Below are 144,179 nucleotides of genomic sequence, written 5' to 3' on the forward strand. Positions count from 1 at the left end.
ACTTCGGAGGAACTGAGGAGGTTGGCTGCAATCTTGTAGTGGACGGCAATAAAATCCCAAAGGTTTCGCGTTTTAAATACCTCGGCTCTATGCTAACAGATGATTCAAAAATCGATCGAGATGTGGACCATCGAGTTAATACGGCTTGGCTTAAATGGAGAACGCTGTCCGGCGTTCTGTGTGATAGAAAAGTGCCAATAAAAACTAAGGGAAAAGTATATAAGGCGGCCGTCAGACCGGGTGCGTATCATAATGAATATGCACTTTTGGTATAATTTCAGTTTATAAACGTTCAAAAAGTATAATTATCTTATGTATAATGCACTAAATGTATATTTTCAATTAGTATAACATAAAAATAATATAATATTCTATATACATATCGTTGTTTGGTATACTATTCATATAAACTAACTATATTTAATATAACATTTATTACGCATATAAATTAAAATAATTAATAAAATCTCATATAATTATCTGAACAAAACATTGGTAAAATTATTTGGATAGGATAGCTCAGAATTTCAAAGTTCATAGTACTTAACTAATAATAACTGTCAGAAAAGTAGGTTAGGTTAGGTTTGAACTGTGACCCCTCAGAGACAAAAAACTGCTACCAGAAAAGTGGGTTAGGTTAGGTTTGAACTGTGACCCCTCAGAGAAAAAAAACTGCTACCAGAAAAGTGGGTTAGGTTAGGTTAGAACTGTGACCCCTCAGAGAAAAAAAAAAAACTGATTTTGAAGAGTGAATATAATTTCTCTTCTTACCCACACATAATTAGAAAAACATTTTATGGAGCAACTAGGTAGGCGCTTATATTTATTGTGGGATATTCGTTTTGTATATTATATTTCATTATATTTCAATGTTATACATTTTCCTACTTATCATAAACGATATTATATGTAAAGTACATTATACAATATAAAATTATAGAATTCATTGTTATACGTATCGCACGTTATACTAATTGCACGTTATGCCATTCCAAATTATACTAATTGAATTTATATATTCTGAGCAATATATTATAGGTTTGTATACGTTCTATTACTTACCCCGTCAGACCTACCATGACATACGGTTCCGAATGCTGGGCAACTTTGAAGAAGCACGAACAAAAGCTACACACAGCAGAGATGAAAATGCTCCGTTGGGCAGGAGGCGTGACGCGCTTGGATAAAGTACGAAACGAATATGTAAGAGGTTCCTTCAAAGTTGCACCAATAGCCGAGAAGGTCAAGGAGGGGCGACTAAGATGGTACGGGCACGTCATGAGGCGAGACGATAGCTACTCCGTAAAAACAGTGCTGAACATTAGCACGCAGCGATCAAGAGGCAGAGGCAATCCGCCCGCCACTTGGTGGTACACTGTCGAAAGGGACCTAAAAACTCAGAATATCCCATTGTTGACAACCCAGGACAGACCGGCCTGGCGCAAACGCACAAGAAGGGCCGACCCCAAATGAAGTTGGGATTAAGGGCAGGAAGAAGAAGAAGAAAGGAGAAAATAGTGGTGGTATGAAATTGGTTATTTAAAAGGTTTCCGACATATGAAATGATCATAAGATTGCAGAAATATATAAAAGCGAAAGACTTGTTTCATTGTACACAACTTGAGTTTCATTGTGAATCGAGAATCTCATTTTTTTTTAAAAGGTTCAGAATACAAAAACAGTTAAAGATACTTAAGTAGAAACCAAGAATGCCATACGATAGCCAACCAAATTGTTTATCTTCATACGAAATATCACACTCATAACTTTAAAAACACCAGAGTTAGGAAGGTTTGAACTTTTGGTGTTTCATTGATCAACAAGTTACCCTATAAGTACTAATTACAGGACTAGATACCTATATCTCATGTCATTGTATGGGCAAAGTTTGATTACAATCCAACACGTAGTTTTAAAATGAGAACGAAACACCGTTTGTATGGGTAGGTGAAATTGGCGGACTTGATAGCTAGTTTGAGTCCCGGTTGGTCCCGGGGAAGGCCATGGAGGTCAAAAGAAATTGCAATGCAAATAAACTAATTTATTTTACTTAGGTACTTCGTATTCTCAAAGTTTTTTTATTTTATTTTTAATTTAAATAAATCCAAACTATACACGGTGTAACATGACGAAACCGAATAATTTTAACCACGCATTTCTGAGGTCAAAAGAAGGAAAAAATGTTATATGAGTTTAGGTCAATTTCGCCAAAAAAAAAATATTTTGTTGTTTTTTCAATTTTTTGAATGTATTTGTACATAAAAAATAAATGTTATTGGTAAACTTGTCACTTAAAATTGATTTTTACATTTTTTTTTCGTGAAACCATGCCCTCCCATCCCGAAGGCGTTATAATTATTCTCAAATCGATATCATAGATGGCGCTAAATGTCACAATCAGCCATTATGAAATTTTTATACTACATATTAAGATGGATTAAGAGATATTTAAAGTGTCATAAATTAAAATCATTATAAATGAAATACAAACATTAATAACAACACGAATTCAATGCAATAATTTACAAAATTTGAAACCACAATTATATTGCGACTGGCTACGTTATGAGCATGCCCTCCCATCCCGAAGGCGTTATAATTATTCTCAAATCGATATCATAGATGGCGCTAAATGTCACAATCAGCCATTATGAAATTTTTATACTACATATTAAGATGGATTAAGAGATATTTAAAGTGTCATAAATTAAAATCATTATAAATGAAATACAAACATTAATAACAACACGAATTCAATGCAATAATTTACAAAATTTGAAACCACAATTATATTGCGACTGGCTACGTTATGAGCAACAGCGCAGGACAATTATGTCGAGCTGTCGAAGTAATATTGAATAATGTCACTAGATGGAGCCACTACGATTCTAGTAAGACCTACGATTCTAGTACCTAATCATTCCAAAACGAAACGAGTGTGGGTTTCTTTTCCTACGTTTTGATTTTCGTTTTAAGACATGATGTGAAGTTTGATTTAGATTAGAATAATTACATTTGAGTTATAAATTTCGGAATTTAAGTACTTAGTATAAAATGTAAAAAAAATGGATCGGTGAATAAACATACCTAATTTAAATGAGTACCTACTTATTTTAAAGTAGGCCTGCCTGACGTTAAAATACAAATTAATAAACTCACATCACAGGGCGATGTCTTTCAAAACACATGAATGCTTTGTTTTTAAACATAATGCAAGTTTTTATTTCGCTTGGTGTCCAAGTCAAACGCGCATTTTACTCCTTTATTGACCGAAGCGTTTGCTAAGGTCTCCGTTTTAACTCGGGCCAAATTTCGTATGTTCGGACGTTCTCCTCGGTTCAATTCTCAACTGATTCTTATCAAATTTTGTGACCAAAATCTAGAATAAAATAGTTCTTTTTCGATTCGATTATTGATTTTTTTTTCAAAATGGCGGAAACAAATAGTCGTATCAATATAATAAGAGTTTTTTTTTCTTTTTGAGAGATATTTACAGTGTTTGGCAAAAATGTAAAAATTAGTAACGCGTGTAGGTGGTATTTAGATAAGCAGGTATGTAGTACTCGAGAATAAGTAGCCAAATTTCGTAACTTTAGCTAAGTGCTATATTGGCGCAGTTGGCAAACAATTGCTTTGATGCATAGAGGTACCTAGTTCGATCCCCAGTAAAGTGTGTGATCTTTTTGTAATTTTTTACACTTAAATTTTATATTATTTTATTTTTATTTATTTTTTAAATCTTTATTGCAGAAATAAAGTACAAATGGCGGACTTAATGCCTAAAGACATTCTCAACCGTAAATTTTGTATTGTTGATTGATCAAGCGAGTGCAAAGCATACAATATTTTATTTAACTTTTTGTTAATTTAGTTTTTCCAAATTATATGCTCGCGAGGTCTACAGAGGGCCTACCGGAAACCACGTTGCTCACAGCGCCACTAGTTTATTAATTTCCTTAGGTTGTAAACAACGATCGGCTTTAACCGCGAAAATCGAAGTTTGTAAGACTTCGAGAGTTAGACCAAGCTAAATTGACAGGGATTTTGATAGCACAGACTGTGCAAGAGTTTTTTTTAATTCATAATTTAATAGAAGTTTGACGTTTAAATAACACTAATAAAATAGCTTGGTAGGACTGATGCCACTCTAATTACGATGAGTAAAATAGAAAGATGCCCATGCAATATTCGGTGTTCGCGGGTCGCGGGGCCTGCCTACCGCTGGGCCCGCTGGTATTCAGACGAACTTTTTTGACGGACGGACTCCGACAATTACTTACTGCACTCATGACTACGACGCGACGGGGAGTACGGGCCGATTTATTAATTTTGAGCACATTTATGGCGCATGATTTTGTTACTCGATAGTCTGTTGAAAATGATATATCTTAGATAGATCACCATTTAACAAATTGACCAAGTCAAATCCCACAGTACAGCAATAAGACCTCAGTATTTAATATATAAATATGTTTTTATAAATACTAAAATACATATACGTACGTAACACCCAAAAATTAGGAACAAATATTTGTGCTCGTCACACAAATAGATGCCCTTACAGGATTTGAACCCGGACCATCGGCTTCATAGGCAGGGTTACCTACTATATCAGACCGGTTCTCAAAACGATGACATGCTATTTATGAAATAGATGAGCGAAATTAAGAATCTTAAGTGATACGAATATTACGACTGATCAATATCACTCGATTATATGATTATATTATTAGTCCTTTAGTGGTAATAGTATTGAACTGACAATACGGCGTATTATGTCTATAGGTTTGTATTTATATTTAATTTAATATGTACTTATTTTCGATTTCAAATTGTTCGTATCGCCGCCTGCGCAACCTTGCGCAGCCTCTCAAGGCCGCGTCTGCACAGCGACCAATACTGCACACTCAGATTTATAAGGTGCGTCTGTGTGCGTAAGTAAACTACTATACAACTAGGTACATACATAGGCGAGAACGCCAGTCATGCGTGCCGTCAGGGGGGTGTCACTACGCAGTTTAGGTACATTTGGCCGGCGCGCCGCGCGGGCCGGCGTATGGCAGTGGGCTGCCGCTCGGCTCGCACGATGTGGCGCTCGCGCAAAATTGAAAATACACAATGGCTTCGAAACCTATATCTCGATCTAATCCGTATAAAATATATTGTTGTTATTGTACTGTTTACGGATGTCTGAAGAAGAAGGAAGTAGAAATAACATTTTATTAAATTCCGGACGATATTGAAAGGTGAACTTTAAAACATAACATAAATACTAAGTACTCAGGGTTGGGCAGTATTTCAATTACATGTATTTGAAATACGTATTTGAAATACATTTTAGTATTTTGTATTTGTATTTCAAATACTACCTGGAAAAGTATTTTGTATTTGGTATTTCAAATACTGCACTCACATGTATTTTGTATTTTGTATTTCAAATACTTCAAGCTTCAAAATACATTTCTACAAAATACATTTTATTAAATTCTATGATCTAAATGGAACTAATGGATCTAAAATGGAACATTTTTAGGGTTCAGTACCTCAAAAGGAAAAAACGGAACCCTTATAGGATCACTCGTGCGTCTGTCTGTCTGTCTGTCCGTCTGTCACAGCCGATTTTCTCCGGAACTACTGGACCAATCAAGTTGATATTTAGTACACATATGTAAGTTTGTGACCCGAATACGGACATGTAACGTAAACAAATGAATTTTAAACATGGGGGCCACCAAAAATTTTTCAAACTATATCATGTTACATATCAAATGAAAGAGCTTATTGTAAGGATTTCAAATAATTTTTTTTTATAATTTTCGAATCAACAGTTTAGAAGTTATTCAAGAAAATAGGCAAAAAATGACCATTCCCCCCCCTTATCTCCGAAACTACTAGGTCTAAAATTTTGAAAAACATTCATAAAATAGGTCTATACCTATAGATGACAGGAAAACCTATTAGAAATGTACAGTCAAGTGTGAGTCGGACTTAATTACAGTTTTTAATCCGACCCCTACGGATTTTTTAAAGAGATTTCACTCACGTTTCACATAAAAAATACATTGTTAACAGTGCCGGATTACTTAGAGTAGTAGTTTTCTTAGAGTAATTGTTGATAATTTTCTGATAAGATAATCATTTTAAATATTTAACGGTCTAACCTAATATTTAACCTACTTACGAGTAATTGTAAGGTCAAATTAAAAATAATGTTTAAAAAAAATGTTAAATTGAGAGCTAGCTTAAAGTTTTTTTGTACTCGTCGACTTTAATGGTTGAATTAATAAAGACTTTGTAACCAATAAGCAAAACAAGCACGTGCTTAGGGCACCACGTTCAGGAGGGGCACCAAAATGCCAGGTTGAAAAAGGTGAACAAATTTTAAAATTAGGGATAGACACATCGTTTTTACCACACGATTTTTTTTAGCTGTCCAAAAGCTAATTTGCAAAAATAATGCCGCGTAATTCTTTGGGAAACAATCGGTAGCAGTAGAAGAGTCGTGATTACATGCATAGATTTGATTTCAACCCACTCTTTTGCGGTTCGGCGTTAGGTCTTATGCGAGGCCTTCTGCCTTAATTACACTTGGGCGTGGATCCAAATCCAAGCTTTCCTCTTTCGCAGCTAGGCCTACTGCCTTTCTCACACTTCGCCAATTCAATTCCAAGCTCTGCTTTCTTGCATATTTTATGCATGAAAACAACCTCGAATATCGAAGCCTAAGAAATATCGGGCCCTATGCGAAGCTAGGCTGATAGAAAACTGTCCCATCCCTTCTCTGTATGAAATCCTGGATTCGCGCCTGGTTGGGACTAAAAGTAAAATTGCGTTTGTATATCGAAAAATTTTCGCGCTCGCTTCGCTCGCGTTTTCAATAACTTTATAAGGTATGATAAAGGTGACATTCGGGTGGCGACTGCAGCAACATTACTCTGTTGCAACGTTACTGCTGCAGTACTGTCAACTTCCGTGATAAAATGATGTGATTTCCATACTAAAAGTAAAAATTTACAACTGTCTATCATATTGCGTTTTTATATCGAAAAATTTCCGCGCTCGCTTCGCTCGCGTTTCTATTACTTTCTAAGCTATGATAAAGGTGACATTCGGGTGGCGACTGCAACAGCATTAGGTACTCTGTTGCAACATTACTGCTGCGGCACTGTCAATTTTCGTGATAAAATGATGTGACTGATTTCCATTCTCAGCTGTAACGCGGCAATGAACTTCTCTCAATTTACCAAAAAATCAATGTAATCTTGATCACCCGAGGGAGAGGGGGCACCTAGAAATCCTTAGGGCATCAACATATCTTAATCCGGCACTGATTGTTAAAAATTGTGTAATATACGGAACCCTTGGAACGCGAGTCCGACTCGCACTTGGCCGGTTTTTTAAATATAATGTACGACTTGTACGAGCGCAAATAGGTACATTGCGCGAGCTATTCTGCGCAGAACTTTTCGTCAACATCGGGCTATCCCCTGTCATTGTAGTAGTTTCCGTCCATGCTCTAGTTTTCGACCACTTGACAGATTAGCATATAATATATTTCATTTTTAATTTACTATTTGCGAAATATATGTTTTATATGTAGACAGATATATTGTTTAGCTAAGGATTGAAATCAGTCCAAATTTGTGCAGCAATGTAGGTTTATATTCAAATTTCGTCAAGTGGACGAAAACTAGAGAAGGACGAAAACAAGCGCAATGACCCTATAAGATTTTAGGAAAGGATATTCGTTAAAAAAAACTAAATGATTAAACAAAAAAAAGATAAGTATTTTGTATTTTGTATTTGAAATACATTATTTTAAACACTGTAATTTGTATTTTGTATTTCAAATACCAGTCACCAAAGTAGTTTGTATTTGGTATTTCAAATACTTTTAAAAATGTATTTTGTAATTTGTATTTGAAATACGTGGAAGCCAGTATTTTGCCCAACCCTGTAAGTACTTAATCAAATTCGATTCGATAACTAATTCGTTTTGATGCATAAAACTAAAGCACTTTAGACCAATTTAAAATGATTATTGGTTGCCCAAAACAATATTAGGAACTGACCAACATATTTTCAAAGGAATACGGCTGTGGCATACCTACCTACCCACTTCCGTAAGAATCAGACATACTCTCTCCGGATAAAAAAAATATGTTTACAGAATCAACGTTTGTAATTCGTAGTATTCGTACATATTAATCTTAAAAATAATAAATCGGTAGGTATAGGTACAAAAACTTGTCAAGTTTCAACCCTGTGCCGACGCTCACAGCTCGGTCATAAAACTGCGACGCGCAAGGAAGATTCACGGTTCGTGCGCGGTTACGTAGGTATATAAGTTTCAATTTTGCTTGCAGGCGGCGAGTATAGGTATAATTTTATACATAAATGTGACTTTTGTGAACGAGTGAATTTTCTGTACGGTAGTACTATTAGTTATTCTGTGGTGCCGTCATGTGCCCTCCTATTCTAACCAGACTTCTTTCTAATAGGGGCGACAGGAACAGCATGCACGGTTTGAAATGAAACTGGAGTCGGTTAGTGGTGCACCGCGAAAGACCGATCCTTAGGCTTATGATACACTTGTAAGTTTTACTTACGTAAATAGGGACACAGCTATACTACAGAATGAGATATAAATATTGTTATCGCATTCTACCAAATACCTTTGTCCCTACTTACCTAAGTTAAACTTACAATTGTATCTTAGGCTTTATTGATACCTGCGACTTACGTCAAATTTAAAACATTAACTAACTATTAAGTAGGTACATACGTTGTATATTCATTCGGAAAATTTTTAAGCACGTTATATGCCTGTAAATATTTGTTTTTAGAGCAAATAGGAGTATAGTGTTTTTGAATTTTAAAATACTATGAAATAAATTGTGTTATTGCCTTTTGTACGAAAATGCAAATTTTTAACATGAAGTAAATTTTTAATAAATAAATATTATAGGGACATTCTTACACAAATTGACTAAGTCCCACGGTAAGCTCAAGAAGGCTTGTTTTGTGGGTACCTACTCAGACAACGATACATATAATATACAAATACTTAAATACATAGAAAACATACATGACTCAGGAACAAATATCTGTGCTTATTATACAAATAAATGCCCTTACCGGGATTCGAACCCAGGACCTTCGGCTTCATAGGCAGCGTCACTACTCACTACCCACTAAGCCAGACAGATCGTTAACCTTTATCTTTGCAGGGATCAAAATATCTTAAATATGTATTTTTTTTTAGTTTTGGTCACCTATTGAGCATACTAGACTATTCAAAAATAAAGAAAAAGTCCAATATTTTCCAGTTTCGGAAAATCATATGTATCATATTTGATACAATGCCAATCCCTCGACATAATATTTAGAAGAAAAATGTGGGTTTTAATAAAAATAAAACATGTAATGCATCAGAAATCATCATTTATTGCTAATTAAACCCAATCTAAAGCATCAGATGACTATTACACCTGTAAATATAAATTATATCTACGAATACCTGAACACATTCATGGAAGAAAAATTTGATCCCGTAAAGTTACAAAAAAGTCTCCAACAAAAAGTTGTGTAAAATAGGAAAAGTAAACAAATAATTAAAGAGTAAAAAAAAAATATACTTAGGAAGCATTTTTTGCCATAAACATATTTTTCCGCGCTACAGGCTACGGCGTAGTAAACCTATTTTGATGACAACTTGGCAATGTATTAAATGTAATACAATACTTTTGATATGACTTCTGAGTTCTTGGCAATGTATCAAATATACTACATAACAGTTTCATGTAAATATTCTGTGTATTAAATGTTTTTAGATTAGCATCAAAATGTAGATTATGGAAAAATATATAAGTACGTATCTAAGAAATAAGTGCCAAACTTTCAGTGCGAAACGAAATCTGTTGTTTCCGCGGCGCCATGTTGATTATTACTAATTAATTTAAAATGACACTTGTGTCCATTATTTTTTTCTATCATAAAGGAGGGTAGCTCGACATATTAATGGAAAAATATTTTATTAGATAATAAAGTGAACCTGCTAGATTTTTTAAAGTTCCACGTATCACGGGTGTTACGATGCCAAAATAAGGGTTAAGAAATCGGTTAATAGTTTGAATGGATTGGCAAGAACCAGAACAATTAATGAACAAGAATATTTTTTCTTTATTTAATGGAGTAAAAGGGGCATTAAGATTATTCCGATACCTAGATTTTTCGGTGAGTTGAGCTGAGCATAATGAAATGAACTCGAAAGTTAAAAGTTGATTGTTTTCTAAAAAGAAATCCTAATTACACTTAAAACTCTTTTTTAATTTTCAATATAAAAAAAATCGACCCCTCAAGAAGGTCAAGGTTACTTTTTTGAACGTCCTCTTACTAAACATATAATAAGTAGGTAGGTATACAAATTAAACTAACCTAATTTCTGATTCGGGAGGCCCTATCATCGACATCGAAATTTCTTTAAATTTCGCTCGTTATGGTAGTCCCTCTGATGTTTGATATCATAACAAATTAAATAGGTACCTACAATAACCTAACTTTCCTAAATCATTGATACACTTTAACCGTATTGTTTCAATTTTCCGTATAAATTATAAGTCATTCAAGATTTACCTCCGACGTTTCGAGGACGGCGTTGCCCCGTCGCCGCCGTCAACGCCGTCCTCTTCGGACTTCGGACGTAAGTAAATCTTAAAACTTAAATACCGTAAAACGGGGTCAACAGAAATCGCGGGGTGAATAGAGAAATTTTGAACTTTTTCTTTCAAGTTGTTATATTTAAAAACATACATCTCTAAAATTAGATTTTTTGGAATGCGTATATAGTAGACTATTTATTATCTACATTGATACCAAAATACCAAAAGAACTTAATCAAACTGCCTAAAAGTTAGATTTTTTTGACTCTAAAGTAAGGTCTCGCCGTGGTAAGAAATGAAGCCTGTCTGAACTTTGTTCTAGCGGTAAATGTTTTGACATTAACGAAGTAAAAGTTAGCTAACCTGGTAATATAGTATCTGTACCTAGTACCTAAATAATAAATAATATCACTAATTTTCTCTATAATAAAGCATTTTTTTGCAAAAAACCAATAACAAGCAAATTTACGTGATAAAGGGGTCAGTGGACACGCATATGGGGTGAACAGTTACGCCATAGGGGGTGATTAGATACAACAAAGGAGTGTAAAGACACGCCTTGGGGGTTAAAAGACACGAGAAAATAATTTTCTGTCAAATAGCTGTTTAACAGATATATATACCATTTGCCAATAGAGTATCCACATAATAATGACCAAATTCGATGCCTATGACAACTAAAACTTAATATTTCTATTCACCCCTTTCTTGTGTCTATCGACCCCGTTTTAAGGATATGGAGAAAACAGGTAGTTTTCTTTGATTTTCTCTGAATTAGGTTGGTAAACATTTTTTTCACAAATGCAAAATTAAAGAATGTAGCGCCAGCTAGCTCGGGGTTCGGATGACTAGGCTATTTAAAAGTGAAAACGACACCGATAACTGAATAAAAGTGTATTATATTGAAAGTAATTGCACTGGTAACGTACATATGGGAAACTTATTAGAAATTAAGCACTAAATACTGTAGTGATTTACAAATTATCATTAGACACATATTAATCGTATCGCGTCGGTTGCCGGACTGCGCGGGAGCGGCGAGAACGTATCTGTATACGGTCGGTCACGCGCAGTGCGTCATGATTCGGAGCCGTGATTGGCTCATGCGGTGCAGCAGGGAAGTCGTCCAATCCGCGAGTTTCGTTCGGCCGGGCCGACGTTTGAGGTTGGCGCGTTATACACTCCCCCTCCAAGTTCCCAGAACGACCCGTTGGGGACTTGGTAACAGTAACATCTCGCGCTAAGTTACGAGGGCGACCACGTAGTCGCCGTGGTTGGACAGGCACCGAAGGAATACCTTGACCTGGTGTGAATGGTGTCAAATCAGAACTATGGTATTTACCCAGGTCGGTATTGGTTTGTACGTCAGCTATAACATAAGAAGTTGGACTAATTATTTTACTAATGCGATAGGGACCATCCCGTTTTGGCATGAATTTCTTTGTTAAACCTTTAGAAGCGTTACTAAGCAAATGAGTGTCTACCAGAACTAGGTCATTAACGCAAAACAAAGGTGACTGCCGTCGGTGCTGGTCAGCGTCGCTTTTCTTCTGGTCCTGCTGGCGTACAGCTTTCTCCTTTATAACATCCCAGTTTTCGAGAAACTTCTTCAAGTAAGGAGTTATTTGCGGCAGAAAGTTTTCTTTTGACAGAATAGCCTTTAAATCGCGTTGAGCGTCAAAAGGAGTCCTCATCTCTCGAGCGAACATCATGTGAGCTGGACTGCATCCAGTGGTGGCACAAAGAGCACTATTCATCGAGAACCTGATCGCTGGCAGGAACTTGGGCCACGCACGATGATTGTTCTTCACTAAAATAGATAGTTGAATCTTGAGGTCTCTATTCTTGCGTTCTGCAGGGTTGGCCTCAGGATGATAGAGTGGTATTAAATTCTGCTTGATTCCCAGCAAGAACATGGTCTGCTGCATCACAGCTGAGACAAACTGAACTCCATTGTCAGAAATGACTCTTCTTGGGAATCCATACCGTAGGAAATACTGCTCGATAAGGGCTGGAGCGCAGACTTCTGCTGTGGCGTCCTTGAGGGCTATCAGCTCCACCCAGCGTGTAGCCGTGTCCTCGATGAGCAGCACCCATTTCTCTCCATTATCTCCTTCAGGTAAAGGGCCAAAGAGGTCTATAGCAAGCACCTCTCCTCTTTGATTAAGCACTGGGGTCTGTAGTAGTCCCATAGGCTTCTGGTTACTTATCTTGTAACGTTGGCATTCTTCACATAGTTTTAAATATTCCGTGATGTATTTGCGCATTCCTGTAAAGTAATACTTTTGACAGATGCGTGCGAGAGTCCTTTCTACGCCCTGATGACCAGCTGTTGGGGCGTTGTGGTACTCTTTTAAGACGGCCTCCTTCATAGAGTTAGGTACTACCAGCTGAGCGTCCTCCGACTCAGAGTTGGGATTGTAATAGTAGAGTATCCCTTGGGCCATGACATATCCTCTCTCTAGCCATCTGGTCGAGTTAATAGGTTCAGAGTCTTCCAGGTCTTGAATAATCTTGGCGACTTCTGGATCTTCGAGCTTTGCAGTACGTAGTTCCGTCGGGTTAACTTGTGGAATATCAATAATAATAGAGCAGACTCCACATTCTTCTTTGGAGTTTTCATCGCAGACAGGTCGACTCAATGTGTCTGCTATGACATTGGCTTTTCCAGGTGTGTATTCATATTTGATGTCAAAACCTTGCAGTTTAAGTGCCCACCGGATAAGGCGACCACTTGGTGACTTGTGAGTCAACAGCCATTTCAACGGCTGATGATCCGTCTTCACTAAAACTGTATGACCATCAATATAGGGCCGGTACTTCTCAACCGCCCAGATCACAGCCAAACACTCCCTCTCAGTTGTGCTATAACGGCGTTCTGCTGGAGTGAGCAGCCTGCTGGCATACTCAATGGGACGCTCATCATGTCCTTCGCCTTGCATAAGACAACCTCCAAGAGCATAGTTGCTCGAGTCAGTCCGCAGAATAAATTGTTTGCTGTAATCCGCTTGCACCAGGATTGGAGCAGAAGTTAATCTGGTTTTGAGATCCGTAAAAGCCTGTTGTTGCTCGTCTTGCCATTTCCATGGTTCATTTTTCTTTGTAAGCTTGGTAAGCGGCTGAGCTACCGCTGAGAAATTTGGAACAAACTTTCTGAACCAAGCGCAGGTTTGGAGAAATGTCCGGAGATGCTTGAGATTAGTTGGCTCCTTCATGGCTAATATAGCTTCAACTTTCCCATTATCTGGCTTTATACCGTCAGGGGTGATGAGGTGTCCAAGGTACTTGACCTCTTTGCAGGCAAAAACACATTTCTCTCGGTTTGCTCTTAAGCCAAACTGACGTAGTCGGTCGAACACAAGTTGCAGGTCTTGCAGGTGTTTCTCGAAACTGTCAGATATAACCAGGAGATCGTCCAGGTAAGCTAGAACTGTAGTATTTTGCAAGCTGGCACCGGATTTAAACTTATCCATCAACCGCTGGAAGGTTGCAGGTGCATTCTTTAAACCGAATGGCATTCGTACGAAACGGTAGGTACCGAATGGTGTGATCACTGAAGTCTTATCCCGATCAGCTGGATTCACACTTACTTGCCAGTATCCGGATCTCAGATCTATGGTACTTATGTAGCAATGTCTTCCGGTCGACTGCAGCAGCTCATCAATTAAGGGTAAGGGATAGTTATCTGTCTTTGTGACGCTATTCAGCTTTCTATAATCAGCACAGAATCTGACAGTATTATTCTTCTTAGGGACAAGAACTGCCGGCGAGGTCCATGCAGATTCACATTCCTCTATTATCCCTTCCCGGAGCATCTTCTCAATCTCCGCTTTCATTATTTCTTTCTTTGCAGGTGTGAGCCGGTATGGAGGTACAGATATAGGTGCATGGTCTCCTGTGTCGATATGATGTTCAACAATTGGAGTGGGCGCTCCCCCTAGACTGAAGACTGCACTATTCCTCTCTAACACTTCGGCTAATTTCATCTTTTCACCTTCGCTGAGCATTGATCCTTCTTCAGCATGAAGTATATTGCTTGCAGCAATTGACAATTGCGTTGGCATGTCAGATTCATACTGTATGGGATATCTCTCACCACCTGGGAAACACCAAGTATGGTTATCAAAGTCCAGGTCGAGCCTAGATGCTTTTAGAAAATCGATTCCCAGTAAAGTTTCATTTTCTTCAGCTTCAGGTAAGATCAGGAACTCTTGAGGTATTACTCTATCCTTCACTTTGACATCTAAGGTAATTTTGAGCACATTTCTAATTTGAGTTATACCATCGGCTAATGTCACTCTCATTAGCTTCTCGCAGAACTGTTGCTGTCTCTCAAGTAACAGTGAGTAGAGCTTCCGACTTGCCAAGCTTCTCTTTGCGCCTGTATCCACTAAGGCAATACCTTGCATGTCTAAGATTCCAATCCCTAAAATTGGCCGCTGACGCCTTTTTGTGTATTCCTCATATGTGTCAAATAAATCCAACACGGGGTCCTCAGAGTCATTCTGGTCCATTAGGGCTCCAGGTGTAGGCTCCTTGGAGTCCTCATCCTTCTGGTTTGTCCCTGAAAAGTCCACAGCTGAAAATAAAATTCCCTCACAAGGCGTGGTTGAGTTACTGGAATTATCTATACTGTGACCCGAAGATGACATACTGTAGTTAGTTATATTGTGACCATTCTTGTTATCAGCTGATCCTAAATCAGCTGTAGTCAACCTAGATTTGGCGTCAATGACCTGATCTGGCAGCACAGGAATGTTACTAATATTATTTGACACGGTGCAAAATGACATTTCCTCACTATGGGAACTATTTACTTGCTTATCACTGTTATCAATAAAGGACTTTGCAAAAAGTGTGCACGATTGTTGAACGACTATGGGGTCGTCCTGGGAGCTGTCGGCGGCGCGGGGCATCACCGGCTTTGCTACTAAACCGTCACCAAAGAAATTTTGCAGGAAGTGCATGTCGAAAATCAGTGGGAGACAAAAAGATCTCGTCAAGCTTATCATTTTGAACTTTAGGTATAGAGTTAAGAGTACTACTCACCGGGGAGAGCTTCTTAGTCTGCTTACCAGTGTCCTTTAACCCTGGATTGGACGAATCCATGCTGCAGTTGACAGTACAGAAAGTAGCATTACATTTTTCGCAATTTGCACGTATAACACCTACTTGACCACAACCATAACAACGTAAGACATTAACATCTGATGTGTTATTATTATTATCGTTAGACGTACCACTAGTCTTTATTTAGTTTTCTACATTCTTCTTTTACGTGGCCGTAACGTTTACAATACCCGCACTTCTTACTATACGACTTAGATTTCGCGGCGGACGCGGACGCTGTATTGTTATCACTGTTATCATCTAAACGACGCGGCGGAGGCGCGCGGGGCTCGCGGGACGGCGGCGCGGCGCTCGCGCTCGCGGCAGCGCGCGGCGGCTTTGACACGGCGACGGGACGACTCGGCGAGGCGTAGCTCACGTTCTTGGAAGCGGCGGCGGCCTTTGTATCGTTCGTACTCTCGTTCAACGATTCTTCGACAGCGCGCGCCTTTTGTAACAATATCTTAAACGTTGCGCACTCTTCCCTCTTAACACGTTTACGTATACGTTTGTTTAACAGTCCGTACACCATATCCAATTGTACCTTCTCAGCCAACTCGCTACGCGGCAATTTTGCCAACAGCGCTCTGCACTTTGCGACGAAAATATGAGTATTTTCGTCGCCTTGAGGTGTAGCAAATAAGTCGCGGTAAATGCGTGGCGGAGCTCGATTGTCGCCGTAGGTATGGCGCAAGCTGTCCAATACTTCGGCCCATGAAGTTGTCTCCGGTTTTATGCCCTGCCACCAATCTGCGGCTGAATGCGTTAATAGCATAGATAACCCTCGAATGGCGTTATCGTCCGAGATGTTTGCACAATCTTTGTAGGCTTCAATGGCGTCAATAAAACCTTCGATGGACTCTTCTGCATTTCCAGCGAATCGAGCTTTGCAGCGAGAGAAATTTCCTCCTTCTACAGGAAACGGTGTCGATGTAGTAGACGACGACGGGTGCCTAGAGGTTGTGATGACGCTTTCCAGCAGTTCCCTGAAGGCGTTGGTTTGCGACCGTTGCAACGAATCCACAAGCGTCGCGACGTCATCTCTCGTGAAAGAACCTTCTCGAGCGGGCTCGAGGTCATCTCGCGTCGGCGTCGACACACGTCGATTTCTCCCTGATTTAGGCGGCATTTTAGTACACTATATTGTTTATTTTAATGAATCACGGCTAGGGTTTGCACGACGGATCCGAAATGTATGTGAATATCCGCGGATCCGGAATCAGATCCGGATAATTTCATACATTTCGGATCCGGATTGCAAACCCTAATCACGGCACAAAAGTCCACTTTTTCACTATAGCCTCACACTTGGGCAGCCATTTTGTAGCGCCAGCTAGCTCGGGGTTCGGATGACTAGGCTATTTAAAAGTGAAAACGACACCGATAACTGAATAAAAGTGTATTATATTGAAAGTAATTGCACTGGTAACGTACATATGGGAAACTTATTAGAAATTAAGCACTAAATACTGTAGTGATTTACAAATTATCATTAGACACATATTAATCGTATCGCGTCGGTTGCCGGACTGCGCGGGAGCGGCGAGAACGTATCTGTATACGGTCGGTCACGCGCAGTGCGTCATGATTCGGAGCCGTGATTGGCTCATGCGGTGCAGCAGGGAAGTCGTCCAATCCGCGAGTTTCGTTCGGCCGGGCCGACGTTTGAGGTTGGCGCGTTATAAGAACTAACCAAGACTCAAAAAATGATATCAAAATTATTACTTTTCTCATTTGGATTATTGGCGAAAATCGTCCTTGAAGTTGAAAATCGTGTCTTTTCACCCCGTTTTACGGTACATGAATAAATTGTGAAAGTTTAAATAAGTATAGTCACGGACTAGCCTATGGTCCTTGGTATAGTGTTGTTCAAAATATACTTATCTAAAGTGATAAATAACCATTTACCCGACTACCTGGCTTGTCGAAGGTCACTGTGAGATTTTCTATTGTTTGAGTCGTGTATCCTTTTCGAGTTTAATGATAAGGAATTCGTTGTTAACCCATTTCTATTAGAAAATATGTTTATTTATATTCCTCGGACCATTACGTTCGCATGTTGTGATTTTAAATTTATTTGCTTAGTGTTTATTTTAGAACCTTCACCCACGTTCATTAATATATTTATTATGGGTACTGTAATATAAAAATATTTCATTAATTTATTAAAATCAGAAACATTGTAGTAGGAAGTACCTAATATAAAATATAACACGAATCCCGGAATGCCCACTGCATATCCGTATCAGCAGAATGATTGAGGTCATTAACCCCGTGTGGCACCGACTTGCCTGATAACTGATTATTTCACTTGAAATTGGGATTAGGTATTAAGCGCTTATGACACTATACCCACATACTGAAACCGCAAGAGTGTGTAAACTGTCTAAGGAGACACTGCCATAGGTATTTAGGTATTTGTTGTAAGTGTTGGCCTTTCCTTTTTGACACAAAATGGTCATGGTCTTTTCTATTTGATAATAAATCTAAGACAATACCGCGTTATAATTATATATCTAGGTACCAATATAATTTTTTAATTTAATATGCGTATATTTTTAACTTACGATTTTATTTAACAAACGTTTCAAATAGTTTGTATCGGCGCAACCTTGGGCCTCTCAAGGCCATGTGCACGGCAACCAATGCAACGCTTAGCGCCCAGAATTATTTATTAAAACTGATCGTACCGCAATGCCTTGTTCTTTTTGCCCTAACGTGATGCGTAGGTACCTACTAGATAACTTCAATCCAGCATAAGAGTCGCTCTTTGAGCTTTGATTATGCATTATTGTGTATCTCAAAGTCACAGTTATGCTGGTTTACTCGAACGCTCGTCGTGCCGAAGCAAGGTAAGCGATAAGAACATGACCTGTGATTTGTAAGGAAACTTTGACCCCTTACTAAAGTACCCAATCAAACAAAAATACAATACAAAAAATGTAACCAAAAAAAACAAAAATGTCAAATTGATTTCATAATCGTAAATTGACTTAAAGTATGTAAATAGATTTTAATTTTGTCGCCGATGTCTGAATCGCCATCTAGTAACAATGAACCTTAAAATGAATGTGATATGTAGGTTTAGTGCGTGAAAGCTACTACAGATGTCGCAAGAGAGGTGTTTCGACGCTATTTCAACTCATGTTTGTTGTAAGAGTTTTGTTAGCTCCATGCGCCATCTAGTTTGTCACTGTGAACTAAAAAATTAGCTACAAGTATAAGATACTTAGGACGGTGCGCTTTTTTAGTATGGGATTGGGTATCTGTACTAGTATTATATGATCTGTGGTGAAACCTACTTTTTGCAAAGTGTTACTTGTCACTTTTTGACATCTATCAATAAGGATATTTAGACTACGTCCCATAGCAGCAACATCACCATCAAAAAGGCCTTTTACACTATGTAACAATAAAAACTTGTTTTTTTTATCTCTTATCTCTGAAAGTAGGCGAATTTCAAAAAAGTCTATAGGACATTTTTGTCTCTTAATATGATCAGGAATACGCTGTTAAAATTATTCGGTTTCCTCATGTTACACCGTGTATGTCAATTATTAATATTTCGTAAAAAATGTTAGGTTAATGTCAAATGCTAACTAAATCTGTTATATTTGTTCACATTATTTTCCATATCTACTGAACTCCGCTTTTAGATAGTTTTTATCAAGTTTTTATAGGTAGGGGAAATCATACTTCCACGCAGACGAAGTCGTGGGCAGAACCAAGTCTTCTTAATGAATTGTAGTAATTAATTATAGCAGAAACTAATTAGGTACACCCGCAGCAGTAACTAAATGTAAGTAAAACCTTGCGGTAGTTTTGGCACAAAATGTATTTGCTTACTTTCGTGAAATAGTTCAGATATTGCTAATAATATGCAAGGCTCAAAATGCTGACATTTCGATTTATAGCTGAGAGTCGGAAACTGAGCACCTAATCGATTTGTTACCAGTCGGCGCGAGTGAACAAGTTTCAATGCTTTAACGAGTTATATTTCAGCTGAGCCCACTGAAAATAACAAAAGGCTTATTATTAACCGGGCAACTAAAATATTAAATAGGAACTTTCATTGGGCATATAATAATATAATTTGGCTGTGCATTAATATTTTAGCGCCAAAAAAATATATATTAGCCTCAAATATAAGCATCATATTATTAAAAAAAGTGGCAGCAAAATCAAGCTACCCAAAAAAATTATAGGGAACTTAAAGTGATAGGTTGGCGACTAAAATAATAAATTGGCAACTAATATTGTAAAGCGATCATAAAATTTAGTTGTCATCATAGTATAATAAAACATGGTCTTCTCTTCCCAGAGTGACACAACCCTACGTCACAATAACATTGCCACTTTATATAGCGCTATCGCATATTATCATATAGCGCTGTCGCATGATGACGTAGGCTTGTGTCAGTCACGTGACCTCGAAAAGACGGGAAGAGAGTACCAGGCATTATTATACCATGTTCACACCTAAGTAATCAACTATAGTCATAACTGAGCATGTCGTTTCAGCTAGGTAGTATTTATAACACGAAAGCAGTTAAATTTAATGAATATTGGTCACTTTTTACACAAAACACCTGAAATTAATTTACCAATACGTAATGGTCAGTATACTTATAGTCGAAATTTCTAATCATGAAACGTCTAATGGCCATTATAACATTAGATCTTTAAATTTTTAATTACTCATTTCAATAGTTACTACTGTGTTCTGCTAGAGTCAACAGATAGGTGCGACGACGATCAAAGCGAGGAGGAGCGTGTTAGGTTGACCGTGTAAGTAATTACCAAACAAAATATTTTAAAAGATCTTCATTTTTGAATTAATAGATAGCCGTTTTCTTTTTAAAATGTGCTTCATAAATGGTCTCCAAAATAATAATTCAGTTGCCAAATAAATACTTGGTACCTGCCTCAAAATAATCAAAAGCTGTAACGGCATTAAAATACAACTCATATTGATATATTTTAAGGCTTCGTTTTTGTACCCATTTCTATTTTTTTAAACTATAGACTGGTCTATTTTTTGTAAAATTCGATTTCGACTGGCAAATCATATTACTTTTTGGCAACCGGGTTTTTTGGTTCAGGCGGAGTATGTCACTTTCTTAGGACGTCACATTCTGAGGACGTCACATTCTGAGTTCGTCACTTTCTGAGTACGTCACTTTCTGAGAACGCCACTTTCTGAGGACGTCACTTTCTGAGTTCGTCACTTTCTGAGTACGTCACTTTCTGAGAACGCCACTTTCTGAGTACGTCACTTTCTGAGTACGTCACTTTCTGAGTACGTCACTTTCTGAGAACGCCACTTTCTGAGTACGTCACTTTCTGAGGACGTCACTTTCTGAGAACGCCACTTTCTGAGGACGTCACTTTCTGAGTACGTCACTTTCTGAGAACGCCACTTTCTGAGTACGTCACTTTCTGAGGACGTCACTTTCTGAGAACGCCACTTTCTGAGGACGTCACTTTCTGAGTACGTCGCGTTTTTTAGCATAGGTACGATTTAACAGTATAATATACCTGCACGAAAAATGTATACTGCCAGCAACCAGATTAGCTGTTCGACATACGGTCGCTTTTATATATTTCATACCAATACCAATCTCTGTTTGCCTTACGCCTGACTGGTAGAGAGTTCCATTTGGCAAAACGTCCTATGTTTCGTGCAATAAAGTGAAAATAGAGAAATAAATAATATAAAAACAATCTAATTATGTTTAAATCATTATTTAATTCAGAATACTTAGAAACTACAAGCACCAAAACATTTAGCCACAGATTGGAGTTAGGCCGGCAACAGCTTCGATTCAATACACATAAATGTTTCGCACAGTAGGAACCATTCGCCGCTGTGATTAGCTGGTGAAGGTATCACGGCAAGCTCGCTGACACCAGTAGAAGGTCATTCCCACATATTTACATTTAAACGGACTGCCGCTCATTTCGTGACAACATATTCTTCAACATACCGCGTCTTCTGTCATGTCCCCATAAACTCACGTCTTTTTTTCTGATGATGGTGTAAATTTTGGATATCTGCGTATAAAAATCAGCTCTTGCAGTTTTGGTTCAGACAATATTTCTTCTCATGTCACCTGTGGAGAATAGGCGTCAAAGGATTTTTTCTTCATATCGGCAACGGCATATTCAGAATATATGTTCAGCCATCAATCACTTCTGCGTATGGATCACTCCCATACTCTCATAGTTCTCATGTTCTGCATATATTTAATGTAATTTATTTGTTTGTTTTCTTCCTATATAGGTTACACGATGAATTTTTAAATTAATATTACATTGTACTTTTAGCCTGACAATAAAAATCTATCATGTCGCCGATTTGACATCGCTGATTTTTTTCTATTTAAAATCCAAAACTACAAGAAGGTTATAAAGTTTGTCAAAGGACTGTCTCATTTGAAACATAGACAGAGATAAACATACTATCTTTGTCTTACACTAGTACTAGCATCCAAAAGAAAAGGATGAGTGTAGTTTTTATTGTTCTTATTTAATGACAAATTTGTTTGACCACTTACCTACAGTCCGTTAACTCTCAGAATGAACTTCGTTTTTCGGGTAAAATCGGACGTATTCACGTAATAGAAAATGACAGCGTCGTACTGATTTAGTTGCAACTTGCAATCCAACACTCAAAACTATACAGGGTGGTCTATACCACGACTTCCAAAAATTTTTTTAGATTCCTCAATTCAATTATAGAATATGTATGTTAGCCGGTTTTTCGTAGTTTACAAGTTATGAATTTTTGAACTTTTAACTTTTGTTAAGAAATTCCGGGCCGAACCAATTAATTTATTAAAAAAAACCGGGCAAGTGCGAGTCGGACTCGTGCACGAAGGGTTCCGTACCATAATGCAAAAAAAAAGCAAAAAAAAAAGGTCACCCATCCAAATACTGACCACTCCCGACGTTGCTTAACTTTGGTCAAAAATCACGTTTGTTGTATGGGCGCCCCATTTAAATCTTTATTTTATTCTGTTTTTAGTATTTGTTGTTATAGCGGCAACAGAAATACATCATCTGTGGAAATTTCAACTGTCTAGCTATCACGGTTCGTGAGATACAGCCTGGTGACAGACGGACGGACGGACGGACGGACGGACGGACGGACAGCGAAGTCTTAGTAATAGGGTCCCGTTTTACCCTTTGGGTACGGAACCCTAAAAACTATTGAACTTTTTTGAATGTTTCTTTTTATAACATAATCCTTTACAAACGACGCAGTTGCTAAAAAAATCAGCATCCTCACTTGGCTGCGAGTTGGAAAAAAAGACAAAAGTCAAAGTTTTACGTTCAAGCAGGTCAAGTTTAGATTTTACCTAATTAAAAAAAAACAAGCGAGTTCAACGACTTTTGGTTATTTTAGAAACTGCTAGTCCCTAAGTTTTTTTTAAAGGTAAAAAAAAAGTGACAATAGTCATAATTTGACAGAGTCACCGGTCAAAGGAATCGAGGTGGAAAGTTCCCAAATTAGTAATCTGATAGCCCAAATAGTGAAGAATCTAAAAAAAAACAACGGGTTGCACTCCGGGAGTGCCGGCAGAAGTGAAAACTCAATGACATTGTATCAGTTTTTCGATCAGGCCAAGTGTCCGTCTTACGTCTTACGAATCTTACGGTCACGTGACCTGTCGCGAGTTTAACATTTTTTCCCCATCACAAAAAGTGCACAGCGCCGCTAAAGAAGTTTTCACTTAAAAATTTTGGACATCGAGGTTTGTACCACCCTGTATAGAGTAGTTAATACCACCATAACTAGTAGGTAAATATTTAAATTCATATTAAAATATGTGACTTTTAAGTACTGTGTAATTATTTACAAATAAAATTTAAATTTTTTGTTTTAATTTATTTTTTTATGTTAAAGTAAATTTTAATTAAAACTAGAGATAAAATAAAAAACAAACTATAAAAAATATACTTACCTACAAAAAAATATGTGACTGTTATTATTACCACTCTGTATAATTTCAGCGAGAAGTTGTAAATGACAAATGACAGTGTGACGTTCTGCTTTCAAATTCTGATTCTATTTTACTTAGATTATGACAAAAAGTCAAATCGCAATATAGTCATCAACCAAATATTAAGCATAACGTCATTAAATTAGGGCTTGTTTTACATTGAGACAATAGGTATCCCTAACTTTTGGCGAGTGAGTAAGAAAGCATGATGATGTGTTGTCATTCGGCACCCTTTTGAAGGGGTGCGAGTGGCCTCTTCCGCCTTCCGGCTGCGGAGGCTGTATCCGGTCGCGCCCCACCTTGTGGGGCGGTCGATCGCACGTCTTTTTGGGGACGGCTGTGTGTCCAAGTAAGAAAGCAGAACAGCAGTATCACCTTCGCGTGTTACCGCCGATACCCGATGTATCTTTCTAAAATCCGAAGGTCATTCTGAGAGTTAACGGACTGTAGATAATATGTTGAGCTAGCTTCGACCCGCGACTTCATCTGCTTGGAAATATGATGATGATGATGATATCGTACCTATGCTAAAAAACGTGACGTACTCAGAAAGTGACGTCCTCAGAAAGTGGCGCTCTCAGAAAGTGACGTCCTCAGAAAGTGACGTACTCAGAAAGTGGCGTTCTCAGAAAGTGACGTACTCAGAAAGTGACGAACTCAGAAAGTGACGTACTCAGAAAGTGACGAACTCAGAAAGTGACGTCCTCAGAAAGTGGCGTTCTCATAAAGTGACGTACTCAGAAAGTGACGAACTCAGAATGTGACGTCCTCAGAATGTGACGTCCTAAGAAAGTGACATACTCCGCCTGAACCGGTTTTTTAACCTAATTAGACCCCGCAGAATCCGATTTTGCCGGTTGCTTGATCGAATTCTTGTTCGGAAGTGAGATATTTGATATTAAATGTCCCTTTTTTAGTTTTTCGTAAATAACTCTTAAACGGCGGCTCATAGCTAAAAATCTTCTACTAGATAAGTAATTTGCATAAAATTGCCTATAAGAAAGATCCCGTACAATTTTTCGCTAGGAACAATATTTAAAGAGATATTAACACGGGAAAGTTAATTATAATCACTTCTAAGGTCCCTTTTTTTAGTTTTTCGTAAATAACTCGTAAACGGTGGGCAATATCAAAAAATATTGTTAGAAGTTAATAATCTACACAAAATTTTGTACAAAAAAGATTCAATACACTTTTTCGCAGGGACCAATGTTTAAAAAGATAATAAAGAGGGAAAGTTACTTATAATAAATTCTAAGGTTCCTTGTTTTAATTTTTTCGTTAATAATTTGTAAAGTATGACTCATACCAAAAAATATATCTTATACCTACATAAATAATAAACATAAAATTTCCTATAAGAAACATGCAGAACACTTTTCGCTAGGATCAATATCTAAAAAGACAAAGCAGCGGGAAAATTAATTATAATCAATTTTAAAGTCCCTTTTTAGTTATTTGTGAATAACTCGTAAACGGTGACCCATAGCAAAATAGGTTTTTAAGAATAAATTATCTACATAAAATTTTCTCCAAAAATCATTCGGATCAATATTTGAAACGATATTAAAGGAAGAAAGTTAATTACAATCAGTTCACAGGTCACTTTTATTCGTTTTTCGTAAATAACTCCTAAACGGTGGCCCGTTGCAAAACAATATTATAAATAAATATTGAACATAAAATTGTCCACAAACAAGGTTCTGTACACTTTTTCGCTACGATCAATATTTAATGAGGTATTAAAGGGGGTAAGTTAATTTATTATAATCAATTTCCAGGTCCCTATTTTTAGTTATCCGTAAGTAACTCGTAAATGGTGGCCCATAGCGAAATAGGTTCTTAATGTTCTTATAAATAAAATATCTCGAATTATCAACTTCTTCCCGCCGTGTACTGAAGGGTTCTCTACACTTTTTCGCTAGGATCAATATTTAATGAGGTATTAAAGGGGGAAAGTTAATTATAATCAAATCTACACATTATTTAACTTTCCCTCTTTAATAGCTTTTTTATGTCGATTATTTATTATTATTGAACCTGCGCGACGAGGGCGGCCACCGCTGCCGGCACGCTTGGGGCCTGCGGGACATCCTGCCCCGCCCACGGCTCCCGCTGCCGGTGGTATAGTGCGACGCATGAGATGGACTCGAAACATGAACGAGAATGTCATGCGCGCCTATTATGGGGCTACAGAGGGGGGAACACAGCTATCCGCCTATCGTTCGAGAATACTTCCTCTGTTTCAGGCTCTTGAACCTACCATCAACGTGTCGGAGCAGCGATTATCGGATCAGGTGCGCGTCATTCAGCGGCTAAAACGCTTGGATGACGCGACACTTGATCGGCTTCGCCAGGAGGCTCTCTCTGCTCGCGCGGACTCCACCTCGGTGCGAGATCTGCCCGCCACGTCGCCGGATCCGGTGCCCGCACCCGACCTGGCACCGGGGGCGCCGCGGGTTGATTTCTATACCGACGAGGGGGACTTCGCGAGTCAGAATGTGAATACAACTGCTAATGAGCAACTGAGGAGGACTTTGGAAGAGGCGATTACGCAGTATCGCGTCACAACCAACTCTAGGCCCCGATTACCACGTCTGCCTATGAATAGACGCAATCTAGCGCTAATGGGAGCCCTAAACGCTTTACTAGAACCACATTTGCGGACTAGTAAAGATTTAGATGATACGCACTCGATCATGTACTGCGGAGCCATCGCGGCGTGCCGTGTTGCTCGCGTCAAGTTCCCGGACACTGAACGTGCACCTAGGACCGTCGGAGGTGTCCCTGCATGGCAAGCGCGGATCGAGCGACGTATCGGCTCGTTTAGGACTCTCATCGCAAAACTAATCTGCTTCAGGGGGGGCAACAATCGCCCCCGAGTAATGCGCTTTGTGAACCAGGCGTTCGCGGGGACGGATATCAGGCCCCGCGACTACATGGCCAATGTCACAGAGCGCATCGACTTTCTAAAGCAGAAAGTCTATGCATGGCCAAACCGTATTCGCCGCTACAGAGAGCGTGTGGATCGATTTCAGCAGAATCGCCTTTTTCAAAGTGACCAAAGGAAGGTGTACCGAAAGTGGGAGGAAGCCAACCTTCGTGCGCCCGACACGCAGCCGCCGGATGCTACTGCCATGACCGACTTCTGGCGTAGCATCTGGTCGGTGCCTGTCGGACACACCGAGGGGGGTTGGATGAGTGTTGTCGAGCGTGAGTGCGAGTCCATCGAACCTATGGGGGCAGTCACCATCAGCCCCGATGACGTCAGTTGTGCCATCCGCACGGCCCAGAACTGGAAAAGTCCTGGGCCGGATGGATTGCACAACTTCTGGCTAAAGTGGTTCCGATGCTCTCACTCGCGCTTGGCAGTACAATTTCAACAAGCCCTCGAGCTTGGTTCTCTCCCACCTTCCTTAACAACTGGTGTCACCTTCCTGCTCTATAAGTCCGGTAGTACCACGGAAGCGAAGAACTACAGACCCATCACATGCTTGCCTACACTCTTAACGTTTCACAATATTTCTTGATATTGGCCACCGTTTACGAGTTATTTATGAAAAACTAAAAAAGGGGCCTTAGAAGTGATTATAATTAAATTTCCCGCGTTAATATCTCTTTGAATATTGATCCTAGCGAAAAATTGTACGGAATCTTTCTTGTAGACAATTTTATGCAGATTACTTATGTTTCAGAACATTTTTTGCTATGCGCCACCGTTTAGGAGTTATTTACGAAAAACTAAAAAAGGGACCTTTAGTATCAAATATCTCACTTCCGGTCAAGAATTCGATCAAGCAACCGGCAAATTCGGATTCAGCGGGGTCTAATTAGGTTAAAAAACCCGGTTGCCAAAAAGTAATATGATTTGCCAGTCGAATCAAGAAGGAGAGCGATTTTGAATTTTTATGTCTAGTCTACTACCCAAATTCGATTAATTAGTTGACCGGTTAAATACGTGCCATAACAAAAGCATAAGCCTTTAAATGGGGGGAACCGATTCGTTGACTGTGAACAGATAGCACAATTATTACCAACGGATAAACTTTGATGCGGGCCAGACGGTATCTATAGCAAAGGATCGGTGGGTCTGAGGGGCTACCGCGAAAACCGAAATTCGCAAATTGCGGGGATCTTACTCTTTTACTCCAATGAAGGCGTAATTAGAGTGACAGAGAAAAATGCCCGCAATTGACGATTTTCGGTATTGGCGGTAGCCCTACTGATCTGACGCAATGACGGTGCTGCCGATTCCTTAACACATTCGACACCGCGTACCCGACTCTCGGGCACTCGTAAACTTTACTCAGATGCCGGCATACCCGCTAGTCGGGCAAGAGCTATAAACCTACACGCGACGCCGAAGTGCCCGACAGGCGGGCAAGCATTGCATCTTCACTACCTCAGGGCTGCCACTGCCACTAACAGAAAAAATTGTAAGTCTTCTGATTATTATGTGGTCGAAAAGTTGGTACAGTTGATTATTATATTTTATTACTTCACTTTGTATTTTTATTTACTTTACCTAATGCGATTACAAAATAAAAATTCTTATTAGTGGTTACGTGAAATTGCATACACGGGTATGTATCAATAGGAGTTAGAATTTTCGTAAATCGTACAACCTAATTTGTATTTACGAATATTTAGTAAGTATAGGTATACATCTATTTCATGAGTACTCATAGGATGATTTTTGTGAAACAAAATTCGGAGAAAAATAAACCAAGAAATTCAACTAAGTACATAACAACATTCTAACTTCTAAGCGGCAGTTCTCAGAAAAAGACAATAGGTCAGTCATCATAAAACAGCACTGCACTGCAACTGCGTGGAAGCAAAACGTAACAAGTAGCTTTGAATAGTTACGATAATTAGTACGTTCGTACACATACAATAAAGTCGCAACTTCTTTGACAAAAGAATGTAGTTACTGTGATCATACACTTAACCCTGGAGATGTTGTTTACCATCCCTTATCTATTTGAAGTTTGCGACCCGGGTTTTTTTTTCAACCCGGTCTCGGTGTAAAATTGCAATCGGAGCCATTCCGTAATGGTTTGTGATGTGCTTCGGACGTTGTTGTGTTATGTTAATTTTCATTTTGACGACTCGGCTTGTTTTTTGGACAACTGTGATTTCTGCTTTCTTACTGGACTTTGTGGTTTTGCCTGTTGATGATTTGGCTTTGTGTGATTTTATTCATTTCCTACTGCCCCACTGAATGCATTGTGATAATTGATAAAACGGGGAGCCTAAACTGATGAGACAGCAGATTTAATTTTATCCACGTACTTATACGAAAGTTACTTGGCACAGCCCTGAGCGTCCGCCGCTTGCCCGACTAGCGGGTTCGCGGCGTGCGGCATTGAGTTGCACGTCGTTGCCCGACTAGCGAGTACTATCGGTTTCTGGGGTATTGTTTGAAATTTTGCCTGGTTGCGAAAGTGTTAACATAACATAACGTTCGAGAAAAGAGAGACAGATTTTACAGTATACGAAACATTGACATAGATATCTAGGGACCGGCTTTACGGACAATAATAATGAGGCATGACAGGGGCCAGTACAGCGGTGTGACGCCGGTACAACGCTATTGGTTGATGAGTTCGCATCACGCGCGCGATTGGTTGATGAGTTCGCATCACGCGCGCTATTGGTCGCAACTAGTTGCGTTAGACTGCACGATTGGCTGGAATTCGTGAGTCACACCGCTAAAGTAGTACCATTTTTAGTGCCCATAAGGCCAGTCCATAAATATATACGTTAATGATACGAAAATATTAATCAAGTAACGTTAGCTGTCACTGTTAAAAGTACTAATAGAGTGTTAATTATGTATCAAAGTTTAATACAAATAACAAACAACTTCGTTTGTTGGTGACATGATGAGCTTAGTGATTCGCGAAATCCTACACCGTGTGTGTCAAGTTTTCATGTGTGTCAAGTTTTCGTGTGTGACCGACGACGTGTCGAGTAAGTTCGCAAACTTTAAAGACGTCATTTTAAAGCCTGTTGTCTAGCCAGCCTCTCGAGATGCGAATACTTAGAGGTTTAAGGTGGTATCAAGTTCGGCCGTGTGGAAAGGAATGAAGGAAAATTCGCCTGAAGGTACTTAGTACTATTGAGTCAGACTAACAGTTTGAATCCTTATCTAAAATCACTTTTAGTGAAACAAAAGTATCAACTTGAAACTTCCAATATTAGGTAGGTAGGTAAGTGTTCGTCCAGCTATAGTTTTCATCCACTTGGCGAAATTTGAATTCCTGCACAAATTTGGACTTATTGAATGAACACCCCCCAGTGAATGAACAAAATCACGTTTTTTGTCTAAAATAAGAAATATAGTCATTTCTACTTAATATACGAATATATGAATATGAATATTACTCGCCCATAAGGCTTTCCAATATTTTATATGTTAGGTACTGTAAAAATCCGATGTAAGCAGCGGAAACATGTTGCCCTAAATGCCATGGATAAATTAGTTTTAACCATTTTTTCTTGGTCAAATTGTGTCACTAAACTAAACTAGGCATTAGAAAAACCTCGTTTTAAGAAGTCCTTTTAAATTCAGAACGCGCAAGAACATTTTTAAATAAAGAAATATCTATACTTAACTCTCGTTGACGTCGTAGCACCTTGGCTCGTATGAAGGTCATGCGTACTGGGAGGGTTTATCGGCTCCACCGCGTTGTGAGCCCGAAGTTAGCTTAGGTCGGTAGCCCGGAGCCTCCGGAACAAATCACTCTTTGGCCGAGTAGGGACGGTAAATCTTCAGGTTGCTTCAGTGCACGGACGTCAGATAAATGCAATTTTGATTTGTAACTATTAACCCCCTTTTTCCTAAAACTTTACGGGCCTGATTTAGTTAAATTATGTTATATTTCTTTCAAATGCATAAGTCAAAATGAAAGATAAAGATAAACGATTATGACGACGACGACCGGTCTGGCCTAGTGGGTAGTGACCCTGCCTGCGAAGCCGATGGTCCTGGGTTCGAATCCCAGTAAGGGCATTCATTTGTGTGATGAACACTAATATTTGTTCCTGAGTCATGGGTGTTTTCTATGTATATAAGTATGTATTTATCTATATAAGTATGTATATCTTCGCCTAGCACCCATAGTACAAGCTTTGCTTAGTTTGGGGCTAGGTTGATCTGTGTAAGATGTGCCCAATATTTATTTATTTATTATTAGCTAATTGAGGTTTGTAGCGCGTTTATGAATAAGGGGGTTAAAATATAATGGAACCGGAGACATTTTAGAGAGTTGAGTTGAGCGGGTTATTGACACTTTTCCTACATATTACTACGTATAAGCTTAAATGAGACTGCTTACTGTGCGCTGTAGGTTTAACACGGGAGGGCCGTGATGTGGTGATGTGACAGTATCTTGCGCGTGAGATTAATACAGATAATAATGCAGTTAAATAGAGACGGGTAGGTTATCTCGCGCCCGAGATACTGTCGCGGCGCTCCTGTGCTAAGCCTATACCTACGTGTCCAATATTGTAGGTAGGTGCTCTCAATATGCTCTACTCGTATCCAGAATTAGAAAGAGTAAGTTAGATTTTGAGATTATACTTGATTCAGGAATACTTACCTACTTAGGTACTCACGCAAAAATATTAATCAGAAGGCGTAGAACCACAAACATGAAAATATCAATTCATGAGAAATTATAAGATTCATACCTGCCATTACACCGTAATCTCATTAAATACGAGATCAGTTTATTTTTAGTTTATTAGATTCATTAAAACGCCACCAAAATAGAACGAACGACTTTAATTTTCATATTTATAGAGACATGAATATATACACAAAAAATATTCAGTAAACGTGATTCAATTAAGAACAAGTTATCAATTTTGGCACATTAACTTCAATCAAAGTATGTTACCCGTATCGTATGACGTCCTCTTTCCATTCAATTACTTCCTGTATCAATTTAACTTACAAATTACCTACTAAGTCAGGCCTGGTGTGATGAAGTTTATGCGCCCCATATTGATTTATTCAAACATACATTGAAATTATATGTATTTTCGCACGAAAACTGCTTATCATGGATCTATATTATACATGGACACGATATGTTGGCTTTTTGGTAGGTACAACTTAGCTTTGACTTTCATTATTTAGGTACTAATTATACTAAAAATAAATATGTACTCGTTTAAGCTCAGGAGATCACTTGATGACATAACATATAATATAACATTATCAGACGTAAATTACTGACTTCACTACACTAGAGTCAAAGCGTCCAAATAGGTATGTAATAGAGTTCCTTATTAGTCGTATAGATCTCGTTTGGAGATGGTGTAAAGACCGCTGCTATCGGTCACTTCATCTGTGCTTTCCGTTAATCAAGAGATGTCTATATCTTCGACTTTATACAGAAACCTCCGGCGTCGGTATTCTCATGAGTCTCCGTTGGGTGCCACAGTAACGGTGCTGCAGTTAGCGCGCGTGGATCGCGTCGAGCTACGCCGCAGCCCGACCCCCACTGGATTTAACAATATTAAGTTAGCACTCTTCCTTTTCCCGCCACAATTGCAGAACACCAGCTCCCTCATACCTTTCCTGAAGTTCTTGGATAGGAAAGCGTAGAGGAGCGGGTTGATGCCAGAGTTGAAGTACGTAATTAGGAAGGTGAGCGGTGTGAAGAGCGTGCTAAAGTTACCGGTGCCATGGTACCCGCTGGACCAGCGCTGCCACATTTTACGCGCGTGGAAAGGCAAGTTGCAGATGGCGAAGGCGAGCACCACCACGATCAGCATGCGCACTACGCCGCGCCGCGCACGCAGTACGTTGCGTGACAGGTGACTCAGGTGGTGGCAGTTGCGGGACTCCGAGTCGCGACAGGCTTTAAGTGCCTTCATCGCTCGCTGAGAAAAACACAAATTAAAATTTTCTTAATTAATGATTACACGGATAAATTATCATTTAATATATCGCCCGTATTGGATTTATACATTGTATATAACTAGGTACAAAATTTATCGGTTATCTGTCACTTTAACTTATGAAAGTAAAGTTAGACCAAAAAAAATCTGCAGCGATTTTGATAGCATATGAAGTGCATGTGTTATTTATACGTGATAATTTCATAGAAGTTGACGTTTAAAAAAACACTTGCACTGAGTGTGCTATCAAAATCGTTGCAGACTTTTCTCGGTCTAACTTTACTTTCCAAGCAAAGCATAAAAAGGTGAATCGGGTCAGTACAGTCTACGTCTATAAGTAGTGCGACATAAAATAGTAGAATTAAATAAAACGGTATTAAAAAATCATACTAAATTGTTGCCATGTTTAAGCATTTTACGTCAAAAATGTGACAGTTACATAGGAAGTGGCGCCCTCAATAATTTTCTAGAGTTAGACCATGAAAAGTCTGCAACGATTATGATAGCAATGACGCAGTGCAGGTGTTATTTACGTCATAATTTCATAAAAGTTAGACGTTAAAAATAACACTTGCACTGCGTGTGCTATCAAAGTATGCTGTCGTTGCAGACTTGTCTTGGTCTAACTCTACAATTTCTTGTCGGACTTTAAAATATAGACAAGGAAAAGCGAAGAAAATACCAAGATACACCGACAGTGTGTAGAAATTTTGAGCTTGTTAAGAGCCCATCAACGTGCACACTAGCGCCACTGCTAAATAATCGTGATTATTTAAATTTAACGACAGGTATTTAAAAAAGGGGGCCGCTACGTACTGTATTGTGTATTTAAGTACATTTTGAATAAGTACATCAAACTAGTTTTTATGTTGCTGGATTCGTCGATCTAGGAACTCAAAACAAAAACGGCCGTTTTAACCCTTAATCAAATAACGGGAAATTATTTCCCACTTCATTCTAATTTACTAAATATTTTTTATCTTTTTAATGGCAGCAATCAGCGATACCAACCATACAGATTTTAAATCTTAGTAACATTTTAAATTTGAAAAGTGGCAACACTTTTCTAATGGCCGCTATTTGTGACCATACGTCAAAGTCAATGTCAGTTGTCGTGATTTTTTTTTGCAATGATGACAATTTTTGAAGTGAAAACTTCTTTAGCGGCGCTGAGCACTTTATGAGGTGGGGAAAAAATGATAAACTCGATTCAGCGTAACGCGTAACGCGTAACGTAACGCTGACGTCATGTGTCACGGACAATGTTATTCACCAAAGGAGTTTAGTCATAACGTATCATAATCAGGTCAATTATTTAAAACTGGGCTTTTATATTAAGCAATAAAGCTCAATGTTCAAATCTTGTACGCGCTGATATACGAGGATCTCACAGTTACATTCTAACTTTATATCACTCAAATATAATTCAATAAAGCTACATCTTGATGAAATCGCTAATAAAAGTGAACTCTAGTACTGGTGAATAAAACTCAAAATATCATGACCAAATATATTTAGATGCGAGGACTGCAAGGTAACTTTACAATTTCTATTCGAGTTTTAAACAATTAAAGCTACAAATTTGAATTTCGAATTTTAAACAAGATCACTGACCAGCAATTTCGGAACTAAAGTTTTTCAATAGAAAGGAGGATGGGTCAATTATACATAGTGCTGCAGACATTTTGGACTAGTCATTGAGTTTTCACTTCTGTCGGCACTCCCGGAGTGCAACCCGTTGTTTTTTTTAGAGTTTTGAGGTTAACCTTAACACACTTAAGCACACTTAGGCACTTAAGTGCGAAAAAAAATCTGGTAAGTGCATACACTGAATACTATCATAAACTAGACTTATTTTCCCTGTGTTTTGCTTGAAAAGAATTATGATAACGATATGATTTAGCCAAGATTTTAAGGTTTTAGTAAATGGGAAATTATTTCCCATTGTTTGATCCTGAACTTACGATTTACAAAAAAATTGGTAGGTTTTATCAAGTGGGAAATTATTTCCCAGTGTTTGTTTCCATAAATAAAAATATATTACAGTTTGTCTGTTACACAAAAAAAATGTGCCTTCTTTTTGTTTTCTTTTTTCTTTTATTTATTTCTTTGATTTTTGAAGATAACGTCAAAAAAACATACTTAAATTCCAAGCAAATCCGGGAGGAGCTACTAACTAGTAAAAAGTTCGTAACCGTATCGGACAATGGGAAACTATTTCCCACTTCATTCAAAATTTTGCTTTTCCGTGACGGATAACGGGAAATTATTTCCCACCGCAAAACCCCCCTTTCCCCCCACTTAAATTTTTTTATATATTTTTTCGTAATCTACGCACCCACATTACTTAAAAACCATTCTTAGTTTTTAAAAAATCTCATAAAAAGTGTTCCGTTTGATTAAGGGTTAACTTTGGGCTCTTAATAAACATCAAATTCGACGTGTATATTAAACAAATCACATGGAACCTAGAGCAGTTTATTTTTTGATATGCTAGCTCCTATCTAATTTTTACATAGTTTTTCTCACGTTTGATCACGTACCAACAGACATTTTATAGTTTAGAGTAAGGTTTTGATGCGAGAATGTATATTGAATGCTCCAAAAGCGAGCAGCGAATTCCCAGATCGCTGTCAGGACTTATTGGAACTAACTGTCCGCGCCGGGCGGCGGCGCTGCCTTTGTGTTCCACGCTTTCGTTACCCTTGTTCCCTCGACAGCATTGCATTCAATCCGTCTTTTCCATATTGATAAATTGTGCAATAATAACACATGCCATATACATGAGTGCAAAGAACCAGTGCAAAGTGGCATTTCTAAAAAACATACCTATAGCACTTGCACACATACCTACGAGGATAAAATAAGAATTGTGGTAACATAAGGTACTTGTATAATGAAATACATGTCAGTACTGTGAATGTATCTGACTCCTGTAATTATTTTGTGCTCGGGTGCCCCAGTCACGCGCTTGTAATTTCGAATCAATAGAACAATTTACCTAATGAGGCACGTAAAACCCGAATCACGGCTAGAATTACTGCTTAATTGAATAACTGCGGCTGACATATCTGACGGTCATATCACCTGTGGCGTGAAACAATCAACTGTTTCTCTCACACTTCAATAAATGGTAGGTTAGGTAAAACCGCACGCTATAATATGACATGAAGTCACGGGATAGTGAAATTGAGTTAGCTCGGTGAATTAATTCCCATTTGTCCCCGCCTCATATAGAGCTGCCGTCACGTGGGGCGGGAACAATTAGGGATACACCGCTAGCTCTGCTATTAATCTCATTAATCTGACTACAGTGACTACATATACATTGTTTTATTTGTCAAAAGTTTTGGTACTTTTGATTCAAAACTAATACATTATGTAAAAAAATATTCTTTTAAAACAATAGTTCCCACTATTGCTTTTAAAGATTATTTTTATCTGTTGTAACCATCAAATAAATTTAGTATCTCGTATTTTAACAGGTTGATACAATTATGTGGGAGTTCAAAAGTGGTCACGCTATCGAATTCACACCTCTTTAAGGATGACTCACGTTAGACCGGGCCGCGTCCGGGCCGGAGCTTCCTTACTTTCCTATGACATGAAAGGTGATTACGTGATGCTTTCCATAGAAAACGATGCGGTGGAAGCACCGGCCCGGACACGGCCCGGTCTAATGTGAGTCATCCTTTACTCGCTTGAAATCTCTTTAAGCGTTCGCGTAACTTCATGGTAAGTACCTACACGTAATAATACTTATACATAAGTAACATAACAGCTTTTACAAGCCTATAGGATATGTAAGGCCAGTCAAAGCAAATGAACCCTCGGGGTAAACATATTTTGGAGTTAACGTGTAGAATGTATGTAGATAATAAAATATGTCTCTGATTATTACTAGCTTTTTTTTTATTTTGAATGATGTATGTATAATTTGTGTATACTCTATTCTATAGGTATGCAAATTGAAGTTCAATAGAAATTGCAAATAATGTAAACAAAACAATTTACCTTCATTACTTCGCAATCTCGCACTATGAAAGATCATTACTGGCGATCATTTAGTTAATATCATATATGTTTATTATTAGGTATTAATATTTCAGTGAAAACAACCTTCACCTTCGTCAGAATTTTAGGTTATAGGTATGTCAAATGCTAACAAATTCTGTCATATTTGCTTACATTATTTGCAATTTCTATTGAACTGCACTTTATAAATTGCATCTTACCTTTGCTTCCTTATTGCCAACAAATGTGCGTTGTGGCTCGTAGTTGAGCGGTTGCTTCTCGGGGCGCGGATTAGGCGCCGCACAACACTGAGCGCGCCCTAGGTGCTGCAGCGCATGCGAGCTCTGCCACAACCCCACAGCTATCCGTGTATATAAAACCTGCCGCCAAAAGAAACACATTCAATATTTGTATAAAATAAAGCTTTTTTCCGTATTTTGCAGATGCAAGATTTGCCGTTGATACCAAAATAACAAACGCAAGTACCTAGACACGTGAACGTGCCTAATTTATTATTGATAAATAAGATAATAGTTATTTGTTTTACAAGGGGGCAAAGTTGTTGTTTAACCGCTCGTGCTAATATTGATACCCGAGCAAGCGAAAGATCCCAAAGTTGAACCACGAGCGTAGCGAGTGGTTCGAAAATGGGATCTTGAGCGTTGCGAGGGTTTCAAAGCACGAGGGTTAAACAAAATTTGCCTCCGAGTGAAACACAACATTTTTCACCACACCAACCCGAAGCAAATATTTAATGTAATATATCAAACAAAATTAAACCAAATCAAATCCAAATAAATGTTTTTAAATATTTATCATCCAAAATCATCATTTAAAAGTCAATTCTACCAGCAAACATAAGAAAACAACTCAAAATTTGCATTTGATTACTTTGCCTCACATGTGAATAAAATGCAACTTTGCTATCAGTTTTTGAAGTGCAAAGTAAGCCTTTCCGAGCTGGTGTGGTGAAAAACAAATTATGTTGTCACCAAGGACCGGAAAACCCCTCTTTACGCTTAATCCTATCCATTCGGTAACCCAATCGATTCGGTTACCGTATCATTCGGTAACCCTATCATACTGTTACCTGATTGTAATGGTAAGCTTATTGAAACGGTAACCTTAACCTTTAACCGAGTTAATCTCAAAACCCCGTCGCGATAGGGTTTTTGTTAGGGGTTTTTAACAGGTTTTTATTCGGTTATGGTAACCTTTATTATCGGTTGCTTATACGTTTGCAACATCCGTATTTAGTGATGTGCCGTCAGTAAAATACTAAATAAAATACTTGTTTTATTAATTGTTAACTTTCTTAATTTTGTTTTTTTTTTTACTTTTTTGTTTATTTATTTACTATAATTCATTTATTTCATTTATGTTATTTATTTTATTAATGTTATTTATTTTATCGATGATATTCATTTTATTAGTGTAATTTATTTTATTAATAATATTCATTTTATTAATGTTATTTATATGATTAATATTATTTATTTATTTTGATTATTTTGTTTATTGTATTTAAGTATTGTGTTTATTTCGTTCATTTCGTTCATTTCATTCATTTCATGTATTATTTAGTATGTGGTTTCAGTGACAGAGTTATTCATACTGCGACCTGCGACTTTCTGCATTATATTCAATTAGAATGTTATTCTGAATTAAGTTAACTTTTGTAGTACAATGTATATAATTTGTAAAATAAATTTCACTCCTCTTTTCAATGGTCGGATTGATTTGAATTTTTTTAGCGTAAAAGTTGTGATTGTGATAGATAGGTAGGTACATTTTTTTTAGGAGCTTTCGAAACGGTGATGATAATTTGATAATGAAGCTACATAAAAAGTAAACTGCGAAATTATAATTATGATGGTTCAATGTATATTCCTTTGCCAATTAAGTATGTATTTTGTTTATTATTCTTATCAGCCTTGAGGTCTTACGTATGCTATCTCTTTCACACATACGGAAAGTGAATGAGATAGCAAATTACAGCAGGTAAGAAAAGAGTCCTACGCTTATCACTAGATTTGCAGAAAGTCGCAGATCGCAGCATGAATTATTGTATTGTATTATTTGGCGTGTTTCCACTTGAGACCGTCATTTATTACTCATTGGCAATAACAATAAGATTTAGTCGTGGCGTGGTGAACTTTTTGACAGCATTTGTGATTTGAGACACGTGCGGTAGGCAGTGTGTGAAACGATATTAATACCTATTGATTTCCGTCTAATAATGAATGCAAATTTTAAATATCAGCTGAACTTTTAAAAACACAATGAGTCTCGGTAGTAACTCGGACACTGAAACTACATACTAATGCCTATTCCCATCTGTGCCCGGCGGAGAGAAATAGGAATACACCATATCGAGCTATTCCTTATTATACCTTTAAAAACACCTTTTTTAGGGTTCCGTACCCAAAGGGTAAAAACGGGATCCTATTACTAAGACTCGGCTGTCCGTCTGTCTGTCACTAGGCTGTATCTCATGAACCGTGATAGCTAGGCAGTTGACATTTTCACAAATTATGTTTTGCTGTTGCCGCTATTACAACAAATACTAAAAACAGAATATTATAAATATATAAGTTGGGCTTCCATACAACAAACGTGATTTCTTTGCTGTTTTTTGCGCAATGGTACAGAACCCTTCCTGCGCGAGTCCGACTCGCACTTGGCCGGTATTTTATTATTTACATTAAATTAGGCACAGTGAGCCATTGAAGTGTTTCGCTATCCACCATCCGGTCAGATCAGCTGAATTGTACCTGATGATTTAGTTATCACATTAAAAGCAATACGGGTATCGACCAATACAAAGACTATGCGGCAGTAAATTAAAGTAATAAAATTAGGTATAAATTAGACAAGAAACTATTATTATTTACTTCTATCTATACGGCACCCAGACTGCATTTTAATCCAGGAATATTATTAAGAATATAAAATCATGATTACATTTACTTGATTAAGAATGAGATTATTCTTATTAAATTTGTTCACATACGTTTATTATTTCCGATCAAAATTATTGGAATAATTTTGACGGAAATAAAATCAACATGATTTTATTCTTAGGAATTCTTATTCAAATAATGATTTTATTCTTGAATGCCCAACACTGCTTACTAAGTATGTATCTATTTAATTTAATCAAAATTATTTCACCTAGGTACCAATGTTACAGATACTCAATAAATATAATGAATTCTGGTATTAATGAAAGATTTGAAGTATTTAATAAGGTTATCACTGCTATAGATAATATATATTTTTTCTGCTCGCTGCATTAAGCAAAACAAGGTAAATTACGACTTTTAGCTGACACAACTCACCGCATCTGAAAACGTTTAAAAGTAGTTGCTTATTATAAAATAAGCCCATAATAACTACCTATTATGTCATTTGTCAACAATGGTTAAATATCTACCACACTACCACAATCCGCTAACGCATGTATCTTTATCACAAAGTGATTTTTTTAATCACTCTATCTAAAGATAAACTATACCTACCAGTAAAATTACTAGTTAGGTTAAAATATTTCCTTAAATCAGTCTTTACTCTGTAGGTACATACCAAGTTTGAACCCGAAAATAGAAAAATAATATCTAAGTAGCATTAAAAATATAACTAAATAATAGCAGATATTGCTAGGATAGGATGGTGTTTACTTGCAGCAAGCCCTTTTCTAAAAAATCCAAACTAGAATTGCTCCGAAATGAACAAAAACAATAAGAACACACAGGTATAAAGATAAACAAAGGAATGGCCGCGCTGCGGCTGTCGCTCCAAAGTAATACTGTAATCGCTCAATAATGTTTTCAATTTTAGCTTAAGGACTCAAAGTACAATATTGTTTGAATTGACAATAAGCGAAGTTACCGACAAAAAACATGTTTGTGCTGGAGACTTAATAGACCGCCCATGCCAACCACGGTTATTCAATAATAAGTTCAATTTAAGTGTGCGTAAAGATTACAATCGTTTGGACTGGTTCAAAACCTTATTATGAGGTAACTGAATCGACTGGGTTTTTATTTCGGTTACCGGTAACCGAGGTTAACTCGATCTGATACGGTTACCGAATCAAAGTGTTACCATATCAGCCGGTTACCGTTATGGTAGGGGTTTTTATAACCACTTTTAAAATAACCCTATTAAAAACCCCGGTTAAGGTAACCGGTTCCGGTCCCTGGTTGTCACTTTCCGATAAATTGGCTAAGCGTAATCATTGTATGAATCATTTATTCTCGTAACAATTTCCCGTTAGGTACAATAGGTACTCAATAATTATATTCATTTGTTTTCTTCTTATTCATTTTCTTTAACCGATTACATTTCACCCATTTCTGGCAGGTGCACGGTGAATCAGTCATGATACTCACGGACTAACTTGTACCACTTTGTTTCGAAGCGCACACGAATAAAGTTAAAGTTAACGGATTTGTGAGGCTTAGGGTGCGGTTTGCGACACGTCTAGTGGATTAACGCTAGTGAGAGATAATTAAGGAAATAACTGGCTTCGATATACGTGATATAATACCGTCGCTTTCGTACAAACACTTTTAGGCTTACTTTAAGCAGTGCACGAATGGCGGTATTTATTTGCTGATATTATGCCACTATTGTCTGATTCCAATTTTTAGTAGCCTTTGGTTTGGTATTTCATTTTGTTTGGTCCACAATAAATGGAAGTAAATTAAATAGTTTATACGCGTTGTGAATTATTTGAATTCATCCCTTGTACCTAGTTACTGACTCGCTAGTTTACCGTATCATCCACCATTAGCTTTTACCTTAGCGCTAAACAACACCTGAAACTAATTTTAGGTCCCTGTTTATGAACGACATTTTGGCGACCTTGGTGGAAATATGCTTTCAGCTTTCAATTTTGTTTGAATAATTAATTTAAGATTAATATAAACAGTGGCTTTCCTTGTCGTAAAATTATGAGGCTTAAAGATAACTTTGATTTTATTGGTTTTTATTGACCTAGAAATACAAATTTCACACATTATTTAACTATAGATTAAGTCATGTTTAACCAAAATTGTTTTATTCATTGTTCATTCATTCATTTCATTGTTGTGTAATTCATTGTTGTTTTGTTATTGTTAAGGAAAGTTAGCCAGATTATTTAGAAAAAGATAAACGATTTTGAGTAAAAATTAATTTTATTACATTATCGCTGAAAAAAATTTCTTTTCCGTACTTTTAAGACTATTAAGACGGCGATGTAAACATTGCGGTAAAGAAAAATAAAAACTGGCCAAGTGTGTGTTGAACCACACATAAGGTTCCATGCCTAAGAAATATACCATGTGATACGAAACAAGCAACATGTTAAAAAACAAGCAAAGAAGGTATCCTCGCGGCATTTCTTCGGTCTTTAAGTTGTAGGGTAATTCGCCAGTAACTGGCCGGTTTTAGTAGGCCGCCCTAAACTAAAAATGAATTCTATTCACATATAAACAGAATTCATTTTAGTATAAGATTTCAATGACTGGCCACCTTATACTAAAATTAATTCTATTTATAGGTGAATATAATTCAATTTTAGTTTGGGGCGGCCAGTTACTAAAAGTGGCCAGTTACTGGCGAATTACCTTATAGAAAAAATACTCATTATTTGGCTCAATCGATCATATTTGTAATAAAAGTTGGGTTAGTAATAAAAGTAGAATAGAGTAGTTTGAAAGTAGAATGACGTGTGTAAGTCCCGCCCCTTACTTACTTAACTAACCGTACTATAAATACCCCCTAGATTTACCCCTAAAATATGCCCATGTGATCGTCTAGTTAGTAGTTAGGACCCCTCGAAGTGGACCGCGGTAACCTCAAATTCTTTAATGAGTATCAGCTAAATTTTGGACTCTGATTTTATTTATTTTTACCTAGATTTTATGAACAGATATTTATGGTAATAAATTAATTATTTATGAAAGAAGGAAATAATTTAAGGAAAATCGAATTACAAAAATAGAAAACCATTTAGAATTGATTAGTGTAATGTAAATGATGGTGTAAAATTTACTATAATGTATTTAAGTATTACAGCGTATATGATGATATAAATATATAAAAATATTTTTGGTAAAATCCTGCAACACCTATTAAGCTTCCGGGATAACATAGAAGCAGCACTCCAGAGATAAGCTCTATTACACCCTAGCATTTCAAGGTTAATTATAATTAACTATCATCTTCTAAACGATGTGTGATTTATTCACACGTGCTGCTCTGTACGCCCGATACAGGTCTGGAAGCTCTTAGTCCGATTTGCAATTATCAATCGGAACACCTACCCTACCAGTTTAGCCGGAAGGGCTATGACCTAGACAAGTGCGCCGCGCCGCCGCCGCCGACGATTTTTCCACGCCGCCGCCGCCGATAAATTTGACCGGCGTATAATCGGCGTGGAAAACTTTTATACCTACCTATCGTGTCTTATTGTATATTGCATAGTGAGTAGATAGTGTCAGAGATATAATTTAAATATCCTTATGCTTTTTCGCTTATTATTTGCCAGTGAAACAAATTAACATCACTTTTGTCGTCACGGTGTTAGCTGTGATAACGATTTAGCGTTAATTTAAACAAGGCCTAGGTTCTGGATCACAGGTTATTATTTGATATCGGTATTATCACACAGCTTTTTTTATAGAACGCATTTTCTTTTACTGTAGTAAGCATCTCACCAAGGGTCATCATTAAGCTCATTAAGCTAGCAACAAAGAAAACAAAGTAAACCTTAATATTCCATGAAACTCTTTAATGAAATACCTACAATATATTATCTCACGCGACTTTTAAATTTTCCGTCAGAGGGCTCGTCTATCAAATCTTTGGGTAATCGCTCACAGTATGTATATGTAGGTCAGAAGACACGCGGGTTTTCCCCTGCAAGTGCCATGCGACACGAGACACTACTAAGACATTCTATTGAGTTGAGCGAATCAATCTGACGAAGTGAATCATTTGAATCAAAACGACGAAAACTTTATTCTAACATACATTTCTAATGAACTTCAGTTCAGACAAATGTTAAAGTAGTTCATCATTATTTCATAACAAATCATAGGTGAGACGACAGCGGCTGGGAAAAGACAATATAGATTTTTTTTAACTTGCGCTTAACTTCTAAAGAAGTCTTTTTGTGTTTTATTTGTATTACAAAGTTATTATACTACCTAAAATGTAGCATTTTAAAGTGTCTTTTTTATATTGATATTTAAAAATACCGTTGGTAACCGTTAGGTTGGTAAGAAATGGTTGCCAAGTGACATGATGGTATATAATTTTCGGCAATAATTTAGAAAACACACGTAATATGTTTTGGATAGCCTAGTAAATACTCAGAAGGCTTTAATGTAGAGTTTCTACAGCCACGTTCTCATGCAGTATCAAAAATTATGCCACACCGATTTCACGCCGATCACGCCGCCGCCGCCGGTCAAAAAATCATCGGACGCCGCCGACGATGATTTTGCCATCGGCGCACATGTCTACTATGACCAACACTTCGTAACCTAAGCGCACCTAGATGATGATGAAAAGAAGTGTCAAAGTATCCAGCAGTCTTCAAATCACTTACCTTTTTTATATTTAAAAGCTAGGGATGCTAATCCCTTAGTCCCATTCCCCGGAGCTGATAATCTAGACAGAATTCCTAGTTCTCTAGATGTATAAACGAAGTACCGAGTTTATTTGCTGACGATTATATTTAGTCGAGGCCAAAATTGAGTATTCACTCAAAATATCCTTTGTACTGCTCTTGCCTGACAAAGGTTCCTTAAAGGAAACCGTTCTTCAATCCCAGAATAGTCTGCGTTCCTAAATTCAGATTGATAATTAAGAGTTTATGTTGTAAATACCTGATTGTATTACTCAGTACCTCGTTCCCGTTCCTACACCAGACAACCAGAAATGAAAAATAGAAATAAAATTATAAAGAAACATTAATTCTTTCCCCATATAAATTAGAAATTAGGAATATTTAGGCAGTTGAACCTTTTACCTTTTAAACACACGTGTTTTAGGATTGAGAAACCATATTTTTAAACCCTTAAAGAGAAATATATATCAACATATCAACAAAAAAAGAACGTTAATAGACAACAAATAAGTGTGTGATTCTACCCTAATTCTACCCTTTGTCCCTAATCTACTATATTCAAAGCATAGTTCGTTCTTACCATCGACCTAATGCTTTGTAATATACGCAAGTGTTGTCCCTACGAGAAGCTGTAAAGTTCGGCAGGCGAATCCCATAAGGCAACCTACATGCCAGTGTATTTGGTTCCCCCTCCTACGCCCGCGGGCATGGTGGTACGAAGTAAACCGCCTTATTTGTGTATATAAGAGGATCAGTACCCTAGTACACACACACATACTGATCACATGGAAAACTCTGCCGCGACAAAGACTGTAAGTCACGACAGAAGCTTTTCCCCACAACCAGCACTAGTATGAACCGGAGCACTGAAATATATAAATATATTTAATAGGAGACCTAGTCTCAATTACTGTCGACTTCAGTGGGCAGGGATTACTCCCAATGACGCGCACGTGACGTCCCCACAATCCACATCCATCTAAACAGCTGGGCCTTGAGATTAGTGAGATAATTCATCTCTTATGTTGATATAAAAGAGATGCCAAGTTCTCTCACACTTGGAGCAAAAGACTCCTAACCATCCAATCCTTTGGCATCGTTACGCGGAGTGAATGCTTAGCTGGACGAACTGTCAGTCCAAACAATGATCTGGCCTTAAAATTGCAAAAATACCCCATAGAAAAATACTAAAATAACTAAGTTATCACAAAATTAAACGAACTCAACAGAAAAGTGACATTCCCTTAAACACTGTTATCTATATTTAACGTTACGAGAATTTCTTCCCGTAAAATCAAACACAGACACAATTCCAAGCCCCGGCTATGCAACGACATTGTCTCTGCATAATATGACGGCACATAGAACACACAGTGTAGAAAACTTCACAATAACTAAAACCCCATACTTGGCAGTAAAGAATCTCCTCAATAGTCTAAGCTCAGCGTTACGACGATCACAATGCCCGTAAAACGAAGCACAGACACAAATTCTAAGTTTAAATTTACCAGGATAATTCCAAGTAAAAACAAACACAGAAAAAGTCGCGGTGAAACTTCACCTCCCCGCACTACGTAACGCCCGAAAACCAGAGTCACTGCTAGTCCGATGGTTGAAGAATGAATAATCCGAGCCAGCGCTCCGCTCCGGCCTTTTATACCTTTTAATAGTGACAGGCGACTGGCGACCGACGACTGGCGACTGGCGACATAACAATGGAATATTCGCGACAGGCGACTGGCGACTGGCGACAGGCGAATGGCGACTGGCGACATAACAATGGAATATTGGCGACAGGCGACTGGCGACTGGCGACTGGCGACATAACAATGGAATATTGGTGACTGACGCCTGGCGACTGGCGACTGGCGACATAACAATAGAATATTGGCGACTGGCGACTGGCGACATAACAATGGAATATTGGCGACAGGCGACTGGCGACAGGCGACTGGCGACTGGCGAAAGGCAATTGGCGACTGGCGACTAGCGTTTGGCGACATAACAATGGAATATTGGCGACTGACGACTGGCGACTGGCGTCTGGCGACTGGCGTCTGGCGACTGGCGTCTGGCGACTGGCGACTGGCAACAGGCGACTGGCGACTAGCGACTGGCGACATAACAATAGAATATTGGCGACAGGCGACTGGCGACTGGCAACCGGCGACTGGATACCAGGATACCAGAACTGCGGAAGAGGTCGTTTGCCTCGAAACCTATTAGTGACATATAACCGATAACAGGTGTCTTATTAAGACAAACGTTTACCACAAGTAATACCAGAACTAAGGAAAAAGTCATTAACCTCTTGGCATGTAACGACGTTCGATTCAAGGAGAAAGATCATAAGCTCTATTTTGTTTACTAAGCCATATTCCTTAAATATTAACGTTCACAATTGCTTACTGCAGAGTATAAATCATGTCCTTTTTACTCACGCAGTTTAGAGAAAAACGGAGCTATTTTCAATGAAATCTTAGTCGAGTCGAGTCAGTTTGAGTAGACTAAATTATGAAAAAAAAGGGAACGCTCTAAAACTTCTCACGTACGAATTTGTAAGCATTATTTTACTTTGAGATATTTTTAGTTTATTTCTGAGAAACGTTCCTGTACGAAGTTTTTTATGTTTATTAGTATCAAATATATTATTTAAGACATACGGAATTTAGAGAATTCATTATTATAATATGTTATATATCTTACGAATTTTAGATTTTATGTTTCAAAATTGTACTAGGGCATTAGTGTAACGGAACGTTGAGCTATCAATGTCATTTTCAACTTCAATACCAATTTGTTGTTGATTATTTAGGTTTATTTTGTCTATTTCTAAGTTAAAATAAAGATTAATCAAACAAGGACGCATGTGATAAGTAATAATTCATGAATTTAAGTGCTTCAAGCTTCAATCGTTAGAATATTCGATGAAATTATGAATGAAATATGCGACTGAAAAAAAGGTATCTTCTTTCTATTTTCTGTGTTTTGTAATGAAAAATGAGATTAATACCAGGCATTAGGCATACGACTAGTCACATGTGCCACAATGTATAAAGTAACCTAAAATTATATTTTATAAATTTTAACTTCTTAACTTAGTTGCGGGGCACAAAATATTTATACCCATGTTACGAATTTCATTAAAATATACTTTAAACTTTCAAGTAAAACGGCTGTGACATACGGACGAACAGACAAACATTACGAAGCTATAATGGGTCCGTTTTTACTATTAAATGGTAATTAATCCGTCTGGCCGAGTTATGTCATGTAAGTAAAGAGAGTTCATAAAAAATGGGTGTATGTTGTCATCTCATTATTTTGATATGACAACATAAGGGTTTTCATCTATTTGATGTTAAATATATAACTACTTGGTAAATAACAAGATTCAAATTTGTATTAAGCTTAGGTATAGGTACATAATTTAAAGCAAGAATCGAAACATCTTCTTACTTAAAATTACAGCAATTTACTGTGAAATCATGAAACTTCCATTGTTAAGGTAGACTTAGCAAAGGGCACAGATTGCAGAGCATCGCGACTCAGTTTTAGTTTCAATGAGATGTTGGAAACTTACGCGGCAGCTAGTGCACATAATAAGTTAATAGAAACGTGAGTAACTACGGCATTTTAATTTTTTTTAACCAGGTTCGGTGGTAAACAAGCTTATAGTTTTGGCTGATGGAAAGCGGTTGACCTAATGGGTACGACGTAGCCTATAAAATGGACCTCAAAACTCCAGTGGTGGCCCATGAGCATTGACGATACTTTGAATCCATGTACACTCCTTTTTAGTATTCTAAACTAGGAACCCTTATAGTTTCACCATGTCCTTCCGTCTGTCAGTCCGTCTGCCCTACTATCCGTCCGAAGCTGCAATTTGTTATGGGTGTATTAAATCAATCACGCCGAAAAAGTACTTGAACCTTTTTTAGGGCACGGAAAGTCAGGAGACATTTTTTTTTTCACTTTAATCCTACGGTGTGGGAAGACTGGTTAAATATGTAGGTCTGCCAAATAAATCGCCCCGAAAGGTAAACAAAATTGTCCGAGTCCAAAAATTATGAAAAATACATTTCAATGAGAACTACTTATAGAGAACGTGGGCCGTTTATGAGATTTTGCAAATAATCCCTTTTGCTTGTTTTGTATGAACATGATACCCGATGAAACCCATTCAGGCCTATTGTGACTGACAGGTAATTATGAAACCCTACACGCTCTTAGCCGCTCTAGCAGACAAAAAGGTGGCGCTCCATTTTTACTACCCTTTCGCGCATTTGTAGCTAGCGTGGATATAACGTCTTCGTTACCTATATCAATCTCATTGGCCATCTGTATGTGATATTGTAATTGTAATTAATTGTAAACGTTTATAGCAGACAAATAGTCAATATTATATGCACAACAGTTACAAATAGCTTTAAAAAAAATCATAAATTCTTTAGAAAAGACATAGCAAGTCAAATAAATTAAATTAAATTTTCAATCACAACAATATAAAATTAAAATTATTCAAATTAATATATAAAATATTCAAAATTTACATTTAAACATTACAAATTAAAAATTAAAATTATTTAAAGTAGGTATATCAAAATTATAATATAATGTCCTAATGAGGGTAATTTTGAACATTTCAAAATTACAATATGGTGTTAGCGGTACACCCCGAAATTCAGTAATATGTTGCAAATGATGTGAAAGGTATGAAACCGGTACGATTGATCTTTAGGCCATTTGAATCAATTTGACCCAAGCTTAAAAAAAATTAAAAGGAGAAGAATTATGTCATATTTTTTTATAAGAAAAATAATTTTTAAGAAAAAAAACCGACTTCTATGGAGGCTGGTGAAAGATTATTGTAGATGGTACACTATGTAGAAAAGGAGGTAAAACCACCCACTTTTCTAGTAGCATTTCGTTTCTGTAAGGCTCGCAGTTCTAACCTAACATAACCCACTTTTGTTCGGTTCTATGAGGATTGCAGTTCAAACCTAACCTAACCCACTTAACGGCGCGTGCGGTGCGGTGTACGGGGGTTTGAGCGGGAGGGGCTAGTAAGTTTGGCATAATTGTACTTTATACCTATATTTTATACCAGTAATTATAGTGGTTTATTTAGTTTAGGTATCATAGTGGTTTTCCGGGTCAAGTTCCGGGTCTAAGTCCGGGTCCGAGTCCGAGTCCGGGTCCGGGTCCGAGTCCGAGTCCGGGTCCGAGTCCGGGTTCGAGTCCGGGTCCGGCTCCAGTTTCGAGTCCAGGACCTGGTCCAGGTAAGGTCTAGGTCCTGGTCCAGGTTCAGGTCAGGGTCCAGGGCCAGCTCCGGGTCCGAGTCCAGGTCCGGTTGCAGGTCCGAGTCCGGGTCCGGGTCCGAGTCCGGGTCCGGGTCCGCGTCCGGGTCCCAGTCCAAGTCAAAATCGAAATTCGAAATCGCCAAAACGTGTAGGTACTATGCGCCGTTGGAGAGTTCTGTCCTGATCATCATCAGCAGTTCCACTTCATCAAATGCAACAGTTTTTAATGTAAATGCTTGATTTTCTGATGAAAATACAAAATCTCTATATGCATGCCTTTAAGGTTTGAGGAGTTTCCTCGATTCCTCATGGATCCCATCATTGGAATTCGAGCTTGACAAAAATGTGGCTTAAAAACTTAACTTGCTTAAAAAACATAACGAAGAGGACATATCGCTAAATGTGAACTATGCGTCGTTGAAGAGTTCCGTTCTGATCATCATCAGAAGTTCCACTTCATCAAATGATACGTGTTATTTGGTATGTTTTGAAAACTTTTATTCCAATTTAAAAAAAGACTAAAATGTAATGATTTGATATATTTTTAGAATCAACTTAAAAAAGCCCTTTCATTTAATACCACACACGATAGGTTTCTGAACAAAATTTGTTTTTTCCCTCATACAAAAAAAAAGATGACGTCATAACTCCTCTCCTTTTTTAATTATTTTTGGTGCTTCGGGTCAAATTGATTCAAATGGCCTAAATCTCAATCGTACCGATTTTCATGGATTTAAGACAATTTGCAGCGTTTTTTGCCGTACCGCTAGCACTAATAGTACACAATATTAAATTTACTTACTTCAAATCTTAAATATACAATATGTGTAGATATTACACAAGAAAATCACCAATCAAGCTACTGTAGAGATCGTAAAATGGTGGTCGCCGATCAAATCGTGGTCTTCCTGGTATCTAAGGAGCTTAATATTAATGAGAGAGAAGTCCTTAGAGGGAAGGGAGAAGGGAGGCCGGTCGTCTGGTATTAGCGACATTTCTACAGTAAACAGTTGGCGTAAAAGTAAGTAAGCATATATTTTAGTGTTCTCGTACATATTCTATAAGACGTGAGATATGTTATTTACTTATAAGAGAAATATAAATGTTGTTTGCTTTAAATATCAATTTGCATAGAAACTGTGATTTAAATTACTATTAAATATATACCAGGGGCCCGTTTCTCAAAAGCTTGTAACTTGTAATACAAGCAGTGCCCTGTTTATCAAAAACTTGTAACTTGTATTGTAATACAAGTGGAAGTCCCTTTTTGACAGCTTTTGTTAGAAAGGGACTTCCACTTGTATTACAAGTTACAAGCTTTTGATAAACAGGGCACAGATGTCATTTTTGACAGCTTTTATTGGAAAAGGACTTCCACTTGTATTTCAACTTACAAGCTTTTGAGAAACGGGCCCCAGGAAGTGCTCAGTTCTAAAGCCTAAAAGCAATTTACCGTGGAGGAAGTTGCATTTTGCAAAATATACGGGTGCTCTAGCATAGCTACGTACTCGTACGTGCTCCCGAGATGCAAGATGAACGTTATTTATGTCCTGTGTTACGTCCAGCTGACTATAAATTGCAACACCAAAAGATCAACCACCTAAATATTTCACGAAATATTTTGTCTCAAGCCTAGTAGGTATTGACTTGATCTCGCGATACATCAAATACCTAGACAGTTAAGTTTTGTAAGCGTTGTAAAAAACAAACATAAGTAGATTTGATGATATTGTCAATATCGTTACTATCTTCATTTTTCTAACAAACTAAAGGTATATTCGCTAATAAACTGAGTTTGATTATTAAAGCCTGATGGCAGAGTCTAATTACGGAGATGTCAATTTTTTTGGTAAAATATAGAGTAAGAATTGGTATTGGATGTGTATTTTAGCTGGTATTATTCGTGTAGGTACGTTATTTCTAATATATTAGGACCTGTCGACCCGTAGCAAAGTCACGTACTTATTGGCCGTGATCTAATTTAAAATAATATTACTGAAGGTGTCCGCCAAAAGAGGTTGTTAATGATAAGTTTAAGGGTCGTTGAGAAAGTAGGTAGGTATGGAGTATCTTAGCTATTTTACAAGCTTTTATTTAGTTTCACCTGACCGTTGTCTGTTGTTCTGTAATCAAATCTTGCAAGTTAAATTTGATCCACTTCCCGGTTTCCGATTGAGCTGAAATTTTGCATGCATGTATAAATCGGATGACAATGCAATATTATGGTACCATCGAGCTGATCTGATGATGGAGACAGGAGGTGGCCATAAGAACTCTGTGATGAAACAGCGCAACCTAATTGTGTTAGGGGTTTTTAGAATTGTCTCGATGAGTATTAGTTGCCTGTAGTAAGAAAAGTACAGTCAGCGATAAAAGCTTGTACCAAAAATGAAATTTTTGCCAAAAACTTATTTTAACCTTCAAGCAAATAAAATAAATAAAATAATAAAAAAATAAAAATTCTTTATTTCAGACCAAAAGCGATCCATATTTTGTTAGTAACATTTTTAGACTTAACACTATGTTAGTAACCTATATCTACTTAGACCTACCTATGACTAGTTCTGCCCAGTACTTAGTGAGCGGGCAGTCGAGGCGCTCGTCTAACGCCCTCAGCATGCTGTTAGTGCTGCCGCGCACACGTCGTAGTAATGACGCCACTCTTTTCCGTCTAATGGCATAAAAGTCGTCCGTTCGCGTCTCGGCGAACATGCCTGACGCACTACAGTGCCTCGGCAGCCTTAACAGCATCCTAAGGATGTTATTGTATTGGACTCGCAACGTGTTGTAGGCCCTTTGTGTAAAACTTGCCCACAGCCCGCACGTATAAAACGTCTGACAATACGCTCTAAATAGCGTCAGCTTAACTTGCGTATTACAACGTGCGAATCGCACCTATAACTTTTTAAAATAACACCTATGTAGTACCTAAGTACAACATTTTAAAAGGCTATAAATGAAGTGATATGGCACATTGGTTTAGGTTTCACGTTCATTTTCGCTTCATTACTGCACTAATATGGGCCTCGAATGTATCGTGAACTGAGTTCTAGGTCGTTAAACGACCGCTTTACTCGCCTGGGGACCTCTCGCTGTACCTACATGATAAGCACTGGAACGGAATAAACGTTACTACGGCCTACAATATTTGGTTGACGACCGGTTGTTTAGGCAGTAAATAGAGTTTAATTTATACGGTATAAATAAATATATAAATATAAGGTATAATAACCCTCTCAATGTCAAATTTCGAGATACAGTGAATATTCAGATATTTAATCCTAATTAACTATGTAGTTTCATAGAGCATTTTGAAGATATATAATAAAATGCTAAATTTATAGCCCGATATAAGTCCATCGCTTGCACCCAATTTAGATTCCATGTACTTCCATTATAATGTGTACCTATTGTATAGGTCTAACGTTTAACTGAGGCAATCGGTAAGAAGTTAATCAACTACGGACTGATATAAGGCTTAGCTGCATGAAGCTGATTTGTAATATGTTAAGTACCGTAGTAAAAATATAATATGTAATATATAAACTAGTTTCACGGCGCGATTCGGTAAATGAATTAGAGCACGGCAAAAGGTACCTTATGGCGGCTGGCGCTTACGCTATTATTAACACCGCTCCAATATTCAGCCGGGGCAATGGTATCTGTTGCCGTGGAACGTCACATATCTTTACTATTTCATATCTAGTGAATCTCTAATTCGTTTCCCGAATCGCGCCGTCAGTCCTAAAACTCAGCTTACCTTCTAATGGAAAATTATCCCGCAACATAAAATAATTGATGATAATGTTCCCTTATGCAAGAAAAATACCGGGACCTACCCTAAATGGTTCTCGCATGCTCTTATAAAAACCCTAAAAAGAAAAGAAAAGGTATGGCTAAAATGGAAAACATATAAGTCCCTTAGGGATTATAGTGAATTTTCGCTGCTACGTTCACGATGTAAATCGCTTATAACAAACTCGCAAGTACACAGAAAACACTGAAAATGCAATGAGGGCAAATATAAAATCATTTTGGGCTTATATATCTTCGTTAAAAAATACAAAGTCGAACTACCCCCAAACTATGTTCCTTGAAAACAGTTCGGCGAATACCCCTAAGGACGTAAGCGAGCTCTTTTCAAAATTCTTTAGTTCCGTATTTGAGCCCAAAAGCAGTTGCAATGTACGCGACTTGGACAACTTACCATGCTCAGAGTCGGCTAATATTATTCCTGACATATTTATAAGCGACTCAGATATCAAACACAAGATCCGCCATCTGGACACTAATAAAGGGCCTGGCCCGGATAGAATCAGCCCTCAATTCTTGAAACATAGTTCACCAGCAATAGTTACCCCACTTAAAATATTATTTAATAAATGTCTCCGAGAGGGAACTTACCCCGAATATTGGAAATTATCTCTCGTCACTCCCATACATAAATCTGGGTCCAAAGCCCAGGTCAATAATTATCGACCGATATCAATTCAATGCTGTATATCGAAATTACTTGAGTCTCTCATTCACGATATTATATATCCGCTTGTCAGAAATAATATAATACCATAACAGCACGGCTTTATGAAAAATAAGTCTACATCTACCAATCTGCTTGTATACTCGAACTACCTGTTTTCTTCCATGGATAGACGTGCTCAGGTAGATGTGGTGTATACAGACTTCCGAAAAGCCTTCGATAAAGTGGATCACCTGCTACTATTGCGTAAGTTAGCATTTAATGGGATTAAAGGTAACCTACTGAGGTGGTTTGCTTCCTACCTAGACAATCGTACCCAAAAAATCGTTATTAATGGTTATGAATCGCAAGCAACTCACGTAGCGTCTGGGGTAATTCAAGGATCAATTTTGGGACCGCTTCTGTACTCTTTATTCATTAACGACATTGGAAATTGTTTTCTGAATTGTAATTTTGCTATGTTTGCAGACGACCTGAAAATATATAAAACAGTAAAAAACCAACATGACTGCACTCTCATTCAGGATGACCTAGATCGGTTCCATCATTATTGCCTAGACAATAAACTATACTTGGCGTACGATAAGTGCGTTCAAATCACATTCACTAAAAATAAAAATAAAATATTCTCTAGTTACCACATAGGAGGGGAAGCGGTCCAAAGAGTTTCACTGGTAAAGGATTTGGGAGTGACATTCGATGAAAAGTTAACATTTGACCAACATGTCCACAAAATAACGGCTAAGGCTTTTCAAATGTTAGGATTTGTTCTCAGATCAGCTAAACCTTTAAGAAAATGTTCTTCATATATGTTACTTTATAATGCTCTTGTCCGTCCTTACCTCGAGTATGCATCAGAGGTGTGGAACCCACATTACGCCGTCTACATTAATGCTGTGGAGGCGGTGCAGAAGCGTTTTCTTAGAGCCCTCCACTACAGACTCGAACATACAACAATGTCATATGACAAACTACTTGACAGGTATAAAGTGAAGACGCTGGCAAGCAGACGCCACGCCCAAGATGCCACAGTGTTATACAATATATGTACAGGTCAGTATAACTGCCCTGAGCTACTTGAGGCTATTAGTTTCCGAGCTTCTACCTATAGGACACGAAATCTGTCCCTATTCGCGGTCCCGATAGCTGCCACTAATGCTGGGGTGCGAGCCCCGCTGCGTAGGATATGTAATAATTACAACAAACGCCTAGTCTCGGTTGACATATTCAATAATACTAGAGTTAAATTTAAACGCAAAGTCAGCTCGTTACTATAACTTTAATTCTAAGCTTCTATTATATTGTGTAGCCTTGTTTCCTTTGTTTCTTTGATTGTTTCTTTTGTATCTCATATAGTACCTAATAGCTGTAATTTATATTTATGATAAAACTATGCGTGTGTATGCGTTCACATATTTATACTTGGAACGTGTTAAGTGTCGTTATGTAAATTTTTAGTGTAAGTATAGTATAAGTCTGTTTAGTCCCGATCACACTGCTATCCTAAAACTATTGTCGTACATCCTAGTGGGAATTGTCTTAGGATGTAGGCTAGATCTAAATTTAGTAATTTTGCCTGTAAATATTAATGGCCTGTATCTGTTTTTTTCCCCAATAAAGAAAATAAAAAAATAAAACATGTTGTAAGTACGTATCCTTATTTGCCACCGATGTGGTATAAAAAAAGCAACGAGTTCAATCTGATATTAATGCGTTGCGTCCACGATGCGTGCAAATTAGGCAGGTGCAGAGCAGTTAATGTACCTACTTGTAGTTGCATACAATACTGATGAAAGAGTTGAAAGTAAGTAGGGTATTGATATTTATATACAGGGTGGAAAAATAAGTCGAGCCCTGGAGGGAAAGTACCTTAAACCCTTAAGTCGACTCATTTTACTTAAAGGAGAGATTCCTTTATTTTTAAAAAGAAATAAAACTGCATTCATAGATTTTTCTTTTTTGCTTCGTATTTGCTTGACTAAAAATATTCTTGAGTACTAAATATTCGATTTCATGGATATTTTGTACGACAGACGAGTGTAAGACGTAATGTTTTTTGGAGAAATGTTATCATTAACATTAACTGTATCGACTAGTAGAAAAAAATAGCGTGTTTATTTTTTGGAAGTTTTACTCGGTTCGATTCCCGGCAAGGGCCCAACGTTTTCTGCTCTCTTTCACGGCGCAGCAACTAGTATCATTTCTCTCTCCTCGCTCTTTTAAAAATGCCGTTTGTCAAAAAAGGACAACCATACTGTTGACAAGGTGAACTTCAAATCAAGTGTTGCCTTTCTTGATGCGCCCAGGCTGTGTATGTGTGCGTAAAAGCGTATATGTGTGCTCTTTTAGGGATGTGAAAAGTCGATTTTAATCATGTTATATATCGATAAACACTACACAGCGGAACGAAATAGCGATTAATTGAAGCTTCAATATCTTCGTTAAACATAAACATAATTGAAATGCTAATGGATAATGAATATATTATAATATAATCATATAATTCAATTATTGCGGAACACCTATTTTAGGAGGTATTTATGTATTTTAATTAAATATCTGAACTTTCCCTTGGTTCCCTGCTGGGGCGTGACTTTAAAATTGTGATCTGATAACCACAATAAAGAATAAAAGCGTTTTTGGTCATTTTAGGTATCGTTAAGCCTTTGAAGTAAAATTAAAATTGCAAGAAATGTCGATAGTTTATCGATATGACTTTATCGACATGGCTACAGCAAGGTGGGCCTCATTGTTAATCGTACACTAAACAAAAGTGGCAACAGTGACAGCTCGCTGAGACACCGTCTCTATATATTATAAGTCTATGATTCCCGGTCGAGACAAGCGAATTTAAAAAAATCTTTGAAAGCAGTTTTGTTTCTTTTTAAAAATAAAGGAATGTCTTCTTTAAGTAAAATGAGCCAGCTTAAGGATTTAAGGTAGTTTCCCTCCAGGGCCCGACATATTTTTCCACACTGTATATGTAGAAGTGAGAAGTATTCTACAAAAGCACTCAGCGGACGTGATTTCAACATCCTAGACAAAAGATTGGGTTGCCAACTGCAATAAAGATTCTTATTATTCTATCTATTGATTCTATTTTTTAACCGACTTCAATTTCATAGAAGGAGGAGGTTCTGTATTCGGTTGTGGCTATTTTTTTTTTTTTTTTTTTTTCTATGTACGTTCACCGATTACTCCAACATCCGTAGTCCGATTTGAGTAATTCTTTTTTTGTTTGAAAGGAGCTACCTCCGAGTTGGTCCCATTTTAATTTGGTTCTGTTCTGATGATGGGATCCATGAGGAATTGAGGGAACTTCTCAATTTTTAAAGGCACATGCATGGTGTTTTGGGCGTTTTTTTAAGCAACTCGAGCATTTTCTCCCGAAAACCACCAATTTGATGAAGTAGACCTGATGATGATGATAATGATGATGATTTCTTTAAATGTAAGTATGTTCAGCGATTACTCCGGCACCTGTGATCCGATTTGAGTAATTCTTTTTTTGTTTGGAAGAAGTTACCTCCAAGATGTTTCCGTATTATTTTTGGTTCTGGTCTGATGATGGAATTCATGAGGAATTGAGGGAACTCCTCAATTTTTAAAGGCACGTGTTAAGTGATTTCGGGGTTTTCTAAAGTAACTCGAGCATTTGCTTCCGAAAACCACCAATTTGATGTACTGCAACTGTAGCCTTACCACGAGTTTGACATTGACATATCCGCTAACGTCTTATGCATCTAAATGTAACTTTTTATGCATCTCGCTCACACTAAGGTTAGTACGAGCGAGAGGCATAGGAAGTAAGTTACACACATGCTAGCGAATATATCAATGTCAAACTCGTGGTAAGCTGGTAAGGCTACTGATCGGGGGTTAGGATAAGGAGTTAAGGGGTCAGGTATTAAGGGGTCGGGGAATGGCGGTTGAAGGGTTGCTGGTTCAGGATCGAGGGGTTCCTGGATCAGGGGTTGATGTGCTGTGAGGTTGAGTGATCGGGGGGCTGATGGATTGGGTCAGTGGCGGGGCGGGCGGATGGATTTAGTTGACAGGAATTATAATTTCCCAGACAACTCGAGAAAATTCCTGATTACATATTTACTAAAGTAATAGGTACACGAATTTAGTGTTAAACATGATCTTGTTTTTCATTCATGCGTCGCGCTCTTAACAATGCGTTAAAACTAAAAATGGTAAAATAAAACTTTTTCAAAAAAAATGAAACCGACTTCAAAAAGGATGAAATAAAATATTATCCTTTTTTATGTCTATGCGTTACCAACTGATATGTTTGAAGTCGGTGCCAAGCCAAGTAGTAACAATACCAGTCAAAAAAATCAGCTTTATGGCTATAACTCCCATTTGAACTGTACTAATAACTATTATAATTGTGTAAAGAATTCTGTCTGCCTCTTTGTCGCCTTTTCATGGCTAAATAACTGAACCGCTTTAGGTGAAATTTGGCAAGAAGGTAAATTCCTTGAATTGTTTTATATTTTGAAATGTAGTCCTCTGGATAAGGGACGGGAAATAACTCAGTCCCAATCCCACACCAGAGTACTATAGACCAGCGGTCGGCAACAAGCGGCCCGCGAGCCTCCCTGGTTATTTTGTATGTAATATTGACAAACGACAATGTCTACTAAAGTCACAAATAATACGAAAGTGCGGCCCACGATAACTTCGTTAACTACTATGTGGCCCTTGGCTCCTAAAAGGTTGCCGACCGCTGCTATAGACTGTTCGAGTATTAGTAAGAAATGCTCTTTAAAAAATACGACGGCAAAAAAATGCATTTATATTTACACTAATGTGCCAACAAACATGGTACGGACTGCGCCAAGAAGGTTTGATCGTGTGTTCTGAGGTGTGTTCTTAGGTCCAGTCGACGTCAATGATATATTTACACTTTTGCACCTTACTCCTTTGTAATAAGGCGAAAAGTGTAAACATATTTTTAACGTCGACTGTACCTACAGAAAGTACGTTCATTGTTGTCGTGTAAGGCAATCCAACGTAGGTAAATCCTTATCAAATCGCACCAAAGTCATGGTATGCTTCAAAATTTAGCTTGGCACCGACTTCAAACATATCAGTTGGTAACGCATAGACATAAAAAAGGATAATATTTTATTTCATCCTTTTTGAAGTCGGTTTCATTTTTTTTGTAAAAAGTTTTTATATTTTATTATTTTGTAACTTCTACAAAATGTACCACGGATTTCGCTTCTCCTGAAATGTATTTTTCGTTGAATACTAAATAAAACTTATCAAATTCTCAATTATGTATGTGTCTAAGGAAGTACCATTAAAAACCTTAGCATAAAATAAGAAAAAGAACCTACGATAAATTCTTTTGTAAAACAAGGCAAGTAAAATATGTGGATTTAGAAGATTAGGGCAGAGAGCCCTGGTTTAAAATTCAAATTGCTTAAAGAGAAAATTAAGGGCAACCAGTGAAACTGTTAAGTCGAAATATGTAACAGTTAATCATCTCAATAAAAGGTGGCGCGTTCAGCAGGGTTCAACCGAAGGCCAATCATATAGGACCTTGAGAGCTAGCTACTTGTGTAAAGGAACATTAACAGTGATATGTGTAACGCTGCCTTAACAAGACTAGCCTGACACCTATGACATCCAGCCCCGCCCTCTTCTATTATTGACAGCTACGAGGATAGGATCTATCTCGGTAACTGAAATGTTAACTAAATATAAAGTGGGATATTTTATAAAATAAACTACCATTGATGACCTCAGATATCGTTTTATTAAAGAACAATACAACTTGACCCCGTGTATGTTCAGCGTAGGACCGTAGGTGCTGGTTTCCGAGAAAACGTCGTTTTTGTGTTCTTGCTGAACCTTGCTAACCTAACTATAGTACCAAATATATTATTATATGTTACCGTAAGGGTGTCTGTAATGAAAACGCGTTTTCATTAGTAGGTAAAAACTAGTTTTCCGTATGGCCTCAGTGAAAACGCGTTTTCACTAGTTTAAACTAGTTTTCCGTAAAGCTTTGGTGAAAACTAGTTTAAACAGGGATTTTACTAAGTCAAAACTAGTTTTTTTAACATTTTTAACTAGTGAAAACGCGATTTCACTGAGATGATACGGACAACTATTTTTAACCTGAGGAAGACGCTCCTTCGATTAAAACGGGTTTTTACGGTAACATGTTCATTATTGAAATTTGCCGCCTATTTCATCTATCAAATCGGTTTGCCAGACATTGCTTAAAAGCAAAGGTAAATAAAAATGAGTATGAGCATGACTTAAATGTTAATGTTTAGGTAATGACTCCTTAGTTCAGTTTCATCTAAACTAGAGGCATGCAGTAAGTACTTAATAAAATTTTATTGGAAATTCCTGTGAACAGTATACTCTCGTTATGCGATTGGAACAATATCCTTGTATGAACGTTTGGAACTTCCCGTGCACCTTAATAGCGGTTAACATCCCTGTCCGTTCAATTATAAACTTATATTAACCGGATTATCCTTTGTTTCTTGCGATTTATCTAGATCGCTGAAGCTTTATCTTAAAATTATTGTTAATGTGCAGCGGGCCAATTTCGACTGCGGGATAATTTCAACTAATCGAAATATCTTCCATGTTTTTCATTATTAACTAGAATGCCATATATGTCCAGATAGCGAAAAATATGTGTTGTGTGTGTTGTGTGTCACTCTAGTCAATAATGTAAAACATGGAAGATATTTCGATTAGGTAGTTGAAATTACCCCGCAGTCGAATTGCCCCGTTAAACCTTAAATACTGTGGATTTGGATAAGATGTATTTAAATAAGTGTAGTAGTTACATATTAGGCTTTGGTTCCAGCAAAATGTGATCAGAACCATTAGATAAATGAATGAAGGCGCAGTTTTTGCCACCGCTCACTTAGGGCCTGGGGTTCGCTCGAGTAGTCTAAGAATTGGCGCAGGCACTAGTTTTTACGAGTGCGACTGCCACATGACCTTCCAACTCGGTAAAAGAATGATGCCTCATTGGAATTTGTACGGTTTCATCACAAAGCTTTTCTCCAGGCCGGATCAAGTGATGCTTCCGTACATACTACATAATACATCTTGAAAAACGTGTTGGTATGAGTCACGGTTCGAGCCCGCAATCTCCGTCTTGCCCGAAAGTCGCACACCTTACCGCTAAGTCACTAAAGCTAAACGTTGCTTTAAAATAATTATTACATATAAATAAATAAATACGTCAGTTAATTACACGGTCTTTGAATTCAAAAGAGGAAAGTCAGCTCCTGGTAGCGGAAAGAAAGATCTTTCGTAAGATCCTGGGACCTATCAAGAGAGACAACGGCACGTGGAGGATTCGGAAGAACGCCGAAATCGAGGAGTTAGTGGCCGGACCATCGGCCGACGATCATCGGCGTAACGAAATCCCACAGACTTCGCTGGTTCGGTCACCTATTAAGAATGGGAGAGGATTGGGCTGCCAAGAGGGTGTTAGAATGTTGTTATTCTATGTACAAATTGTATTACGTATAAAACTGACCTGTTTCTCTTTGACGTTCAATGTTGATAATATATTACACTATTTAAACACTTAACACAACATTACTTGAATTTTACAGAATTTGCTATTTATGTGGGTAGGTACGATACGAAACCACCGTTGACAAGAGAAACAGTAAGTCTGTTAACTTACTACTTAAATTTGTAAAATACTTTGAAGTAATTATATTTTGAATTAATATTACTGATTAATAATTATGTATAACGGAGTTTATTGAAAATATATTCTAATAGTTTTATTCTGCATGATTCGATAAATGGACGAGGTACATGAGAAACTACTTCTGTGACGTCACTTATCGAATGACAAGTGGCATGATCAACCAGTTGCCAGGTAGAAATGGGTATAAAAGGGACCGACCGATCCATTATTGATCATTCTGATTTCTGCATTCTGCTTTGAGCATTCTGCATTCTGCCTTGCCCTGCAGCGCTGGGTTAATCATCGCCAAAGGAATATTGAAAGTTAAGTAAATACTATGTTGGTAATTATTGTAATAATTATGTACCTACTTGATTAATTAGATGGATTAATTAATTAATAATTAATTAAATAATCTCTTACTGAATTATAAACTAATAGTGGTTGTATATATTAGTTTAGTTATAAAATATATTTTTATATAATATGTATGCTAGTTTTAAGGTATTTATGTATGGGCCATTAGTTGCCTGAAATAAAGATTTTCATTTCATTAGTTGTTGATGATAAGGTGAATAAATTGTATTATTCAATTTAATAAAACAGTTTTATTTTCAATTACATCTGTTTATTATTTTATTTATCTTGCTTAAAACTTAAATAGTATCCAGTTATTGATTTAGCAGTTTTACATAATTATGAATCAAGGTAAATAAATAACATCCTGACAAGTTTTACCTTGAAAGTTAATATTGACTATCAATTTTTGAGTTTATTTTTAATATTTAATATTTTAAAAATAATATTCATTTATCTAACATCAGAAGTGGGATTGTATCCAGCTACACTTTACATATATACTTATATAATTTCAGACGAATATGGAACCTGTGGCTTTCCACAGCAGCACGGATGTGGATCCTTCTGAAAGCTGTCTCCGGTGCTCACGGAAGAGACAAGAACATCGCTTTTTCCGCCTTTGACCCCGCTACAAGCGACAGTGGAGCAGATTCCTGGTGTACCACGAAGCTATCGTCAAGCAGAAAGATATGTAGCAACTGTTATATGTTTAAAACAATGTGCAATGATTCGTCAGATTGGCCGAGCGATTTTTGGAAAGTTTATCAAACAGTAAACTATGTACATGTTATGTAGGTAAATGTTTTATTTTTGGTATTTTATTTTGGCATTTATGATTCTTTGTTTCTGATAGACTAATTGGGTATCCGCTGGTTGGTCATATACTTGGTGTCAATTGTCTCACTAGCAGCGGGTGAATGTAATTGGCATGTCTAGGTATTTGGCAATACCCTCACAACACTTATTTGGTATCCGCTGGTCGGTCATATACTTGGTGTCAATTGTCTCACTAGCAGCGGGTGAATGTAATTGGCATGTCTAGGTATTTGGCAATACCCACACATTCACTGGTCGATTATGGAGCTAACATTCAAGCAGATCATACATTGATTACACAAAGTAAATTGTGCGTGAGGTAGCATTATTTATCTATATACTTCGTAATTTCATTTGCTTACTATATATGTACATAGTTGTCAGGACTTTAAGTAGCAATAAAATTGTCTCAATAAATGATACCCATATCGGGTGTGGCAATAAATAAGTACAATTTTTATCCTTATAAATTGATCTTAGTTTGTACTTCGGGAACGAAGTACATGTCAGTATGGCCGTGTTAGAATATTGTTATTCTATGTACAAATTGTATTACGTATAAAACTGACCTGTTTCTCTTTGACGTTCAATGTTGATAATATATTACACTATTTAAACACTTAACACAACATTACTTGAATTTTACAGAATTTGCTATTTATGTGGGTAGGTACGATACGAAACCACCGTTGACAAGAGAAACAGTAAGTCTGTTAACTTACTACTTAAATTTGTAAAATACTTTGAAGTAATTATATTTTGAATTAATATTACTGATTAATAATTATGTATAACGGAGTTTATTGAAAATATATTCTAATAGTTTTATTCTGCATGATTCGATAAATGGACGAGGTACATGAGAAACTACTTCTGTGACGTCACTTATCGAATGACAAGTGGCATGATCAACCAGTTGCCAGGTAGAAATGGGTATAAAAGGGACCGACCGATCCATTATTGATCATTCTGATTTCTGCATTCTGCTTTGAGCATTCTGCATTCTGCCTTGCCCTGCAGCGCTGGGTTAATCATCGCCAAAGGAATATTGAAAGTTAAGTAAATACTATGTTGGTAATTATTGTAATAATTATGTACCTACTTGATTAATTAGATGGATTAATTAATTAATAATTAATTAAATAATCTCTTACTGAATTATAAACTAATAGTGGTTGTATATATTAGTTGTTGATGATAAGGTGAATAAATTGTATTATTCAATTTAATAAAACAGTTTTATTTTCAATTACATCTGTTTATTATTTTATTTATCTTGCTTAAAACTTAAATAGTATCCAGTTATTGATTTAGCAGTTTTACATAATTATGAATCAAGGTAAATAAATAACATCCTGACAAGTTTTACCTTGAAAGTTAATATTGACTATCAATTTTTGAGTTTATTTTTAATATTTAATATTTTAAAAATAATATTCATTTATCTAACAAGGGCGTACCTGGGAAGACCGACTGGTGGCCGCCCGGTAGGTCGGCCCAGATACCGCTGGGGAGACAGTGTGGAAGCGGATCTGCGTCAGCTTCAAGCCGATAATTGGCAGGAAACGGCACAGGAGCGGAAAAAATCGCGTGCTCTCGTTTCGGAGGCCAAGATCCTCTTTGGATCGCTGAGCCATATTAGTAGTAGTAGTAGTAGTTGAATTAAGGTAATCTAAGGCTCAACACTTCGCATGAACTCCAGCAAACAGTTTTCTTATTCGTTTTTTTCTCATTATATAAGCCGTTTGATACAAAGACTTATCCACTGATAATTATCGTGCAGCAAACATTAATTAAAGATTAATATTTCTCTCATTCTATTAATGGGCAAATTATTTCGGAGCCTCATATTTACGCAGTTGTGCACTTGACAGATGGAGACAAAAAATCGTATCTCCATTTAAATGTGATCGTTATGCTGAAAACAAATGAAACATTTATATTTAGTCCAATTTAGTCTGTCAAACAGACTAAATATAAATGTTTCATTTGTACTATAGGTATTTATAAGGAATCAATACCAGACCACTCCACAGTGAGCGACTTATTTATTGATGAATGTAAGTACTACAAACATGGCCTAATGATAATAGACTTCGATAAATAGTAAGAGAAAGGGAAGTTCATCCATCAACACTTCTAATAAATAAACTCTAAATATGAAAAAGAAGCTAAGTCGAAAAAATAAAGGTAGTCCAACAAAAGAAGAGTAAAAAATAATTGAGGGCGCCAGTGAGCGCAGCGCATTTAGACACATATACTTATATATTTTTCTCAAACATGCAATGAAATGTCGTCACTCCGGGCGTTATATCAGGCTTCGAAGTATCACGTTTAGGGCGGAGCAACACCAGAGAACTGTAAAGGAATTTCATACAAAATTTAAGGCCTAGGCCGGGAAGTAATTTTTTTTTAAATTTCTATTTCACAGATATGTGTGACACACCATCGTGGCATTCTGCCATTAAAGTGATAACACACTATCGCACCGCTTTAAAAAAAAACTATAGGCAGTTTATGCTTTATGGTTTATGGTACGATTTCTTTTTTCTTTAATCTTTATAGGGCTGTATCTCCTAAACCGTGCGTCGCAGCGCAAAAATAATAAAATGTTCGTTCCTCTGTAAGAAACCCTTAATTAATATTAAAAACAAAACACACAAAAAAGAAAAAAAATAAGAAAAAAAAACTTTATAATGCTGTATCTCCTAAACCGTACGTCGTAGCGCAAAAATAATCAAATTTTCGTTCCCTTTAGAAAACCTCTTAATAACATTTAAAAAACACAAGAAAAGAAAAAAAGGCAAAAAAAAATATTTATAGGGGTGTATCACCTAAACCATGCGTCGTAGCGCAAAAATAATAAAATGTTCGTTCCTCTGCAAGAAACCCTTAATTAATATTTAAAAAAAAGCACAAAAGAAAAAAAAAATAACAATAAAACTTTATAATGCTGTATCTCCTAAACCGTACGTCGTAGCGCAAAAATAATCAAATTTTCGTTCCCCTTTAGAAAACCCCTTAATAACATTTAAAAAAACACAAGAAAAGAAAAAAAAGAAAAAAAATAAAAAAAAATATTTATAGGGCTGTATCTCCTAAACCATGCGTCGTAGCGCAAAAATAATAAAATGTTCGTTTCTCTGTAACAAAAACGAAAAAAAAAATAACTTTATAATACTGTATCACCTAAACCGTACGTTGTAGCGCAAAAATAATCAAATTTTCGTTCCCCCTTCGGAAACCTTTTAATATTTAAAAAAACACAAGAAAAAAAAAGAACAAAAAAAATTATAGGGCTGTATTTCCTAAACCATGCGTCGTAGCGCAAAAATAATAAAATGTTCGTTCCTCTGTAAGAAACCCCTAATTATTATTAAAAAAAAAAACTAAAAATACTTTATAATGCTCTTAAACCGTGCGTCGTAGCGCAAAAATAATAAAATTTTCGTTCCCCTTATGAACCCCACGCACTGAATAACCTATCACATTAGGACATGAAACAATCATCATCATCAATTTTTATTATTATTTCATTGCATGTTTAAGAAAAGCACTATACATACCTCGGCGTGAAAAGGGGTTGTCGGCCTCATAACTATCCGGCCTCACTACGTTCGGCCGTCTATATGCATTCGGCCGGCAACCCCTTACTTCCCAGCCTCTGTAGTAATGTACTATTTTGTATATTAAAGTAACTGATTTGAGTTAACACCCCCCCCCCCCCCCCCCACCACCTGTAACAAAAATCCCAGCTCCACTTCTTGAATCCATCCTTGGGTCCTAAGGACCAATCCTGCCAAAGGAAATCTCTTGTTCATGCAACGCCGTATGTGAGGCCCAGCACCATCCGCTAATAAGAGCTGTAGGTATTGGTAGTGGATTGCGGTGTCTGTTTAGTGGTCAATAACTTTGATGATGCCAAATATAAAATATTTAGTTCCAGTTTATGTAATATTCGTTGTCTGACAGTAATAAATAATAAAAAAAACCGGCCAAGTGCGAGTCGGACTCGCAAACGAAGGGTTCCGTACCATTATCTATAAAAACCGGGCAAGTGCGAGTCGGACTCGCGCACGAAGGGTTCCGTACCATAATGCAAAAAAAAAAAACAAAAAAAAAGCAAAAAAAAACGGTCACCCATCCAAGTACTGACCACTCCCGACGTTGCTTAACTTTGGTCAAAAATCACGTTTGTTGTATGGGAGCCCCATTTAAATCTTTATTTTATTCTGTTTTTAGTATTTGTTGTTACAGCGGCAACAGAAATACATCATCTGTGAAAATTTCAACTGTCTAGCTATCACGGTTCGTGAGATACAGCCTGGTGACAGACGGACGGACGGACGGACGGACGGACGGACGGACAGCGAAGTCTTAGTAATAGGGTCCCGTTTTACCCTTTGGGTACGGAACCCTAAAAAACGGTCACCCATCCAAGTACTGACCCCGCCCGACGTTGCTTAAGGCGACGGTAGCGGTGGGTAAAATTTCAGATTCTGTCAATTTACCCCATTTCACACACAAGCGCACTTCACGCACACTACCTCACTTTACTGGGACAGGTCAGTGACTCATCACGTTTTTTAGGGTTCCGTACCCAAAGGGTAAAACGGGACCCTATTACTAAGACTTCGCTGTCCGTCCGTCCGTCCGTCCGTCCGTCCGTCTGTCACCAGGCTGTATCTCACGAACCGTGATAGCTAGACAGTTGAAATTTTCACAGATGATGTATTTCTGTTGCCGCTATAACAACAAATACTAAAAACAGAATAAAATAAAGATTTAAATGGGGCTCCCATACAACAAACGTGATTTTTGACCAAAGTTAAGCAACGTCGGGAGTGGTCAGTATTTGGATGGGTGACCGTTTTTTTTTTGCTTTTTTTTTGTTTTTTTTTTTTGCATTATGGTACGGAACCCTTCGTGCGCGAGTCCGACTCGCACTTGCCCGGTTTTTTTTTAAGATTGGACTTTTAGTTTAGTATTGACCACTAGCCTCCTTTGAGGGTAAAAGCGTTCCATTGAAAGATGAAAGAGAAACAATGCATTTAATCTTGCTTTCCTTGTCTGTTCATGTCACACGTGACGTACCTATTTAATTCATTTGATTGTTGACTGTTTTATTACCTAATATTGCTTTGTCGAGATACGCGTTTTGTACAATTAAAGCGAATAAAACAAGATGTCATTAAGTCAGATGTTTTTCATAAGGTGCAAAATCCATTCAATAGGAATTTAAATAAATAAAGTTTCAGCAGGGTGGCAATTCCATTTTGGCGGATAAAGCGAAACAGAATAGTTCTATCGAACCTGCTTACAAATTTTCACGAGAATCAGTTGAGAAATGTGATCTGCAAAGGAGAACATACAAAAGCATTTTTGCCCAAGCTGAAACGGAGACCTTTGCTAACGCTCGGCCAATGATGGTTTAGGTACACCTATAAAAAATGGTTGTCCCTGCTGTAATTTTAATATCTTTATATTTCAACCGGTACAGTTTTACCTTCAAAAATAATCGGTATCGCTAAACAATAGCGGTACTAAACTACTTATACGTTCACGAAATCGCTATCTGCATAACTTGATTGTTAGTAAACTAACCTGGAAAATAATCTCAAAATCACCGAAACATTTATGTACAGTCACCTGCAATAATATGTTACGTCATTAGCGCCAACTTTGCCTCCAGGGAAACTTTGTCTTAACGACAATTTAAACAAATTCGTTAATGTAGAAAAAATTATAATAGTTATGGCCACCCTGCTATTTTTAGTAGAAAATAGGTTATATTTCTGACAAAACTATATACCAAACTTGTGCATAACTTGACTTGGGAATTTTGAGTTTGAGCGAGTTGCCTAATATAGGGTATATTTCGGCGGGCAAAAAAATTATAAATAATGAATGCAAGTAGAAAAAATTGAGAACCCTTTGACAAATATTTCCGGGTTTGAGTTATAACACATGAAGCATAGATTATGTCTGAGATTTAAACTAAAAAGGCCTAAATACACAAAAGTTTTAGCGGTGGGCAAAGTAATCCGGTAATTTGGCATCCATACCAACATTGCCCACCACCAAAAACGGATTAGGGTTGTCACTTTCATCTAATTTACCCAACTTCGCAAGTAAAAGAAGGTTATGTTTGTACACTAAAATAAGTTTATAAATATATACTGTATTTATTTGTCTTATTATCCTTTATTTAGATGTTTTATCCCGTTAACGAATGAAAAACACAACAAAAATCATATTATTAAACTATTGTAACATATTTTCTCAAAAGTGACAACCCTAGCCTTTGTAAAATGCTTAGGTGAGCCTTATTTGGAAATGGGCAAAAACGGGTAGGCAACATTGCCCAGCAAATTTATTTAAAAGTTTTTACACTTATGTGCTAAGTTATTAACAGGGAATGGTAGGATTGCCCAAAACCTTTAAGTGATCCTTAGACATCATCATCATACGAGCTGTATTTGAATACCAAATTGACGTGGGCAATGTTGGCAAAAACCCCGGATATCTTTGCCCGCCCTCTAAAACGCAAAAAAATTGGTAAAAACACGATAAAAAATATTTTTTTTTTTCAAATAAACTGATGCGTTTGATCACAATGGACGTGCTGAGCAAAAAAAGTCATATGATGTGAAGTTTTTTGAGAAATTCGTTTAAAAAAAAAAGCGGACAAAGTTGGTGATAATGACGGTACCTACTCTTCGAAGGCCGCAAAAATATGTGACATGGTCTTATGGTTCTACAAATAAGATCGTGTCAGATATTTTTGTGGCCTTCGTTGTGTAACATAAATTGCAGGCGACTGCACATTTGGAATAATTATTTTATTTAGTTTCAACGAAAGTTTCAAGTTTAGTACGAAAATACTTCAGATATGCAATATGCACAAAATGTAGACCTAATCGAAATAAAACATTGCTTTTTATAGGTAATTTATAAAACATTTGATACATAGGTATACATAACTAAAGATGAGTCTTTAAACTTTTTTCATTTTAAGCGAGTTTTGAAGGAACATAATACTTAAATTCGACTGTAATTGTAGATAATAACAGCAAATTAAAAATATAATGGCATGAAGAGTCGGTACTCGGTTTCTTCGTGAACAAATTTACGTGTAATTTAATGCAATTATTAAACATTTATTGAACGAATTATGGTTACAAAGTGAGATCTAAATCGAAAACCTCATATACCGGCCCCTTGTTTGGGAGCCCCACTTAAATCTTTATTTTATTCTGTTTTTAGTATTTGTTGTTATAGCGGCAACAGAAATACATCATCTGTGAAAATTTGAACTGTCTAGCTATCACGGTTCGTGAGATACAGCCTGGTGACAGACAGACGGACGGACGGACGGACGGACAGCGAAGTCTTAGTAATAGGGTCCCGTTTTACCCTTTGGGTACGGAACCCTAAAAAACGGTCGTTTATTCGGAACGTTTCCTTTCTAATCCAAAAGGCCTATAGTTGCTGAATCGACTACTTTCCTACTGATGTCGCTTACGAACGTTATTCTTTATTCAAGCTGTATCGATGTAAATAAATCAAAATAAATAATAAAAAAAAACGAAAAAAAAAAGCAAAAAAAAAAAACGGTCACCCATCCAAGTACTGACCACTCCCGACGTTGCTTAACTTTGGTCAAAAATCACGTTTGTTGTATGGGAGCCCCATTTAAATCTTTATTTTATTCTGTTTTTAGAATTTGTTGTTATAGCGGCAACAGAAATACATCATCTGTGAAAATTTAAACTGTCTAGCTATCACGGTTCGTGAGATACAGCCTGGTGACAGACAGACGGACGGACGGACGGACGGACGGACGGAAGGACGGACGGACGGACGGACGGACGGACGGTCAGCGAAGTCTTAGTAATAGGGTCCCGTTTTACCCTTTGGGTACGGAACCCTAAAAACTATTAAGCATAGATAGAGAGAGTCGGCCAAGCTAACTCTGCATGGCATTTGCAATGACAAAGTGTGGCCATGTCATCATTAATGTCAAATTTCTATGAAAATTTAACGTTTTTAATGACACTCCCACACTTTGTTCTGTTCAAGTCGGTGCAATTATTTGTGTTTAATCGATCGAATTTCATATGTAAATAGACTTATATTGAATCATATATTTAAATTTGGCCCGGAATAATGAATGAAATAGGACCTATCGTTTTTCCGTAATAGCAAACAATATACGTTGTTAGTCAATAAGAAGATTTCTCCACATTAAGTCTGGCTGTAGTTCGAGAACCCAGCGGGCTGGAACGACAGAGCCCGCCGGTCGAAAGATTTATTCCACTGCATAATCACTATGCAAACAACCCTCGGGTCTTATTAAAATCTGACTCTTAGGCAAATCTGTTATTTGAGAAATTTATTAAGATCAGAAGCGGCAAATATTCATTTGAATAGAGCGCTTTTTATACCTTTATTGTTAGGATACAAACATCAATTAATAGTACATTACTACAGAGGCTGGGAAGTAAGGGGTTGCCGGCCGAATGTATATAGACGGCAGAACGTAGTGAGGCCTTTTTGATCAGCGGTAGAGGTGGATTTGGGCTGATTCCGTATGGGCGCAGAAGTCAAAAGCGTCTTGTAAACACAATAATTATATTTGACCAAAAGCACAATCAGTACATATTTTAGGTGGAAATGTGAAGTGTATGTTTATCCCGTTTACATGGTAACAGCATTCCAAAAATAGAACTAGAGCATAGAGCACAGAGAAATGTAAAAAAGAATTAATAGAGTTCGTTCTGTTCACGCCGATGTATGTATAATATGTATATGTATAATATAATACACATGCACTAACATCTACATTTTTAAGTTGTGATGTAAGTAGACTAAACACAATATGGATTTTAAAATTTGAAATATTGATTCCTGGTCAATAGTCGTCGTAATTGATATGGCTACCAGAACGTGGTTCGTTGTGGTAAAAGTCATAACTGCCATGGAGAGTTGGAGACTATACTTACAGCTTATGAAGCCAATGTAAAGTTTACTTATAATATCTGTTTTTTTTTAAATTGAAATGTTCTCATGTTGATTAAAATTTACTTAACTGTAGAGTTTGTCAAGATTTAATGACTGATATTTGCTTTGCCCGGGGGCCAGTTTCACTTTGCCCGGCATCCTCGGCAATGCGAATAAAACTTTTTTTTTGTTCAAACTTACAAAAAATAATTAACATGTTATTTTTTGAGATTATTGTATACAGAATGATACTTTTTTCTTTTCTTTCTTGTTAAAGTTTTTCTGTTATATCCAGTAAAACGTAAAACTGTCCATTATACCCGGACATCCACTTCTGGTAATAAAAATAATATTGTTAATTTGTTAAGTTAGGTTTCATGGGAAACCTAAACATATTAGATGAATATTCAACTGCTCGTATTAGGGTTTCTTGGAAGTGTAATTTCGTAGGAATACTTAGTTCAGGTCTGGTAGCTCATAATTTGTAGATGCTCGTAAGTAAACACTAATTTAATTGGTGTAAATCTTACCGAAATTGAACCACATTCGTGGCTTGCTAAGTTCTATCATGATTAAGTAATTTGCGGCTTAACTAACTTTTATTTTACGGGATAAAAAACGAATTTTACAAACTTTACAAATTGTTTGATTTTCTTCATTACGAGACTGGGATACTTTACTTACAACTTAACTTAAAGTTACGACCCAGAACTTTGGATCAAAGTAGATGCAATTCAAAAGTAAAAAAAAAAAGACTTAAAAGCAATTTAATAGAAAACTGGCATCTGAGTAATTAATGCAAAAAATTGCTTGTGCTCTGCTCCAGTGTTTTCTGCCTAGCTCCAAGGGTTTACTCCAATTAAGATGATAAGGAAGTGTTAGATTAATTATTCATTATTGTGCATATTGGACACCGGCCTCCGGCCTCAGTACACCGCTTCCCTGAGCACGAATCTATCTATATGTATAAGTATGGCACCAGAAACACCTACTAAAAATAGACTTCGGAAAACCCCTATCAATAATACCCAAAAATAGAACACCCGAACAGAACGTTACATTTACTTTATAAAATTCGAAAACTTTGGAAAATTCAATTGAAAAATTATGGTAATTTCCTAAATAAACAAAATTAATTTTTTGAGGTTCAAATTAACTTAAAATAATTCTTTACATGACATTTAACTAAATGAATGACCTCTCAATGTGATAAGAAAACACGTAGAGTAAACTAGGTAAGAACTATCAAAAACATATCTACAGTACTTTTAGTGAAAATGTATAGAATTCATATTGTAGATTAGTTATCTAGATTTTATTTTTAGGACTCACGTCCAATAATGTTAACACACTTCAAAATAGGTACATTTATAGCTTCTCAAGTTTTAATGTTGTTCCTGATTACATTACGACGATTATAACTCAAGTCCCAAACATACTTCTCATCTCGACTCCGAGAGGGTTTCATTGCGATAATTCCAATTATTGGTACAATTGATGTATATCCTTTGAACATAACTTTCAGCTAACAATGTAGTTAATCCACTAGTATCAATATTATTAATTAACCATATATACCTGCGTCATTTTACTCTGTTTCATTGAATTAACGTGCAAAGTTAGTTGAAACGGGGAGATAATTAAAAAATGTAATAAACTTAATAAAATAAGTAACTTGTTTTTGTTATGTTGTGGCGATGAATATAGACGTAAATATTTATGCCTTTTACAGCTATGTGATGTACTTATATTATCTTTATGAGAATAAATGTCTTTAAACAGTTTAAACCTAAACCCAACAGTTATTGAGTTATTAAGAGTAATGTAGTAAATCCACTTAACCAACCAAGAACATAATATAATGCTAACTCAAGGCAGAGTTTCTGTCTTATGCCGCCATGTGTTGATGGGGAGGTAGGGTACGGTTATAAAATAGGGTGTGTGTTATGTTGCGCCAGTAATTTCGATTCAAAACAGCAAGCGTAAGAAATTATTAAGTATCACTCTGTCGTACTTAACGTTCAATCTTCGCTTAATATAATATTGATCGTAAGGAGTCCGTAGTCGAATTGAGAATAGAAATCACTAGTAATTTAAAAAACGTCAATTTTAAGTTGTTATTGCAATAAGTGTTTCTGCTTATAGTTTGGCAAGAGTCACTTATTACTGGAGCATAAGTCAGACAGAATCATACTGTATTTTTCTTACACTAGTATCATCACCCCAAAAATGGGATGAGTAAGTGTAGTTTTTAGGGTTCCGTACCCAAAGGGTAAAACGGGACCCTATTACTAAGACTCCGCTGTCCGTCCGTCCGTCCGTCTGTCACCAGGCTGTATCTCGTAATCTGTGATAGCTAGACAGCTGAAATTTTCACAGATGATGTATTTCTGTTGCCGCTATTACAACAAATACTAAAAACAGAATAAAATAAAGATTTAAGTGGGGCTCCCATACAACAAACGTGATTTTTGACCGAAGTTAAGCAACGTCGGGCGGGGTCAGTACTTGGATGGGTGACCATTTTTATAGATACTGGTACGGAACCCTTCGTTTGCGAGTCCGACTCGCACTTGGCTGGTGTTTATATTCTACTGCTGCTAAAAAATTGGTTTGCCAGACTACAGTAGGTACCTAAAACTATTTTGCCTTTTTTATCCTAGTGTTATACCCCAAAAAGAGGAAAGAGAAAAGTTGTTTTATTCTCCTGTTACTGACAAATTGGTTAGCCAGACAACAGTATACACTTACATTCTTACAGCTTCAATCTTTTAGACAATTCATCGAAATGAGTTAAAAAAACATTCCCCGAAAAAGTATTTACTTACTTGTTGAAACTCGTAAAATTTTATACGATAATATGTTGAGAATATTGAATTGAAACACAGTTACCGGGAATACAGCGGGATTTCTGCGTCAATATTTGTTCAAGCACGTTCCACATTCTGCTCCATTAACGTATTAAGCAAGAGTGCCATTTATTCGTCAGTAGATATAGTTGTTAATTGTAAATTTCAGCAGGTAAGTCTGGATTACTTATTCATTTGAAATTAATAACTTATTTTGCGTTGTATTAAACATTAGTACAATATGACTCAAAATAAACTACATCAGCATCTTTTACTGCAAGATTATAATCACAATCACATCACATATTATATCGTGCGTGCCATCATGCCATGCGTCACTCTCGCATCAATTACTTATTTGTTACAAAGAGATGGCCACGATGGCAGGCGAAAAAAGATCAACCATCTTAGGCTCGCAGGTTTAGTAAAGGTTGACTCACATTAGAAAACATCCGACACTTCGTTTCCTATAGAAAGCATCACGTAATCACCGGTCACCTGTCATAGAAAACGAAGTGCCGGTTGCCCCGGCCCGGACTCGGGCCGTTCTAGCGTGAGTCATCCTTAATGCTAGTGATAAGCTCACAGCACTTGAGACAAAATAGGTAGTTATTATGTGAATGAAGTAGCACTACGAAATATTTACCGAACTCTAGCATTTGTTGTTGGAAAATAAAGTACGTATTTTCGTGTAGATGTATTATAAATTATATCCAGGAGCCCACATAGGTATTTATTACACGTGCATTCAGTAAATCATAAAAGTTGTTGCTGTATGTATGAGATGTCGATTTTATGTAAAATGTATTTCTTGGTGGAGTTAGTACTGAGACTTACAGTAGAGCTAGACCCGGAAAAAGGTATACTATTTAAAGAGTAACGAAGCCACTTTAGTATTCTTATACTGTCTTTAGTATGTAATCCAGGCGCCTGGCAGCTGTTCATCAGTAACAGTCAGAGCAAAGGTGTAATAAAATCGATTCAAAACCTGCAGGCAACATGTGTTACCTGAGCCATAAAGATTAATCGTTTGACACTTCATTCATAAAATTGTTTCTAGCTCAAAGCAAAAATCGACATCTAGGAGACTTTTGGATCAATTATCGATCTATTATAGTATAGGTAACTTGTCACGTATAAAAACTAAAGCATCTGACTCTCTTACTAAATTAAAGCATCTGAAGACAACATTCGATTCAGATAATAATACATCAATTTGATGAAGCAATCAAATACGTATTACGAAGGTACCATTTAGAATGAAAATGAATACTGATCTTGTTTCGGTTTGATGTACCCATGATTGACACTGATTAAAATAAATCGTCTCGCAGTGTTAATTTATCGTATTTGATAACTTCGCGGCATCTTGAGCAATCAACAGATGGATTGTACCACTGTAATTACAAAAGTTTATTCTTCAATTTATTGTTTTCGTTCAAACGCCCCAGACTTTTGTCTATGGAAGGTAAAGGTAAGGAAAAAAATCTCCGAATGTCGGTTCGGGTGCTGCGTTTCACCGTTCTGTCTATTATATTTTTATTTGGTAAATTTGGTAAAGATTGTCAGAAGATCGTGGACAAAAAAATATAGGTAGGCACTGTGGAATATTTAATGCTCAAAGTCACAGACAACCTAACTTTATATTATGTTTCTAATTTTATTATGTAGTTTGATAACCAGAAATTATTAAGGGAAAAATGCTGCTTGAAAATGTACTTAATACATTAGGTAATTTAAAAGATTTACCACATCATGCGTGGCCGGGTTTCATCGTGTACTGTCTTTAACGTAGCGAGTTAAATTGATATATAAGTAAAACTTTAATTTGTTTTGCAAACTTTGTTTAATGATTGACGTAAGTTTCGGTTAGTGATTAAAACTATTTCATTATTATTTGTTTTCACTTGAGATTATTGAGATATTTACATTAGACTCATATATTTATTTTTGTAAGTATTGCTTTATAATAGTCACTATTTGTCAGTAATTTTAATCAGTTAAGAATGACGGCGATCAATTGAGTTAATTGGTATAAAATATACACTGGAACTGTTAATGTCTTAATATTCGCCAGCACAAATAAACATCACTTAAATCTGAGGTTTTAATAAAATAAAAGAAGAAAATGTTTTACCTATTCGCCTTTTTTAGTGTCTTTTTGGTACCTACATCTTCATGTTTTGTATTGGAGTGTATCTGCTTAGCAATCGAATTCTTCAATTTTATTATAGTGCGACATAAAATAGTAGAAATTAAATAAAATGGAACTAAAAAGGTTCTATAGTAAATTGTTGCCATGTGCATTTTACGTCAAAAATGTGACAGTTACGTAGGAAGTGGCGCCCTCAATAATTTTCTACAATTTCTTGTCGGACTATACTTATTGTGCTCAAGTGAATTTAGTAAATTTTCAACTCAAGACGTACAATTTAAGTACCTACTTTATTGGAATTAGTCTTAATTTCTGTTAAATAAATGACCAGAGTGTTAGAAGTTCTCAAGCTCAATCACATAAACACTTCTAACAAAATTAAACTTAGTAGCTACGGACAACATCAAAGTAAATGGCTGTTTTCTTTAAAAAAAATGGTTGCCTGTAAAGTCGGTTTACGGACGACATTTTTGCGTGATAACGTCATAAGAAAACATTACCATTACATTACGTAACGTTACCATGGAGATCCGTCCATAACGTTACCATGGAGATTTGTCCACAACGTGACACTTTTTCGTGCATGCTACCGGTGTTCATCGATTTATAAGACGTTATCACGTCAAAAGAAAACGTTGAATAAATGCTTTAGTTCTCAAAGCGTGTATACTACCTAATTTAGGGATTGGCTTGAGACCCCAGAAACTATGTTTTAGTATGGGTTTACAGATGACGCCATTAGGTAATGTATGTAATAGTAATTTTAGTAAATTGTACTGCATTCACAAATCAAATGTTAAACTACTTAAATCAAACATGTCCATGATGTTTCTGCCAGAATAAGTAAGTTTCTGGCAGAATGTAGTCTAGCACAGTTTAACTTACATGAAATAACTTGGGGAGCCCCGTGTTTGTCTTGTCACGTCTATATTAATTAAAGAACCAATTGTGACATCATACCTACACGTATTTGAATTCCTGCCTGCTTCTACGTGCTTTTACAATAAATGATGGTGCCTAACCAATGTAAAATATAAATACCATTTACGTGAGCACTTTCAATCTCAGTAATGAGCGTTACTTCTATATTGCCCCCTTAGGGTCTCCCCAGATATATCGACGCGCATTCGGCAAAAGCCGATAGGAAAAAGCTTCATGTCCACGCAATAAGAGCGAAAAAGCCGTCGACGCGTCGGCAGGCGCCGGCCGATGCGAGCCGAGCCGAACGATGACTTTTTCGCTCTTATTGCGTGGACATAAAGCTTTTTCCTATCGGCTTTTGCCGAATGCGCGTCGATATATCTGGGGAGACCCTTATTCACAAACTTTAAGGGCCTGATTTAGTTAAATTATGTTTTATCCCTTTCTTACATATACATAAGTCAAAATGACAGAAAAAGACAAACGATTCATAGCTAATTCAGGCCAGTAACGCGTTTATGAATAACGCCATAAAACGATAGCAAATACGGATGATTCATACATCTCACTAATTAAATGTTTATTAGCAAAAACGTCTTTCAATAAATATTAAATTCTAAGACATTTTTGGTGTTTAGTATATTTTTTTGCAAATAGAGATTTTTTTATTTAGGGTACCCAAGTATTTTTGGTGGTCATTACAATTGTAGCCTAAAATATATCACGTACTGCCAAAATAGAACCCCTAAACGCGTTTTGTCTGTGTCGTGACGTGACACGCAATGAGATGGCTTCGCTAGAGAATCACGCCAGCCTAGCGGTAGGTAGGTACTTACCGACGGACTGTAGTTTACATGGTATAATAATATACTCCGCCTGGTACTCCATTCCCGTCTTTTCTAGGTCACCTAACTGACACAAGCCTACGTCATCATGCGACAGCGCTATATGATAATATGCGATAGCGCTATATAGTGAGAGTCAGGATGGCGGGTGTACCTAGATAAAAATAAACAAAAAGCATACCATATTTTAGTACCTAATTTGTACTATTTGGTACCTCCTTTAAAAAAATTAGTACCTCACGGTATTAAAAGTTATCACCAAAAAACATTACACCCGCCATTCTGACAGTCAGAATGGCGGGTGTATTTTATTACGCAATGATCCCGCGATTATTGATAAATTCTATAAAAGCCAAATTTTAGTACCTTTTTAGTACTTTCATATTCATTTATAAATTGAGCCACATTATTTGTGGTTTCCGAGTTTTACTCATTTTACACTTTACATTGCTATTACAATTTTACAGGCGCTTCGATTTTTCACCGTATCGATTTCGTTTTTAAGAAAAAACGCTACGCTACAACTATTGTTATTACGCCAGGATTTAGTACCTTTTACGTTTAATTTGTTACCTTTTCACGTTTAATCTGTTAAGTTCAATTAACTATGAAAATTACCTCTTACAAATGGCCAGGCGCGATGTCAAAGAATTCTTCCTATGAAAAAATTCCGCGTACCGTGTACCTATACCTACTCTTAAGTATATCGTGATTACTGATTAATCAAATAAAACCCGCAAATGATGTCTGTTTGTCGGTATATTAGTGTGATGAATATACTTCTTTGTGGGATCCCGTTGATTTTGCTAAGAAGACATACGATTGAAATACATACCTTTTAGAAATACAAGCAATTATTTCATTTAACTATTACATGATGTTTTTCTATCGTCTTGGTACAGTTTTTCTTCTGACAAGGTCGCTGTGTCTGAGTATGAATATGGCACGGAAAGCGACCCCACAGGGAATATTACGCAAAACTCTGCGTAGAGGGCGTCACTAGCACCAACACAGGGCCTACCGCGAAACACGAAAATCAAAAGATCGGTTTCTGCCTCTCTATCACTCTTGCATATTCGATCGATAGAGAGGCAGATAACGAAGTTTCGATTTTTGCGTTTCGTAGTTAAGCCACTTGTACACAAACCGCCTTGAGTATCAATGTCTAGCCTAGTTCGGACTACATAGTCGAGTGGCGAGTTGCGAGTATTACGTGTCTGAACACCAACAATTTAGTCGAGTAGATTAGTCAGTAAATTAGTCGAATGGATCCATTTTGTTCTATTTTTTCTGGCGAGTGAGCCTCCCCGTGGCCTCACACCACGACTCTTACTAGTCTTCTCGACTAAATTTTTGGTGTTCAGACACGTTTAGTAACTAAAATACTCTATGTATGTTGGTTTTTCGGGGATACTTAGGGGGGGGGGGGGGGGGATTTAAGGTCAATGAGGGCATTTCCGTCATAGTTTAAGTTCACTTTGGCCGGTCATAACTATGATGATATTAACTTTGTAATAAACCTTATCACTGTAATAGATTAAGCATTTATTTAACCTATGAGATATAGACGACCAGTCTGGCCTAGTGGGTAGTGACCCTGCCTGCGAAGCCGATGGTCCTGGGTTCGAATCCCAGTAAGGGCATTTATTTGTGTGATGAACACTTATATTTGTTCCTGAGTCACGGGTGTTTTCTATGTATATAAGTATGTATTTATCTATATAAGTATGTATATCGTCGCCTAGCACCCATAGTACAAGCTTTGCTTAGTTTGGGGCTAGGTTGATCTGTGTAAGATGTCCCCAATATTAATTATTTATATATTTTATTTATTTATATAAAGGTACTCATATTAAACTCCTAGTACTGCTGGTTATTTAAATATGATTTTTTTTAAAGACATGTCAGTTGACGGATTTTCCCTAGGGTTTGGGGCATTTCTGTCAACCAACGATTTTTCTTGTATCGTGACGTATTACAAACATGTAGGTACTTACGTCAAGTGAACATAAATACCACTATACCCTTAATCGAAACTAAACCTTAGTGAACTCAATTTAAGGTTAAATTTAGATTTTATTCCCAAATATATTTTTGGGGCAAATCCGTCCTATTTTTAAATTAAACCTTTAAAAAAAGTTTCAAAATAAAATCTACTTTTTAATTTTAAATAATACAGCACAGGTATCTTAGATTGATGTACGAAAGCTACCACGAATTTATATGAGAAATTTGACAATTCAGTAAAAATCTCGCATCACTGCATGAGTATGATATGAGTTATACTTACCTAAGTGAGTCAAATCAAAAAAGGTTGGCAATATATGAAATAGGGAAATTCCGGCACATGACGATTTTTCCCGTTTCGTAATTGACGGATTTGTCCGCTCGATAGTTTTGTAAACACAAATTTTAACCACCCATGGTTTCTCACCAAGAGATTATAATGTAAAATGGATAAAAAGACCGATAAACATGCATACCGAACAATAATAAACATACTAAGGGCTGATTTAGACTGCGCGCGAACTCGCATGCATTTTAGTTACATTGCTGACTGTTGGTTACGTCCAATTCAACCGACCGATCAAAAACCGCAGTGTAATGAAACTCGCATCGTCTAAAATTCTAAATAAGCCATTATTAAGGCCTAACTTACATCGTCTCATCCCAACTTCACAAAACAGAGCAGCACACTTAGCTCGATATCAAGTTCGGAGCGCACCTGAACTTTAATAGCGTTATTTTTTTTCATTTACTGGCGACTGAGCGCTGTTTCTGACTACTGTTGTGATCTGTTTTTGACTACTGGTATTAAATATGCTCTCTGCTTTAGCGATCGAGTCAGCAAGTGTATACTGTTGTTAGAATAGTCGCAAATGTTGTTGGACGGATTTACTCCTCTGACGGATTTGGCCACATTGACCTTAATAGTTTTGTTTTTCAGATTTTTCCTTCAAATATAAATTTATTTTTCAGTGTGAAAAAGAAATGTTTTGTAATGTTCAATTCGAGCGCTTTCAAATGATATCCTACTCGACCTAGTAACTATAGACTTGTAAATTTTGCCCCCTCTTTATATTGGGCATTTTCCATAATTATTAAAAATTCATAAACAAATAATCATTCCAAATTTTAAATCGATAGCTTCCGTAGTTCTCGATATATTTAGCGATGTGACATACGGACGGACAGACGGACAGAGTCGCACCATGAGGGTTCCTTTTGTACTTTTTTGGTACGGAACCCTAAAAAGGACATCAACGGGATCTCAAGTCATATACCGACAAACAGACATAATTTGCGGGTTTTATTTCATTAATCACCATATACTTAAAAGTAGGTATTAGGTACACAATTACAAGCACAATGAAGAGCAGAATTTTTTCATATGAAGAATTCTATGACATGGCGCCTGGCCATTTGTAAGACGTAATTTTCATAGTTAATTGAACTTAACAGATTAATCGTGAAAAGGTAACAAATTAAACGTAAAAGGTACTAAATCCTGGCGTAATAACAATAGTTGTAGCGTAGCGTTTTTTCTTAAAAATGAAATCGATACGGTGGAAAATTACAGCGCCTGCAAAATTGTAATAGCAATGTAAAGTGTAAAATGAGTAAAACTCGGAAACCACAAATAAAATAGCTCAATTTATAATTGAATATGAAAGTACTAAAAAGGTACTAAAATTTGGCTTTTATAGAATTTATCAATAATCGCGGGATCATTGCGTAATAAAATACACCCGCCATTCTGACTGTCAGAATGGCGGGTGTAATGTTTTTTGGTAATAACTTTTAATACCGTGAGGTACTAATTTTTTTAAAGGAGGTACCAAATAGTACAAATTAGGTACTAAAATATGGTATGCTTTTTGTTTATTTTTATTTAGGTACACCCGCGATCCTGACTCTCACGCTATATATAGCGGCCATGTTATTGTGACGTAGGCCTGTGTCACTCTGGGAATAGAAGACCATGTTTTATTAGACTATGGTAGTTTATTACTCTTGTAGGCATGAATAAAGTGAATTAACTTGTACTACTTGTTGTTTGTAAACGTTGTAACGTGGGTTGTATCGGTTGTTATAAGATTTTTTAATTTGTTTCTTATAATATAGAAACGCGAAAAGTCATTTGGTACTTATAGTAAAATTTCCAGAAATATCACTGCAACAATTTTAAATATGTGGATGCTTTACCTGAGCCGTTTTGATGTTTTTTTTTTATTCTCATTTGGACACTAACTCTACAGGTTGGAAAAATTAATGGGCCCTGGAGGGAAAGTGCCTGTAAAACCTTAAGCTCATTTTACTTAAAGGAAAGATTCTTTTATTTTTTTTAATAAACAAAACTGCATTCAAGATTTTTCTATTTTCTTCAATTTCACTTGTTTTAAAATTATTCTTGAGTAAGTACTAAATATTCGATTTTATGAATATTGTGTACGATAAACGAATGTTTCTTGGAGAATTGTTATCATTAACATTAACTGTATCGACTAGTAGAATAAAATAGCGAGTGTTTATTTTTTGGAGTTTTTAGTCGGTTCCATTCCCGTGCAAGACATGAGAATTAAAAAAAATCTTTGAATGTTTGAATGTGTTGTTTGAACGATAGGCCAAAGGTATGGTGCCATCTTTTCGAGCGATGGCGCCATACCTTTGGCCTACTCTCGAGTAGATGGCGATACTTTTTGACATTTAGCAAATTTAACACATATCAGTGAAAAAATAAGGATCAAAGTCAAATGGCGTTCTAAAAGTTTTAATCATTTGTGTCGAGAGATGGCAGTAAATGTACTGAGTACATAATTTACTTTGACAATATTCCTCTATTTCAAATTACCTTTGATAATACTGGTGCAGTCGGGTAAAAAATATGTATTTTTTTCTATGTATGTAGATATTTTCTTTCCTGACAGGGGGTGCAAGTGCACCCCCTTGCACCCCGCTGCCGGCGCCCATGAATGTAGGTTAAAGTCAGGTCGTTCAGTGACTGATCCAGGCGGTTTTGTATTTGATTGGTTAACCAATAAATGTTATAACTACCCGAAAATGTACAAATTGTTTGGTTACTTTTATTTAAATACCTAAAGATACAGACTATATATTAGGTACTACAGATGTAGTGCATAATTATTTGCCATCGTATTTTAACGGAAACTCACGAACGTGTTATGCTATTTCAGTCAGACTCAGTACAATAAGTACTGAGGTTGACAGAAGTAGCATGACAAATACGAAGCGAAAGAAACAGATGACAGTCATAATAAGAACGTTTTGCCACTTACCGTCATTACACATAATGGCGTCACGTACAGGAATCCGAAATTCACCAAATCGAATATCTCCGAGTTGTATTTCTTTAGATGCTGTATGCATATTGTCTCCATGTGCCCATTGTCGAGGTTGTACGTTATTGTTTCAACCCAAATAAACTTCGGCGCGCTGTATGCTGCACTCGTTATCCATACACCCATGATAACCATCTGCCAAAAAATAATGTAGTTAGCATAATCATAGAGAAATATAAACAAGGAAAGAGTGGTAACTCTGTTGTGCTTGAATACCAAATAGGTTTCAATGTATTTTAGGTATTCTATGGTCTGTACCTAGTAGTTCTCTATTTGAATTTATATGTTCCAATAAAGATTATGTCAGTCGTGGCCCATGATCCGTGCGTTTCCTTTATATACCTATTAGGTTATGGGCCAATACATCAGTTTTCCCAAAACGAGAGTTATTTCGTAGTCAACATCTAGCGTCAAATAATGGATTTATCAGTACCGCTACTTGACACCAAATGTCACAAGTGTCGCTACTGACGAAAAATGTAGGTAAAACAATTTACAACTAATATTACAAGCAGAAGGAGTTGAAAATACAGATCCGGTTATAATAGTAGCTGAAAATTGTTGAGCATTAGACTTTTCGTTCGTCGCAATATTGTCAACTAGCAGTACCTACTGATAAATTCCGCTAATTGACGCTAGATGACGACTATGAAATAACTCGCGTTTTGGTTAGAAAACTGATGTATGGAGTTACCACTCTTTCCTCAATTATATTTCTCTAGGTCCATATTTCTTGTGAAGTACCTAAGTAATACTTGAGTCTCAGACTTGTGAAGTTTCCCGAGCGGAATCGTTACTTCATTAATTACCATTATTCAATAAATAGTTATGGAAAGATGGTGTCTGAATGGGCTACTTCCTTGGAAACTTTTATTAAACTTAGCCTTCTTACACTGAAATATGTTCAAACCGGAGTTCACAGATATCAAGAAGTGTTTGGCATGGGCTGGTAGAGCGAAAAGAGTTTACCTGATATTACCTCGACTATAACTAGTCTGGGTATACCGATAATAAGTTATATATAGATAAGTACCTACCGGCCCGATTCGAACTTTGGGATACGTCAAATATTACGGCTAGATATTACGATATAGATTAGATATGTCAGTGTCAAATATGACGTTTCTTCAAAAAAATATTGTATCTAGACGTTATCTTAAAGTTCGAATCGAATACCTTTGTACATGACGATCCTCATTGGGAGATACAAATAATTTTATTACCTATTATAAATTTATAATGTAATTTTTGACGATCATAAAGAGATTATAAACATCATATTGACGAATGTAGCAAATTTATAAAGTAATTTTCATCTTGAAATAAAGAAATCTAATCTATTTAATTTTATACTGTAAATGGAAAATAAAAAGAAGCTCTCCAGAAAACTAATTATAATTGAAAACAAAAGTAAGTAATCTTACCCTAAGTCTGGTAGACGTTAGAATTTGCTTGCAGGTTATAGGGTGTATGATAGCAAAATATCGTTCAGTGCATATTACTACCAAGATAAATATAGATGCTGTGTAACTTAGTGAATGCACAAACTGGTACATTTTGCACAAAAAATCTCCAAATACCCAGCTGAAAAAAGTAAAAGGTATGAATACGTTTATATGACAAGGCATATTATTAAATATATAAATACATACATTGATATTCTTAAGAATTTCTCTAGTAACCAATAATACGAGATTTTTCAAATTAATGGAATGTTGATGTAAATACCTACTATCTATTTAAGTCATAGTAAATAAATTAATTATCGGAAAGCAGACTTCGAACTCCGGTTAACTGAGGAGTTGAGGATGCAACTGTGAAAAACGTTAAAATGAGAGAGTAGAGAGAGAGTTCAATACATAACCTTCCTTTTTTTGGCTTTACCACAGTCGTTATAGCAAAGTCTGTACCTATATAAATTCTAAACTGAAATAACAAATTAAAATATTTTTCAGAAATAATTTAATTTGTTCAAATACTTTAGTATATAAATTCTGAGTCTCTATTAATCTATTCTGATAATTTAACTTTTCTGTTATTTTTGGTAGGTACACTCTTACCAAGTGGGAACGTGTACTGCTATCGATTGAAATATAATAATTTCTAACACCTGCTTTCATAATCCATATAATGGATTCCATTACCTATACGATTAATAATTCATGCATTGTATATTAGACATTTCCGCCTACGTTTTACGTGGCAAAAAATAGAAATTCCTCATGAGAAAATGAGTGGGAAGAAAATTCGAGAGAAGTCAGGCAGATCGGTTTTAAAATAAGTTCGATTATGCTCGTCAAATTGTCTGTTTTAGATTTTGCATGCCAATTGTAGTGGCCTATGATTATATCTGGCTTTTATTATTTTGTATATTGTTTAAGCTAATAGAATTAGCTTATATTGATTTAGTTTAATAAAAGTAATTAATATGCCGTATATAAGAAACCGTACACGGCGGGAAGAAGTTGATAACTCGCGGGAAAAAATTGGAGAAATTTGAACCTTATGTAATTTTATTTTAAGTTCAAATTGCTTCAGTAGAATATCTCGAGTTATCAACTTCTTCCGCCGTGTACGGAAATAATGATCGCCGTGCCGTAATGACAGTGAGGATGGGAGAGGAAGTAATCCTGAGTGATTTGCTGTGTTCTGATCCGGCACTAGTCCCGACATCCGACTGATGCAAACAATGTAAATAGGTTTTCCGCTTGACTGAACGTATAATTAATAGATAATAATAATATAACCGTTATAACGCAATATATGCTTTATTTAACCGTAGGTATATTTTCTTCACATCTTTATACTTACCTAGGTATGAGATATATCGTCAGATTTTGGAAGACACAGAACACTCCCACACATAAATCTGCGACAGCCAGATTAGCCAAAAAAAAGTTGGTGATGGACCTCAACCGCCTTGACAGAGTCACCACAAGGATTACTAGCAGGTTTCCTGGAAAACAAAATTAATCATTAATTACAAAACATAACACCATATCCATCTAATCCTATGATACGTAAGTATGATAAGTTGATAACAAATTCGTAGTAAATCCGCGCATAAGCACGTATTTTATCAAGCTTTATATTTAATTCAAGGGGCATTCGAGCGAGCATGTTGCATATGAAAAAAGTGTGTTGAGTACGTGTGTAGGTAATGTAATTATAATTACGAATATTACATTTTCAGTAGCTGGTTCGAAATTAATGAAAAACTACTATGATTAAGTAGAAACGACAACGTTCATCTGAACAGAAATTAATTTTCAAGTGAATCACAGAGCGCAGTTAAATGTCTATTTGCGCTGAGCGATCGAGAACAAAACACTATGTAAGTAATCGCTATCGAGCGAAGCCAGCTGAGGACATATTAGAGGCTTCTATTGGACGCAAAATGACGTCGGCATTTTTTTATTACAGTTATACAGGGTGGTCCAAACCTTGCCGTCCAAAAATTTTTTTGTGATTCCTCACGTCGTGGGCTATCAGAATATACCCCATGTATGTTAGCCGATTTTTCGTAGTTTTCGATTTATAATCCAGTAACTTTGTCGAATTTTGTAACCTGGCTCTTTTGCGTCAAATCCGGTAGTTCTGATTTTTTGCAGATTTATTTATGATGTTGGCCCAATGAATAATACAAGTTTGTGACTTCGAGCGCCGAACGCAACTTTGTCAAATATCGAAAAACCCGCGAAAATTTCGGGTTTCTTTAAGATTTGGGCGATTATAACCCTAAAGGACTAGTTTTTGATAGTGCCTTCTCAGGACTTTTTTAAAGTGGACTAAATTTGCTACAATACGAGACTAGAATTGTCTCTGTAGATCTAGTAGTTTCCAAAATAAAACCTTTCAAAATTCATAATTTTTTGAAATTGTATTCGTAGGGTAAGTAAGTGCAGTAAGTATGCACTTTTGTCTCAGGCGATGCCGCTTGGCACAATTGTTTCTAAGGTCAAACAAAGCTGATTTGAGCCGGTAGACACGAGATCGTACCGTGCTTACCCCCCAAAAAAGGGGGAGAAATAGTCGGCTCCCCAGGTGCAATCTATGCTATATTTCTTCCTGCTCTTAGCAACTAGGGCAAGTTATATATCATTTTCATATAATTTAAGGATGAGCACATTATATTCATACTTTTAAAACGCCAAATTAAGTGTTTTTTTTTACATTTTTAACCTTTGACTTCGGCCATAATTACATTTCTATGGAAATCGTCACTCCATCCTGACTGACTGCCTGACTTCTTTGAAGTGATACTTTATAGCATAAGAAATCCCTAAATTATATGAAAATGATATATTACTTGGCCTAGTTGCTAAGAGCAGGAAGAAATATAGCATAGATTGGACCTGGTGATCCGACCCTTGCGTCTCCCTTTTTAGGGGGTAGGCACGGTACGCTCTTAAGCTACCTGGCCAAATCAGCTTTGTTTGACCTTAGAAACAATCGTGCCAAGCTGCATCGCCTGAGACAAAAGAGCATACTCACTGCACTTACTTAACCTAAGAATAGAATTTCTAAAAATTATAAATTTTGAAAGGTTTTATTTCGGAAATTACTAGATGTACAAAGACAATTCTAGTCTCGTATTGTAGCAAATTTAGTCCACTTTAAAAACGTCCTGAGAATGCACTATCAAAAACTAGTCCTTTAGGGTTATAATCGCCCAAATCTAAAAGAAAACCAGTCATTGAGTTTTCACTTCTGTCGGCACTCCCGGAGTGCAACCCGTTGTTTTTTTTTTGAAGTGAAAACTTCTTTAGCGGCGCTGAGCACTTTTTGTGATAGGGAAAAAATGTTAAACTCGCGAGAGTGTAAGACGTAATACGTGACGTCACGTGTGACGGACACTGTTACAATGTCATTGAGTTTTTCTTTTTTGATTTAAATGCCATCTAGTGAGTTCCCCTCAAACTGGTACTAATATAACTCTAGTACTCACAATGATGTGCTTAGGAGTTTCAAGTAATGCGACGAAATAACGCTAGATGGCGTTAACCTCAATTATACATAGTGCTGCAGACATTTTGCGCTAGATGGCGCTGTTGTTAATATTTTGAATTACAATGTCAATGAGTTTTCACTTCGGCCGGAACTCCCGGAGTGCAACCCGTTGTTTTTTTTTATTAAATGTAAGCATGTTCACCGATTATTCCGTGATAGGCTAGTCAAATTAGATCCAAAAAAGCGTTTTGAGGAATTAATTCCCAGCAAGCTGGAAATAATTTTAAGACCGATTTGAGATATTATTACTTTTAATTTCAATACTTATAAGTTCTACCTATATATTCATACTAGCTGTTGCCTGCAACTCTGTTCACTTGGATATTTAGTTTGTTTTTTGTCATTCTACAATAGGTACCTACAGCAAAAAATAGCAGATATTGAGTAGGGTTTATCCTTGAATTGCCGACAGACATTTCATCGAATGTTATTTCGAAGACAACGTTTCAAGTATTTTCATTTCATCGACAAGTTATTGCTTCGCAGAATCGATACTAGTAAATTTAAATCGGGGACTTTTAATTGATACTTGAGTTATTTTGTATACAGTTTATATCGTGGTATTTCTTTACGGGTTTTCTTATTTCATTGTGGATTGTATTTAATAAAATTTATTACGCGTAAGATTATTTCAATTTGTAATATTTCGTTATCGAAACTAAACGCAATCACGTCAGTCGGCTCACTCTGCGCGATTACAGCTATGTGCGCACTCTAATTTTGAAGATATAATTTTACAAGGCTGCCATTTTCATTTTGAGCAAATTATAAATAGGTTGGTAACAATAATTTTACTTACTAAGCCGTTCATTTCTGTGTAGGGTCGCAGTTCTAACCTAACCTAAACCTACTTTGAAAGCCGTTCGTTTCTGTGTGGGATCGCAGCTCTAACCTAACCTAAACCTACTTTGAAAGCCGTTCGTTTTTGTGTGGGGTCGCAATTCTAGCCTATCCTAAACCTACTTTAAAAGCCGTTCGTTTCTGCGCGGGATCGCAGTTCTAACCTAACTTAAACCTATTTTGAAAGCCGTTTGTTTCTGTGTTGGGTCACAGTTCTAACCTAACCTATACCTACTTTGAAAACCGTTCGTTTCTGTGTGGGGTCGCAATTCCAACCTAACCTAAACCTACTTTAAAAGCCGTTCGTTTCTGTGTGGGGTCGCAGTTCTAACCTAACCTAAACCTACTTTGAAAGCCGTTCGTTTCTGTGTGGGGTCGCAGTTCTAACCTAACCTAAACCGACTTTGATAGCCGTTCGTTTCTGTGTGAGGTCGCAGTTCTAAGTAACCTAACCTAAACCGACTTTGATAGCCGTTCGTTTCTGTGTGGGGTCGCAGTTCTATCCTAACCTAAATCTAAAATTCTTACAACAGAAAAATGTATAAATGTGTAGTAAGACATATAAAAATGTATTTAAGTAATACGTCGAACAAATGAATTGAATTGTTTTGTAGTTGTGCCAATTAAAATAATTTGAAACGAATTATCGATCAAGTAATATTCGTTGAATAGTATTTCTACGCAGGAAGAAAAATTTAAATAAATAGTATATGAAACAAAATAACGCCAAACAATATTACTAGTACTAACGTTTCGATGAATCGGTGTCGATGAAATAATACTCGATGAAAAGTTTGTCGGCAAAACAAGGGTACACCATTGAGTAGGCCTAGGTATGTAATACAGACAAAGCATCAGTATATCTAAGATCTAAGCTCCAAAATAAGTGTAATGAGTACATTGTACAAATCTAAAAGACTCGTTAATAATCAACGTTAAAAACTAGACCATAGTTTTGTTGTATTATAGGACTATAGTTACATGAGTTTACAGTAATCATTTTCCTGTATAAGAACAGAAAACATACTACGGCGCACAAAATTATGATAAACTTAAGAGCCCATCAACGTGTACACTAGCGCCACAGCTAAATAATCGTAATTATGTAAATTTAACGAAAGATATTGAAAAAAGAGGGCCGCTACGTACTGTATTGTGTATTTAAGTACCTTTTGAATACATCAAACTAGTTTTTATGCTGCTGGATTCGTCAATCTATGCGTCCAAAGTTAAAACGGCCGTTTTTGTTTTGAGTTCCTAGATCTTCGAGCAACACCGGCTTCCGACACATCGGAAGGGAGGGGCCCAAGCGATATCTCACCGTACAAATCTTTCTGCCATTTTTCGCGGGGGGAAAGGTGCACACAGTCGCACTTCTCACACACTTACATACAGAATCCAATCTGTAATGACGACACAAATACATAGAAAATGACACACGTCAAAGACAAATCTTGCAAACCTCGATCTCTTTTTGTGTACGGACGAGTGACAAGTGTCACAATACGCACACTAACACATTTTCGTTGAAGTATGTTATTGTATTCTGAGAGATGAGAAGTCGGATTTGTCGCTCAACCGATCCGCAATTTGTACTGAGCGAGCAAAATCGATAAATCCAACAATTACATGAGACTAAAATATAATAATTGTGTTTGAATGTAATTAAAATATGTAAAAAAAAATATTACTTGTGAAATGTAACACTTTCTTTTTGTAAATTTGATGTCCCCGACCTCTTTTTATAACAAAAAACCGAGCAACCAGGCATTTTTGTGCAGCAGTGTTCACGCGAGCGTCTGGACTCGGTCTAGTGAAAAATCCAAGTGCAACTAGTTTTATTACCCGCGCTAGATTAGATTGACGCGCTAATCTTGTACCTCGGCAGAGGGGAAATAGTGCGAATGCCGCCTCCCTTCCGTGTTGCTCGAAGTCCTAGATCGACGAAACCAGCAACATAAAAACTAGTTTGATGTATTCAAAAGGTACTTAAATACACAATACAGTACGTAGCGGCCCCCTTTTTTCAATATCTTTCTTTTTAATACAGTAAAATTATACATTTTGCGTTTGCGTTAAATCCGGTAGTTCTGATTTTTTGCAGGCTTGTTTATGATGTTGGCCCAATGAATAATCCAAGTTTGTGACCTCGAGCGCCGAACGCAACTTTGTCAAAAATCGAATAAACCGCATTTTTTTTAGATATGGGCGATTATAACCCTAAAGTACTAGTTTTTGATAGTAACTTCCTAGGGCGTTTTTAAAGTAGACTAAATTTGCTACAATAGGACACTAGAGTTGTCTCTGTACATCTAATATTTTTCGAGATAAAGCCTTTCAAAATTTTACATCAGTTCTTAGGTATAATATAAGGATTAGGTAGGTAATTTATATGGAATTCATCACCGCCACGTTCTACAAAATATTTATTTTCCATAAAAAAAAATATTTTTTTCAAAATAGGCACTCATACATTTTTTATTGGAAAATAAATATTTTGTAGAACGTGCCGGTGATGAATTCCATATAAATTACCAACCTAACCCTTATATTATAGCTAAGAACTGGCGTAAAATTATAAAATTTTGAAAGGCTTTATCTCGGAAAATATTAGATGTACAGAGACAATTCTAGTGTCTCATTGTAGCAAATTTAGTCTACTTTAAAAACGCCCTAGGAAGGTACTACCAAAAACTAGTACTTTAGGGTTATAATCGCCCAAATCTAAAAAAAATGCGGTTTAATCGATTTTTGATGAAGCTGCGTTCGGCGCTCGAGGTTACGAACTTGGATTATTCATTGGGCCAACATCATAAACAAGTCTGCAAAAAATCAGAACTCGGTAGTTCTGGTGATTTGACGCAAAAGAGCCAGGTTACAAAATTCGACAAAGTTACTGGATTATTTAAATAATCACGATTATTTAGCTGTGGCGCTAGTGTGCACGTTGATGGGCTCTTAACCAGCCACCATGATAACAAAATATAATACATAAATAATATTGCACAGGCGTACGGTTATTACGATAAACCTTCCACTAAAAGTATCAGGTTGTAATAAATATTTATTGGTTGTTAGTGTCTGCATACATTATTAATATAGGAGATCGATCATGACATTTAAAGGACGTCGATAAATTGAGTACTTATCGGCAAACTTACGGTATCAAATTGTCCGACCGTAAATTACGATATGACCGTTTGGCTTTTGATGTAGACAGGTAACTAATAACAGCCCAGCTTTGCGTAGGTAGGTAGAGTGCATATTCTCCTATCCTATAGACCGACGGTCGGCAACCTTTTAGCAGCCAAGGACCACATAGTAGTTAACGGAGGTGACGCGGGCCGTACTTTGTTAATATTTATGACTTTATGAGACATTGTCGTTTGTCACAATTACATACAAAATAGCCAAGGCGGCACTCGGGCCGCAAGTGACAGTTTCACGAGCCGCATGCGGCCCGCGGGCCGCAGGTTGCCGACCGCTGCTATAGACTATCGTGTACAACGTGTTAACTATAGTTCGTTTTTTTAGCATTAGATAAAAGGTAAACAATCTTGACGTGTCTTTTTATTGAAAAACAAGTACGTATGTAAGAATTATGAATCATATTAAATGCGATTACATATATTATTTTGCTTTCATAAGTAATAGTTACTGATTATAAAGAGCGTTTTTCAATTTAAAGACACGTCAAGATCGTGTCTTTACGTAAAGCTAAAAAAAATTAACTATAGTGCACCCACCATTTTTTTGTTCAGGTACTTAATAATAACAACAATATCTAAACTAAATTGCAAAAGTATCGTTAACCAGTAAGGTTTTCACCTCAGCAGCTCAAACAAGGGTACCTTGCTTCTTAAAAACAGTGAGCAAAATGCGATTTTGCTCACGGAGCGAGACAAAATGACATTCAAGTGACCTTTATAGTCAAATGTCATTTCAACATGCGGGACTAATATAAGTTCGAAATACTTGGGTTCTATTATCTCTGTCCCTTTCACACTGTTAGCAAAAAGAAACAGACGAAAAAAAGTTCAAACGACATTCAACGGTATATTGACTGTTTATAATAGACCCCCGAAAAAGTTCAGAACGCATCGTTCCAAACCACGTACGAGCTCCGTACGAGTATGAATTCTTAATAATTATTTAATTAAAATAAAGTTTAAGATTTGATAAAAACTGATAAAAATACTATATTTTAGGTATTTTATTGTACAATTAAAAGAATGAACTCAAAAAATACACAGATTATAACGCAAAATTAATTATTTTACTTTTAAGAATTTCTACTATAGTTGACAAATAGTATACGTATCCGCAATTCGGACCGTATCTTACCATGGTATAATAATATACTCCGCCTGGTACTCCATTCCCGTCTTTTCTAGGTCACCTAACTGACACGGGCCTACGTCATCATGCGACAGCGCTATATGATAATATGCGATAGCGCTATATATAGCGGCCATGTTGTTGTGACGTAGGCCCGTATCACTCTGGGAATGGAAGACCATGTTTTATTAGACTATGTATCTTACAAAGTTTATTTTTACAAAAAAAAAGTTGTCGATTGAAGTGTCAGTTGATGTTCGTTATTTCCATATTATTTTACTGAAATTGAAATTTATTATTACGTTTTGTTTTCGTGTTCGATTGTATTATAGAATCTTTCGCTTGCACGGGACTCAAAATAAGCACTCGAAGAAATATCAAACTTTGATCTCTTGTTGTACAAATAACTATTTCATAACACTTGCTCGAAAAAGATCTTACACCTGCATGAAAGTGTACTGAAGGACAAAGGCCTATTTTGTTCCAGCGGGAGTTATAGATTCTGAAAAAAAAAAGCTATAACTCACGAGTGAGTTATGGCTTTTTTTTTAATTATGTCACTAATTTATACGAAAATAGTAGTTTTAAATGAGTTTTACATTGAAAATACTGACGATTATAAATTATTTTTTATGTGTATGTTTAAAAATATTTAATTTAATTAATTTAATAGCCGTTTCAATTATTTTTTACACAATTTTCGATTATGGCTGAATCCGGGTGGGTCTGTGCCTTCGAATCCTAACCTGCCAAAACAAGACAATATGGCGGACGAATGTTTGAAATGTCACCGTATTTAAGAATTATTTCGCTTAAAATTTAGTTTTTACTTCGCAAGTGTGATGAAAAACATTGTATGTAACTCCGGGGGTAAGCATATTGTAAACTCGAGTCTTTAACTCCCTCCAGTCTGCGGCTGTCGGGAGTTATAGACCTCGTTTACAAAATCTCGCTTACCCCCCTCGTTGCACAATGTACTATTGTCTCCTACCTACCTGCCTATATTATTATATACAGACTGAAACTAAGGAAAACTATCTGGGATAATCACTTAGACAGTTTCTGTTTATTCTTCTGTTTGTTCCTCAATGAAAGAACTGCTATCAAAGGTAACAGAAGGCCCATGATTCGGATAGAGACACAAATAAATGTTGCACATTCCTTTGAAATGGCAATTCAATGCGGCATTTATACTTTTCCAATTAAAGCAACGACCCGTACTCGTAACAACTTTCCTGTACAGGTAGATCCTCCTAATTTGTGGTGTACATTTATTTTAAAATATCACCAAATTCATCATAAAATACATCAGTGGGTAAAATGTGGTATAATATGGGCAATAAAATACAGAATGACAATGTTATTGCGATCACACAAAAGGTCGTAAACACCTACCCTTAATTGCGGCCTTTGAAGAATTCTACTCATTTCCCGTTTATAGCATTATATACGTATTATTTGAACCGTGCACTCACAATTGCCTCTCAAAAACCTTTCATGTGCCAACTTCAAAGGTAAAGGGGCCCACTGATTAACAGTCCGCCGACGGTATCGGCCTGTCAGTTGTTCGGAACTCAAAATTTTGTTCTAACTGACAGGCCGTTACCGTCCGGCGGACTGTTAATCAGTGGGCCCCTTAAAAAATGACAATGTCAAAAAAGGTACTCTCAATAAGGTAAAAAATCAGGGAGTAAGCCAGAAAAAAAAGGTAAAAAAAATTAAATATCCAGAACATTTAGGTGTTACTTTGTTAAGTAACTTTATACAATTCTGAAAACTAATGTATGGTTACATTGTGTAACAAGGAAGTTGGTGTTGTAAGACTTTTCTAACTTAGTTCACCAAATGGCACTTTTTTGAATGCAAAATTGCAAATGGTACATTTGTTGATGAAAATTCAAAATCGCTATAATGTAAGTATGCCGATTTGAGGAGTTAAAAAAACGGACAAGTGCGAGTCGGACTCGCTACTTACTTACGTTCCGTACTTTTTAGTATTTGTGTTATAGCGGCAACAGAAATACATCATCTGTGAAAATTTCAACTGTCTATCACGGTTCATGAGGTACAGCCTGGTGACAGACAGACAGACGTATAGTGGAATCTTAGTAATAGGGTCCCGTTGAAGACTATACTTGAGTAAGGTAACGGGCCCCAAGTTCGTGTTAGTACGTTATTTCGTTAGTTTTGTTACTGGCGCAAATAATAAGGAATTCAAACATTTTTTATTCAAATTATACATATGAAAAAAATCTGTATTATTTAATCTCTTCAATAAAATAATAACCAATATTTTAGTGATTAAACTGAGAGTAATACGACGGTCGAAACTGTCAGACGGCCGCGAACAGCTGTGTTGTATGCGTGCACTTTTCTTAGGCGTAAGGTGCGCGCTCTCACTTTTTAAGCTTATACGAAGGAAAAGCTAAACCCATTCGAATAAAAGTTTTTGGGAGTGTTTCTGTGGGTTCCTTAGTAATTGATTTGATAAGAAAAAAGATTGAATATGTGCATAGAAATACCTTAAAATTGCAATAAATCGACTCACGAAATAGCGGTCATTTTATTTTACGTGTGTCTCCTATTTCGTGCCACTAACGAATCAAGGGTTTTCTAGATACATTTTGAGTGCTTGTTTTTAAATATAATAACGAAGATAATTAAAAAAATAAATTAGAAAACAATTAATGTATTTCATGAACTTTCGTATGAGCGAAATTCGGTATATGTTTTTTTCACTAGAATTCTCATAAAACGAGTTTGAATGTGACCCGAGTTAAAATTTTTAAGGTATATTCCACATATATTCTCATATTAACTACTAGCACAATTTTATTTATAATTCAATTTATTTGATTTATTTTTGTGTATGATTATATTTAACATATAAGATCTTATAAGATAGTTAATTTTTTTTTTGTAAATATTTTTTTTTTTATTATTTATATAGTTCGGCTTTTAATCAAGTATTAAAGTACCCATATGGTTTACAAAGTCTTAATTCAACCATTAAAGTCGACGAGTACAAAAAACTTTAAGCTAGCTCTCAATTTAACATTTTTTTTAATATTATTTTTAATTTGACCTTACAATTACTCGTAAGTATGTAAGACCGTTAAATATTTAAAATGATTATCAGCAAATTATCACCAATTACTCTAAGAAAATGTATTCCGAAACAGGGGACACGAATTCACGAACTTAGGAGCTGAGCTAAATTTGTATCACAAAATGGGAGCCAAATAAGAGGTTCACGAAAAAATTAATATAAAAAAAAGTGTCAACTAAAACCCTGTAGTTTATACATTAAATTATTAACAAAGAACTAATATAACTTACTCAAAAGCTTTCAAGGTATTGATATGCTTAGTAATATTTAAAAAAAATATACAAACTCTCAAGAGCCTTAACCTGCCGAAACAGGGGCCCTTTACCTTACCTACTGTGTCCTGTGCTTATGTAGGTCACATTGATCAACTTTCACTATGGTTTTGACTGTTCAGTCTTATTATACAGTAAAAAAGATTATAACTAGAGATGCACCCGATATCCGGTTACTATCCGGTATCCGGCCTATCCGGCCATGATTTTAATATCCGGCCGGATACCGGATAGTGACCTACTATCCTGCCGGAAACCGGATAGTAACATTGCTTGATTTCGGAGTAAACTAATTGGATTTAAGAAACAGTCTTGATCAGAATCGTACTTGGTTATTATTTTAAAACAATTTAAACATTCCACTGACTTGCACGCGCACTCATTTCAAATCTAGCAATGTGTCCGCGCGAACGTTCACTAGGAAACAGGTCAAACCTGCAGAATGCGCACCTGAAAACCGAAATGTAGGTATAGTTCCGCTGACCGAATATTCGGCGGCCGGATACCGGATATTCGGCCGATGGTCAGGCCGAATATCCGGTATCCGGTATCCGGCCAAACAACTATCCGTTACATCTCTAATTATAACATGTTGATGTTTCCCGTGTATCTTACCTAAGACGTAAAGTTCTCTCGCGCAACACAAGATTTGTTGTGCTTCCTGTGAGGCTTAGTCAATATGTGCAAGAATATCTTATAATATATATATATATTTTTTTAACCTATCTTATTCTTGTAGCCGGCTATTTACAGAAAAATCACTGTTTTCCTTAGGGCATTTAAGTACGGTCAGCAATACTATAGGTTTAGCACCTTTGCATACAAAGTTATTTATGCAGGGGGGTACCTTTTCTCTGTAGCTGACTGCACCTTCAACATTTGACCGCCTGTTTACATTGTAAATGCGGTATGATGTCTACGTTTGAATGTACAGAAATACTTATATTAATATTAGTAAAACACTTTAAATATATTCTTGAAGAGGGCTTCAAGATATTGGATACCGTGAATAAAGTTAAGCCAAGGCGACATTTTCGTTCAGACAGTAAGTAATATATTGCTCAATTTAACACTTCACAGATTTTAATGAGAATAAAGGTTGACAATGATTTATTGAGACTCAAATTGAGTAGGTAATAAAGAAAACACAAAGTACAGTCAACGGTAAAAATATGGGTGTAAACAACTTACTCAAAAATATGTCCCATAGTTCTTAATTCACTGACATAAGAGTTATGGGACATATTTTTGAGATGATTTGTACACCCATATTTTTACCGTTGACTGTAAGTATGCTTCAATGCACAAATATAATTTCTTATAAAAAAATACATAAAAATGCACAGGTTCTAAGGTTATCCTATAAAAACGGAGTAATAAACATTATGAACTCAGAATTTTACTTTTCAATTTTAAATCACAACTAAATCAACTGCACCCAAATTAAACAGAATTCAAACATTTCAATTTCTTCATAAATGTTCTCGTGTGGCACATACTACTTTTCACCTCAGCAGTTAGAACATCATTATATAGGTTAGGAAAAACATTAACCCATTCACCCAAATACCTATTTACCGAAACATCATTCCCCAAACACCCATTAACACTTACACCCATTCACCTAAATAGTTTAAAGCCTTTATAACTGGTTTGTGACATGCAATAAATGATTCTATTCTATTCTAAACACCCATTCACCCAAACACTCCGCACTTTAATGCTTTGTCTCACACAGTAAGCAAAATTGAATTTTGCTTTTAATATACATATTATAGGTATTGCTGAGTAAATTGTGTTTTTGTAAGTAGGATACCTACTTTTTTGTGCCTAAACTGTATTGCTGTCATCTCCTGTCTAACAGGACGAAATAGCAACAAAACAATAAACTTAATAATAATAAAACAAGTAGAGCGTGTAGTGTACTTACCGAAGAAACAACAGCAAAATACTATCGTATAAAGAGCGATGAAAATCGCTCTTATATCTGTTCTATCAAAAATGTACTCATCATCATTTAAAGGATTGCTGCTATTTATCCTCGAAACGTTAAAAAACAATTCTTCACTATGGATTGGCCCGCTGGGGTGGCTTCTATTTGCAGCCACCCAGACGCTTGACTGAATATTTGAAACGATTAGCGATTTTGTTCCCAACATGTTATTGGTCGCGTCTCTTCCGTATCCATCCATGAATTTATGTAGATTATAATGAAGGTATACTTTCTCTGCTCCCTTTCATTTTAACTCTGGATACCTGTAACAAACGAACAATTTTCAATTTTATTAAAATTTTCGACCATCGTGCGTCAGTTTATTTGGGTAATGTTTGTTTGGTAAACACATACCCCCTTATTCATAAACGTTTACTTAAGTTGACAAGCCGATAATAATAATTTGTCCCTTTCCATCATACCAATACGTCGGAAAGGGACAAACGATTATTATCGGCTTGTCAACTTTAGTAAACGTTTATGATTAAGGGGGTTAATAAATAGGCTAACTAATGGGATCGATGTTGGTTAGACGTACAGTCACGCTCCGTGTTTGTTATGCCATTTAGAGTTCTAGCTAAATTAGATAATCCATAGCTTAAGTATGGAACAACCAATTTAGCTAGGACTCTATGTAAATGGCTTAACAATCGCGGAGCGCGATGGTACATACACTGCTATTTTATTTATAAGTCAATTACTAAAACAAGGCCGCCACAGAGGCTCTTCTTCACGTAAATTAACTTCATTTGAGACGAGCTCAATTGTGACAACATAAATCAATCCCTAAATCTAATTAGAAAACAAATTGTGATATATGTAAGTACCAAGTTTTATAAACCATATTATCCGCGTCATTTTAAATCAAATTTACGTCACAATCAGTCACTTTCTGTCAACAGAGAGAAGAGGGAATTTTATAGAAATATGCCCGTGCTCTGAAGATCTATTCTGATTTATCAATTTGTTATGTTTTTAGTTTTGTTTTGATACAACCTTGACAATTGTCTTGGTGGCTGGTGCTCACCGTGCGCATCTCACAAATGACTTTTATCTCATTTTGATATTGCATGAGCGATTCAAGGTCGTATCAAAACAATCAAAACCGTAACAAATGTTAAAACATAATCGGCTTCCCGTTTACACATTAGCGTAATAGAAATTATCTGTTATCCCAATTTATTTATATTTTAAGGTAATTTATTACTAACTTCGTTTAATATATGCACGGGCCGAGAAAATATAACGATTTCTCAAAAGTTTTACAAAGTTGACGTCTTCGTAAATTAACAGCGTCATAACTCACACCACAAAGATAAATAAACTTTATTGAGCAAGCAATGGAGATTGAAAGTTAAGGAAAATGTAGATTCTAAAAACACATAACTTATGTGATAAAATATATGTTTACAGTACGGAAGGATACATAAATTACGTAATTATGATAGAATATTTTTTTGAGTTTTCTCAAGGCGGGATTGCACTAGTGCGGTACTGTGCGGCACACGCATTTATGCACTGAATATGCTTGTTCCGCACAGTGCCGCATACTGGTGGAATCCCGCCTTTATATACTTGACTTAAGATCCTATGTCCCCTAGATGGGGCAGAGGGCCACAGTAACTCTCCATGTAGATCGATCTTTAGCTTCTCGCTTCATTTCGCTCCAAGACTTCCCGATCTTCTTCGCCTCGTCTAACACCGTACGCCGCCTGGTTTGTTTGGGACGGCTTCGCTTTCTCTTTCCTTGCGGGTTCCAATCTAAGGCCTGTTTAGGTATATGGTCGGGCCCCCTCCGGAGTATGTGTCCAATCCAGTTCCACTTACGGCGCTTGATCTGCTGGTCGATCGGGATTTCGTAGCAATGTTCTCGGAGGTTCTCATTCGAGATGGTCTCGGGCCAGTAAATACCGAGAATTCGACGAAGACATCGGTTAACGAAGACTTGAAGCTGGTTGGAAATGCCCTTTGTAACCTTCCAAGTTTCGCACCCGTACAGCAACACAGACTTAACATTAGACCCATAGATTTTCAGTTTCACTCTTCGGGTCAGTTTTCGTGATTGCCATACGTTCCGCAGCTGTGCGAAGGCTACCCGGGCTTTGGCAATCCGTGAAGTGATTACCTCTTCTGTTCCTCCTGTCTCTGACACGACACTACCGAGATATGTGAACTTGTGGACGCGTTCCACGTCCTGTTGTCAAAAACACAACACAGTTGCTGATTGGAACAGATTCCAATCAGCAACTGTGTTGTGTTCTTCACTCCAGATCGCATCTCTTGAGTTTTCCGGGTGTTGATTTTTAAGCCTATGTTGGCCGCCTCTGCCCCGAGATCATCCAGCTTGGCTTGCATGTGACCGCGTGTGTGGCTGAGCAGACATAGGTCATCGGTATAATCCAAGTCTTCTAAGACATTGGAGATCCCCCACTCTATTCCGCGGCGACCGTTGTTGTACACGCGGCACATGATTCCGTCCAATGCTAACAAGAAGAGGAGAGGCGATAGAAGGCAGCCCTGTCGAACACCAGCGTGCACAGCAATGTCTTCCGATATGAGGCCGTCATGCGTTACTTTGCATCAGTAGTTCTTGTAGATAGCTTGGAGCAAATTAACTATTTTCGGTGGGACATCAATAAACTGAAAGCGCGACCATAAGCTAGACCATCTCAAGGTATCAAAGGCTTTTTCGACTTTCCGCCTTTATATAATAGAGGCCGATTTTGTTTTAGACTTAGATATGTTGTAGAGGTTTTTAAATCTGTTATGGTTTACTTATTGATATCCCAAGTAACACACAAGCAGGATAATAGAGTAAAATTATCATCTTATTCAAATTAAGATTGTATAAATTTTGTGTATAAGCGGTGGAAATTACTAAATTCGGAATAAGAAAATATGTGGGCCTAGTGGGGCCTATATACCAATAAATGCTGAATAAATTTTGCATAGTATCGGTTTTGCATATTAAAGCTGAATAATACTTATTTCTTACACAGTTAGTCAGACATTATTCAGCTTAAAGCATTTGTGGTTACTAAAAGCTGCATAATAGCAGCATTAGCAGCAATTAGCTGTATATATTTTGTGTCGTGAGATATTAAGCAGACAATATTAAGAAAAATGTGATAGTGGCTACTAAATGCTGAAAAGAAGCGTCGGTGAAGACTTTCAACTGTATAAAAGCTGTTGCAGTTTCTGTTTTAATGCTAGTTTTTGAATAAAGGTGGACGCTATTACTGGAAGCTGTAATGAAATCCACATATTATTTGTTATTCAGTAGCTGCATATATGGGTTAGTTATGGCTTTTATAGACATAACGTCTGAATAATAAATACTAAAACAACACTTATACTTAAGTTATAGCGATTTTAGTACACATATACTATCTTTTCTTGCTAAAAGCTGCAAAATGAACGCAATGAGCAGCGCTATTCAAACTACTGCTTAGTATCAACAAATGCGCGGTGGAGAGGATTCCGTAGCATTATAAGTTTATACACGGTCAACGGTGCTACTTGAGCCTGTTTGCTTTGAGCTTGAGCGTGTTTTTATTTTATTTTGAACGCATCTTGCGTATTTATTCTTTAATCCAACCATTGTTTAAAAAATCGAGGTTTAGTTTTCTTAACAATTCTCTTCGATTGGTTATTTTACACAAGATGCATTGTCGTTTTAATGACGTAAAACAATTGCTAGCTACCATCGTAAACACTGTTAACTGACCATTTGCATACCTTACTGCAACGAGATAAAGTTTACCAATAGCCATTTAAGGTTGTTGCTAGTTGGCAAACAAGGTGGCAAATGCTAGTTATTGATATTGTTGCATTAAAAACTTGTAGACTCGACTGGGTATGAGAAAAATTAAATAATCACCCCCATTAAAATATAGCGAAATCGTTTCTCCACAATCGATCAATCGATTTTGAACAGACTGTTTTTAGGTTTCAAGTGGGTCTACTCATACCCATCCCACACTATACTCGTACCTAAACAATACTGCCCATACCAAACTATACTTGTACTCATACCTGTGATACCCGCTACTAATATACCCGCACCTTCGCACCTATACCATATTCATATTCATACCATACTCGTAACCACACCATACTCATACTATACACATCTTCGTACTCACTTCGTACATCTTTGCGTATACCTTTACCTACTACATATTTGTAGGAACTGATAACGGAAAAAATAACTGTGTAGTCTGCCGTGCCCCCAGATTTATCATATAACTTTAATATTATATCGCGTTTATAATATTAGTAGGAAGTAGGATTGATTATTGCCCGTGTTACATACCTATAATGTTTCTCATCAAACTAGTGAGGATCTATGTGGTTTTTACCATTTGTGTATAGAACCCTAATATGCTTTAAGATTGCGAAAATAATTACTATTATACTGATGTTATTCAAAACTTGTTATTCTAAAACCATTATTATCTAACATGTAGCTTAGTAACGCGAATAATGTGAATGCCTATTCAGAAATTTAGCACATAATAGCTGTGGCAGCAGCTTATATTCAGCACAGTCGGACGCCATTACGGTTGCTCATATTCTAACCTCTAAAATTAAATAGGAATTTAAAATGAACTGAAAAACCCATTTATATTCATTTATAAAACTAGTTTTATATAGCATAACTTGTTAAAGTACATTTTCTATCACTAAAACATCTAAACACCGCAAAAAAATTACAAATTTAAAAGTGGAGTACTACATTTTCTATATTTACTTTCTAAACAGTGCATTATTTACGCGGCGCTTTAAAATTTTAAATAAAATGTATATATATATTAACAGTAAAGTCGCATGCGCAATGAAATTGATGTTATGTAAACATCAAATCAATATATGGGTAATGTCCTCCTTATTTTGTATTCACTTCAGACACTACACTTTGACACGAGTTCACAAATTAAAATGGAAGACAAATCATACACAAATAGCTGAATATATTTTCTGTAACAATGCACTTTTGAACCAAAAGCTGCATAATGTGTGACTAACTGAGTCATTCTATACAAAGCTGGATAACTTTGGTTTAAAAGCGGTATAGAAGCTTTTGACAGCCTCTATACAAGTGTTATTCAGCGATTCAATGTGTGGGCACACACTTATACAGCTATTACATTACTGTTATTCAGTAATAAGCGGCGTGGGCTAGCCCACTTTGCGCCCAAACCTTCTGTATAACGTCTGTATAAGCGCTTATACAGACGTTATACTACTACCTTATTCAGCATACAGTACGGAATGCTCTATTATTCAAACAATATTCAGCTACTTTTGTGTTACTTGGGATTGATATGAGATGATCCCTCGCACTTATGTGTGCGCGCGAGATGATCCGTGAGTCGTGTCAAGGTCATATCATAACAATATCAAAAACTATAACAAAATGTAAAATTTAAATACCGCTCAAGCTTATAAAAACACAGATAACCGAGTTAAAAATAAGATGTTTTAGTATTGGATAATACAGTCGGCTCTCGTTAATTCAAACCCGCGATAATTCGAACCTCTCTATAATTCGAAGTTATCACGAGTTCCCTAGAAAATCTCTTTATATTTCGAAAAAAAAACAATACATTTTAAGCACTTGGTAATTCTAACAAAAATTTCATCGCTACGTAACAAAACGACGCGTTAATTCGAACTCATAGGCGTCAAACACTCGACAATTCAAAGTTATCAGATTGCAGAGGTACGTACCCCTACATTTTAAGACAAGTTCAAGTTCATCGTTGCACGAGCATTTGTTATTGTAAAAAGCATTTCAGGCACTAGGTATTTCTGATAAAAAAAAGTTATTGAAGCAAACTAATATCACAGACTTATTCCGAAAGACTAATAAACTAATAATTAATTCACATTATGTATGTGCATGTAAATACGTACCTTTTGATATTGTTAAAAAATTAGCAGTTAATAAATCATAATTGATTATTACTCAATAATTCGAACTTTCATATCATTTCTCTCAATAATTTCTAACTATTTGATATTTCAAACTCTCGATAATACGTAATATTTTAAAAGTCCCTTGAGTTTCTAATTAACCAGAGTCGACTGTACTACTTTTAAAATGGTCTGAAACGAAATTACTGGCGCCTGAAAATTCGATATTCGAATATGTGACGAAGCTCCCTCTGAAACGTTATTTCAGGCGGCTGTAAACGCTTCTAAAGTGTAATCCTTATATATATTACGCGAAGCCGATTTTTGTACATCCCATCAGATCTACAGTTATGATCCGATTTTGATAAATGATATGTCATTAGATTCGTTTCATGCTGGAGAGTTGCATAAAACTTTTACTTTTTTAATTTTTGGACGAAAAAGTGCTAATAAATGAATTTTAAACAACTACTGTGCACTAACCGACCAAACCAAATCAACGTGACCTGTCAATCGTGTTTTGACTCAAGGTGTCAAAATAAAAAAACCATGAATAGAACTCAAACCTGTAGAAAGTTGTTAAGCATGATTAAATATTACGTTTTGAGTCGGCAACATATAATTCGCAACACTTTAACATGTACGAAAATACAAAAATAATTCTGCTTTTTGTTTACCTATAATAATTGACAATCATAATATTATTGTGTCAACGTGACAACTTCTAATTTCTTTTTTATTCGTGACTATTATGTGAGTAGTATTTTGTTATGTTATATTCTATTATCTTATAAAAGTATTAATATGAAAACTTTTTCGTGCATATTAAATTTTGCGGAAAAAAAAGGCGATGAAGTGCGATTTGGATTTGTACAAGGAGGTTCCGTGCCACTACAACGTCATATGCATATTTACTAAATTGCATAAAAATAAAAATAAATTAATCACAATGTCTTTTTAGGGTTCCGTAACCAAAATGGCAAAAACGGAGCGGAACTGTAGTTTCGTTATGTCCGTCCGTCCGTCCGTCCGTATGTCACAGTCAATAATAAAACTTGGTAGTTGGTAGAGAGGTGTGACATGCTCTTGGCCGGTTTTTATTAGACTAGAAGATGCCGAACTTCTTGTGGGCTAAATAGTCATAACCATAATAGTAAAAACCGGACAAGTGCGAGTCGGACTCGCTCACCGAGGGTTCCGTACTTTTTAGTATTTGTTGTTATAGCGGCAACAGAAATACATCATCTGTGAAAATTTCAACTGTCTAGCTATCCCGGTTCGTGAGATACAGCCTGGTGACAAACGGACGGACGGACAGCGGAGTCTTAGTAATAGGGTCCCGTTTTACCCTTTGGGTACGGAACCCTAAAAAGTATTTGTGGGTTCCCATGCTACCCGTTTATTGGAATCTGTCCAGCCGTTTTGGCATCACAGACACGCATACATACATAAATACCTACAGGTGACCTACAGTGACGTTTAAATCACCCGTTTCAGGTACTTTTAAGGGTTTTGGATTTGGATTTCTTCTTTTATTTTAAGACTTTGCTTCTTTGCATAACTTTATGATTCTATGTCAACGGGAAATAGGTACCTTACGTGTAGATTTTTTAAGTAAGTATTAAAATATAAGTATGTCACTTTTTTCGTGACCTAACAACAATTTGACAGTGTCGAATTCCAAGATTTTTTGATCAACTGGAATGACCTGGAACTTTAATATTTTAATACCTTACCCGCATTGTAACTTCAAGTTGATCCCCCAATCCGTTCCTGAGAAAAAGCTTTGTGCTCTATCTCTGACGATAAATTGATCTTATATTAAGCTTTCGTTATTACCTCCTGAGATAAGGAACCCCAAAATTAGGTTCAAATAGCAAAGAACTGGATACATGGATTGTTTCTCTCTCAATCTGTTGTCCAACACCATTTGAATGACAGGGAAGCCACAAAAGTTTGAATTTTGAGTTCGGGTATAGTATACTTAGTAGTAGAGTTTCGGTTCCAAATTCAAATTATGAATTTTCAATTATTTTACGCTTCTTCAATTATTTTTAACCGACTTCCAAATCTAAAAGTAGGAGGTTATCAATTCGGTTGTATGTCCTTTTTTTTAAATGTTTGTTACTCCATATCTCCGTCATTACTGGACCGATTTTGAAAATTCTTTTTCTGATTGTATCTATAGGCATACAGTTTGGTCCCGTTTTTGTCAAAACCCAGTTCTGATGATGGAATCCATGAGGAATTGAGGGAACTCCTCAAATCTTAAAGGCATACATATAGTGATTTTTGTGTTTTTATCAACAAATCAAGCATATACATTAAAAAAGTGACATTTGATGAAGTGGAACTGCTGATGATGATCAGAACGGAACTCTTCAACGACGCATAGTTCACGTTTGGCGATTTGTCCTCTTCGTTATGTTTGTTAAGCAAGTTAAGTTTTTAAGCCACATTTTTGTCGAGCTCGAGTTCTGATGATGGGATCCATGAAGAATCGAGGGAACTCCTCAAATATTAAAGGCATGCGTATAGAGATTTTTGTATTTTCATCAAAAAATCAAGCATTTATATTAAAAACCGTCGCATTTGATGAAGTGGAACTGCTGATGATGATCAGAACAGAACTCTTCAACGACGCATAGTACACGTTTGGCGATTCCGACTTGGACTGGGACTGGGGCTGGGGGGTCCCAGCCCCAGTTCAATCATGTCCGGGTGGACTCGGACCCGGATTCGGACCCGCACCGGACCTGGACTCGGACCCGGAGCTGGCCCTGGACTCAGACCTGGACCTGGAACAGGACCCGAATCCGGACTCGGACCCGGACTCGAACCCGGACTCGGACTCAGACCCGGAAAAACCACTATGATACCTAAACTAAATAAACCACTATAATTACCTACCATAAAATGTAGGTATAAAGTATAATGATGCCAAACTTACTAGCCCCTCCCGCTCAAACCCCCGTACACCGCACCGCATGCGCCGTTAAGTGGGTTAGGTTAGGTTTGAACTGCGATCCTCCCAGAACCGAACAAAAGTGGGTTAGGTTAGGTTAGAACTGCGAGCCTTACAGAAACGAAATGCTACTAGAAAAGTGGGTGGTTTTACATAGTGCACCATCTATTTACATAGGAGTCCTCTAATAGTCAGCAATGGATAGTTAAAGTTCGGTATTCTCACTGACCGCTGAATACGCTCCATACCAATAGCTATTATCGATAAAGTGGCTTCATTTTCAACCGACTTCAAAAAAAGGAGGAGGTTCTCAATTCGGCTGTCTTTTTTTTAATATTTGCTCGCGCAGAACCCCTTTGTTTATGAATTGATTTCAAAAGTTCCAAATCGGTTCAGTAATTTTTAAAAAAATTAACAAACAAGTGGTTTTTACCGAGTCTTGCGTTTCAATCTTTATTGAAGTCGGTTTTTATTTTTTCAAAAGTTTTCTAAGTACTCATTTCACTATTGGAATTCCTGTATTCTAGCGGCGTTTCGACGCCGCAACGGGTCTCTAGTACATACATATTTACCGTATTTTAGATGCTCGCGACTTCACTCTGGCCTTAGTTCGGCTGGGTTCATTTTACCTTTCTACCCCCAGAGGTCGGATTTTCCAAAATAAAAACTACTTATAGCCATTCCCAGGGCTAAAATTTCCATGCTCGTTTTATCTGAATCGGTTGGGCAATATAGCTATAAAAAATTAACATTCAAACTGAATAGATAGAGCTACGTTCTCATTACTAGTTTTATGGATTAGCCATTCCTTGTATAAGGAACACAGCCCTAGGAGACAGGTAGTGTGAAATTTTGAGAATCATAACACATACATAATCATCATATTACATTATCTTTTAAGTACTTATTTAATAAATCATCAATCTCGTATGCTTGTTTGCAATCGTCGTAGTGCTAATATACCACCACCTAAGAGCATTTTCACACTATCCGATCCGATATCGTAATGTAGGATCATACATCCGCGTAGTCAGGCCGCGGCGGGGGCGCGCCCGGGCGCCGCGCGCCGTCTTTAGCGCGGTCACGCACACTACAACAAGCATTATGCCTACACATAGGCACACAAAGAAATATTAACGGTCCGACAGCTGACGGGGGCTCCGACGGCTTAATTTATCGGAAGCGCCTTTCGATATCGATAGCGCCTATGGCAAAAACAGCTGCAGGAGAGTTCCATTGGCATTCCGCCTTTTTTGCGTTATTTATCGTTTTTTACTAATAATGATTTATTGACTCGGACAATGTGAAAACGCTCTAAAATGGTAAGCGGCAAGCGGCCACTGCAATGTAAAATTACTTGCTACTCTAGTGGTATCACAATCCTTCAATACACAACTGACACGTTAAGACAGGTTAAGGGGCAAACGTAGGTTTGATTAATTGATCCACGAAGTCCAAAGGTCCGTTAATGTAGGTTACATGGAAACGGTTACAGCATGCCCCGAAGATGTTTGTGAACTTTAAATAGGTACTTCTCTAGTCGAGCCTGACGTTGTTGTTGTTGTGTGGACGTTGTTGTTGCTTGCATACTCATACATTAATAGAACGCTACGACTACAACGAAATAACACAAACACGCTAGTATGTGAAAACATTTATCTTCTATGATTCAATCTTAAATTAGCGCGGAAGTAAATAAAAATATTTATTAAGTAGATTGAGTCACATTTACAATCGGGTCCATCGCGATATTATTTTATTACCTTTATTTACCGACGTTTCGACACAGGTTTCACTGGTCGTACTCACGGTTAACCGATGTCCCACCCACCACCACCAAACCACCAAACAACAACTTTTAAGTGGCAGGAACCGGCTCCCGGACAAGTTACGTCATTTAAATTTGAAATTTGAATAATTCAAATAGAATCGAAATTCCAACAACTCAAAAATGACGTGTGCCACTTGAAAGGTTATGAAATCAATGCCGAAATCGCTAAAAACATTTGGCTGTTTCCATAGTCTAATACAACATGGTCTTCTCTTCCCAGAGTGACACAAGCCTACGTCACAATAACATTGCCACTTTATATAGCGCTATCGCATATTATCATATAGCGCTGTCGCATAATGACGTAGGCTTGTGTCAGTCACGTGACCACGAAAAGACGGGAAGAGAGTACCAGGCGGAGTATATTATTATACCATGGCTGTTTCATACATTCCGGCTGATGTGATGCCGCTGATTTCTATGGGACAACCAAACTTTTTTTCGCGATTTCGGCATTGGTCCCATAATAAAAGTTGTTGTAGATGGTGGTTTGGTGGTGGTGGGTGGGACATCGGTTAACCGTGACTACGTGCCATAATAAATAATAAAATAACCAAGCAATTGATCAATATCCTGAAACCTGTCACGAGTTCAAGTTATATAGAGAGCTGCCGGAAGCGATTGAAGTTATTTGCGACTAGCAACCCGCCTCGGCTTCGCACAGTTTACACATAACCTTAAAAAAATATACACTTAAACCTTCCTTGAGAATCTCTATTGATAAGTGAAAACCGCATGAAAATCTGTTCAGTAGTTTTTGAGTTTATCGCGTACATACATACACAAAAATAGATAGACGCGGCGCGGCGGGGGACTTTGTTTTATGAGGTGTAATAATGATGTTCCGAGCAATAATCCTCGTATTCAATCAATAATAGCGCACATGTTATAACTCCATATACTTTATAACGTTAAAGAATTAAAATGGGCCAAGGTTTTTATCATGTTTATTTCTATTTTTACGTTTAAATATTTTGTTTTCAGATAACTGAGCGAACCAATATCCGGTTTTATAGATTAAGTCTGTCAAGCCATTTCCGTCTGTAGAAAAAAGCGGCAACTTGTAGGCGCGAAAGATTATCGCCCCTTAGAAATAGCTGGTTTGTTAGTGCACGCCGTTGTATGGGGACCTTGCACTTTGAGACTATGTGCTGAAACTTGGCACAGTTGATTGTTAGCTGGTCTTGAGCAGATACAGACCAGTAGACATCGAGAGCCACGTCTCATTTAGTGAGGGGGAGGGGGGAAGTTCGACGCCGCCGCGCTTCACTTGGAGCAACATTTCTTTAAAACTATACCTATTAGGGCATGTGATATATCATTTTCGGATAAATTAAGGATGAGAAATCTAGTTTTAGAACAAAAACAATGCACTTTCTTACAAAAAAAAGCATAAAGTAGAAAAGACTAAAAAACGTATTTGAGATTTTTTCATAATTACCAATTTTTTTTTAAAGTGTAGCAGGAATCTGAAATAAAAAATACAGTTGTAAAGCTACACTTATAACGCTTAAGAAAATATATAGTTTATTACACAAAACTGTTGATAAATGGGAGATAAAAAATAATATCAAGCGTGGGTCAGAGTGATCTCAATACAAAATATTATGAATGTGGGAAAGTTACTTATAATTTGGTCTACAATCGTTAATTTTTTTTAGTTTTTCGTAAATAACTCGTAAACGGTAGCCCACAGCAAAAAATAATCTTTTACGTAAATAATCTGTTTCAGATTTCTTATAAAATAAGTGCTAAGTACCTTTTTTCGCTACCATCAATATTTAAAAAAAAAATTGATGGGAGAAAATAAATACTTAGGTCCCCTTTTTTAGTCATTCGTTAATAACTCGTAAACGATGGCCAATAGCAAAGAATTTTTAGTACATTAATAATTTACATACAATTTCCAACACAAAAGGTCATTAAAACTTTTTCGCTAGGATCAATATTAAAATCGGAATCGATATTAAAGAGAGAAAAAGTTTTGTCAAAAAAGTGCAGGCCGTTTTTCGAGACATGCGTCGCTTAATGACATAGTCCGTCGGTCTCTTGCCACCATCAATGTGCCTGCTCTTCTTGAGCCGACTGGCATTATCAGAGATGATGGCAAGAGGCCCGATGGAGTGTCCTTAGTTCCTTGGAGCTTGGGACGGATGTTGGTGTGGGATGCTACCTGCGTAGACACACTGGCACCGTCCCACCTCCAACGGACTACTGTAAAAGCGGGCGGAGCGGCGGAAAGCGCCGAAATTCTAAAACGTAACAAATATAAGAGCCTCGGTAGAGAGTACCATTTTGTACCATTTGGTGTTGAAACTCTAGGTCCATGGGGTCCCAGCGCGCATAAGTTGTTCGCAGAAATCGCGAAGCGTCTGGTTGACGTAACTGGTGACCGAAGAGCTGGCGGCTACCTCGCACAACGTATCAGCATTGCGATACAGCGAGGAAATGCCGCCAGCATCCTTGGTACAATGCCTCAAGGGCCTATTTTAGATTTAAGCTAGTTATTAATTTCGTTTAGTAGTATCACTGTATATATATTGTATGTAAATAAATGTTTTATCAAGAGAGAAAATAAATTCTAAGGTCCCCTTTTTAAATATTGATCCTAGCCAAAAAGTTTGAATAACCTTTTTTGTAGGAAATTTTATGCTAATTATTTATGTATAAATATATTTTTTGCTATTGGCCATCCTTTACGAGTTATTTACGAATGACTAAAAAAGGGAACCTTAGTATTTATTTTCTCACTTCAATATATTTTTTTAATATTGATCTTACCGAAAAAAAGTAGCACTTACTTTATAAGAAATCTGAAACAGATTATTTACGTAAAAGATTATTTTTTGCTGTGGGCTACTGTTTACGAGTTATTTACAAAAACTAAAAAAAAATAAACGATTGTAGAACAAATTATGAGTAACTTTCCCACATTCATAATATTTTGTATTGAGATCACTCTGACCCACGCTTAATATTATTTTTTATCTCCCATTTATCAACAGTTTTGTATAATAAACTATATATTTTCTTAAACGTTATAAGTGTAGCTTTACAAGTGTATTTTTTGTTTTCAGAATCCTGCTACACTTTAAAAAAAAATTGGTAATTATGAAAAAATCACAAATACGTTTTTAGACGTTTCTACTTTATGCTTTTTTTTTGTTAGAAAGTGCATTGTTTTTGTTCCAAAACTAGATTTCTCATCCTTAATTTATCCGAAAATGATATATCACATGCCCTAATAGGTATAGTTTTAGAGAAATGTTGCTCCAAGTGAAGCGCGGCGGCGCCGAACTTCCCCTCCTCCCCCCCATTAAATGAGACGTGGCTCTCGATGTCTACCGGTCTGTATCTGCTCAAGACCAGCTAAGAATCAACTGTGCCAAGTTTCAGCGCATAGTCACAAAGTGCAAGGTGTCGTGCACTAACAAACCAGGTAAAAATAGTTATTTGTACAAGAGATCAAAATTTGATATTTCTTCGAGTGCTTATTTTAAGTCCCGTGCAAGCGAAATATTCTATAATAGATTTACGAGCGTAGCGAGTGAATCCAATTTAGAATCTTGAGCGTAGTAAGGGACTCAAAAGCGCACGAGATGTAAATAACTTTGATCTCGTGTAGTACACAAAATTTTTCACCTGAGCAGTGAGAACATACCTATTAGACAACTTGAAAAATGTAATCCTTGTTCATCACTTAATACCTGCACTCATGTTTTCTTAAGATATACAAACAATTAAGTTTAATTACCGCAATCGAACACAAAAACAAAACGTAATAATAAATTTTGTGACGACCGGTCTGGCCTAGTGGGTAGTGACCCTGCCTATGAAGCCGATGGTCCCGGGTTCGAATCCTGGTAAGGGCATTTATTTGTATGATGATACAGATATTTGTTCCTGGGTCATGGTTGTGTTTTCTATGTATTTAAGTATTTATATATTATATATATCGTTCTCTGAGTACCCACAACACAAGCTTTCTTGAGCTTACCGTGGGACTTAGTCAATTTGTGTAAGAATGTCCCTATAATATTTATATTTATTTATTTATTTATTTAATTTTAGTAAAATAATATGGAAATAACGAACATCAACTGATACTTCAATCGACAACTTTTATTTTGTAAAAAAAACTTTGTAAGATACGGTCCGAATTGCGGATATGTACGTACTATTTGTTAACTATGGTAGAAATTCTTAAAAGTAAAATAATTAATTTTGTGTGATAATCTGTGTATTTTTTGTGTTCATTATTTTTTATTGTACAATAAAATACCTAAAATATAGTAATTATCAGTTTTTATCACATCTTAAACTTTATTTTTATTAATCAATTATTAAGAATTCATACTCGTGCGTGGTTTGGAACGATGCGGTCTGAAGTTTTCGGGGGTCTATTATAAACCCTCAATATACCGTTGAATGTCGTTTTAACTTTTTTTTGTCTGTTTCTTTTTGCTAACAGTGTGAAAGGGACAGAGATAATAGAACCCAAATATTTCGAACTTGTATTAGACCCCGCATGTTGAAATGATATTTGACTATAAAGGTCACTTGAATGTCATTTTGTCTCACTCAGTGAGCAAAATCGCATTTTGCTCACTGTTTTTAAGAAGCAAAGTACCCTTGTTCGAGCTACTGAGGTGAAAAATTAATTTCTCGTTTTTTCTACAGACAATGTTGTTTGACAGTCTTTATACGATTTTATAACTTATTTTCACGTTTTTTATTATAACCAATAGTTTCAATGATTCGAAACACCAATTTAATAAACAGTATTCAAGTCCGGATTCGTCCTGAGGGTCGCGAAGTTGGAATTTAGACAATGTGAATTTTAATTATTTTGTGGTGAGCGTTCCGACTCAACATCTAGCGACAGTAGCGACCTTCACCAAGAAGGATATTTTGGCTGAAGAATGTAAACTTCCGCGGGTCCGCGTTCGGCTCCCTAACCCTGCGTGGTTGCGAACTGCATCGCAGCCATAGTTGTGTTTTAGAAGTTTATTCTACTCGATTCTATAACACGGTAAGTAATAATAAGAGTAGCTGCGTGAAGCGGAATGCGAATATTCGCAACATCTTCGACCACGAAAATTATTCTCTACCATGGAATTGACGCCTGCATCGCTGCATGTATCGTATCTAAGCATTTGCGTGGAATTGTTACTACACCTGACCTGAAATTAAAATTTTATATGTTTTAGAAATTACAAGGGTGTGTGCATGTAATATACTCAACAGCAATGAATGTACTTCATAACATTACTAGATAAAATATATTTGGAATCAATAAAAATGGTAAGAATTAGATATTTAGGTACCGACCAATTTTTTTCATATTTTAGTAAAATTTACTTGTGAATTATAATAGTTTACATTTCAAATCTAATATGTTTGCTTACGCATAACATTTTTACAGCATAGATCTTAAACGGTAAAGCTTGAGTCCACGAAATCTGATAACATTTTCAGATCATCAGTCATTTTTAATAACTGGATTCTATTAAGACTATTAGGGAAATTCAGTTTTTATTTATTAATATGTCAGACCCACAAGCCCCCGAACACCCCCCCGAACATTTATTTATTTTATTTATTTTTTGTCTACCCCGAACATTTTTATAAAATAATTTCGGATAGTTTAGTGTTGTTTTATTAATATCTCCGTTGACATTTGTTGTAGCGATTGCGGTACACCCTGAAATTCGGGAATCAGCTGCAAATTGTGTTAAAGGTATGAAAATTGGCACGATTAATCTTTAGGCCATTTGAATCAATTTGACCCGTAGCACCAAAAAAAAAACATACGGAAAGGAGTTATGACGTCATCTTTTTTTTGTATGGAAATTTAAAAAAAAATGTTCATCGTGTGTGGTATTAAATGAAAGGGCATTTTAAGCCGGTTCTAAAAATATATCACATTATTATATTTCCGTCACTTGCATTCAATTAAAATAAAAATAATTTTCAAAACATACCAAGTTTAGGTTCCTCCAGATACGAAACCGTTGTACGGCCGTGCTACGGGTCAAATTGATTCAAATGGCCTAAAGATTAATCGTGCCGATTTTCATACCTTTAACACCATTTGCAGCTGATTTTGGTCAACCGCTAGTACTATTGGGACGTCAGTCTTTCCGTGACCACAGCTGGTGCAACTCAGCTGAAACGTCGGAATTAAAGGTAAAAACAATGAAATTATATCGCGGTAGACCCGTTTGTGTAATTAAATATGTCAGACCCACTTATTAATCTTATTAAATACATTTTGTAATAAAAACTACTAGGTACTTTATTACTGGTAATTTACTATACCTATAGAATAAATTTAAAAGTGGTAACAAGTGATCGATAAAATTACTATATAGAGATAAAACAGAAATTTATAATAAAACCACCATAGCAGCATTTCTCGTTCTCAAAGGCTATCTTGTGATAATTATGTAGGAGATTCTCTGCAGTCAGAGATCATTAGGTAAATAGTTTCAGAGGCTGTTTGCATGTAGGTACGCTAAAGCAGTAACAATTAAGTTTCGCTTTGTGCAAATGGGTTACGAGATCGGTAGGAGCCTAGATGGATAGAAAATAGCAAAATATAACATTATAAATGTTTAACCATACGAAATTTGATAAAACTGTTATTCATTTTTGATTCATGTGATTTGGAATAACAGACTTCCATAATTAAATTAGAAGTAGGTACATTTATTGACACATACGAATTGCCGGATGTAATGTAGGTAATGTTAGTAAATATTAGCGCCCTTATTCATTTACAAGCTACAATTAGCACGGCAGCACGGTTACAGAGAGCAACTTTCTAACGCGAGAGCCAGTGTAGGTGACACCGAAACGCTTAGAGAGACCCATGGTGGAGCGGTTGAATTTGTCCTTGGATGCCGTGTCCGAATGGGGCGAGGCCAACTTGGTTGGATTCAACGCCACCAAAACACAGGCGTGCCTATTCACCGCAAAACGGAGCGAGTTCACTTTGGCTCCCACCTTCCGGAATGTGTCCCTTCCCGTGACCAACCATCTTGAGCTTCTTGGTCTAAGTCTAAAATCGAACCTAAACTTCGGGTCGACTATTGAGTCCAGGGCTAAAACTGCTGCCAAGAAACTTGGTGTCCTATTTAAGGTGAGGCGGTACTTCACGTCGAGTCAGCTTCTCTCCCTATATCAAGCACAGGTCCGCTCGTGCATGGAATACTGCTGTCACCTTTGGGACGGTTCCGCCAAGTATCAGCTGGCGGCCCTGGACTCAATAGAGCGCCGGGCTCATAAACTTTTAGGCGATGACCCAGCTGTCAAGTCAAAGTTACAGAGCCTCGATCATCGCCGACGAGTCGCATGTCTATCGGTGTTCTATCGGATACATGCTGGAGAGTGCGCACAAGAGCTGCATGACCTGATCCCACCTTCTCCTTTCCATCATCGGACGTCCAGGCGCGGGGAGCGAATGCACGCGTTCGTGGTTAATATCTCATTTGTCCGCACAAAACGATTTTTGGTAAGGACGGCTAAGGAATGGAATGCGCTCCCGTCATCTGTATTCCCTGAGAAATGTGACCTCGGTCTCTTTAAAGCTAGAGTGAATAGGCTATTACTGAACCGGTGAGCTCCATCTTAGGCTCTGTCTTCACTTTCCATCAGGTGTGACTAGAGCCAATCGCCGATCAGTTTATAATAAAAAATAAAGTAAATTAACAATGTATCCCTTTCTTGAAAATACATATGTCAAAATGACAGATCAAGACAAACTATTTTTAACTCGGGGCAAGTTCTAGGGATTTGATATCGATGAAAAAGATGTCTATATAATTAAATTAATACATGTGCTCATTGAACATTCTCGATTAGGTACCTACTATAAAAAGGTTCGATTATTATAGCAGTGGATATTTTCATATAGACGGCAATCATTAATACGAAGAATATGGAAAAAATATTGATTGTATATTATGAAAACTATTTTAAAATAAACATAATTATTATAAATACACGTTATTTTTTTTATTTAAAAGTGAGGAGAAAATAAGCAATATTTATTTATGTCGAATAACATTTAGATGTTGACAGTAACATCGATATATTTTTTTGTCAATAAAATATTTTGCTACATCACTTTCGTATTGATGCCCCGAGTTATCCCAGGTTTATAACTAATTAAAGCTTGTAGGCTTGTAGAGTTAGACCAAGACAAGTCTGCAACGGTTTTGATAGCACACGCAGTGTTATTTTGAACGTCAAACTTCTACGCAATTATGACGTATAAATAACACTTGCACTGCGTTTGCTATCAAAATCGTTGCAGTCTTTTCTTGGTCTAACTCTAACGCGTTTATGAATAATGGCATAAAACAATAAATGTAAATATTCGCTCTGAATATAATAGAATATGATGGTGTCCCTTAATGGTGTAGCTTGGTCCACTTAAATTTAATGATATAAATTTAATTGACTGGCTTTATAATAAATATGCTAGCCTAGCTCCTATTTTATACACTTTTATTAGACTGATATTAAAGTAGGTATAACAAATTGGGGTCAATGTGTATAACAATTTGTATACAGTTGCAATCTACACTGACATAATATATGTATAGGATTAGGTGATTAGTTACGTAGATTTACAAATTATTCAGATAATAAATTATTCAATTATAGAGATCGAGGATGGCAGTGAATAAATAAGACTACTAAGCCCTCGTATTTGCCATACTTCTTAAAGATTAGTTGAGTAGTTAAGACGTCTGTCCGTGCGAGTGGCTAAAACAAATACCTACTCGTGTCGTGTATAAATAGGGAGGAATTAATTAATGAAGTGTGTGAAACAGATACTAGCAGGGGTACCCTGCAAAATAAAGGTACCTATTAGTTAAGACGTTAAGTTTATGTTTAGTTAAGTATTTAGTTTACTTAAGGAGAAATTAAGCATAATTTGAAAACTATAATTCTTAACAACAATATTGTAAATAATTTGTTGTTGTTGTTGTTGATAATTTTATCGAGACTTCTCCTGCATTTTGATGATCGATGTAAATTTGCTATATGGGGGTTTTCGGGGGCGAAAAATCGATCTAACTAGGTCTTATCTCTCTGGGAAAACGTGCATTTTTCAGTTTTTATGTTATCCGAGCAAAGGTTGGTCTCCCAGATAGTAAAAATTAAAAAATAAACCCCCAACCCCCTTCCCCCGAAGGGGTTTGGGGAAGGTAACTTCTCGGCGTGTTTCTGCTTCTATTTATTCTTATAAACGTAAAAGCCATATTATGCATGCCACGTTTCGTGCTTTCGGACGGGATGGGACCATATCTTCATACTAACGGCTCGATTCGGAAAATGAATTAGATTTCTACTAGACTTCAACAAGTTACAATATGGATAATTTAAAGATATTTGTAAGATAGATATGTCAAATTTGACGTTTCCGCGATTCTGGAGGTCCTCTTGAACGATTTCGACAAGTTATGACTTAGATATCCACGTCACATCTAGTCGATATCTAATGTAGATCTAGTTGATCTCTAAATCGTCTCAAGATCTTGTGATTATCTCGAAATCCGAATAGGCCTGCATGTCGAGCTAAGGAGCCGCACTACACGAAACGTCGGAATTAAAGGTAAAAACAATGAAATTATATCGCGGTAGACCCGTTTGTGTAATTAAATATGCGCACTACACGTCTCCTGAATTACCCTCTTATACCTAATGCTGCGTAGGCAGTTGCTGTAATGATCCGGCTTTTACCTTTTACTTTATAATTTCACTAATTACATCTTTTTCCTCCAATCTCTCACCGACCTAAGAGGAAATATTTAATTTGAACGTTATTTTAAGTTATTTTTTTTTTCAATCTGAGATTGAGGTCAAATTCATAATTTGAATAAAACCGGACATTAATCTACATCAAATAAATTCTAAAAATATTTTTACAGTACATCATCATTATCATCATCATCTCAGCCATAAGACGTCCACTGCTGAACATAGGCCTCCCCCTTGGACCTCCACACGTACCGGTTGGAAGCGACCCGCATCCAGCGTCTACACAGCAGCAGCAGCGTCGTTACAGTACATATAAATAAATAAATATTATAGGACAATTTTACACAGATCAACCTAGTCCCACAGTAAGCTCAATAAAGCTTGTGTTGTGGGTACTAGACGACTATATATATAATATACACACACACACACACATATATATATATATATATGTCGGACCCTGACACCAGAAAGACGTATTGCAGCGTTATAGTTCATTATTTTAGACGCCTGCATAAAATCGATTAGCAATGTTGAGCTACGTATTATTTGGTTGTAACAAAATAAATAAAGTTGTGTAGATAGTAACTCCGTCTATTGGCGCATTGTTGAAATAAAGTTGCGTAGAGAGTAACGCCATCTATTGGCGTGTTGTTGAACTGAGATGACAGGTAGAAGGCTTTAGAACGTCGAGAGGTTTCTCTCGAGTGAGCGTAGGCAAGAGTTGGCATTTTCGTCGGTATGTTGGTAGACTGGTCGAGCAGGTTTGCCAACTTTACTTTGAGGCGGGAGCAGAGAGGCTCCGCCGCTGGTAGTTCTTCTGGATCGGACCGCGCTAGAGATCGGACGTACTCGTTAGCCAACCTCGTGCCTAACTCGCTACGTTCCTGAAGGTTTATACCTGAAGGATTATTCTGATAGCTTATAGAATCCCGCGTTCTTTAACCATTTAGCTAAGTGTTTTATTTCAAGTGTTATTTTGATTTCTTATGTTTCATTAGAAGCTTACTTTTGTGAAATAAAGAAAGGATTTGTTATGTGTTGTTTTGAAAAGATTTGTCCCTCTGAGTTTGTTGCCGGTCCCATATAGGGCTAAATCTTCTCATGTTAGAGGCGTAGGGTTGGAGCCGGCCTAGCTTGACTTGAATAAAGATTTGAACGGTTTCATGTGATCTTTTCATTCTCAATTTAAACAGTCAATATTCTAATAGCAATTAGTTCTTTTTATCATTTAGTTCTGAAATATAGTAGGCACTAGTATGGTTAACGAGTCAGTATGTTTATTTGATGCACTGGTAGCAATGGTAGCATACTGGTTTAGCTGTGAAGTAATACATTATCGTACTACCCCACGCGCCCACCGCCTTTGAGACCATCCGTATTCGATATATATATATATAAATACTTATATACGTAGAAAACAAAACTTCCGTGAGACACAGACATATTAAATATATTAAGAACGGGGTCACTCACGTATTTTAAGTCGAAAAACGCTCAACATGTTTCACTCCGTACCGAGGAGTGTCATCAGGAGCTTGCGTTTACGGTGACGGACCGGCGCAGACTGCCCGTCCCCGTACGGCCGTGCGGTGACCCGTTCTTAATATATTTAATACGTATAAAACATCCATAACTCAGGAACAAATATTTGTGATAAACACACAAATAAATGCCCTTACCAGGGTTCGAACCCGGGACCTCCTGCTTCGTAGGCAGGGTCACTACCGACTAAAGACTAGGAGGCCGTTAAATATGATCCTATTTTCCCGCACTAGTGCGTAAAATAGCACTTTTCGTGCGTATGTCAAAAGTTTAAAGGGCCATGTACTGTACAACGTTGTACGATACAAAGCCCCAACGTTTTCTGTTCTCTTTGACGAGTTTGACGGCGCAGCAACTAGTATCATTTCTCTCTCCTCGCTCTTTTAAAAATGCCGTTTGTCAAAAAAGGACAACTATACTGTTGACAAGATGTACTTCAAATCAAAGTGTTGCCTTTTTTGATGCATCCAGGCTGTGTATGTGTGCGTAAAAACGTGTATGTGTGCTCTTTTAGGGACGTGAAAAGTCGATTTTAATCATGTTATATATCGATAAACGCTACACAGCGGAACGAAATAGCTATTAATTGAAGCTTCAATATCTTCGTTAAACATAAACATAATTGAAATGCTAATGAATAATAAATATATTAGAATATAATAAAATAATTCAATTATTGCGGAACACATATTTTAGTAGGTATTTATTTATTTTAATTAAATATCTGAACTTACCCTTCGTTCCCTGCTGGGGCGTGACGATAAAATTGTGATCTGATAACCACAATAAAGAATAAAAGCGTTTTTGTTCATTTTAGGTATCGTTAAACCTTTGAAGTAAAATTAAAATTGCAAGAAATATCGATAGTTTATCGATATGACTTTATCGACATGGCTACAGCAAGGTGGTGTTAAATTGTTAATCGTACACTAAACAAAAGTGGCAACAGTGACAGCTCGCTGAGACGGTATCTCTATATATTATAGATCTATGGTACGATACACGTTTTCCGCACTTGTATCGTAAATAACTATTTTTACGTAATAAAAGTTGGCAGATTTGGGAATACTCGGTTATTGAATTTCACAAACCTTTTATCACGGCGCCGCCACATCCCAAGAATGCCTGTCAGCAGTGTCAGCTAGATAAAGATGGGGAACGTACTCGGATTCTTGTACGAATAGCGAGACGAAAATACTACGTGCGGTGATAAACAGAATATTATGTACACTCACTTGTTATTTAGATGAACATAATTATTTTAGGTGCCTATATGACGAGCTTGCCTACGTAAAAAAATTGTTTTTTTAAAAGCAGTTTATAAATGCATAACAATAGATAATTTTACTAAGAAAGCGGACAATAGATAAATTTACTAAATAAAATAAGCCTAGCTATATGTCTAATATATCTATAATTAGAATAATTTAGTAACCATCTTTAAATAATATAGGTACGAGGTACCTAAGTAGGTATGTAATAAATGTGCAATTTGATCTAAAGGTTATTTTATTACTATAATTGACTAAGTGAATGTATATAATAAAAATAATGCATTATTATTAAACCTATATAATATTTTAGTAGGTACGAATATGTTCCTTAACACCATCTCATCTACTCTTTCGATTAAAATCGGTTGCACAAGATTTTATTGAACAGAGTTAGAGATCTTTAATGGATGATTATGTATTGTGCTTTCCTCAAAAATTGTGTAAAAATGTAACCTAAAAACTAAAAATAAAGTAAAAGTCAAAGTCAAATATACTTTATTCATGTAGGCCTAGTAACATGTAGGGACGGGAGTTGGAGACAAGTGATAACAACGAAAGTCATAGATGAACTCTCTTTATTTGGAGTACGTTAGCCTTATATACTAGAGATTACACACATATAAACATTAGTACTTACGTGCTATACTTACACCTCTACACCTCCCATTCACAAGAAAAAAAAAAACTTTCATATTAGGGAAGGTTTTTTTTTTTTTTTTACTATTATACTGATTTATACAATTTCGTTCTGTTTTTGTGAACGATATCTATTTTTCCATCTTTTTCTATTTCTACATTAGGCGTTAAATCTCTTACAACTACATAGGGTCCCGAATACAATGGATCCATCTTAAGTCGATTTTCATTTTTAATTAATATTAAATCATTTTTCTTATATGTTACAGGATTAATATTTTTGTCATATTTTGACTTACGTACTATTTTACTCTTAATTAAATTTTCCTTGGCCTCTTTTTGAGAAAGTTGTAGTCTGTATCGTAACTCACACGGATAACTATTATGATTGTACAGAGGGTCAACTTTAGTTAATAAATTGCTTGGCAAAGTGCACTTTTTACCAAACACTAGTTCGTACGGGGTGTATTTAGTTTCGGAATGGACTGAAGTATTATATGAAAATGACCAATAAGGGAGCCAATCACTCCATGATTCTGGGTGACAATCGGTTTGGATGCGCAAAAAGGTAGCCAAATGTTTGTGGGAATTTTCTAACGAGCCAATACTTTCGTGGTGGTAAGCTGTAGATTGTATTTTATTGATTTTGAGTAAGTTACAAACCTCCGTCATAACGTTAGAGATGAATTCTGTACCTCGGTCAGTTGCAATCTCTAAGGGAATACCATACCTAAGGATAAAATTATTTACTAATGCTTTAGCTACTTCCGTTGTCGTTTTAGTAGTCAGTGGATACGTCTCTACATATTTCGATAACTCGCACTGTAGAGTTAAAATATATGAATAATTATAACTATCCTTATCTAGGGGCCCTACTAAATCTAAATATATCTTATCAAATGCTGAATCTGCAGTGGTCGTTATGACCATTGGTTCCTTGGTGTAACACGTGTATTTTTGTTTTTTACATGTGTTACATTGCTCTACATATTGTTTTACGTCGCGTTCTAAACCCGACCAAAAGTAATATTTTTTAATATTATTTATCATTCTCCTTGTACCTGCGTGGCCACTCGTAGGTAATAAGTGAAAATCGTTAAGTATAACTTGTTTGTCATCATTGTCAGTTATTTTTATAACATCTCTTAAGACGAAACGGGAGCTGAGCTAAAAGTCAATTTTGAGATTTCAAGCTGAATATACCCGTCGCTCTGACGGGGCGTGAGAGACTGTATTTGTGTGTGTAATGCACGCACACAGATGCGTACGCTTGCACCCGCGCGCGCCTCATTGGCCTCATTGCCGACAATTTGCAATGTTATTTTTCGTGCGTTACTGCCACGAGGCGTTCACTTATTACTTACTGTGTTGCGATTGAATTTTTTGACCCGGCTTACGTTTACGGAACTCGATAATCTTTCTACTACTGTGACTTGGCTTTGTTTACTTGACTTTGCTGATCAGCTTATTGTTTTGGACTCCGTGAGTTGTGGTTACCTATTGGACCGCACGCAATTCATCTACCTTTATTCAAGTAATTAAGCGTAATTAGCCGAAACCTTTATAAGAGTGTAATTCATAAGAAGTACATAAGATATAATTTATGTACTGGTTTGCTGTTAGCTTTTAATTGTATCACTTTACATATATGTTACTCAAATAACTAACACGGTTACACTGTTGTAAGAACATTATTTTTCAGGTAGGCCTTATTATACCTACTATAGGCCTTATTACCTCCTAGTACCTTAGTAGTAGTAGTACTACTACGGAAATTGATTCAAAGACTCAAGACTGACTTAAGTGGCAGTAGGGTGTAGGGTTTTTTCTAGGCTTAATGAGTTCGCTGAAGCTTATTTTTTATACTTAGCGCACAGAACCACTAGTTTAACAGTATCAGCTCTAACCACATGTCACCATTTTGTCCTTTACGTAACAAACTCAGGGGCCCAGAATATCCGATGTACCTATCAAATCAAGGTTCTGTACCAAATAAGGCCCGGTTATTATAGTTCGTTATTTTTTAGCATTAGAAAGAAGGTAAACAATCATGACGTGTCTTTTTATTAATAATTATTGAAAAACGCTTTCAAAAATTAGTTTATATTACTTATGAAAGCAAAAGAATATAAAAAAGTATATGATTAATACATACATACATACAATCACGCCTATTTCCCGGAGGGGTAGGCAGAGACCACGGATTTCCACTTGCTACGATCCTGACATACCACTTTCGCTTCCTTCACATTCATAACATTCCTCATACACGCTCGCCGGTTTAGGGTGCTCTTGCTCATTAATATGATTAATATGATTTATAATTCTAACATATTTGCTATGACTTATTTTTCAATGGTAATTTTTAATAAGACATGTCAAAATCTGTTACCTTAATGCAAAAAAAACGAACTTTAAGCGTGCTAACTTTCAAAATTTCATTTTTTATAAGATAGTATAAGTAGATGGGCAAAAATTTTGCGTCCATGTCCACCAGTGAGTAAGTGATTGAGATACCTAAACATTTAACTTTATAATGTAAAATGATATAATTTACTAACCTACTCGTTTAATTTCAGGTAGGTTGAATAAGGAACCAAGTAACCATGGGGAGGAGCAGTATTTACTAACATTTTCTTTTTGGGTCTTCAGAGTGTATCGTTTCCTTTTTTTTGCACATATTACACTTAAATATATATTCTCTGTGTAAACCCTTACGTCTTTCAATGACAAAGGCAAGATCAGCAAATGTACAATTTGTATGATCGTGCCTGATATTTGAGATCACAGAAAATAAATATTTTAAATCCACTATTCTGCGACCTTCTAAAATTTTGTTTTATCATGATTCATGATCAAAAAGCTCGGATTCAATAGTCATATCAAACGTCGATTATGCAGTTGATGATGAGCTTGCATTTTCTACCATTGGTGCTGCAAATGCATCAACCGGTGGCGATAAACTTTGCCCTCTTGTAAAACAAATTACTATTGTGATTGTGTCCAGCAAAAGGCCAAAATTCGGTTTACTTTCCTGTTTAAAATATTACTAATTTATTCATATTTCAGATTAGGTACATAGGTAACTGTCTGAATGTTACAATGCCAGCTGGCAAATTCTATCACATTTGTTTGTTTGGTAGTCATGGTAACATTCACTTACATTGATATCCTTATTAAGATCTGTATCTTATTATCCAGACCTTAAAATATTGCCACCGTTGCCCTTTAAAAAAATACTGTTTAAATAATTGGCTACTCAAACAATGCTTCTATAGTATAAATAATGACTACACAAAAATGGGTAGTATTGTATATAATGCACGAAATAAGGCCCGATTCTTAAGCGGGTTTAAATTTTGAGGCCATGTCCGCTAATACTATAGACAAAATATCAAGTTTAATAAACACAAAAAAAAACATTGATGGGCCTTATTTTATAATTTAGGCCTTACTTTGTAATTTAAAGTAGAGTTAGGCCAAGAAAAATCTATAGCGATTTTGATAGAACACGCAGTGCAAGTATTATTTCAAACGTCGCTTCTATGAAATTATGACATATAAATAACACTTGCACTGCGTGTGCTATCAAAATTGCTGTAGACTTTTCTTGGTCTGACTCTAAAATAATCTTTATTACACCACAAACATAAAAACAAATTAAAAAAAAACCGGCGAAGTGCAAGTCGGACTCGCACACGAAGGGTTCCGTACCATTATTTATAAAAACGGTCACCCATCCAAGTACTGACCCCGCCCGACGTTGCTTAACTTCGGTCAAAAATCACGTTTGTTGTATGGGAGGCCCCACTAAAATTTTTATTTTATCCTGTTTTTAGTATTTGTTGTTATAGCGGCAACAGAAATAAATCATCTGTGAAAATTTCAACTGTCTAGCTATCACGGTTCGTGAGATACAGAGATACAGACGGACGGACGGACAGCGGAATCTTAGTAATCCCGTGTTTTACCCTTTGGGTACGGAACCCTAAAACCGATTTACAATGTAGATAAAGGTAGCAACAGGCGGTCTTATCGCTGTTAGTTCTTATTCTTCGTTTGTTTAGCATTAGAGTGAAGGTGACGTGTCTTTTTTAAGCATGCAATCGTATAATTATTTATTAGCTTTTTTTGTAATAGTTATGTACTTAGTGGTTAATATTAGTATTTACTATTTTTTTTTTCAATAATGCTTAAAAACGAAGTATAGACATGACAACCAAATATTAACGCCATTGTAGGGCAGGATATACAGAACATGAATCATTTGTACTGTCACGATCCGTGATTGTTGAGCCATTTAGGGTTCTAGCTAGAGATGTGCGCCGATGGCAAAATCATCGGCGGCGGCGTCCGATGATTTTTTGACCGGCGGCGGCGGCGTGATCGGCGTGAAATCGGCGTGGCATAATTTTTGATACTGCATGAGAACGTGGCCGTAGAAACTCTACATTAAAGCTTTCTGAGTATTTACTAGGCTATCTAAAACATATTATGAGTGTTTTCTAAATTATTGTCGAAAATTATATCCCATCACGTCACTTGGCATTTAGCAACCATTTCTTACTAACCTGACGGTTACCAACGGTATGTTTAAATATTAACATAAAAATAATATACATATATAGGTACTTTAAAACGCTACATTCTATGCAATACCTATAATGACTTTGTAAGCGGAATACAAATAAAACACATAATTTTACGAAATAATGATGCACTACTTTAGTGTTTTTTTAGTGTTGAGTGTTGCAAAGACCCAATTCATGTCCCTGAACGAGCCAGATCCAAGCGACAATAGCCCAATTTCCATCGATGGGCAACTAGTCACCATGTGCGATCAGTACAAGTATCTGGGTAGTATGATGCACCATTCTGGGAATGTGGAATGCAACATTCAACACCGAATAGCCGCTGCTTGGCTAAAATGGCGAGAAGTGACTGGTGTTACGTGTGACAGGAGAATGCCGGTCAAACTCAAGGGTCTGGTATACAAAAGTATAATAAGGCCGGTTCTTATGTATGGCAGCGAGACGTGGGCAACGACTCAAAGACACGTGCATACCATCCAAGTTGCCGAGATGAAGATGCTGAGGTGGATGTGCGGCGTTACCAGGCTCGACATAATCCGTAACGATACGTACGAGGAAGCCTGGGCGTGCGCGACATTGCCGATAAAATGCAGGAGAGCAGGCTGCGATGGTATGATCACGTAAAATGAAGGCCTTCTGACTACGTAGGAAATTTGGCGCTACAACTTTCCATCCCAGGTCGAAGATCTAGGGCCAGACCCAGAACAAGATGGAAGGATGTAGTGCTAAAGGACATGAGTGAGTGCAAGTTATCCGAGGACGATGTCGTGGACAGGGCGAAGTGGAGAAGGTTAAGCGGGAAAGCTGACCCCGCCACCATGTGGGATGGATAGCTAGGGAGAGAGAGAGAGAGAATGATGAACTACTTTACATTTGTCTGAACTGAATTATCAGAAATGTATGTTAGAATAAAGATGTCATCGTTTTCGAAAATAAACGCCAGGTTGATTCGCTCAACAGAATGTCTTTGAAGTGTCCCGTGTCGCATGGCACTTGCAGGGGAAAACCCGCGTGTCTTCAGACCTACATACTGCGAGCGACTACTCAAAGATTTGAAAGACGAGCCCTCTAACGTAAAATAGCTTGAAAAACTTTTTATGAGATAATACATTGTATTTCATAAAAGAGTTTTATGGAATATTAAGGTCTACTTTGTTTTCTTTACTGGTAGCTTATGATGACCCTTGGTGATTTAAGTTCCTATAAGTGTAATTGCTTAACCTGACTTTTATAACTTTGATTGAAATATATATTGTTAAGTAAAGAAGCCGATAATCACGATAAAATGACTACCTATATTATATGATAAATAAATCAAACCATATCTATCATATGATGACCCTTATGCGCGTCACCAGCATCACACGAGATATCATAAAATACGCAATTATAATCGTAGTGAATGCTGGCTGGAGATTCTAAGAAGAAAATAGCATTTTTATGTCCTAGGATATGCATACTTGCAATTTTCTTGACATTAGTTCACTGATTAAATTGACAATCAAGAGACTAAAACAAAATGCGTTTTACAAAAAAGCTGTGCGATAAAATATTAAATAATAACCTGTGATCCAGAAACTAGATCTTGTTTAAATTAACGCTAAATCGTTATCACAGCTAACACCGCAACGACAAAAATGATGCTAATTTGGTTCACTGGCAAATAATAAGCGAAAAAGCATAAGGATCTTCAAATTATATGTCTGATACTATCTACTCACTACGCAAAATGCAATAAGATACGTTAGGTATCAAAATTTCCCACGCCGATTATACGCCGGTCAAATTTATCGGCGGCGGCGGCGTGGAAAAATCGTCGGCGGCGGCGGCGCGGCGGCGCGGCGCACATGTCTAGTTCTAGCTAAATTGGACATTCCATAGAGCACGAGTAAGTATGGAACAACCAATTCAGCTAGGACCCTAAATTGCTCGACAATTACGAAGCGTGCCTGTAGGTACCTAAAAATTTTGTTAACCTATTTTAACCATGCAATAAAATATTTTTGATTTTGATTTCTAATTTGAAATATTATAATCAAAAAGTTCATAATAGATTGTATATCATAACTACAAAAATGTGTTCCCTACTCTCAACCCAAAACCCCTTGTATCTTAGGATCTAGATATTTTCACACAAGACGGTTTATCGATAACTTCTTACATCACTAGATTATCGACATTAAATGTCGACTATTGCCCATCACTTTTCTGGCTGTGTACGTATTTAGAAACTTGACTCCGCCCCTAAAATTAGTGCGATAGGGACAACTGCAGCTGAGGCGAAAAATCCTGCGTAAAAATGACAAAAATCGAGGTTTCGTAGTCCTCTTTTTCCTCCCCCAAAACTTAACCAATCGTAACCAAATTTGGAAATCTAAATGATTATGAAATTATCTGTGTCGGACCGTTTTGCTTTTTTGGCTAATTGATATCAGTTTTGAATACCACGCCTCTCATTGCGGCATAGTCTATTAGGCCATTTTGGCCGTTTTTGAAGGGCTCTAGCGCCTTAAAAAACAAAAATATCAAAAAAAGCAAAACGGTCCGACACAGATATTGACAATATTAATCTGTGTTGAAAAAATCATTGCTCTAGCTTCAAAAACCACGGAGGAAAACGAGGACTACGTTTGTATGGAGGAATGACCACTCCTGTTGGCTCTTAATATGCATAATGACGGACCGGTCCAATCCTTTGTTTTATTTATTTCTTGCGCTAGTTTATTAACAAAAACATAATTATTTTTACTTTTTATTATATATATTCGCTCGACATGACATGTCTTGCAGAATACCTCAAGTTCTCTCACAAAGTCGGCTCGCGATATTTGTGATTGAGCGTGTGAGTTTATATAAATTGCCATTTTGGCAGGCATGTAGCACAATGTCTTACTTTTATACTTGACTTCATTTTTTAAACCTTGTTTTACAAGTTCTTGGCTAGTACTGAACAATAATTCTACCGAATTCGACGGTTTTTTACTTAATTCTATCACTTTTGGATGATCAGGCCAATCGCTTCTAGAATCAGTTACAGCCGACGAATTGCTAGAGTTCTGTTTCATGATTTGTTTATACTTTGATCTAGTCATTACATTAATAACACTTACATGCATCTCTTTCAATTCATCTGACGTCATTTTTATACGGGACAACGCGTCTGCAGCCGCATTGTTTTTCCCTTTTACATACTCGATAGTGAAGTCATACTCTTCTAACGCCAGTCTAAATTTTAATAGTCTACTCGATGGGTCTCTTAAGTTAAACAAATATATCAAGGGTCTGTGGTCAGTTTGAATTGTAAATTTTCTGCCATATAAATATGGCCGCCAGTATTTTATGGACCACACAATCGCCAAAAGCTCCTTTTGTATGGTAGGATAGTTTAGTTCGGCCTTATTGAGACCCCTACTTGTGTATGCTACCGGTCTTCCATCGCTGTTTGCCAAAATCGCGCCAAGAGAGTAACCACTAGCATCTGTTTGCAAAATAAAATTGTTATTCTCTGATAAATCGGGATATGAAAGAACTGGAGGCGTGAGAAGAGATTCCTTTAAACTTTCAAATGACTTTTGACACTGCGCGTTCCAATTAAACTCTACGTTTTTCTTACAAAGTTGGTTTAGTGGATAAGCTTTTTCGGCAAAATTTTGAATAAATTTCCTATAATAGTTCGCGAACGCAACGAAACGTTTCACTTCATCCACGTTTTTTGGTATCGGATATTCGTTCATAACTTTTAATTTGTCTGGGTCAGGTAGTATACCTTTTTCTGATACTACATGGCCAAGATATAGAATTTCCTTTTTAAGGAAATCGCATTTTTCAGGGTTTAGCTTAAGGTTTACTTTACGGAGTCTTGAAAACACGTCCATGAGATTTTTATTATGGTCTACTAAGTTTCTACCAAACACAATTAAATCGTCTAAATAGACAAAACATTTTTCATAATTTAACCCTGACATAGCCACAGTTATCATCCGGGAAAAGGCTCCAGGCGAGACCTTCAATCCTTGGGGCATCCTGGTTAGCCTATACTGGCCAGAACAAAAGGCTGTATACTTTCTACTTTCCTCGTCTAATAATACTTGATAGTAGCCTGAGAATAGGTCAAGGTGAGAGAAGTAAATGGATCCAGACAACGAATCTAGGATTTCGGTAATATTTGGCAAAGGAAATTTATCATCTTGAATTTGGTTGTTAAGTTGCCTATAGTCTATAACTAACCTCCATTTTTTCTTTTCTCCTCCTAAACTTTTTTTTGGTACCAGTAACACTGGGCTTGACCACTCGCTTTGAGTAGGTTCAATAATTCCATCGTCTAATAACTTTTTTATTTGTTTATTTAATTCTTGTTTTTGAGAATGTGGTATTCTATAGGGTTTTTTGAAAACTGGAGATGTATTTGGCTTTAAATGTATTTTTTGCTTGTATATATTAGTGGTAGTTAACTTATCATTCGGCAGATGGAAAACATCGGAAAATTTTGCACACATACATTCTATGGAGGTTTTTTCATCCGGATTCAAATGATTCAAATTTAGTAGAGAAAATAATTCCTTTACCCTATTCGCATCCCCTCGCATGGGGCTAAACGTACATAAGTCATAATTCTGTAACCTTTCTACTTGTGGTGTTATATTTTTCAAATCAACTTGTTGTTCCGTCGTATTTAAAATCTTAATTGGTATTGTTCCATTGACTGGTTTAACAATTGTATTAGCGATAAACACTCCACTACAAAGTTCTTCCGTGCACACAACACATTCATCAGTCATTTCTGTTTTTATGTAATGAATAGATTCCGACCTGGCCGGAATAATGTAAGACAGATCTGTATCAGAAATATTAAGTAAGGGTAAGTATATTTTATACCCTCCATTTGTATTTAATGCCAATGAACTCGTGTCGTAATCTATGACTCCTCTATACCTAAATAAAAAGTCATTGCCTATGATCCCATTAGCCAAACACGGCAGTGAGTCGAAAACGTAGATCTTATGACGATATGATTCACCGTTCGCAACTAGGTCTAAATAGACGTACCCTAATACGTCGACGCTACCTCCTATGCCATTTACAGTGGACTTCTCTTTATGGTATGGGATATTTAACAGGTTGAGATATTTTAATTTTATTGCGCAAATTGCCGCTCCACTGTCAATAAGAAAGTGGCTATCGCAATCTTGAACTTTAAATATAGCTACCAAAGTGCTATCGCATGTTAATATTGACAGTATTTTAGTCACGAAAAAACGTATTCACGTCATTTTCGTCGTTTGAGTTTACCGGGGGAACTGTATCAGTTTGAGTCATCATTTTCATGCTCGGACGGTTCCACTGACTACTATTCCTGTTGGAATAATTACCTGACTGTCGCCCTCGCATGCCCCTGGAGTTGCCTCGGTTGCTGCTACGATAGGTGGCAGCCCCGCCGCCGCGGTGACCGTAACTGTACTGTGCGCCGCGGCCGCCTCGGGGGTAGAATTGTTGACTTGGTCCTCGACTACTATTATAAAACTCCCACTGTCCGGGGTACGGCCCCTTAGATGGTTGTCCACGTGTTAAAAATTGTGGCGACATACCTAGAATTTCACCTGAAGTCGAGCCGGCGGTGACGTCATCCTCCTCTTGAGCTGCCTGTATCGCATCCTTTAGCGACTCAAAATTCCTTGCTGCAATAACAGTACTTAATCGGCGGTTTCGTAAACCGTCGGCGAACTTTTTGATCGCCAATTTTTCGTTCAAGGGCTTAAGAACCTTGAAACTGTCAGAATTACCATCGGCCTGTGAAATAGTCAAATCTACAAATAACTCTGCAATTTCGGACCCAAAATCTTTTACACTTCGATTATTCTGCTTAATAGTGTGCAGCTTGCTCTGAATAGCAGTCGCAGATTTTTTTGGTAGTAAAACTTTCCTCATGTCCTGAATCAATTCGATTGATGTATCATAATCGGATTTTAATTTTAACTTGGCCGACTGCGATAGCCTGCTTTTCAAAACGAACTGTATAAGTTTATTTTGGTCGTCACTCTTTAAAATAGTGCTGTAATACTCAATGCCGTCGATGAGCTGTTTTGTATTAGTTTCTTCATCGGTCATTACATGCAACAAGTTCAAGGCCGTTTTTAATTCGAATGACTCCCCCATTGTGTCACTTGTGTCTTTACTTCCCTGACAATAATTCAAAATTTCCTTATGAAGTGTATTAAAAGTCGTGCACAATTTATTAAATAAAGTTACCTCCTCATTTGGCAATAACCCTTTTTTTAAGAGTTCTGACACTTCGTTATTTAATTTTTTATATTTATCCACAATAAGATTAGCCTCCTCTAACTTTATAGTAAGTATTTCACCTTGTCTACGGTCAGGGCCAATTTTACACAGGTAAGTGCGTATAGTTTTAAGTTCATTGCATAATACAGAAAGGCTTTCCGCCATTTAGTAAAATATAATTAATAATATTACGAGTAGTGAATTTAGCCATAGGTAACAATTCAATTTAAATGTAATTCGTTAATATTACGAGTAGGTAGTTTTACCGTAAGAACTAAATTTCCTTATACGCACATCATAATGTTTAAACCGTTCACTTGCACTTGTATTACGCACTACCCAACACTCACGTGACGCGCGCTCCTCAGACGACGCTGGTAGGCCCCACACTCCTCATGCTCAAAGCAATTGCCTGAGCTCGTCTCTCGATCTTCTTGTTGAATGCCTTATTGATGTACCTGATGACCAGGAACCCAAAGGCCAGACACACAGCAATCAGGAGCAGGAACAGATACCAATTTGTGGTGCCAACATGCTCGACGACGTTGTTGTGACTTTGCTCAATCACGTTCTCGTATCCGACTTGAGTCAAGATGTCTTGACTCGGCGCAGATGGTGTGGCCGTCGACCTGGTGTTTCCCATTTTCACAATTTCCACTCAAAAGTTCGTACTAACCATCTGTCCCATTTATGCGAACAAAGGTGCAACGTTCGTTGACTCACGCTCGGTCCATAAAAGGTTTTCACGCACTACGAAGTGTCAATGACACGGCCCAAAAGAAATTATTGCAAAAACACAAACATACAAAAATATGTCCATTGCTTCATGTCAGAAGCTTATTTAGAATTTGTCCCGCACATTTTATTTAATTGTCCGAACTATTCCGCGGTATTTAACACTAAAACACGCGCTCACCGCGGCTACTGGCAGGGTCGCCATGTAGGGACGGGAGTTGGAGACAAGTGATAACAACGAAAGTCATAGATGAACTCTCTTTATTTGGAGTACGTTAGCCTTATATACTAGAGATTACACACATATAAACATTAGTACTTACGTGCTATACTTACACCTCTACAAACAAGCACTTATGAACGTTTTACATAATAATATTATTATATTATCTTAAGCTAAATATCAGAGCAATTTATTGTTGTTAATATTATTCCATAGTAATATTGGATTATTATACAGATCAAATTTAATACTAAGAATTTCACAAAAAGATCGTCAAACATAAAAAATTGTATAAAAAATACTAGTCTAGAATGTTTCTAGAATAAAATCTAAATGTCAATAACAAATGTCGACCAGTCTGGCCTAGTGGGTAGTGACCGTGCCTGTGAAGCCGATGGTCCTGGGTTCGAATCCTGGTAAGGGCATTTATTTGTGTGATGACACAGATATTTGTTCCTGAGTCATGGTTGTGTTCTATGTATTTAAGTATTTATATATTATATATATCGTTATCTGAGTACCCACAAGCCTTCTTGAGCTTACCGTGGGACTTAGTCAATCTGTGTAAGAATGTCCTATAATATTTATTTATTTATTATTTATAAATGTCAATAAAACATAACAAAGAATTGAATTATCCATTTCGAGTCACAATTAATCCCACGTTGTTTTATCACTCATGTAGTCTTGTGTGGTATAATATGCTTTAGAAATAAGTTTACGCTTTACGTAATTCTTAAATTTATTAATTGATAATTCAGTGGTTTGGAAGTTTATTATAAAATCTTACACAATAGGGAATATTAGGCAAAGCTCTGCGTAGGTGGCACCTTTGTGGCACATACAGTATACAAACCACATAGACACATCACACGTCACGTCAATCACATGGCCTACCGCGAAACAAGAAAATAGAAATTTCGTTATCTAATCTCTCTATCACTCTTGCATATTCGAGCGATAAAGAGGCAGATAACTAAATTTAGATTTTCGCGTTTACCAGTAGGCCCTTGTTAACAAACCGCCTTGATGCATCAATGTCATATTTTATTGTCTGTGAAAACTTGTCAAAAAACAGTTTAAGGCACAGTATGTATAAGTTAGTCTATGAATTTACTAGAGTCGGTAGTGCTGCACTCTGGCGGTAGAACATTGCAACTAGGGATAAGTGCGTTCATAGAAATTCGACTGAACATTCTCGTTAAGCAACACAGGCGCCATCTGTTTATGCGTACTACCGGCCAAGTCGGGGACATATGTTAAAGTAGACTGCACTCTCGCGTTGCGCCGAACAAAATACCTCGAGGGAGAGTGGCGTCACTTTCTTTTCTTTATGGCAACGACGAAGTGACAATTGAATGAATGTTGCTATTGTTGCGACAGCTAAACAAGGCATGCGCCTTTTTTATTAATATAAATGTCATAATTACAAATTCCGCAGTGCCAGTTTATTAACTCAGTTGATATAATAATTATTAAGTAGCAATAAGTGGGAGTTAAAATATATAAAATATGTTAAAATAAATACATTATATTTTTAATTAAGCACGTACAAAATATTCAACAACCAAAGAAGCTTTATATTTTCTGAATGACAACATTTAGAAAAATATTATTATTAAAGGGAAAATTCTTAAGTTAGTTAACCAGCACGTCATAACCCACAAAATAGACACTCTTCATAATGAATGTGGTAGCAGAAGTCTCCCTTTCGGGCCGTCTCGTTCAGCACGCTCGCCGGAGACGAGAGCGCAGTCTATTTTATAATGTGTTTTTGGACGGCGCGCGTACAAGGCCATCATGGCCGCATGCGCAATAACGAAATAATGATCGCTTAAAATTTGTTTTAAGCAAGAAATCAATGTAATCTGTAATTACTTACCGACAAAATGAAATCTCATCAATTTATTAGATTTTTCTGTAACAGTTTTTACACCCTTTCACAACACATCTAGACATTTTTTTTAAATTGTAAAATGCATTACGCAACAACTTCACATTGCGCCGCGCGGCTCGCGACTAAGCGCGCTGGTGTTATAAATGCGATTTTGACACCCATAAACTGGCCCCTTTCTTAGTGCCCGTATGTCGCGTCCTTACGAAGTAATATATATGTCCATGGTACCGACGGCCCGGCGCGTGACGCGCTCTTGCTCACTCGCTTAATAATATAAGCGCACAACACTACGTTTCGGAGCGTATTATTACGAACTAACACGACATTCACCGCTGAGCTACGGTCGTAGTGCTACGTTGTAGCTAGGGATTGCAAATATTCGAAACTTTCAGGTATTCGAATATTCGACTTTTTCTGACGACATATTCGAATATTCGAATAATTATTCGAATATTATAAAAAATAAGAAAAAGAACGAGAAATCGGTTTATTATCGTTTTATTCAAAAGCTTTTTTCACATATTGCTAAGACTAATGATATTTTGCAGAAATCCACTTAATTAACTAGATTTTATCATCCTACTATGAGATGCCCACATTTATAAAAACAAGTAAAACGCCAAAATAAGACGTATTAATATTTCTAGATAATTTTTTTATTATAAATGCGTCGTTGCGTGAAATAATATAACTTTAACCATCCAAACACCTAGATATGTAAGATATCTTTTTTAGTAAGGTAATTATATTCTGATTTAAATTAACTTGTAGTCACTCAGAGGCCTGTAATTCCATTGTATTTGGAATCTTTATTGACTTTATTTGTTTTGGCAAGTTTTTATTCCTAATGGTCGACTTAATTATATAATATTGAAATATTTAAGGGATAAAGTTAGTTGACTACTGGGTGGATAATTCGTCAGCTAAAGGTGCATAGTTAGATTATCTAGTTGGGCAGGTTTGGTATGATCAAATTTGAGAATTGCGATAAGGGCGGGCAAGGTTTTGTCTTCAAAAAATCGCTTAACGTACGCTTGCACTGAATAAACAGAATGACCCTTTAACTTAAAACTTACGCACCGCAAAAATAACATACACTTGGATTTTGTTTTCTTTCAAATTGAGTTAAGTTTCAGTGTATTCACGAAGTCTATCGAGAGGAATACAGTAAAAATATTATTTCCTTCGTATTTCTTCGCTTAAAGGGTCAGTACTGGAATATAAGGAAAGCGTAAGATATTTGGGCGTGATACTGGACAAGAGACTTAGTATGAACGAACATGTTAAGAAGGTAATCGCTCGAGCTAAAAGTGTGAGAGGAATGCTTTCTCCAATAATCGGATGGTATTCTAAAGTAAATATAGAAACAAAATTAACCGTGATTCAAGCATGCCTACTACCTATTATCGATTACGGTATAGTACAACTACTTCCAAGAATTAGCAAGACGAACCTTCAATCAATTGAGCGTCAGTACAGAATGGCATTAAAGTCGGCTGGCAACTTCCCTAGATCACTTCCAACATCTACCCTATGGGAAATGCTTGACGAAGACCCATGGCACATAAGAGTACATGATCTACACCATGATATGATACGGAGACTGGATAAACTGTGCATTCAAGGGTTAGATACTCCAGGTCCAACGTACACAAGATACGGTCAATTCAACCCAATGTTGCTCAGCACAAGAATCGGGGAAGTGCCATATATAGATAAGCTAGGGAGGGGTAAACGCGTCAGCAAGCGTAAAATTCCTCCTAGGGCTCCTTTGTTATGAATGAATTCTGAATTCCTCCATAACCTAATATGTAAAATATACACATAGATTAAATTACTAGATCTTTAAGACATATGTAATTTTACCCACAACCGCTAAGCGGACATAATTTGTAACAAAAAAGATATACAATAAATATGTTTCTTCTTCTTCTTCTTCTTTCTTCGTATTTGGTTACCTACGTATATTCGACAAATTCGAATATTCGAATTGCAAGCCCTAGTTGTAGCCGATAACACGGGTTTCCCGGTATGTAGCGAAAATACTTCGTAGAGGCAAAACGAAAACGTGTCATGATTAGCGCTGAATGGGTTAATAAAAATACTTATAGGCCAATCGAACGTACATACATACACTGACATTAGAATGATATCTGACTGATGCCATTTAGTTATCGTGCGTCTCCCTCGCGCCAATACAATGTACGGAGATTATTTAGATGTAATTTTGATGTCAGTGTACCTACATTCGAATTGGCTTGTTATTAATAGCCTGACATGTTTAGGAACAAGTTCCCTATGTGGTATACAGGGTGTCCCTAGCCATTGGACAAAGCCGAAATGTACGTATGCATTAGGGTATTTAGAACCAGTATACAAAGTATCATAACAATCGGTGTAGCGGTTACGAAGTAATTAACAAATTACGATTTTTTTACTTTGGAGCAACCTGTATGTGTTAGTAGCTCCTGATGTAATAAATAGTATGAAACCTTCTTCGACCGTTTTGATTATCCTTTTTATTTCTGACATTAATAAGATTCTGACTTTTGACAAATATCATCATCGCCGCATATTTTCAAACAAATTGTCAAAAGCACTGCTAATGATTATACAGTATGTTTCTTTTTGTTGTCGATTATTGGAAATAACTTTTGTTTGAGAATTTATTTTTTTATCTTTTGTTCTAATTTAAAAAATATTACCGTTAGAGCATTTCTGAGAAGTAACCCTACGTGGGATTTCAGGGCCTGTCCGATGACTAAGGTCACCCTGTATAAGTGGTATAACATGGAAATAATGTGCTCAATATGTCTTGTTTATTTAGTCAGAACAGTGTATACTGGCTTTGTGTTAATATTTGTTCAATGTTAAACCAACATCCTATCTACAGTAATGAATGAATCAATTAAAATTCCTTCCCTGGAAGCAATACAGGGTAAATTATTTTTTAGAGACTGAGCTGAAAGGATAGTGTTAGCTCTTATCCCGCCTGATCTCAAATTTAATAGGAACAAATTAATCCATTATATACAAATTAAAATCACGGTCAATTCAACGTCCAATCCTAAAGCATTGTTTATGCTTCTTTTTCTATAAAATATATACATTTCACAGTTATTTTAAACATAAGTTATGTTTTGCAGCGTATTTCGCTTTTTGGCATTGTTATGTCGGTAGTGCTCTTGCCAACAAAGTTTGGCGATTCGATTGCTGGCTCGATAGACGTTTTATGAATAAGTGTGTAAATATAATTTTTAATACAGTTACTCAAAAAGTGCTACTTTACATAGCTGTTTAGCGTTCGCAATAGTAGATTGTACCCATTTTTACCCGAGGCAATTTTTTGGTCTGAGCGAAGCGAAGACCAAAATAGTAGACGAGGGTAAAAATGGACAATTATGCCCTTGTTGTACACTCTGCTTTTCACTTCGATTGCGAGGAAAATATACAAAAATCAAATATTTTAGGTTATTTTAACGTATTTATTCAAGACTAAAGAAAATTGTTCTTGGGCCGGTCGGAGGCGCGGGGCACGCCGATCGGGAGAGCGCCGGTCGGGGGCGCGCCGGCAGGGCTGGCAGTTTGTATGGCAGAATTTGGACTTTGTTGCTAAGTCAATAAGGGTCGTAATAGACGATTTTACTGTATGCTCTAGAGCATAAAATGCGATTTTATGTCGTCTACGCACGACATAAAGGTGCACTTTTTGAGCATGAGAAGTGAAAAGTTGTTTTTTGCGAACTAGTGCTTTTTACATTTCTAGCTTTTTTAAATTTAATTCTGACCTTAATCGATACGTCCACACCAAAGAGTTTGGATGTTCAAAAACTTTATATATTTTTATTTTGCCATTAGACATTTATTACGTACAAAAAGTATTGTTACACGATATAAAGTAAATATTTATTTGTTATTATATAAATAAAACGTTATAAAATACGATATTTCACTAAAAAAATATATTATTTGGCTGAATGGAACTATCATTGCCACGTTGGCTGACGTTGACAGAAAAAATTAAAAAGTAAAACCGGGCGGGCGCCGGTTTTACTTTTTCACTTGTAATTTATTAGTTGTATCAAAATAATTATCTTAAATTGCAACTGTAAGAGTGTTTTTGTATGAAATGAGTTAATGTAATTAATTTTGGCAATGAAAATCAACGCTGAACGTAGTAGGAGATCCCACATTGTGGTCGACCTACACCAATCTGTCTGACGGATGAAACTATGAAAATATGAAAGAAAATATGTTCCAGAACATAAATAAATAGGGTTGCCTAAAGAAATATGGTCAAGGCAATTTTTAATAAATTAAAAAAAAAAATTTTCGGCAAATTTCACCGATTTGTCTGACGAACGAAATAAGTTTCAATGGAAAGTATACAACTTGTACAACATAAATCAACTAGGTTGCCTATCTTTTTCCGGTCACTATTATGTGGTTGCCGTGTTTAGAGATGGGTAACTACCCGGGTAAATACCCGAGAGCGGGTATTTACCCGGTAAATACCCGATATTTACCTACCCGCGGGTAAATACGCGGGTATTTTCGTTTTTCTTCTAAAGTTGATGTGTTTAATGGTATGTGAGTATAAATAAGATTAATTTAAGTATTTTTGTATAATGTTACATAAAATGTATGTTCAAACTAATTACGAAAAGGTTGCTATGAGGTGAAGTTCGATTTTAACATATCAGTCCAATTAGAAAAATCGTGTAAAATCATTCCCTGGCTTCCGGAAATGTTTTAAAATGCTTTTAATATACATTAGAAAGATGAAAATAAAGAATACTTATGAATGATAATAAAAAAAAATTGTGCAGTATCCCAACTTGTGAAGCTTATAAGTCAAACACAGTTAGTTTTAGGACAAAACTGTATATAACCTTTTTTGTAGAAAATTATGTCTAGTTTAGTTTGAACATACAACACTTTTCGATATTAATGACAGATTCCAAGAAATATGAAAAAGTTCACTTTTGCCCCCCTCCCCCCAACAACACCCCCCGCCGACCGAAGTTGGAATGTGTATTATCAACGTATAAGTACGATAATTTACTCAAGTCTAAAAAAATACTCTTATGACGGCGTTTTTTTAATATTTATCAAAATTGTACTAAAAATTCCTTAGTTACAACTGCAACTGCAACTAAACCATTTCATTTTAAATGACACACAATAATTACAGCCATTAACTCGGTTTATATCTCCACTTTAACACAAATCGACATGTGCAACAAGATATGAATCTACCCGTCCATTTGGGTAGATACGGGTAAATACCGGGTAGATGGGTATTTACCGGGTATTTACCTGGGTGGGTAAATTGGGTAAACACCCGCGACCCATCTCTAGCCGTGTTTAAAGAGGTGATTTTTTATCGATACTTGCACTCATCTGTCTGACGCTTGAATTATACATCAAAATGATGGTAATTTTATTGCAAATACAATGGTATAGGGTTGCCTGCGAAAATCCGGTCACAAATAAGGGTTGCCAGGCTTTTAATTAAAATAAGAAGGGACGACTTTTAGCGATAACTCATAAACGGCTTAACTGATCAAGTTTGTTTTAAGTTTTTGATTGAGTTTTTAAGCACTATTTTCATGATTTTTTCCATATTTTTTGGACAGATGGTTCAAAACTTAGAAGGAAAAACCTTTTTATTTTCTTTCTAAACTATTATTTCCGAAATGATTCACTTTATCAAGAAATGTTGTTTAAAGACCCCTATTTATTTTGAAAGGCTTATCCAACGACACCCCACACTATACGGTTGAAAAGATAAAAAAATTGTCACACATATTTTGTTTCTTTCAAAGCGATTATTTCCGAAAATATTCACTTTATCAAAAAAATTTCTCCTACAACCCCTATTCATTTTGAAAGACCTTTCCAACAACATCCCACACTATAGGGTTGACGTGAAAAAAAAATCCTCACGTACATTTTGTTTCTTTCGAGGCGATTATTTCCTAAAATATTTTATTTATCAAAAAATGTTTGATGTTGATTTATGTTGTACAAGGTGTATAACTTTCCATTGAAACTTATTTCGTTCGTCAGACAAATCGGTGAAATTTGCCGATAAAAACTTTTTTATAAAAATTTGTTAAAAAAAAAAGCCTTTTAATTCCTTAATTGAAGTACATAATTTTGCATGCATTCATTATTGGTTATTTTATCAACAATTAAATTATCACTTAGGTATATCATTTGTCAATATAGGTAATAAAAATTAAATTTAATATTTATTTATTATTATCAATTAATCAAAATTATTTAAAGACCCCTCTTAGGGTGAAGGCCTCCTCCAGTTGTCTCCATTTGTCTCTATCTTGCGCCTCCTGTGTCCATCTGTCTCCTCCTATCCGTCTGATCTCGTCAACCCATCGTTCTGTCGGTTTGCCCAACCTTCGCTGGCCTTCAGGGCCTTTCCAGAAGGTGGCTATATTTGTCCACTTAGTCCTGTCCATTTGAGCCACATGGCCAGCCCATTTCCATTTAAGCTTTTGTGCATGTTCCAAAGCATCTATTACCTTTGTGTTGTTTCGTATGGTAGAGTTTCTGACCTTGTCTTTTAATTTTAAACCCGACATGCTTCTCTCTATACTTCTTTGGCATACCTGTATTTTATTTCTTGCTGTATTGTTGAGTACCCAAGTTTGACATCCATAAGTTAGGCAAGGCAAAAGACAAGAATCTGTAACCTTCTTTTTCAGAGGCATCGGGATGTTGGATTTGAAGATTTCTTTGTGGCTCCAGTATTTATTCCACGTAATTTTTATGCATCTATTTAATTCGTCTTTGTGCCTTTCCTTCCTAAAAG

General features: G+C 36.6%; 3 protein-coding genes across 3 annotated transcripts; 1 reads left to right on the forward strand and 2 right to left on the reverse strand.

Moving 5' to 3' along the window:
* Positions 1-31,695: 31,695 nt before the first annotated feature.
* On the reverse strand, positions 31,696-99,930 carry LOC134790727 (trissin receptor-like). Its single transcript, XM_063761640.1, has 6 exons — positions 99,612-99,930; positions 86,924-87,068; positions 85,537-85,696; positions 84,050-84,247; positions 36,928-37,086; positions 31,696-32,674 (listed from the first exon to the last, which is right to left on the reverse strand). Exons 1-6 carry the CDS (start codon positions 99,871-99,873, stop codon positions 32,207-32,209), a joined length of 1,392 nt encoding a protein of 463 aa, XP_063617710.1. The 5' UTR covers positions 99,874-99,930; the 3' UTR covers positions 31,696-32,206.
* Positions 99,931-117,263: 17,333 nt separating this feature from the next.
* Positions 117,264-118,013, forward strand: LOC134790390 (uncharacterized). The gene has a single exon (XM_063761158.1). The coding sequence runs from the start codon at positions 117,264-117,266 to the stop codon at positions 118,011-118,013; it is 750 nt and encodes a 249-aa protein (XP_063617228.1).
* A 15,200-nt stretch (positions 118,014-133,213) lies between these two features.
* LOC134790728 (uncharacterized) lies at positions 133,214-134,654 on the reverse strand. The gene has a single exon (XM_063761641.1). It carries the CDS (start codon positions 134,652-134,654, stop codon positions 133,452-133,454), a length of 1,203 nt encoding a protein of 400 aa, XP_063617711.1. The 3' UTR covers positions 133,214-133,451.
* Positions 134,655-144,179: the final 9,525 nt, after the last annotated feature.

The sequence above is a fragment of the Cydia splendana genome, chromosome 5 (genome assembly GCF_910591565.1).
Source record: "Cydia splendana chromosome 5, ilCydSple1.2, whole genome shotgun sequence".
Lineage (NCBI taxonomy): Eukaryota > Metazoa > Arthropoda > Insecta > Lepidoptera > Tortricidae > Cydia > Cydia splendana.

Excerpts from the sequence above, each read along its gene's own strand:
- LOC134790727 (XM_063761640.1), bottom strand. The coding sequence starts at position 99,873 with ATGGATGGATACGGAAGAGACGCGACCAATAACATGTTGGGAACAAAA. Across the intron at positions 87,069-99,611 it reads ATTTTGCTGTTGTTTCTTCG|GAAACCTGCTAGTAATCCTT; the intron begins GTAAGTACACTA and ends TTTGTTTTCCAG. Across the intron at positions 37,087-84,049 it reads CGCCATTATGTGTAATGACG|GTTTTATATACACGGATAGC; the intron begins GTAAGTGGCAAA and ends TTTTGGCGGCAG.
- LOC134790390 (XM_063761158.1), top strand. The coding sequence starts at position 117,264 with ATGGTGGAGCGGTTGAATTTGTCCTTGGATGCCGTGTCCGAATGGGGC.
- LOC134790728 (XM_063761641.1), bottom strand. The coding sequence starts at position 134,654 with ATGGCGGAAAGCCTTTCTGTATTATGCAATGAACTTAAAACTATACGC.